The 121,896-nt window shown below is 28.6% G+C and overlaps 1 protein-coding gene across 6 annotated transcripts; it reads right to left on the bottom strand.

Annotated features, from left to right (window-relative positions):
• Positions 1-1,110: 1,110 nt before the first annotated feature.
• LOC107443613 (growth factor receptor-bound protein 14) lies at positions 1,111-108,933 on the bottom strand. Of its 6 annotated transcripts, XM_043046979.3 has the most exons (15): positions 65,157-65,613; positions 63,910-64,063; positions 29,920-30,001; positions 23,875-23,998; positions 18,629-18,788; positions 18,385-18,521; positions 16,930-17,022; positions 14,685-14,828; positions 13,166-13,276; positions 11,351-11,452; positions 8,628-8,738; positions 6,969-7,085; positions 6,640-6,815; positions 3,775-3,868; positions 1,111-2,430 (listed from the first exon to the last, which is right to left on the bottom strand). In XM_043046979.3, exons 3-15 carry the CDS (start codon positions 29,970-29,972, stop codon positions 2,257-2,259), a joined length of 1,596 nt encoding a protein of 531 aa, XP_042902913.1. In that variant the 5' UTR covers positions 29,973-30,001; positions 63,910-64,063; positions 65,157-65,613; the 3' UTR covers positions 1,111-2,256. The 6 variants fall into 6 exon arrangements, with proteins under 6 accessions (XP_042902913.1, XP_042902901.1, XP_071040257.1 ...); XM_043046967.3 differs by lacking the exons at positions 63,910-64,063; positions 65,157-65,613 and adding an exon at positions 108,723-108,933; XM_071184156.2 differs by lacking the exons at positions 63,910-64,063; positions 65,157-65,613 and adding an exon at positions 100,679-100,842.
• Between the last annotated feature and the right edge of the window lie 12,963 nt (positions 108,934-121,896).

The raw sequence follows: 121,896 nt of genomic DNA, 5'->3' as shown, positions 1-121,896 counted from the left end.
ACTATTTGTTTTACATGTATTTAACAGATTTCTTTGATGACTGAAATACATGCATATTTTTAATTTTACTAAGAAGCAAACAATATTTAAAATATTTTATTTTAAAAAAAGTTGATTGGTTTCTGAAATGAACAAAGCATTATCTTAATATTTAGCTCGTAAAATCATTACCTGTAATACATTTGCAATATCTGCAAATTATATCGTAGCCTACCAGCAAAACAAATGAAGATAATTAGTTCTTACATAATACTTAGTTTTTCATTTTTTTAAAAATACTACCCAAGTTGAGTTAGTAATTGAGTTTTTAATACTAATGTCATTCTTCTAAATTTCTTTATAAACAAAACCATTTATGTTCTCATTCACATCAAAAATATATTTGTTTTTAAACACTAGAAAACGTTAAGAGCATTACATTAAAAGAAAATTCAAAAACAAAACTTGTGAACATTAAATGTGAATAATTAAGAGGACGCAACACCACACGAGAAACTTTTCAAGGTAAATTCTGTTTCACCTCTATCGGTTGTTAAAATTTTTAAGTTTAGAGAAAATTGAGTTTAGGTAAACCCAAGTAAAAAGGCAAATAAATTATTACAAGATTAATTTGTTTGCCTTTTAACATTCAGCACTTGTTTTTTTAACTGAACTTAATTTTTCTATATTTTAAACTATTTATGTAGGTGAAAAGAATTCACCACCAAGCATTTTTCTTGCAGTATTGCATCCTCATAATAGTATCATTTCAAAGAAGCCTACAGCACACAAATCTCGAATTCCATAAAATATAACGAGTTGATCATATGTTTAAAATTCACATCATTTAAAGACACATTCTATAAATACATAAGCAACAAGAAATTCAGCACACATGACGTCATGGAATAAATATGTTAAAATACACAGCAAAAGATGCTGACAATGTAAAATTGCAAGATTTTTTTCCCTTGGAAGAATTCAGGGAAGTTTTAAAAAAATATTTCAATAAATAAGGACAGATGAGTAATTATATTAAGTGCAACATACTTTCTGATATTGCTCCCAGAGTTACAACATTAAGGTGGGCAAAGATATGATAGGACCGTCAACTGTAAGGACAGCAAATAATTTTTCTTCTTCTTTTAAACAGGGTTTAACATTGCGGCAATATCCTCATTATATTTAACATTGTTGAATAATATCAGCAGGGTGTGGAAAAATATTGCGAAAAACCGAGATATTTAAATAAGACTTCCTAAGTAGATTTTAAAAGCATTGAACACGTGAATTAGAAATTAGAATTTTTGTTCTGATGAAAATGTCCAATAGTGCATCAAAAGTTTAAATTATTATTAATTTCGATGTTTACAATACCCAAAACTCAGTTTCAACAGCATGCGTTAACATGCTTGATTGAAGATATATTTAAGACTATAATTTATTATCTGCAGCATTGACTTAAAAGTGTTTGCTGCTGTAAAATACAACATAAATTAGTTACTTTTTGTGTTCAATGTTGAAAAGCTTGTTTACAAGAAAGTCAAATGAATTACGAAAATTTATAAAAAATGGTTACAATAAATGGTAAACAAATACAAAATAAAACTGCTCGCATTTTTTAAAAATTTGAAAAAGGAAGCCATTTTTACTGATTTTGAAAATATTTTTCATCAAGTTTTAAAATGAAATTTTTCCTTAAAAATATAAAATAGCTCATTGAAAAAAAAAGTTATTATAATGTCACTGAAATATACAAAAACATACAGTATTTTGACAAATATATATAGTTCTCGAATTCACATTACCACATTCAGTCCTCGGCAGATGATTGATTTTTTGGATGGAATATTTTACACATGTCAAACCAAATAAGATGGATAATAATACAACTAAACAGCATGGAAGTGAAAGATGAGATTTCTTTGACAAGAGAAAACAACTCAGCATGGTTAAATGTGAACTCGTGTAAACCCTGTAATTGCAATGACTTTTATGCCATTAAGAAAAAAAATTGAGCACAATTTTTTCTCTTTAAAATATAGTTCATAATTTATACACAGAAGAAAGTTTCTTTTTTTTAGTTTAATTTATTCCAAATGAATATCCCCGTCTTTTACAAAAATAAAGGTCTTGAAACATGCTGCCCTTTTGGACAGGTCCTTCTCTCAACCGGTTTGACTTGGCACTCAACTACAGGCACACTAATACAAAGAAACGATCACAGGCCACTGGGAATGTTGTCTTCATGATTCACACACACACACTTATGTCCCTTTAAGAAGTATTTTCTGCCTGCCCGTTAGAACGAGGCCGGTGGACCAGAAAATGAGTTAGTTTGGTAGGTAGGGAACCAACATTGAGTTGATAAAATTCGACCAGTTGGATAAGGTCGTAGAATTTGGTACGTCCACTGTCCAGAGAATAACAAAGCTGGTCCTTTTCATCAACCTGTAGGTATACAAGAAATATATATATTATTTAATTATTATATAATCAATGAAATTCAAAATAATAGTGAATAGTACTGAATCTTTGGAATTTTTTCTTGAATGGGCAAACTTATGAGGACACACTTATCTGGGAAATTTCAAATTAATTATTCAACAATTTTCGTATACATTCAGTTTATATTTTCTCCAATTTCGTTGTTAAAAAGCCTTTTAATCATTTCTTAAATATTCGTAAAAATTGTCTTTTTTACCATTCCTAAGTATTTATAAAAAATCTCTAAATTGTTGGCATAAGCAAAAAAATTTTTTTTTGCAGGCGATTCATTTATTCTAAAATTGTTTAAATAATATCATGGGTAAAAAACTCTTTTAATTTTTAAGGGGCATTCTCACTGCATGCGAAAAAAATTGCAAATGTCATTTATGTATTTGCATCTGATATAGATCACAAAAGAAAAATAATGTATTTAAGGTTAGTCCCTCTAATAAATAAGACTGGAAGAAACCATATGATCATAAACTGTTGGGGTATTTAATTTTTAATTTTGCATACCGTACTTGCGCACAGGTGCATACGAATAAGCAACAAAGAGAAACTCAAAAGAGCATGAAAAGTTATTTCTACTTGAAGACATATAAGATTTTATACTCAGATTTAGAAGATTTAATGCTTCTGCATTTTCAAGACTTGAATCACTGTCATAACAGTTTAACAGTCTGCATAGCCAGATTTTTTAACAAAAAATAAATACTTTTTAAGCACTCTAAAAATATTTTAAATTACTTTCTAAAAAAGAAAAAAAATCATAATTAGGATCTGTGCAGTGATAAAATTTTTTTTCTATCGTTTAAAGTTATTAATTTATAAACATAAAATCAATAAAATTCATGAGCATTTTACAAAACTTTACATAATTCTGATAAATATTGCAGAGAAAAAAAAAGTCTTCTTAAAAGATAGAAAATTAAGCAATTTTTACAAACCCTGATTAAAAAAAGAACCTTTAAAGGGTTTTTAAAAAGCGTACTTCAAAAATAAGCACAATTAAACACTTTTTACAAAAGCTACACACCCTGTTTAAGTTTCTTATGAAAACTTTTCTTCTAAAACTGAAATTTTAAAACAGATCTTAAAGGTTCTTCTAAATGGTATTCTGATGATAAAAAATAATAATAAAATGTTTAGAAGATTCGTGGACAGTAAAATTTATCATACAAGTAATATATTTTTGAAGTTACAATCTAACATGCTTATTGTAAAATAAAATATATAAAAAAATGGGCATTAAAGTTAAAGTAATTACTATACAAATGAGTACAAATAACAATTTAAATGACTTACTTGAAATATTTGGCAATGATGGACTTTATTTTTGTAAACATACGACAAAACAAAGCTTCCGGGATTACGTCTACTCTCTCTTACTAAAAAGACACTATAAAAGAAAAAAATTTTCTTACTAGTACAATAATCAGATATTAAATATAGCTATCAATATTGAAATTGATTCTTAGAAGAGAGTCATATATGTTATGTAATATTATTTTTATAACTATTTTATTGTTATTATCTATAAATATAGTTGCTGAGGAACAAGAAACATTTGTTAAATCAAATATATCATCTATATTAATAAAACCCTAATCATGGAAAGAGATTTTATAAGGCAAAACTTAAAAACATGAGATCATTTATTATTTACAGTAAAAAATATTAATTATCACGTTTATTGATTTTGGTTAATCTTGTAAAGTTAACGAAGAATTGCAGTTTATAGAATTGCATTATATAGCTCTTCGGCTGTAACAAATTCAGAGTGCAAATTAGGATATTTTAAAAGTTGAATATTAAAAAAGTATGCTGTATGAATTAAAATTGATTTAAATAATCAATATAACAATTCACAATATAAATGAAAACTAATTAAGTGTCAATGAAATGGATCTTTTCAAATTTAGGTCACTAGTTAACAAATAAAATATTGAGGAAGGATTCTTAGAAATGTTGAATTTCTTGAAGAGCAGATCTTTAACTTATTTATGTAGGAATGGGCTATTGGTGATATCATACTCAATGTGGAAAACTATACCTGTGCACACTACAAGTTAGACTAAAGGACAGATTGTTATTAACAGGATTCCCACTCTCAAATAAACAAAAAAAATTTAATTTAATATCTTTCAAGGACCTAAAATTAAATTTTTCAATGACCTACCCAGTAATATAGTTAGTATGCTGAAATACATGTCAACCAGATTTTATAATTATGATGAAGCAGAAATAGTATATTTTCAAAGCACAATGCTCAATTGACAAAGAAAAAGCTAATAATAGGCTTATCAATTTTACATTGTTTAATAGTTGCAGCATTTCTTAATGTGAAGCTCACAGCTATTAATGTAAATGGTTTGGTAGCTACATTGCTGGTTTAAATCAGTTTGAAGACGATCAAAAAATTTCCAAATGACATAGGCATACCTGCCAACTAAGACTGGTACCAGTAAAACTTCTTGTGAAAATTTTAATGAACCATATTAGAATTAATTAAAAAATAATATGACAATACACAAGCATTATCATAAATAATTGATAAAATTTATTATGTAATTGCAAGATTATTAAAATAAGTAGACTCCTCTTTTTAATTTGTTAAATAAAATTGTAGTTTATAAAAAATTTACATTGTAAGATAAAATTTAAAAATTTAGAATAACTCTTTATTACTTCAAAATATCAGTTATGTGTTTTGAACACAATAAAATCTTACGTAATACAATATTTTACAGATTACAAACTAATATTTATCAAACTTTATTTTCTTTAAAATAGATCATAAATGGCAAAGCATGATTTTTAAATTGCATGTATACAATATGCAAATCGATATTATATGGAATGAGAAGCAAGTCTAGAAAATCGCATAAATTATGTATCAAAAGTATTACTTGCAAATTTAAATGCAACATTTGTTTCAGAAATCCGACAATATGAATAGCAAATAACAGTTTGAAAAATGTACTAAGTAACAAGTCGTAAATCGCGATAAGTGATACTTAAACCATTTTAATGTGATTCATTGATTACTTTGGTTAATTCAATGCAAAACAAATGCGTGATTTGCTAATGATTTTTATGGAAAAATCAATGAGTGATTTGGTAATTATTGCAATGCAAAATGCAATTTGTGATTCAATAAGCAACTGAAAATTAAAATTGTGTGCATAGACTAAATGCTTTAATTAATAGGAATAATTAACTCCCAAGTAGAATATAAATTAATTTTTAAAGAGGATTTGTAGTATTGTACCAAGCACATGGGTTCGTTTGTGTTGGAGACTAATGACACAGTCCTTAAGACTCCCAAATTCAACAAGCCTTCCAAACTTCAATAACAGAAACTTCCAGACAGCAAAGATAGCACTCAGATCTGATAATTACATTTTAGTCAGTTTAGTTTGATTATTACAGTTAGAGGATAATAAGACAGTCCTTAAGACACCCAAATTCAACAAGCCTTCTTAATTGCATTCGCCAAAACTTCCAGACAACAAAGATATTTATAGCACTCAGATTCGATAATTACAGCTTAGTCAGTGATTATTACTGTTAGAGGAATTACTGGCAAAACACAGGTTTTGAAACCTCAGACGGATCATTGAACTAATTCACTCGAGTCTTCCAGATCAGAACCCTACTGAAGTCAAAAGGCAGACTAATTTTTATTCTACCTACAGTGAGACACACTCTTACTTATATAGGCTTGACAATGAAATGCCGTAAACATTGGTTACCTTACTTTAAAACTCTTAAGTTTCCAAAAACTGTCATTTTGTAGCCAAAATGGTCACCAAGAGGGGCAAAAACATTGCAGAGCCTTCCACAGGAATTACATTAGGCCTTATTTTCTTTCTAAATTAAAGTATAATCACGCAATTCGTTTGCAAATTTTCTTATTAAACTGATTATTTAGGGTCTGTCTGATATATATAGCCACATAAGCAAAGATTATTCACAAATTATACCAACATTTACATATTTGTAATAGGATTTTGAGTAATAAAAAAAATTGCAGTTTCTACTATTTTATAACAAGACATTCAATCTATGTAAAATATTTCAAACTACTAAAAATTTTAATTAAATACATATTATGTTTTATCTCCATAATAAGAATTAGTATAATTCATATGGGAGAAGGTTACATACCCATCAACAGTGCCATATTTGGTCAACAGATGTGTTGCTTCATCTCTAGACATCCCCCTGTAAAACCAAGGCTGCAAGAAATGGACTCCCATATCTGACTGCGGTCTAGCAGAGGGACTGGAGCTCAAATTTTGTGGGGAATTTCCACCAGGAGCTCGACAGTAAGGCAAGCGACGCTGAAATTTTGAATCATATATAAATACATTCAAGGCATTAAAGTTAGCCAAAATTACAAATTCAGGTTACAACATTTATTTCATTCCTTGTATAATATTTAATTTCTTGAAAAGGAAAATTAATTTCAAAGTAAAAGATTTTAAAGTCGATACCTTCCACGTATGGCCTTCAGCAGCTTCAATTGCTTTTGCTTCGCGGGGATCTTCTACTACACGGCTTTGAGACCCAGTAAAATCCATTGCCACACGGGGTTTCATTGGTGTGTAGTCCTAAATAAATATTTAACATAAAACACTTAATAATAAGGTAAATATTTATTAATATTTCTAATCATGAAAATACATAATAAGATTTTAAATAAATAATCACAAGAAACTTAAGCAGTAAGATATTACCAGATTGAAAACTTCATTCACTTCAGAAATAACTTTTGCCATGTTTCAAGCACAACAAAAATAGGCACTCATTTTCCAGACTTGCCAGGAGGGAACGTAAAAAAAAAATTGATTTAAAATGAATTGATCTTTTTCTCTCTCTCTCGGCTTCTTTTTCACGTTTTGTTTCTCCCATTTGTTTTCCTATTTTTTGATGGCAACTTAACGTTTTTATTTCAAATCATTTTTGTTTCTTCATATTAACATCTGGCAAGTCTTGAAAATGAACACCTATTTTTGATGCGCTCGAAACATGTCGACTGTTATTTCTTATTTGTGTATTTCTGAAGTGTATTTCTAAACGTGAATGAAGCTTTCACTCTGGTAATACATAAAATATAATAAGAATATGCTCACATTTTCGATACAGAATTTAACACATCAACACTAATTTTGTGTTGACAATATGAGTTAAGGAAATGGTTTAAATGTTCCAAATATATGTGATGCTAACCAAACTGTTTGTGAATATAGTTACATGAATATATTTTTGTAATGTTTGTTAACTAACATTATATGAAAACATTTAATAAATATTTTTGTAAAAACACTGTGAATTGATGTAAAGGATAAACATTAGGACATTTGAAAACATTTAAAGAGAGATTTAACTTTTTCAATACTAACTTTCTGTAAAGTAATATTTGAATTTAGTATCTTTAGTATATGATTGATCAAGTCATAGAATTTGTTTAAGAAACCAAACAGAAAATCAGTGCAGTAAATGTTCCTCATAAAGCAAACCTTAAGATATGAAGCAGTATATAGAAGTTACAGAATTTTCAGTTAGTAGATAGATCACTTCACATATATTTAAACATATGTGCTAAACATTTGTGATATGCATCAGATCAATGTTAATATCTTCAAAATAATTTTTAATTAAAGATAATTTAAGAAACAAAAATCTGCATTTAAATATTCATTATTTACATGAAAAAATTCAAATTAGCGGGAACATGAGATATAAAATCAAACAAAATAATCTACTTTGGTTTGCTTTAGAGATTGTAAAATTAATGCAATTTAAAGAGAATTGAAGTTTATAGAATTATGTTACATAGAACTTTAACAATACAAAAGTGAGTAAAATACTACTTATAGAATTATGTTACATAGATCTTTAACAATACAAAAGTGAGTAAAATATTACTTATAGAATTATGTTACATAGATCTTTAACAATACAAAAGTGAGTAAAATACTACTTATAGAATTATGTTACATAGATCTTTAACAATACAAAAGTGAGTAAAATACTACTTATAGAATTATGTTACATAGATCTTTAACAATACAAAAGTGAGTAAAATACTACTTATAGAATTATGTTACATAGATCTTTAACAATACAAAAGTGAGTAAAATACTACTAACAGCTGGTAAAGAATCAACAGAACTGGACACCCTATTTTCCATGGAAGTAACTGGACTATCTGCATAACGTGTAAGGACTTCTTTGTAATTCTCACGAATTTTCCTGCCATACTAGAAAATTTTTTTTTGTTAGAAATTTAAGTCTTTTTCATACAAACATATGTAATTAATTATAGTTTCATTATCAGAGAAGTTCATGCAAGTGTCTATTTCTTAACCTTTTGTTTATGGTTGGTACAGTTAACTAGACCCGAATAGCAGGTGTTATAATATAAGCAAAAGGTTAATCAATGAGTTTCACTTATGTAATAATTGTTTATTATTTTTCTTGATCAATTAGATCAGGTTTGTCTAAAATAATAAAAATTAAAATTTTTATTATTTATCAGTTGAAAAAACTAGGGATGTTACAAAACATTCGGAAAAATATTTCTTGAAAAAGTTTTATCTTGTCTTTTATTAATTTGAATACATTTAAATAGAGTATAATCTAAAATCTTATTTTTCACTATACATTATTCAAAAAAGTTTTTACACTTATTTGTAAAAGTTGTACACAGCTTGCAAATATATATGTTCTGGAAAACAAATGAAAAAGCGAAATATGAATACTTCAAACTTTATACTAAACAACGAGTTTTGTACTCCTGATTTCTTAAAATTATGTTTTGGCAAGTCAATTTAGTAGTTTTTTTCCCGACCCTTTTTTGTTTTAAGAATATCTTTTTTTTGTTGCATTTTTGATATTTTTCTTATAGCTTTCACTTTTTTCCTGTACGGAAATATAGATAACCGGTAACATAGGAAATTGTGATTTTCAACGTTAAAGTTATGTTTTTAGAGCTATGAAGTTTTTTTCTCTGTTTCTCTTTTGCTTTTTTTATTAAATTAATGATTTTATTATGCGGCAGCATTTTTTAAAGCGCGTTTTTAATAAACTTTATTCTTTTACCACCACCTCTTTGTTTAAAAGTCGAATTGAGGTTTTAAGTGTTAAATTTTTTGTTTATTATGAACAAAGGAAACGAAAAACGTTTCTATTATGATATAGCATTGAGAGGGTTCCTATTATACTTCATTCTTTTTTCTTCACTTTTTTTGTGAAAATACACTAAATAGAAAACCAAGATGTTCAGCTTTAAAAACTTCTTGCCAGAATGTAAACGTTTGTTTTCATAGGTATTATTATTTTTTATAGGCATTATATTGAAAACACAACATTCTTTAATGTGCCTCTGATAGACTGTATTCCTTTTAACGTTTCATGGATACTTTTTTTCCCCATAAAATATTATTGTTGGCATTAAAACTTTTGTTTAAAGAATTAAGAGGATTTCTTTTTATTCCACTTTTTTTCTTTTCAACTTGTAAGTTATTAGTTTTCTTTTCATAGCTTGTTTGTTGTTTTCCTATTTATTTTAAATATTTCTTATGGATAAACTATTAGATATTTTTCCACTTCTCCCCATATCAATAATGTAGCTAATGTTTACTTATTTTTCAATAATGACTAAACATATTTATATAAAAAAATAATATTCATTAATGATTTATTAAAAAAAAGTTGCTATTTGGCCGATTTTTTTAGTCGAATAATCAGAATTGGCTATTGTCAAAATCATTATTTGTTTCATCCCAAAAGAAATCAGCAAAATTCTAAAATCTATCTATACAATCTTTTTCTATAATTCTGTAATCTTTGAAGATCAAGATTTCATTTTTCAAAAAATGAAAAAATTAAAGCATAAAATATTGTTAAATCAAACACAGAAATTGTAGAATTCTTTAAAAAACACATCAAGGTAAAAAGGAGAAAAACAGAAAGATAGCAGTCATAAAATTAAACTTTTGTAACATATGATATATTGAGTTGAAAAAACTTTCTAGAAACTAAACAAATTTTTATTCCAAAAATATTGTTTATACAACAGGACATATTTTATGATAAAAAAGATTCCTTGATATAATATTTACAGATATTAAAGTGCAGAGCAATAAAATAAAATAATAGATAACATAGTAAATAAATTTCATCATTGATGAAAGTATTAGATAAAAGAAGCAACATAAGTTACTCAAAAAAAGTTTTATCTAAATTACAAATTATCTACACTGATAAAATAACTGGAATTAAAAAACAATAATAGTATGGGCAAAACATTTTTAGATAACTGTAATTGTCAACAGAAATCAAATTTGTTTTCAAAATAAATTTGTTTCATAAGAATTTGAAACAAATTATCTATGTAAATAAAATAGTTGGTATGTTTTAACTTATAATGTTCGTGATGTATTTTTCGTTACAACATAAAACTTAGTAACATAAAATGCACTGTGAAAAGCAAAGGCAAACAATAAAAACCAACAACAATTTAATACATAAATATATACACATTAATAACTTACAAAAAAAAAGTGAAGCCACAATTAAATATTATTTATGCAATTAACTCAAATTAAAAAAAAAGTAATATTTTATGGATAAATGTAATTTAATGGTCTTTCTAAAATTTAGTTTCAATATTTTCCGATTTTTACCCCATCATTTTTTTTATTTGTAAATATTAACAAATATTTTCAACTTTCATTTTATTGATATGAAAAGCTTTTATTAACAAAAAAACTGGTTTAATGTTCCTGTGGTTATTAGTTTGACTACCTCTATAATAGATTATTTAATCTCTTGACTTAGATATAAAACAAGAATTGAAATTTATTCAAACCTTAGCTAATCGCAGTGCTACAATCCAACATTGGCGATGCTTCTCACTCTCACAGCACAGCCAAAGGAGATTTCTAGTATCCTCTTCAGGAAAAGACGTATTCTGAAACACATTAATTTAATTGAGCTATAAAAATTTCTTTAATGTTTATTACTCAAATAAAATTATGTAAACAAAAATAAGCATATGCAATACACATATAAATTTATAAGGATATGAAATTCTAGCAGACCTTTGCCCTTTAAACAAGGAAACTGCAATAATAAATAGATAACTATCATGTATTTGTTGCTTTTAAAACTAATCCAATTCACATTAAAGTTGAGTTTTTTTAGCTACTATGTCTTTACAGCTTTGATGAAATTGTTTTATTGAAATTGTATTATCGATTAATAGAAGAAAATGTCTGTGAAATCAAGACAACCAATTTTATTCATCATTACAATTATTCTTATGCAAAGACATATCAGGATGTCACTAAGTAAATATTTTTTCTTCTTCATTAAAAATTACTTGAAAAGATTTCGCATAACACATTTTAATATAAAAAATATAAGATTTTAAAAATAATTAGCAAAATGATGAACTAGATAGCGAATTCGGTTAACATTTATTCACGAAAAGTATAGTAAATGAAAGTTTTAGGGAAATTGAGACAATCGGTTTCATTCACTCTTATCATCATTTCAGTTATTATTTTATGCAAGGAAAAACAAAGATCGTATTAAGAAAATTTTTTTAAACCTTCATTTAAAATTGATTGCAAGTATTTTACTAATAAATTTAGCTATCAAAATATAAAATAAAATATAATTAGCATCATGATGAACTAGACGGCAAATTTAGTTAACAACAATGATCAATGAATAGCTCAGTGAATGAACATTTTAGTAAAATCGAGACAATCAGTTTTATTCATTCTTATCATTTCAATTATGCACAGACATATCAGGATGTCATTAAGATTTTCTTCTTCATTTAAAACTGATAGAAAAGATTTGGAAGGAAAAATTTAAATATCAAAATAAAAGGTAATGTCAAAAATAATTAAATTATTTTCATGATGAAAATAGATGGCAAATTCAATTAACAACATTGGCAAATGAAAAGCTTATTGTATAAAAATTTTTAGTTAATCACACTATTAGTTTGATTCAATCTTATAATCTTTACTCATTTCAATTATTCTTATCTACAGAAACATCAGGATGTCATTAAGTATATATTATCAAATATAATTAGGATCAAGATGGCAAATTAAATTAACAACATTGATAAATGAAAAGCTCAAAATATGATAATTTAAATGAAACTGAGACATTCAGTTTATGAAATCACAAAAACAACAGAAAGTTGTTAAAATAATTTTTTCTCTCTTCATTGAAAGTTCATTATTAAAACTAAGCCTTAGTTTTCAAATACAAACAAAATATCAACTTTTTAAATAAAGTGAATAAAATGAGGGGAAATTAAATTTAATATATATATTAAAAAAAAATTAAAAATTGCAAAACAGTTAAATTATTTAGTTTTTCATGAGAAAAACAACTAAATGCTTGAAACAAGAAACAAAATTAAACATAAACAAAATTATCTCCACAGTTTTTTTTTATTGTGATCTCAATTTCAAATAATTATCACATTTGATCAAGTAAAGATAAGTTGATTTGTGGTTAATCAAAACGTTTTGGTACAAATTTTGAACTTCATTGCAGATAAGAATAAATCTTGCTTATATTTTAAACATACATTACTCAACACCAGGTTAGTTATTTTCACATTTTTTTCTTCTTATCAGATGCAAACATATCTTACTTTTAGGCAGAAGCTGTACGATGTTGGTGTAGCAGAACCGGAATTCTCAATTGGTGTGTAAATTTCATACTCTGTTAAATCACGGAACGGCCAAAACTGTTGTTTTCCATCCTGTAAAACAAGTAAAAAAAAAAAAATTCAATTTTAGAACATTTATATAACTCTATATATTATGCTTAAAATTCATTTTATGTATTAGCCATATAATACACTATATTTAAATTAATGAACTTCATTAAAAAAAAAACAGATACACAGTAACTTAGATCAAATGTCAGTCACATTGTCAGACTATTAACCAGTACTAAATTTAATTACAAAAACCTGATAGTTTAGTATTAAATACCATCTTTATACATAGAACTGATAAAAAATTTAAACTTCTGCTGTTTGTAAACATTATTTACAGTAGATGATATCAAAAGAAATATAAATCACAAATACTTTCTAAAATATCATAGACTTAACGTGTGTACAATATTGCTACTTTCAGTAGAGTTATAAAAATAAAAACAATCACAAATTCAAAACGAATATAACGACCACAAATCCATATATTTAACATGGATGAATAATGGACTAAACTAATTTATACCAAAATCAAAACATTTTTCTCTCACACATTCCCTGATAATTTAATCAAATTTCAAAAGAACACAAACACTTCAGCTAGCTCATGTGAAAATATTTTGGGACTCAAATTAAAATGAGTCTAATTAAGCAGGTTGGAAATAAATTGATACAAAATTAATTGCTGATTGCAAGATGAATTGATTTTAAAAGATCTAAGAAAACATTAAATTAAGGGTAAAAGTTTTAAATATTTTATGTTCACTAAATAAAAAGGTTGTAAATAAAGAGCATATTGCAGTTTTGTAAAACTGAACCTAAACAATGTTACACAATTGTTATATAGCGTAATTCAAAACTATCTAATTTTGACAAGCAATTACACATGGCATTGCAGAAATAAGATCTTTAAGTTTTATTTATATGTCTCATCAACCTGCAATTTTTTGCTTTTGTTTTCTTCTCACCTAACCGTAACATCTGCTCCTGCACCCCAGAGCCCAAAGTCAAGAAAATTGAGATGGGCACAGTAGGCCTTGGCCCTCTATAGGCTGTCGCACCACTGAGTTCAGCTTAGTAGTTTGTTTTATTTCAATGTAAAATATTGAAACAATAGTCTAATTATACCCAACTAAAGTCCCACTTTTATGAAGGAATACCTGCAAGTATAACTGTGCTTTTAGTCCTCGAAGACTGTAATAGAAAAATTCATAGGTTTGTGTGAGAAATTCATGGAAAAGGAAAGAAAATTATAAGCAAATATGTATACATATGTTTTTTTATAAAACCTGCTGATAAGCATGTAGCACACCCAACAATCAATATAATACTGAAACTTGTGTTTAAATATGATCTTTAATACATAAGGGCTAAGTTAAAATTATCTTCAATTAGCCATAACACAAGATTTTAGTAAAAACAATGTTAACTAATTGAAAAAAATCAGTACCTTGGAAGAATAGGATGAATTTGAGAAACATAGAGTTGAGCCTTCGATGCGAAAAAATATTCTTTTCCAAGATTCTTTACCTGGCTCTTTACACCATAGAAGACTTTGAACAACAGGTGACTTTTCTCCGTTATTCAATATATTCTGTTAAAGCAAAAAATTAGGATTTAGTAAACATGAAGAGTTAAAAACTTTTTCTTTATTCTTTACTGAGCAACAAATTTCAGGAATTATTCTCTTAATTTATATTGCATGAGAAAAGTAAAGGTTTGACCCTAACTTTTATGAGTCACTAAAAATAAGTATAGAATATTTCATTCTGGTATTCTTTAACATTGTTTTCTGTTACATTTCTCAAAATATATCATGCAATAAAAGCTCAATATAATGAGCATGACATATTAAGTCCACTATTAAGACAAAATTCCAAGTCACCTTTAAAATGCTAATATTAAAGATAGAAAAAGTTAATAACTAGTTAAAAATGTCTAGCTTTCCTCTATATCATAAAGTTATTTTTTTAAGGCAAATTTTTTTTTTTTTTTCTGTTTGCATTTTAAATGAAAATGAGCAAAATGTAAGCTATATTTATTTTCAATATCAATGCAGAGAAAAGTGAATTGAGAATATCATTTAACCTTATTTTTTCTTACAATTTTAAAATTTTCGATGGTTAAAAGGTACAAATGTGGGAAGGGGGATGACAAGCCTTATGAAAGAAAAATTCTTCTGCTAATTTTAGGAATCTTGCTTTATACTTAAAAAGAATTTGTACTTGCTGACCTAACATCCACCATGTTTACTTATCTCTTTCTGTTGAAATTCATTATTAAAATATTTCATAAAATATAGTATTTTTTTCAATGCACAGACATTACTCTCTGAAAAAGTATATTGATTTCTTTATGATATTGCAGTGTGAAAACCACTACAATAATACGATTCCAATGCACAAAAACATGTAATCTATCTTGGGGTACCTTTTTTTAAATTTTCATTCTTACAACCGTCATTGAACAGCCGACCCAATTTTTAGGTTTATGTCTACTAATGTTCAACTCCATAGCCTTGTAATTTTGAACCCAACCCAGAAGACAAGGGAGCTTCTGGATCAAGTATAGGGAGAAATTTGCTTTCATGGAGGACTTTTGATGGAACTAACCCGTATTTGCGTTACATGGAGAGGAAGAACACGAGAACCTCCCACGGTTAGCTTGACGGCAAGGGGACTCTAACCCATGATCCGTCTACCACAGAGGATATTTCCCGTGAGCACTGTGCGAATTCATATCGACCAGCCATCACTGTGATTCAAACCCGGTTCACATCATTGGAAGGCAAACGCGAACGCTCTATCTCCTCAGCCACCAGGAGTACCTTTTGATGCAGAAGGTTGACATTGTCAGTAGACTTTTCACCACATTTGTGAACTGGACGTGATCTGAACATGCCTACTTCGATAGATGGCCCACAATGAACAGTTGACTTGTTATTAGTGACTGTGACATTGCCCTCCTTGTACTGTTGCTACCAAAGTCTCCTTCACACACCACTGCAGCTTGTACATACTCGACTGCTGGTAGCAACAAAAAAGTGACTATGTACACAACCGCGAACTTAATAGCGCTCTCACCACCAGTACTCAAAATGCGGAACTTAATACAGTTGTCCCTGTCTTTCGCAAAACAGCGATGAATCAATGAGTGATATCCATTCATCAAATTTTATCCCTGATAAAATTTTGGTAGGGGAGTATTGTAGTGTAACTACCACTACAATAATACAATTCCAATTCATTAGTATATAAGATGTGTTAAGTCAATTCTATCTTGAGGTTCTTTTGATAGATCACAGCCGACATCATCGGCATACATGCCCCACAATATAAATTAGATATTTCTTTCAAGGGACTAGAAAAAATATGGAATAAATTTTGTGGTATTTAAAACTATTCAATATAAACCAAAGTTAAAATTTTTTTTCTACTTTTGTTTTGAATCAATAAGTTTTGATTCAGAAATAATAAGTATAAATATTAAATTAAGATGAATTAATAAAACTAAATACACATTTAACAACAAACTTGAATAGTTCACATAAATCAATAACTTTGCATAATAGACATATAATTAACTCTAAATTCAAAACATAATATAAATATAACATAATTTAATAAAAATTGATAATAAATATAAATTATCAAAAATTAAAGAACTAATACAAATTAAATGACAACTAAAATCACCTGAAGGGTAACAAATTTTGCCAAATCAGGTGATTCTGAGAGACAATCTAATGGTATAGATCCTAAATCAAGCATGGAAAGTGGGAAGAATTGCTGAAAAATTAAATAGTTACAAATCAAGAAATGGAATATAAAAAAAATATTTTAAGAAGTAAACATTTAGCTAGCATGGGCAAAAAGAATAAAAAAAGACATTTTATATTCAAACAAACAAATTACAACTTTGCATTAAGTCACTTTTACATTAAGCAAGTTATTTTACATTAAGCAACATTTAGTGCTTTCATATGCATTTTAAGTAAATAAAAGATCATATGATGATTGGAACACTAAACGTAGTCTCTCTCTAATATATATATATATATATATATATATATATATATATATATATATATATATATATATATATATATATATATATATATATATATATATATATACATATATATATATATATATACATATATATATATATATATACATATATTGTTCATGAAAATTTAATCTTGGATTTATATTCAATGGAATGAAAACCAATGACAAATCCAGAAATTCTATCTAAATCTAGAATTTTATTTTTAATAATTTTAGCACTGCCTAAATTTTTGTAAAACAGCACAATTTCAATTTCACCTGAAACAAGTTTTCAATATAAAATTTAAAAATCACATAAAATATTCCACAAAAGTTAATTTTAAGTTTCAAAAAGACAAAAAGGAAGGCACAATATTTTATAGTAATATCTAAGCGCATTTCTTATTCAAATTTTAAAATTAAATGAAGGTACAATTAATTTCAAAGAGTGTAGTAGGTACCCACTACTAATGTAGTAGGGCAATTCTGCCATTTACGAATGTTGCATTTGCGGACTCTAAAAACATAGAACTCAGTTAACAAAATTAGAAGGGTTCTAATAATTTCAGTAAAAAGAAATCTTGCCGTATTTTAAATTTCTTTTTTAAAAAAGTTAAAAACTAGGTGATACAGATGTAACACAATATGTTATAGACATAACAGGTAGTTCATATATTTATATTTTTAAAAACTTCTGCACATTTTCAAAAACTGGAGTAGGTATAGATTACACCAAGACTTATTTTCATAAAAATTATTAGAACCGGTTGATTTTTTTAAAATGTGTTACATGCTTTTTAATTTGACAAATACAACATTCAGAAAAGGTGAAATTGCCTTATAATTATCTAAAATGATTAGGGGGTCCGGAAAAAAATGTCGTTTTGGCATATTAAATATACGTTAAGTCTTAAAAACCAATTCAGTTTTTTTTTAATAACCATTTTTATTCATTTTCGATCCGGCATTGAAAGGTTGTTGCTGATGAGGGAGAATACATTATTAATTTAAAATAAAATCTTGATAACAAATATCAAATGCACCGAAACGACATTACTTTCCGGTCCCCCTAATACTAAGAAGAAAGTAGTGCTGTTATACCTGAGGTGTTCGGAAAAATTCATATTTACAAAAATCTTGTTTAAAGATGAACTTATTTTCATTTTCTGATGTTTCTTTTTGACGATTCCAAGAGGCATATACTTGCAAGATGTCTTCATGGTCTTCTAAGCTGCGTTCTATGGAATCATATAAATGAAGGGAAAAAAATAGATACATTTGTTAGGCTTTCATGACAATAAATGCTTAAAACAAAGACTATTTGACAATGAAAGGCTATCTATACCTATCCCAAGTGAAGTAAGTTGTTCAGCCAATGTCCACGTAGGGGATCTTGAAACATTGAACTTCAAGGCAAGAAGTTGGCATAAGTCGAGCACTCTGAGATTCTCTTCAACCACCAATCTCTGCTGCTTACCATCTTCTGTGTAGAAGTTAAGTGCTACCTAAATAAAGAAGTGAAAGATATGTACAGTGTGCAAAAAAATAATCAAACCACTCTAAATTTTGATCTAATGATTGGATCTTCATGTTCTAAGACTCAATCTTAATGGTTCGAGGGGGTCAGATCAAATTGCAAAATTATATTTTAAGTTACAAAATCAAAAACACACTTTTTCTGAATAAACATAGCTGTTTCTTCCGAAGGATTTGGATTTCTGACATCCAAACTATAGAGGGCAGACACAATTTAAGCATTATGGTCCCAATAGGTCAGGAGAGCTTTTCAAAGTTTGCAACCCTAAATTTAATTTCACTTTTAGAGTTTTTTTTACATATCTCATAAACTATTTTCGTGAATTGATAAATTTTTGCACATAATCTAAAAATTAGTTTATCTAAAGATAATTCCATGCAAAAATTAACTTTCAATAAAAATTTATTATTTCATTTAACAACATTCGAAAAAAAGTTAAATTGTACAGTACTTAGCTTTTTGCATCAATTTATAGAATGTAATTTTACATGGCAAAATACAAAATGTGGGCAAAATAAGTCGAAAAGTACCTGAAAAGTATTTGACAGATTTCACTCAGATTTTATATTTTGCCATGTAAAATTACATTCTTTAAACAGGGATGAGATTAGCCAAAAGGCAAAAAAGCTGAATTTCCACGATAGTAAATTTCACTCAATCGCAACCCTTTAACAATAAATTTCCAGAGAGTTTAAGGTAATAAATAATGTGTTGACATACAATTGCGTACTAATCAATTATTATATAAATGATTACATTGATACTTAACATTTAGTGAAAATAAAAATTACCAATTGAAAAAATAAAGCTGGAAATTATATTTTTCCTCAGTTCACATAAGAAACAATTATTACTTGAAAAACTACCTGGTTTAGCAAATTAAAACTACTGAGAATATACATTAATATTTCATTTCTTTTAATAAATACTGTTATGTTATTTATAGCAAATATATCAGTATTACTTTTTAAATTATATTGAAAAAAAAAAAAACTTTAACAATGGACCGAATCATTATGTTCATATTATAGTCTAATCTAACTAGAGCTCTTTGAAACATATCAATAACAGTGAAGTAGAAATATATAGTAACTCTTCAGCATAGAAAAATTGCTATTTTAGTTTGAAAAATTACACGACAATCAGCAACTGTTTAGATAATTGTTTTTTATTTGATAAGAATTTAGCATTTTATAGCATAAATAACAGCAATTATAAATAAAATTTTGATGATAAGCCAATTAACTCTTTTTCCAAAAAAAAAAAAAAAAAAAAAAAAAATTTAAATTAAATCCCTTTTTAAGTGATTGCCTTTGTTTGCTATATCTTTTATGTTTGCTATATTTAGTCGTTAGTCCATCTTCAAACATCTTGTGACAAATCCTATTTTTTTTCTTTGCAAGCACAGAATGTAAGTTTTGAATTTATTCCCTTCCAGTTTCTCTGATGTTGTAACACTCACATATACTAATATTCGTCATTAGAAAAACAGTCACCTTTATAGTAACTAATTAAAAAAAAATTTACTTCTTGCAAGAATCGCGATAGTTGATCTTAAAATTGCGTGCATATGAATAACAATTATGGATTTTGAAATCACATGAATATAAAAATAGATATACGATTTTGAAATTGAGAAAATACAAACTGGGATACAGAATTTTTAAAACGCGTAAATACAAATCACGATTCATAATTTTTAGATCGCGTAAATCCGAATCATGATGCGTAATTTTTAGAATGCGTGAATGCGAATCCCAATGCCTTATTTTAAAATCACATATAAATACGAAAATCAATGTTTGATATTATAAACCGCATGCGCAAATCAAGACATTGAATTTTAAACTTGAGTGAATACGAATCGCCTACATAGGTTTTTAAAAAGGCGTAAATACGAATCACAATATCGGATTTTTAAATCTCGTAAATAAGAATCGTAACGTACAATATCGTAACGTTAAGAATCGCAACACGCAAATATGAAAAGCTATGCTTGATATTAAAACAGTGTCAATAAGAATCGAGATATTAGCAGATTCCAGGCTTGGGATCTCTAAACGGCTTGTCAGAAGCAGCGTCGTTTGAACTACAAAAATCGGATTTATCTGGAGGACGGGTATAAAATTCGGAAAATCTCATCTGCTGCGAGTAAAAAGGGAGAAAATAGCTAAAATAAGTAAAAATGAGAAAGGATTGGTAGCTATGTAGTTTGAATTTTCTGTTTCTCTTTGAAAATCGGTGAATTTTCTGAAAAAGCGGAATACTTATAAAAAAAAGTGAAATTTTTAGAAAAATCTGAATTTTTGATAAAAAAGCTGAAATTCAAGAGATAAAAGTGAAAAAAGCAGAAATCCGCTAAAAAGCGGAAAAATCTCATCCTTGAATTTAAAATGATGTTAAAAATTGTATACTTTACAATCCAAATTTTTTCGATTAAAATCAAATAAAATAACGACAAATATATATTTACTAAAAGTTATTTTTGTATTGGATTTGAATGGATAAATGAATTTTATAATTGTGTGCACATTTTTCCAAATTCGTTTAAATAGTTCTCAAGATATGGAGAAATATGCAAAAAGGAAAAATTAACATTAAGGGGTCCAAACTTTGCACCGCTCTCCTGATCAACCAATTATTGGGACTTTATTTCCCAGATTGCGGCTACCCTATATCTTGGATGCCAGAAAACCGAATCCATCGAAAAAAAGTTTTTTGTATTCAGAGTACGTTTTTGTTTATGATTTCGTAATTTAAAATACCTTCGACAATAATTAATTAGCACATTTGAGCTCAACTTCTTGTGCCATTAAGATTGCGTCCTAGAATCTGAAGATCCCATCATTAGATCAAAAGTTATTCAGGGTAGTTCGTTTATTTATTTATTATTTATATCTCTGTGCAGTGTACTAACTGCTGTTATTTAGGGAAACAGACTAAGTTAAATTATAAAGAACTGAATCTTGTAAATTCGGATGGTCCTTTATACTTTACTGAAAAGCAAATCGATGTATTTTAAGTTGAATGAATGAAAATGAAGTTTAGGGAAAGATTTTGTAGAACAAGTTTCAAAGCAAAATTAATAAATAATAAATAAATAATAATAATAAACAAATAAATATTGTTAAATTATTTTCATTGTTTCATGATAAAAATGTGTGACATAAAATTTTCTGTTTAGTTTTAAGACTTTTTATTTTTAAACTTTGGATTATATGTAACATTACTCTTTCATAGCTATAGTTAGTTTAGTAAACTACAGCACCAAAACTTTTTAAACTTAAGAGAAAATTTAACATTACCTTTTAATGGTTCCAGTTAGTATAATTCTTAAAATGAATTGCGTTTCATTTTATTTGAAAGGTTATTAGCCCTAAGCCACAAAATATGCGTGTGATAAAAATCGGTCGCGTTTAAGAGCTCAAAAATTAAATCAGACAGTGTTCAAAACTGAGCTCAAGAATTTATGTTAGTCATGAGAAAAATTTTATGTATTGTTAATAATTTGGGTTTAATTATGTAGGCATTTATAAATAATTTGATATTTAACTACTTAAGGTTTTTCTCTTACAATATAAAAAGATAATAAGTTTAACATGTTTTTATGAGATTAACGATAGTTGATAGATTAATGCTTCTTTATAACACGATAATGGCATTTTAATACGTTGACACACGAACAAATTTATAATCTGAAATATAGTATCACGATACAAGGATAAATAGGGAATACAGTACTATGTGTTACAATGAATATTGAGTGATTGATAATTATAGAAAACTACAATGTCGTGGTCATTAATGAGAGCCTAAATGTAAAATAACACGATAATTTTATATAACGATAATCGTGGAACATGTAACTTTTTTTAAAATTGTAATTAAAATTTTCTAGACGATTTAGAAAAAATACGTATTTTATTTGACTTGGATAATGAAATTATTGTTTAATGTAAAAATTATGCTAAATAGAAAATATCATTATACATGATTAAATTTTGAAATTTTATTAAGATTTCTAAGCATGTTAAAATTTTAATAATCATAATTGTTCTAAAAAGATGGCGCAAAGTTAATAATCGACAGAAATAGCAAAAGGATGACAGGAAGAAATGAATACAATAGAAATATGAAAATTATGCTATCGATCTGCATACATACAAAGCTGTTTTTTCCAAGGTCTGCTCTTTTTGATTTTTTGAAAGCACTGAAGCATGAATATCTCAAGAAGGCAAGAAAATTTATGATGCTTGATAAATTTTTCATTATCGACGCAAATAGAGAATCAAAGTCAAGCAAATAAATAGTTTGAAAAAATGGGTTATAGAACATTTAAAACGAATAAGTGATTCATGAAAAATGCAAATCTTGTTTGATCTTGAATAATACATTTGCAAGATCAAAAAGGAAATAATGAATTTTTAAATTAATTTTTACAAGGATAGTTATTTAACATATGAACTCAGCAAAATATAGCAATCTATGAACTTTTTTTTTTCGAATGAAATTTACATAAATCACATATAGAAAGGAAATTTTACAAAAAAATTTCTATTTTGTTTTGTTCATTAAGCTACCTAGAAAGAAAAAATCTGCATCTGAGGTAGGCATGGATGAAATTATTTTGCATTAAACTTTTGCAAGGTAAACATTAGAGAACGATTACAAATAATGCATTCTAAAGAATAAAACAATTTTAAACTAAATAAGGTACAAGTGTTAAAGAACTATAAACGGAAAACGATGTTCACGAACTAAAATTTATTTGCGTAAGAGCAAACGATTCCTAAAATTTCCTCTTTTACAAATCGTTTGCTCGAAAAATATTCTTTTGTTCACTTTTAAACAGTATTTTAAAATGAAAACTTCCAAAAACTAAAGTAGCATGTGAATGCAGTCACATAGTTTGCATAGATTTGAGCGAAATCTGTAAGCTAATCCTAGTATAATTTTTATTTTAAATTTTCAAGCGAATATTTTAAATAGACGAATAGCACACCCAATAATCAACTGTCAACAATGAAATGTACCAAATTTTAGGAACTTCTTACCTCTCGTGGTTCACTGGCTGATTTTTGGCTAGCATAGGATGAAAATGTATCAGATTCTACGGAGGATGCGGACGTACCAAGCAACAACTGATACGAGATGTCGCCTTCTTTCGGCTTTCCACACCTAAACAGAACAAAAATAACATTACAAAAATAATTACAGAAACATAATATTCAAAAAAAAAAAAAAAAAAAATTGTAATTACAAGCACATATGACCCATCTGCTTTTCTACACACGTGTACATCTCACAAGGTTTTTACATAACCAAATTCAATATTAAAGTCATCATAAGTTAGAACACTAGAAGTGAAATCTTGAGGCAACGAAATATGAGTCAAGTATAAGTGAAATCGAGAAGTCAAATTCTGTGTATAACTCTAAAACATAGCAGTGAAATCTTCAGAGAACGAAATATGAGTCAAGTATAAGTGAAATCGAGAAGTCAAATTCTATGTATAACACTAAAACATAGCAGTGAAATCTTCAGAGAACGAAATATGAGTCAAGTATAAGTGAAATCGAGAAGTCAAATTCTATGTATAACACTAAAACATAGCAGTGAAATCTTCAGAGAACGAAATATGAGTCAAGTATAAGTGAAATCGAGAAGTCAAATTCTATGTATAACACTAAAACATAGCAGTGAAATCTTCAGAGAACGAAATATGAGTCAAGTATAAGTGAAATCGAGAAGTCAAAATCTTAGCAGGAAAGGTAAGGAGGGAAAAAGGCACAAAGCCAGAAGAGTGGGACAAGTTACAGCATCTTTATTTGATGTTGCAATTCGTTTCCCAAAGCCCTTAAGTGTTTATTTACCCATTGCAGGGCCTCCCGAAGGCAGATGTGTTTAATAAACTAAGGACAAAGGAATTTTATTTTCCAACAAAAAGTTCAATGCCAAATATTTAGTTATCAAAACTATAAATTAAAAACAGGTCGTGGTGTGGTAATCAACACCATTTAGGAATTGGTACAGTAAAAGATATAAGATAAACTAATTGGTAAAACCCCAAGAGAAAGGTTGAATAAATTGTATCTTAGTTTTTATCTTAAATTATTTCTGGCTCAGTGATTTGGCGGTACTAATTCGACTTTTGTTTAACGGACTTTTTTTTTTTTTTTGAATATGTCCAGACACTTACGGAAATTTGAACATTTAAATGGATTACTTAAACGAGAATGTATAATTTTTTTTTGATAATTAATAACACTAAATAATGTCTCTTGAATGCTACCAATAATAGACATCTTTAATAAAAAGCTAATATCCACACTATATTTTATTACAGCTTTAAAGCCATTTATGCTATCAAATTTTTTTTATTAATTATAATTTTATTAATTATAATTAAAAAAAAATTTGCCAAATTTTAGTAAAATAAAACTTCAGTCACACTTGAAACGTTTTTAAATACAAAATTTTACATGTGAATATAAACATGCACGTTTTGTTAAATGTTTACGCGCATAACAATAAAAAAAAAATTCATTATTAGAAAACAAAATGCATTGAAATCAAAATACTTTCAAATTCAGAATACTTGAAGAACAAAAGAAACGAAACAAAAAATGCGATCAATCGCAGACGGTCTCGCACGTATAAGAGAAAAGACAGACGGGAAGTTCAAAGATATTGACTAGAATCCTGGAATATCTCGATCGAAAAATGGACTTTTTTCTAAAAAGAAATTTGATTCTTTTTTTCTATCTAGATAAATTTTCTAAAATTTTAGATAGAAGTCATAGTTTGCATGCATGAGAAACGAGGAGTTATACCAGAAAATATGTTATGATATAGACATACTTAAAAATACCGTTTATGAACGATAGCGACATGAAATTGCATTACTATTCTTCATTGTAATGAATTTTACAAAATATGGATAGGACACTTGACTTGCATTTTTTTTAAACCAACTACAAATTACTAATATTTTAAAATAAGTTTAAATGATAATTTTTTAATTTAATTATGGTAGATGTAATAAAAACCCTCATAATATTGCTATTTATCAAGACTGGTCTCAAAAAATAAGTCTCAGTTATAGTTAGCATTCTTATATTACATAAAAAATTGACTATTGCTTTAAATTCGTTAATCACTTAAATACTTTATAATATTAAATTTTTTTAGGTTTAGAGTAATAAGACACAATATGCCCAGCGGTTCCTAATACGGCAATGGAGCCCTAAATAACTTAAAAAATAAATAAATAAAAAAACTCATTAGGTAGTTGCGATTATACTAACACTAACTAAAAAAAAAAAATCCGATTAAATTTTTGTTAAAATATTTAATGGGAAGAATAAAATATTTCAAATAAATTTGTTGAATTTGTTCTTGGTGTATGCATATGCTGAAATGAAAAAATGAGCTGTAATGGCTTTAAAAAATGAACTGTTTTTACTGCCAAGAATAGTTATCATAAAAACGCAATTCCTCATTTTGAATTTGGTTGTTTTATTTTAAACTGAAATGCTTGATGGAAAATACTTATGGAATTTTTTTTATAAATGCACATTCTTTTTATAAATTATCTGATACGTCGTTTATTGTAATTAAAATTAATTTTTTTTAGAATTTTGCTTTTTTCATTTGGTGTAACAAGGATAAGTTTAGTAAAAAACAAAAAAGCTGAAAAAACCTGAAACACATATGAAGCACGTAGGAAGCACATATTCCTAGAGTATTATAAACGTTTTATTAAAAAATATCGATGCACGATTTTATTTTAAATTACATGAAAATTAAATACGAATTTTGATGGAATACGAATTTTGATGTGTGATTTTTAAATTCTGTATATACGAATCCCGGAGAGATATTTTTAAATCACATGAATATGAATCGAGATGTATAATTTTAAATCGTGTGAATGCGATTTTAAGTCCCATTTGCATATGAAGGAAAGGAAAGAGAGAGAGGGAAAAAAAGGAATATATATATATATATATACAGTACAGAACCCGTTATCCGGAAATCAGAAAACCGGAAAACCAAAAAACCGGAACGAAATTTGATAAATTTTCCCGCGATTTCTAAAAAAAAAAATTTTTTTTTTTCCTCATAAGATTTTAGGATTTTCTTTCTTTTTTGAAAGATGTTTACCCTAGCATCATTTTGGAAATAATCATTAGTGTATTACTTCGTTTTTTCAAGATTATTTTCAAATATTTTTTTTTTTAGTTGGGTTTAACAATAAAAAAAACGACTTTTTGTAGCGATTCAGAAAACCGGAAAAATCAGTTATCCGGAATAGCGATGGTCCCGATCGTTCCGGATAATCGGTTTCCTACTATATATATATATTGTATATATATATATATATATATATATATATATATATATATGTGTGTGTGTGTGTGTGTGTTTTTTTGCGGGGGTGGGGGAGTAATTTGAAAAAGTTGGAACTTTCTTTGAAAAGGCAGAATTGATTTTTCTTGTAATTAAACCGAAGAAAAAGCGTAATTCTTAAATAAAAAAATAAAAATAAAAAAACTTAAAAAAAAAAAAAAAAATACTGATTCCTGTTTTACATAAATCATTTCACCCAAACAGCCGAAGTATTAAAAAGATTATGGATTGGATATAAATATAATTATTACTGGTTAAAAATAGTCCTAACTCTTGGAACCCTTGTGAGTTTCGCCTACCTAACGAAATAAATTGAAATGAATTTATATAAATATTTTGAATTTCTTTTATCTTTCATATTGTTTACAAGTCTCTTTGAGAGGGTCTGTTCTATATTTTAAGCATTAGGAAAGCATTTCGTCGATGTATGACGACGTTCTCAAATAATTTCGTATATGGATCTCAGGTGAAGAATTCTTTCGAATGAGTTGTTCGTGCCATATTTTTACAAAGAGGTAATCAAATTCATTGCTTCCAGAATTCCATTTTCAATATTTGTTTCTTCTTAGGAAAGAAAAAAAAAATAATTTAATGAATTTAACTGTATCACAATATATTTTAACAGTGTATCAATGGTTAACTATAAGCTATATAAACTTTTACAGGAAGTTATTACATTCTAAAAACAAATAATAATTTCAAAGTTTCAAATCTTGCATTTTAAAATGATGAAATCTTTGCTAATATCAATTTTCGATGGTTGCAAATTCAAAATTATATACTTTGCCTTCAATAAAACATTATTATTTTTTATTTTAAAGCACTTTTATTTAATTGATAAAAAATTATTTTTCGAAGTTCGAAAGTCTTGAAGCAAGCTTATTTCAAAACTTAAAACTTTTATTAACACTGTATATATTACAATGTATTAATTCATTACTTCTACTCCAGTATAATAACACAGCAAATGCTTAAGGCGAGTGTTTATTTTCTAAAAAAGAAGTAGTTACTTCTGAAAAAAAAGTACATGAAATAAAACATACTTATGATTAAATTAAGTGTTGACTGCATTTTAAATAAAATAACTAACTATGTATTGACGTTGCAAACATTAAGTTACTTAAAAAATTAAGATTTTTGATTTGGCAGTGACCGACCTTTCAGGAAAAGTTCAAGGAAATCGGACGCAAATAGATCTTTTATTGGAACTTGAAGTTCATTTAATGATTTACTTAACATATTTGACAGCAAACCAGTTTAGAAACATTATTCAACAATGAATATAAGTAGGAAGTTTATCCCAAGTTTTAGCAATAAATTATTCCCATAGCATCTTCCCTGAAAGTAATGTATTAGTTTAAAATACAAATGAAATGCGGTGATTGGGTAAATGTGAGTAAAGCAAGTACCTACGCCTTGATCCACTAGGACTGCTCCCGGTGGGGTCCTTATTTACGTTTTTCTCATTTATGTTATTGCTTTATGGATTGGGTCGAAGTCATCAAGAAAATTATAACTACAAAATTTTACAATGATGATAAAAGAAAAATAATCACCGTAAAACTTAAAATACAAGTAGTAACCGTTATGGGAGAAAAAACTAAAATATTTTAAAAAGCATAATTAATTTGTTAGATCACTAAACAATATAAAAATTTCAATAAAAATGGCTGTATTGTTATTACTCCGACTTAAACAAATTTTCTGTTGTTGCATCCGAATTTTCTGAAATTGACGGTAGGGTTGAATACGAGTAATTCTGTTCCCCCCCCCCTTCTTTTTTCAATTATGAGTCAAATTAGTATGATTTTCGCGATGATGACATATTTTCTGCAGCGTTCGAGTATCATTACGCATACCTACAACAAACGACATTTTCTTATTAATCTTAAAGTATTCAGAATCATAGCAATAAGTAAAAATTTTTTTTATTTAAATCGAATTTTTAGTTTTCTATGCTCACTGTCTTGAAAAATAACTCCTAAATTTACAAGTTTCATTTTTTTTCTTCTAGATTTTACAGTATATATAAAATAGGTAGTATGGTTTGAAAATACGAATTTTGTTAAATCGAGTTTGCGATTTGGAATTTTTTTTTTAATATTAAATCCAAGGCACAACGGAAACTACATCAATATTATAAGTAAACTTTTGAGAAAATTTGATTAAAATTGATTTATTCTATTGTTTTTAAATGTATCTATTATAAGCATTTCGTTTTTAATTATTTTAAATTTAATTAATATTTTTACTATTTCAAATTTAATTAATATTTTAACTATTTCAAATTTAATTAATATTTTTACTATTTTAAATTTAATTAAAAACACTTTATTTTAAATTTAATTAATTATTTCACTATTTTAAATTTAATTAAAAACACGGAGAATTAAAAAAGAAATAAATATTAATCTAATTTATTATGCATGGGCGTTTTTTCCATTTGTATTTTGAAATTGGTCAAAATTCAAAAACGATTTCTCCGATTTTAACACTTGAAATTGCTTGAAGGTCTTTAAATTTTTTAAAATGTTATTTAATTATGAACTTTTTTTTAATAAATCAACTAAAGAAACACGTTTTATAAAGCATTAGTAAATTATTACACAGTGGTGCAAAAAAAAAAGTTACCGATTTTTTTTTCTTCCTTATCGCTTATTGTAAGTATAATTCTACAAATAACTTACAATGGGTTGACAGTGAGCAAGTTGCTCGGCCTAGGCAGTTCAATACAGCTCATTCTTCAGATGTCAGAGGTAAACCATCGCCCTATAAACACACGATCAAAAATCATTTTAATTTTTGAAAATTATTGCTAGAATTCTTTTTAAAAAAATATAAAAATTCGAGTTATCTCGAAAATAAGAAAAACACTTTTGTATTTTAATTAGTATAAATAAAAAAAAAAGTTGGCCATATTTAAGTGAATATGAATTGAATAAATGCTAACAAAGTAATTTATTAAAAAAAAAAAAATTAAAATAAGGATATACCTAGATTTTAATAGCTTACGATACATTTGTTCTCAAAAAGGCAACACTGGGTATTTATACATTTCGCCTATTTCGTATGAATTTTATGAAACGATTAACTTCAAATTTTTTATTTATATATGTATTTGCAAGAAAGTAACTTTTTTCCCACGACTTATAAACAATTATAACATACATTTTTAGCTAAGAAATTTCATTAACAATTATACTTTTTATAAACGAGAGGGGGGGGGTGGCAATCAAACAGTTCATAATAATTAAAAAAAAAAAAAAAAAAAAAAAAAAAAAAAAAAAAAAAAAAACGAAGTTGTTTGAAATCAGATAAATTATTTTAAAAACAAAAAACGACGAAGAAATGATAAATTAGATAAGGAATATCTGACATCACAATAAATTCTATCTTTTAACAAGGGATAATTTCCAAATTTAAAGTTAATTGTATGTTTTAATGTAAAAATACATATTAAGCCTAAGAGACCTAATAAAACATATATAGCATGCATAACAAACTAATGCATATTTATTGACGTTTAATTCAAAAAATTAAGGAAGGAATGTTATTCAAGTTGTTACAGGAAGAGGATTCTAAACAGTTGGGGGGAAAAAATAAATAAAAGAGAAGAACTAATATTTCCATTTCCGAAATCAAAACAATGATCAGTGAACTACAAGCGGGCGATCGTTTTTTTTTCTCAATCGATGCGGAAATAAAATAATAGTGGTAGTACTTTCAGAGATGATGTTCCTTATTTCCGTGTGCATATTTCCTTCATTAGGTTATCGGGGTTAGAAATATATATGTGCTTTGATTAAATAGTTCTATTAAAAAATTTATCGGGAATTCCAAGTCTTTTTTTTTCCATCTAAATTATATGGAACTAATTGTGGGATTTTCATCAATATTAAAAAAAAGTAATAAACATTTTTGACTAGTTCTAATTAAATTTCTCTACCACGTTTTCTATCATTTTCACAAAAACCCGTAAACGTAGAAGTTCGGAGAACATTATCTTTTTGAAGTACTTCAAAGGTTAAGAAATCTATAATATTTCATTAAAAGTGTGGTCAATGCACTTTTATTTTCAAAGAAACGTCACCCCCACCCCTTATTAGGCTCTTCACAAGGTTACGGTTACACACATTTTGTGATAAGAGCAAAATAAACAAATAAAAACTTAATTCATTCAAGAATTCATCTAACTTCACGCCAGAATGACGCGTGGCGTCTAAAGTCGTCCAATAAAAATTAGGATTTCATCATTCCCTATCAACGTAGAAATAAAAAATTTTTTTCTCCAGTTTTTTTATGATAAGACAAAGTTTTTATTAAATACGCAATCTTTATCCAAGAGATATTTACTACGCATCAGCGATTCGTCGAACTTCCTCTTTAGGGTGTGAAGTTAATCACATTTATTGAAGAAAAATATTAGAATTAAGCAAATTACTGTGTTTTACGTACTAGGTTATGTATTAAATGACGCAAATTTGTCATAGTTGTCGCGATCATTTAAGTCTAACTCGACATACATAGTTTGTAATTTCTCCAATTCATCTTTTAACAGAAAAATTCATAATTTCATTCATACATTAATAAAAAAAAATCATATCATTTGACAAGCAGAAAATAATTTCGTTCTATGTATTGATATAAAATACGTACAATTGGTGGCATTTTTGATATATTTTTTAGCGATACAAATATAAGCTAAGTAATTTTTAGCAATTCAAATTGTAGGTCAAGCATTTAGTAGTGTATAGCAGATTTTGGGGGAGGAAAAAAAAACACTAGTTTTCATTGCTACCTCCGGACAAACCTTTACGTTTTCTTTCTTTCTTTTTTTTTTATTGCAAATTTAAAATCCATTTAACGCTTTGGCGGTTGTAATTATCGCAAAAGATCACAATACGGAAATATCACCAAGATTTTCTCATTATTAATATTAAAATATGATAAAAAAATATATAATGTTGAAAAATCAAAATTTATGGCAATTAAAATTTATAAACCTTAAGAGAAATTATATAAAATGAATACGAATTGTTTATTTCAAATTTGTTAACCAAACCATTAGTTCAAATGCCATTCCCCTATGTTTTTTTGTATTTAGAATTTTTTACCCCTTCATCTTTTTGGCTTAAAGATTACACTGATAATGAAATATTGTACACATCATAACGTATTAAACATGAATAATTAAAATTCAACTAAATTGTCTGCCTTTTTTTCGTAAAAATCAAGAATCTGGTCAAATAGCTCCGGAGCTGTGCTTCTTGGAGCTTCCGGAACCCTAAATTTTCCCAAGCTCCAGTACTCCAGAAGTTTCATTGTTTGTATTGACATTAAAGAGACCAGTCGCATTTAACGGCATTGCCTATTGTATAACTTGCTATAGAAAGACTGTTAAATTATCTATTAATACTATTATCTATTATACTATTAGACTTAATTATTTTCTCAAGATTGAACAAATAACTCAATTGTTTATAGAACTTGCATTTTCTGTGTGAGCTGATGATATTATTTTGTAATGCACATGTTTATAATAAAAATTTCAAAATAAAAACTTAACTTCAAAAGCGCGCATATAAATACAGTAAAATATCCGGAGCCTTAGCGGAGCTGAATTATCGAAGATTTTTTCGGTTCCGGGCCCCTGGTAAAAATTGAATTGATAACGAACTAACATAAAAATCATGAAATATTAATAAAGAATTATTGAAAATCAGTTATATTTCATTCCTTTAATATAATTATTGCAATGGTCTTGAAATAATTCAACAAAAGTTAAATTTATATTAAAATTCAGATATTAAAAAATGCAATGCAGAGGTTTGAAATATAATGCTATTGAAATATTCAGGAAATAAAATTTCGATGTAACAGAATTTTCAAATAAGTATTAGAATATTGGATATGTATATGTTGGAATGTTGTATAGGTTGAAAAGTCATTAAGGCGCAATGTAAAAGAAAAACTTAATTATCTGATTTTTTATGTTAAGGTTAAAAATTAACTTTCAATTTAAATTTTTAAGGATTACATATTTTTCTACTGCAATTATAGTGTGTAAGCTGTTCAAAATTTGAAAGCAACACTATTTATTAAAAATAATATGACGGCATAGTTTTTCTCTATTTTAACATTAGTTGAAAGCAGGTTTAATAATATTATGGTGAATTCAACGATTGAAATCAATGATGATTAAAGTAAGAATGAATACATTTTTATTTCACGTGAAAGCTTGTAAGTTCACAAATCAAATTATGTATAAAAAGAGCAAAACGCATTATTAAGAGCAATCAATGACGTCGACGTATCGAACTGCTTTGCTGGCAAGATGCCAAGGAAACTGGATGTTACGTCATAGAAAATTATTCAAGAGTTTTGTAAAGGAATGAATGGCAAGTTATTTTATTTGGTATCAAACGATTTTGAAAATCCACAAGGAAAAATTCAATTAAATGATGCTTAAAGATTTATCTACAGCAAACTAAAACTCCTGCACTCTAGAATTCAATTTTTAAATCAGAGAAAGCAAATTAATTTGGCATAAACGTGTCTGTATATTTTTATTCCACAGAAAATAAAAATATCTTTAACAATGTGATTTAATAATCAGTTAAGTTAAAACTAAGATTCTAAATGTATCGATACTACAGTAAAAATTATATTCTAATCGACGCAACAATCAAAAACAAACCGATGATGAGAGAAACCTAGGGAAAATTATATTGTACGTATTTACTCAAATTTTATTGAACACTGTATTTGTTAAAGCAATGATTGCGCTGTAATTTTTTAAAGTTTAATTTAATTTGGTTTGTCATAATATTAATAGCGTTTAATTTAATCTGTAATAATAATAATAGTTCCAAGTTAAGTTTGTTAGAATAATGAAACTTAATCTAATTTCTAAAAGTTCTATTGTGAAATTTTTTTAAAATTATTTTATTACACCTGGCTTATATTTTATTGTGCACCAATGCGAATCAAGAAAGTAACAATCTTGCAAACAAGGTTTATTTATTTACTTTTTTTATTAACATATTGTCTTTCGAAATTTGAAAAAAAAGTAAAAAGTTTTAAAATATATTCGGTAAATTTTCAAGGTTCTTCTTGAAAAAGGTCTACTTCGTGTTAACCTATGGAGAATCATATGAACACAATTTCCTTATGGAGTAAATAATTAATACTTTAATATTTTTCGTTTCATTTCATTAATGGAAATTTCTTATGTTTTGTATCTAGTAACTAATTTTGAAGATTTGGGCAAATTTCAAAATTAACAAAGTTTAAAGATTAAACTAGACCTAATAAATTAGACTAACTAGAATAAATATTTAAAATTAAACCTACAAACTTAAATCCTGAAAATTAAAATCTTGGTCAGATTGAACACATTTCAATGCATAAAATGAAACAACAAATAGTAGGAAATATTAATTAGCTACTTAATAAATACGGACATGGCAATCTCTATAGGTTAATATAGTAGATTCTCCAAGGTTAATATAGTGTAATAATGGTAAATTCTCCATAGGTTAACATGGAGGAAGTGTTGATTGAGATGTTTAACTTTATACATAGCCTTTGCTTTAAAAACTGCCATTACCAACATATAAGAAAAAAATAAAAAATAATAACTGCTGGCGAAGTGATGATGCCTAACCATGTAATTTAAATCAGATTTAAAGGGATATCTGTAAGCGACGTTATGCGTATGTGTTGAATCTGATAGGCTTCTGAATCAATAAATGCCACGATTTACCTACGATGACGTCACTTATTGCCAGTCCATGTTTATTCTACCACACACAACACGGCAAGCTTTGCTGGATATTCTTTAGAAACAATATATTTTTTTTTATAATTAATTTTCATAAATCATTTCTTCAATTCAGTTAAAAATAAAGTTTTATTTTAGCTGTAGCACCGTCCAGAATTGCTCGCAACTGAACACATTCAGCAAAGAAAATTGAAAAACATTAGATAATAATAGCAATAAAAAAAAAACAAAGCTTCATATTATGCAACATTGCTACAATGACGTCGATTTACATTCAGTATAGAAGAGATATGACGATTATTTTAAATCGAAGATGTCAATTGACGCTTGTAACCTTCGATGAAAAATAAAATGTGGTAGGAAGAGAGAAACAACGCAAAGCGAGTTTCGTAAACAGGAAGTATACGCAGATACAAAGTTCACAATAAATAAAATCGCAGACTGTCTGAAATGAGGTAGATTTTACAACTTTTTGCAACAACTCTTTAGCAAACAAGTTGTTTTTGAGTAATTAAACGCTTATATATTTTGAGAGTTATTCACCCGAAAAGGAAACAACGAGGACTTAGATTAACATTACAAAAGAATAAATAAATATATTATTTTAAGGATGATACGCAATAAATTTCTTCAACGTAAAACACTGCAAACTGATTAAAAATATATATCAACTACAGTAGTAATACCATATTAAACACATATATATATATAAAAAAAAAAGGTATTAGGGTGTTAAATAACAATTTCATTCAAGGAAGGGGGGGGGTGTTAAAAAGCCTTTTTTTTTAAGTTTTGAACTAACAGTTACAACACACAAATTTAGTTACATAAAAAAAAAAAAAAATTAAATTTATTTTTTCAATATTTATTAATTATTCTTGACCATATTATACCAATTGCAGATGCTCTTTGATATCTACAGCTGATGGAAAACTTCACCCAATAATTAGAAATATCTAAAGGTTCCCCTAAATAATTCCGACGAATAAAGAAAATTTTCGTGAATTATCATCGATTTAAATTCCTTGAATTTAAAACTAAGAAAAAGATTTAAAAAATATTACTCTTATTGCAGGTATTTAGCACGTTTAAGAATTTTTCTTTTTTTGTGTGAAATTTAGAGAATTATTATGACTGTGTAATTTAATTTCATCCTCCTCAAAAAAATGGGCCATTGCGACGCCGATAATGAGAAAAAATTTGCAAAATAATGAGAGTAATCCTTTGTGATAAAATTAAAACTGACTAAAACAACGTGTAAAATCTCTTAACTAAAATCCTTATAGTTAAAAAACTGCAGCGCGTTTAGGTTTTTAATAAATTTTATTATTCGAGATTTTAAACGTTGCTTTAAGTCAATTTGAAAAGCTCATTGTAAGCTGTTACTGACAATGTTTTATAACTAATTGAAGGTCCCATAGCATTTTTGTGGCGCTATTAAAAAAATGTAAAAAACACACCGAAAACATTCACAAGATAATGAAATAGATTTTTTTTTCAGAACGATTTTTCGTGTCAACGATGTCATTTTGGCATCAATTATTGAAACACATAAATATATAACGCGTGTTTATAAGCATGCTTATAATTGTTTTTGTTCACTTTTGGCACATCTTGACCCTGCTAGATAATAAAAATAGTTATTATTGGAGTAATTTATTGATGGATAACCATATAAATCTAAGCACAGATGGCGATATGGGTTAAAATTCGCCGTAAGACTTGTGTGTTACTACTACCGATTTATTTTTACGCTTAAGTCTGAAAAAGCGCGCATACAAATATTAATGTTTACAATATAACGCGTTCTTTCAGATTAACAGAAACAAACAATAAACGAATTAGGATGACTCCGCGAGCATGCGATGATGTTGCCCATAAAATAACAAACGGTGATATTTTGTAGAAATATAGCCAAATAAGGGATAGCATTCAAAACATGACGCTTTATTTATGTTGTGGTACAAATTTTCTCAAATTTACTTACGGCTTACAATCTTTAAGAATTTGTAAATTACAGAAAACTAATATGAGCGGTAAAACTCGAGTAAATTTAAACACAAATCAGAATATAAAATCTCCTATAATATATCAAGCCTCTTCACACATTCTCTCGTATACATAGACGGATATACCGGTAGTTTTCTTTAGTTTTCCCAGATTTAGGAAGCTTGATATAGTTAATCTTTACTCATACATTCTTTTGACAATTTTTGACTTATTGGAAATTTTAATCGCATTTAACAAAGAATCTGAGTTCATCTGGCTACTTATAAACATAATTCAAAAGCTCTAAACTATATTAAAAGTACATTTAAATGCTGCACACTTCTGTATGCCACTTTAAATTGAAAAATAAAAAATATGTTTGCGCTTTGTCTTAAAGAAAAAGTTAACATGAATACATCAGATTTATTTCCTGGTACCGAGTTTCTCATCATCATCAAAGAGAAAGTTAAATCGAAAGTGAATCCAATGACCTTACTTTTTGACAATTTTCATCACTTTAAATTAAACATTTCAACATATATTCTTATAATATGCTTCTTTCAGGGCTTTAAATACTTTTAAACAGTAGTCGGTGAAGTAGGTACTTAGGGCGGTATAAAGGTAAGAAGCCACATTTTTAAAATGTTCGGGAAAACGTTTTCTGTGAAAAACATCATTTATTCCGTATAAGCAATATGATGTTACGGTGTATTGTAACTTTTCAAATACCCATCTTAAAACAATACTAAGAAACAGTTTGGTGTAAAATTTTCACCTTCGGATAGAAATGTAGCCAAAGCCACAAGTCTTTTACTTTTTTTTTCTTCTACGAGTCATTCGAAGTTGATTTGCGGTCAAAATGACCGCATCCGCAATGTCAGTTGAACGTTCGGTAAACACGTTCTTAAAAAAAACTACTGCATTATTCTATTTTCCTTTCTTTGTTTGCAACATTGTTTTCACTATTATTACAGGGTTGAGTACCTAACAGTTTAATTGAGTTTCTTGTTACATCCGTTGGACACCAGTGAAAGTCATCAACTCGTTCCGTCATAAAGAATCTACTCCTAACGTTTATATAAAATAAAAACATCCTTGAACTTGAAAATAACGAGGTGGGTGAAATCGCGAATGGACAGAATTCGACAACTTCAGTCAGTAACATGGTAGTTATAATTCTGTGTTATGGGCAACGAACCTTTCATAAAATGGAAAAAAAAAAAAAAAAAATCTAAACAAAGTAGCTATCTCTAACGAATCTAATGATTGCCCGCGCAGTTGGAACAAAAGGTTGGTAGACCTTATTCAAGGCCAAGGTCATTTTATGGTGAGATAGGTAATCACTCATATTTCTTTGACTGGGGCGCCATCAGTAGACAGGATTAAACATGGAAAGGCAGGGTTACATTCGACACACGCCATACTATTTTTAAAAAAATAGGTATAGTCATACATTTTGAATTAACACTTTGAAGCAGAATTTTTATCAAACATATTTTTCATTGATTCGAATTAAATTTAGGTCAAAACTGTGAAATATATTATATTTAGCATTTTAATCATTTATGGTTATAAAATACGGCATGAAATACCGGTCTTTTTTCTTTAAATGTAAAATCTTCCAAACACGGCTCATTTCCTAATAATTATTTTTCGAATTTGCAGTAATTTAGAAGATGTAAGAGAAGCAGTTATTCACTATTGAAATTACTTTTAATTACAAAATGAATAATCGATAACAGATAATCTTAACAGATTTTTTAATAAGGATTTGACTATTTTTTATAGTTAAAAAAAAACAATACGAGTATAATTTTGCTTGTAATTAAGAGCGTCAGAAAAAAAAATATATAAAGGGAACAACGGTGTCTAATCTGCTTCAAAGGGTTAATTCGAGAGTATTAAGCAATGTTAAGAAGAAAAAGTCCTAGCCATCACATTCATACTAACTTTAGCAATACAATAAATATTTACAATACAATAAAATACATTAAAATTCAAAAAAATATTTTTAGAAATTGCGTTTAGGGGTCATTTAAATAATAAGTAAACACGTTTTTGGTGATTTAGGACCCCTTTCCCAACGCAGCAAAATAAGTAAATCGCAAACCCCTGATTTGTAACAAAATGTTTTACATTTTTCTTATTTTCACGAAATTTTTAAGAATTGAAAATTTAATGTTTTATATGGGGCCGTTCATAGCTTGGAGGAGAGGGAGGAAGTTCGTGAAATTGCGATATTTTCCGAGGAAGGAGAGGGGATAATCAGAAGTGTGACATCCCATATTTAACATTTAAAAGCCGCAAATGAAATATTTTTTCATCAAAATAAATGCACACATAATATTTATTATAGAATACAAACTTACATAAATAGAAAAATGTTTTTCATTTTTGAATGAAGTATTTAATTTTCTGAAAATATATTACAAATTTTTTTGATAAAAAGATGTAGTGCTTCGAACACTAACATTTATAAAAAATTATCATATTTCTCGCTGACATGATTAGATATACGTGTGGCCCTTCGTTAGTCAACTTGTTCTGCATGTGGCCCTTCACTCAAAAAGGTTGTACACCCCTATCCGAGACAGTGACTAGCTTTTTTTTTTCATCTTTCTTTAAGACAGTTTAATGACAAATATAAACAATCTTTAGTTAGTTTTTCAAAGCATAAAGGGAAATTTTTTTTTTATCATTTAAATCTTAAAAATATGTTCAGCTTTTATACGTTGGATTGTTTCATGAAATAAAAAAATACCGAACTGAATTATGTCAATTATTTTTCTGATATTTATTCTAGGATTTCCAACAGCTGCAATGTTAAAAACAAAAATGGTATTTAAACTAAGAGATAACATCTGCATTCGAAATCTGTTATGCAAAAATAGTGTACGGGTTTTGAATAGTCCTTACCTACCGCAGAAACCGCAGTTTTGACTCATTATGAGAGACCTTCTGCAGAAACTGCCTTGTTGTCTGGTGGACGTTTCAATTAAATGGGCACTCCTAATGGTTTTCTAACGATCACTTGGTGAAGAAAGATCTGAAAAAGGTACCATGGCCACGCCAAGTGGGCGGCATTCCGAAAAAAAGAATTTAGTAGAAAATTGAGTAGTTGAATGTTTTTTCTTTAATACGTCTGTTAATAATTATATCAATGCCATACGAAGGATTATGATCTGGAGATCTGCCAAGATTTTCTAAAATATCAATGTTTCAAAAATATTTTTACAACTAATCTTTTTATTAAAGCGTTAAAATTTTTGAACCATTATTTAAAAAGTAAATTCTGTGTACAAGATAAATGAAGAAATGCACACTATCTTTACCTTTGCTTTCATTATCCCTATTTTAATTTGCGTAGAATCTCTAACCGCATTTACAAGCCACATTTCTTTGTAGTCCAGTGGTCTCCAACCCCTAGATCGGTACCAGTTCGTAGATCAAAATGGTACCCGGCTGCCCTGTGGTGCATTTCTTTCGAATTTGTGTGATTTTTTAAGAACCAGAGGTTAACTGGAAGCTGAGTTAAAAACTTAAATTGAGATAAACTTAAAACTAAGATTCGTCACCTAAAGCCAAAGTATAGTATTTTGTTTTGAAGGCATGCTTAAACGCAATGAAATTAAATTATTAAATCAACACCATCTAAAATATAAACGATCAACGTCCACCGTCTAAGCGGGTTGCGGAAAAAATTATTAAACGTAGATCAGTCCGCGGCGATAGAAAGGTTGGGGAGCACTGCTTTAGTCGAATAGTTTTGTAATCATCTTAATCGATTTTATGACTTTTATTCCCCACCTCTGTAATTTGAATAGGAATCAATAACGATCGACTTTCTTAACTCACTTATTACCAAACAGTAACCAGCATCACAACGTATAGGAAGTAAGAGCATTTGCCGAAAAAGCGATTAAGGCACAGACTGGATACTGGTGACTTAAAAAATTCAACAAGAAAATCCCAGATTGCTTAGAAACAGTTAATGAATACATTTACGTTCACAGTATTGAATAAATGACTGTAGAGTTTAACAGAAATGTCCAACCTATTCGATGATCTAAATCAGTTAATTTTGAAAAAGGAGAAAAGATCATCAATTGTTTAGGTTTTCTGGCTGCTAGTTGTAAAAATGTGTCTTCGGCATTCACTATTGTTGCTATTTACAACTAGTTGAACAATTGACGCAAGATTGAAAAATACACTAGTCTGGGAATAATCTTAAATCCTGCACTAATTGATCACTTTTATTTCAAATATTATTTCCGTTTTTTGTGCAACGATAAAAGGAAAACGGAAAACGTCTCGTTGCCGTTCGAAAACAATTGATTGCTGAAGATTATTTGACCAAATGCAACATCTTTTTGGACTTCAACAGCTCAATTATAATTTATTATTAACAAAAATAAGGTTTAAAGACAAAGATGTCTACTTGATAGTAAAACTAAACCTAAAGTATTAGTTTATTGATGATTAGGAGATGTTTTAAAAAAATTGATTGAATTTTACTACTTGCTATAGAGTCTGAATTTATTTTAACAAACATTTGCAAACTGTTTATAACCAGAACACCTCACGTTTTCTTTATACCACATCGAATTAAAACTAAACTGTATTTATTCTACGATTTATATCTAATCTGAACTGGGGTATTAAGATATTTCAATGCCTTCATTAAATACAGGAACAACATACATGCAAAAAGTAACACGAAGCAATTGTAAAAATACGGGAAGAGAAGGGATTTCAGCTAATCTGCAGTATTAAACTTGTAGATTTTTGTACACGTGTCAAGTGTGAAGGAACTGATTGCGACTTCAGAGGAGATAGCGCTGAAGGCCACAAAAAGGTATTTTGGAAAATATTTTTTACTCTTTAAGTTATCACTTCGGAAATATTTCGAAAAACTTTTTGCGATTATTTAACACTTTTTATCATGTTTGTAACAAACAATTCATTTAAACAAGCTTATTATATAACATTAATTTAGAGCCCGCACTAAGGATTTTAATTTATTAGCCAGTAAATTAGCCAAATATCAAAAGTACTCGCCAAATGCAAATCTCAACTATTTTACCGTAATTTGTTTCAGGCTTATATTATTTGGACCCGATTCTAATTGGTTAAGCGGCGCTCTAATACTCTAATCGAATAAAAACTACTGATTTGTTTAGAAAAATTCATTTTGACGTAATTTTGAGGAACGAGTTAAATATATATTTTTCTTTCCAGTGGAAAAAATCATAAGTACCTCCGCCAAAACACAATTTTGTCCGACAAAATGCTTATCGAGGGACCTGCATATTGCTTTTCGCTGATAATAGATAATTCCTTTCTATTATAAAGAGTTTCGACATGGATTTGAGTGATTAGGTTAATAATTATTATTTTTACACAATTTACTTTAATAATAAAAACCGGCAGAATTGAAAATAGTATCAAAATCACACTGTTTGAAGTTTTGACGTAAAGCAACAGGTCATTTTAGGGGGAGGGGGCATATTAGATGTTGTAAAGCTGTATACGGAAATCGGGTCAGTAGTCGTTATGCAACATGAAATCAAAAAAGAAAAAGAAATAAATAAACTATTACGTAAAGCATACGTTCATTAAAACGAAGGACAAACAATTTAGACAGAAGGACGAAAGAAATATTAATTCAAATGATACAATGTGCTTAGTTACATTTCATAACTAATTATGGATAGGTTCTTAAGAGAGATATTTTTGTAAGACGCAATTTATGTAATTTTTTTTAACAATTGCTCAAAACATTTAATGGCTTATTTATAAAATAATATATTCACAGCAAGTAGTAAATATAAAAAAAAAATGAATATTTAATTAGTTTTTAATAACTTTTAAGAGAGGTTCAAACATTACGTAAGCACCAGTGACAGGTGCGTGAGCAATGCTTACGTAGGGCATTAAATTTTCTAGACCCAACAAAAGCGTTCTAGAACTGAAGAAATAATTTTATACATTAAAAAAATGTTTTTAAAAATATTTTACGTAAGACATGAGGGATGTGTGGGAGGAATGTCCGATTTGTTTATACGTAATGAAGAAAAAAAAAAACAAATGTAACCCTTACGTAACAGTGAATAGCTAAGTAATAAATTTTTTTATAATTATAAAACATAAAGGTTTAATTAATTAATTTTCAATTAAGAATTGAATTAAAATATTTTAACAAATTTTTTCTACAAGAACGTATCACGAGCTTTATTTTTTAAACTAATTAACTAAAGTATATCATGCTTAATTCATTCAAATGCTTACAAATACGAATTTACACGACAGCTTATCACTAAAATTTAAATAAATCAGATAAAAGAAAAGAGAGATAAACGAAGAAAATTAAGAAACATAAGTTTTATTCACTGCGCATAAGCTACAAGTTATAGAACTCATAAAATAAGTCAAATATAGAGAAAACATGGAAAAGGTGTAAAGGTTTTTAAAGGAAATTTTTTTTCTTCTTTTCCTTTAAAATAAAGTTGACATATTTTTCAATGTTTCCTCAATATTTTAAACTTAGAATGAATACGTCATAGAAATTAATACCACTATTGTGATAAGTTATGTATAGTTGGAAAACATTATACGATTCCCGTTCATGTCCTATTCGCGGAATAACATAGGTTTAAAAATCATCAGAAATAAAAAGTTAAAGACGAAACACTGTATTTTATCCACCTGACTTTTTAAACTATATCAGAAAACATGACTTTCACTTAGAAACAAAAAATTCAGAAGTAATTCAAAAATGCGATGAAAAAAAGTTTTAAAACAATTTCAATTCATTTAACTGAATTATTTTTTAATTTTTTTTTTTTAGTTTTTAATTTTAATAATTACCATTTTATTAACACGTTAATTTTCCAGTACATTTCGTCTTAAAACAAAATCAGCTGAACTCAAGTAAGAAATTTATTTGTTTAAAGATTGACAAAGAAAAAAAAAAACATAATAATAATATGCTTAAAAGGTGCTGTCTAAAGGGTTATTTGAAGGTAATTAGTTATCCATCTAATGTTTTATTATAATTGAAAATTCCGACTAAAGAGATTAAAAACAATTATATTTATACATTGGCAATAGCTTGTAAAGGCATACAAATAGAAAAGATTGAAATTTTTTAGCAATAAAATTATGCTAAATATCACCCGATACATTGGACGCTGGGAATCAGGAAATACAATACACACCCAGAATTGCAGTACAAACTTCTCACAAAAAGAAAGTTTTTGTGGCTGTTAAGGGAAAAATACCAATTCAATAAAATCAGCCACTTTGTGAATTATATAATTTAAAATATATATATAAAAACAAATAATACTAGATAATGAAATTTCAGACCAATGTCAAGCAAAAATACATTATTTTCTAGGTTTAGTACGATTCTAAACAATAACAAATAAAAATAATCAAAAGGAATTGAAAAATATTGATTTATTTCTCCGATTTGAATGGCGTCATGGCAATCATTCATTGGTATTATCATAAATACCGAGTTTTAATCAGATAAGTAAGTTCTTGTAGTAAAACTATGTCATTCAAATCGCGACTTATTTTGACATACGACATTACAAGCATATTTTGATGATTAGAAAAAAATCCATAAAAATTGTTTTGCGATTAAATTTGAAATAGGAAAGTGATAAGACATATTTTCGTAAACTAATAGTAGGATTAATTTTATTTATTTATTCTAAACAATGCAAATATACACTACTGAGTAATTGAGTTAAGATACTTGGTGTTTTGGAACGATTTGGAGCAATTTCACACTGAATGAATGGTTCGGAATGGTTTGAATGCATATTTCAATGGCATAGAAACCGGATATGTTGCTCCACTCCTTTTAACTCAAGGTAGCTCATAAAATTTATAACATGACATTTTCAAATATATTGAAAAAAATAAAAATATAACATTCTTTTACACAAATGCATTTTGATAGTAATTACAAATACAGATATACGAAAGGACATTTAATGATAGTCATTGGCAGCCTGCTTGTTCGCCTAAAAATGTTATAAAAGTTTATTTATAATCGACGAGAAGTTATTTATTTACTTTTTTAATTTTGTTCACTCTACTTTAAATCTTTTAAAATTTTTGTTAATCAGCTCTTCTTTCTTAAACATTGCTTATTTTTCTTGTCAGCAAAAATAAGCGAATCACAGACCTCTCCCATGTTTACGTAAAAGGTACCCTCGCCTCTGATTTTTGCTTTAACTTTGACTGTAGTTATTTAATTTAGCATTAAATTTAAATAAAAGATGCAACTTTGCATAAAACAAATTTACGTTATAATTCATTTTTCAAAATTTTTGAGAAGAATATATTTTTAAAGAATCTTTTATGCCCTCCTTTTGTGTTAAAATTTGAGATCTCAAAAACTCTACGAAGAATTTTTTTTTTCTGGAATTCAACTTTTTATTTAATATTTAAAATTTTTCTGCTACGTTTTTTCGTTTGTTTACAAAGAAATTTTGAAAACAAGAGGATTTTAATGTCTTATGTAAGCATTGCTCCTTCCATATTCTATAGTTAGGTGCTTACGTAATATTTGAACGGTCCCTTAATTACCCTAAAAAAACTCATTAAATTTAAGTAAATACTTACAGCTATAAATATTTGAATACTCAATGCACGTAACATTTTAACTATCAGGGTACTTAATTTAATTAAAACTACAAATATCAGTAAATGCAAATTATACATGGTCCCCTAAAATACTAGAACCAATAAATCAAGAACAATGTTTCTTTCTTGATTACTCAGTTGCAGTTATGGAACGTAGGGCGTTTAGCTCATAGGTATCATTCCAAAACCTACTTGAATTTGGAATACGTTGTTTAGGTGAACTAAAAAACATTCTGTTACTTTGTCTAGAGTTCATTCATTATTTAAGTAGCCCATTTCTATGTTCAATAAGTCCAAAAATACACTCGAACAAAGCTTCCTTATCGTTGGAGTTTATCTTAGAAACTATTTACTATTGTTCAAGTTCGTTCTCGGATTGCGCCCAATGAATTTTATTTTTTTCCCCCCTTAAGTAAATTTTCTTGCGGAAGAATTTTTTATTGCTGCGTTTAAGGATGTGGCTAAAATAAAAAAAACAAAACAAATATATATTTTTTCGTGATTTAATCGGGTTTGAGCAATTCACAAAAACAATTGAGCAGTTATACCCGTCAGTTTTATGATTTTGTAGTTTAAAGCAATAAATTTTATAATTCTTAGAGTTTTTATTAGATAGCAAGTTCGTTTTTAAAGCAGCATGAACAATTTATTAATGAAACATATTCAATTAAAAATTTCTCAGTCAGGGTGACAACGATTTAAATTTTTAAGGTCGAAAAGTAATATTATTAATAAAGTTTAATTTTATTTTTCATAAGATTCGAAGATGTGATTACATCAATAACAATAAAATGAAGAGGTGGTCTGTGTGTCTGTTTCTCTTTTAACTCCGGAACCGTTTGGGCTGGCACCCCGAAATTTGGGGAGGGGTTGAAAGGGGCAATTTAAACCCCCGATTGTTAATTCATCCAGAAATTGAAATTAAACTGCTTGGGAAAGGCGTTTGTAAATTGGAATTTTTTCATTATTTAACCATAAGAAAAAATTTTTAGTCACTAAATAAAAATAAATTTCAATGCAGGTTAAAAAAATATGCATTGCAATTTTAAATTTCAAAGAAAAATTTAAAAACTGGTAAGCATCTGGGCGGGTGCTAAAATAATTACCTTTTGAAACCAATAAAATAACACAAATATTATTAAACATATATTTCATTAATATTACTAAGTGTCAGGATGTTTTTTTACTTTACATTTTTATCGTTATCTACTAACAAACAAAGTATTCAGGGAAGATAAATATTTCCTTTAAATACTTAAATAAAAAAGGCTTTTACTGAAATTAATAAAATAATGCATTAAGAGCTGGTATGCAAATAAAATCTTTAAAATTATATATATATATATATATATATATATATATATATATATATATATATATATATATATATATATATATATATATATATATATATATATATATATATATATATATACAGGGGTCTGTTTAGAAGAAATTTGGGTCCGTTAACGGACCCTTCACAAAATATCTTTTCATAAAAACGGACCCTTCACAAAATGATTTTTCTTTTAATCGAACCCTTCACAAATTTGTTTATCTTCATTATTATTTTGTTAATCGAATAAACCCTTTCCAGGGCATAAAACAAGAAAGATGGATGTAAACGAATTAAGTTTTGTCTTCGGCAGACGATTCTTCCATTATTCGTCCGAAATTAATATTCTGCGTTCAGCAGTATAGGCTAAATACCAAATATTTGTATGTTGCATCTTTAATTTAGAAGCAGCAATTGTTGTTTATTTTTTAAAAGTTAATTTTTTTAATTATAATTTTACTGTGTTGAGCATAATCTTGTATGTCTTTACAATTTAAAAACTCCTTGAAGAAGTTTTTTTTTTTTTTTTTTTTTTTGCAATAACGGACCCTATTTGCACTAATTCATAAAAGCGGACCCTGGTTGAAAGAATGTGAGTAATTTTTTCACAATTTCTCGAAAAACGGACCTTTCACAAAATGTCTGGACAGACCCCTGATATATATATATATATATATATATATATATATATATATATATATATATATATATATATATATATATACTGAAAATCCTTTTCGCGAGAAAAATAACAATTGTTGTTAACAACAACTTAGCACGGAGAGAAACAAGCACGGAAAAATAAAAACTATTTACAGCACAAAACTGGAACCAAAATAACATTCTCTGATAGAATATTTTGATCAAGTTATTGATCTATTAAAGTAAGCAACATATTAAGTAGACTCGAACCGAACTCTAATCGATCTCCATACGTCTTACCTAAATGAAAAGTTCACAAAGCATTTCGACATCAAACTTAAATTAGATTTTGAGTTCTGGCACTAAGTCAACATTAGACTTAACATCATTAAATTTTTCTTTCCCTCAACTCTTACGTACCAACTTGTTTCGTTATACCAACTTGTTTACGATTTAATTCAAGCAAGAAAAATGTCTTTTCTTAGCAGCAAAATGCTTATCTAAGGTTCGTTTAGCACGAAAAAATTGTTTTTCGGGCGAAACGAAAAATAATTGACAGTCATGGATATCATTATAAAAATTAGAAATTCATTTTTTCCTCACTTTCTTTTTTTTATTCTTAAAAACAGAACAACGGTTACGTATTAATTAAAAATACGTAATTTTTTAAAGAACTTTCCTGATACGAGTGAAATTGCTTCAAGATAGTACTTCGCTTTTTTTGGAGGTATTAGAGGGTTTTTACACTTTATTTTTCTAAAATTTAAATACCATAAATTTTACTAATAATAAAATTATTTAAGCAATAAAATCAATCATAAAAAACAGGTCACTATGTCTTGATTAACAAGGAGACGCTTAGAATTTACAAGAGATTTTTCTTATATATATCTTTCTCACTTCCAACTCTCGTTTCAAATCTTCCTACGATTTATTTTCCTTTAATCATTACTTTCTTTTCTTTTTATGCTGATTTTCCTTTCTTCCTACTTTGCTGTTATCTTTTAATACCATATCCCTTTTGGACAAACGCTTTTTTCCAGAGCCCATGAACGAAAATACAATTTATACGAAACATAGTAAACTAGGTAATTATAAAGGAAAATTATACTATAGAATAAGAATGGCCTGACTAATTTAAACAAGCAAATTATGCCAACAACAAACAAGATACCTAGATGGTGTGCTGCTTAGATATGCGACAATACATGAAAACCATGAAGCAACATGTGAATTGACTGACGAAATGTATGAAAGTGAAAAAAATAAAATAAGTTAGTAAATAAAAGAAATAAGTAAATAAATAAATAATAAAAAACATGAGAAAATGAGGTAGCGTTGAGGTAGCGCAATTTGTACTGCAAAGAGCAAGGTTGTAAAAACCAGTTTTTCCCCCAGATAAAACAGAACCTACTGGGTTTTTTTCATGGTTTTATTGGATTTTTCAAAACGAATTGTGCTTTTACATAATTTTTTCCCTTCATATTTAGAGTACTAAGCAATTAATATATTTAGAGCAAGCCTTGCTGCAATAATAAATACAATTAACTTAATTTGTGTTAATTTAGCTATATTTTAAAAGTATCATTTGAAACTGTGCGTAACAAGACAGGTGTGGGAAAATAGCAATGAAAATACATTTTTATAAATAAATTAATTTCCCACTTCATTGAATTGTGGTTTTAAAAATCTTCCACATTGTATCTTGCTCTGACAACAGTTTGAATAGTATTGTGAGTTAGTATCTTAAATTTTTATGAGATTACCTTGGTACATTATTTGCAATTCAAATAATACATGTTTCACAAAAGGTTCATGAAATTTTTTTTAAGCACAGTAGACAATAGAAATAATCGAAATATAAATATTTGAATGTATGAAGTTTGTATTTCACTCTATTATAAACTTTATGTTTAGAATTGGTAAAATCATAACAAAATTACAATTATGTATGATTATCATATAGAAAATACAATTATGAAAAAACCCACCTTGGTATTTTCAAGGGTATTTTTGGGTTGGGTAAAATCATAACAACCCTGGTAATGTGACAATTGGGAAGAGATGGCTAGTGCTTCTGTAACATTTATTTTGTACCTGTTTTTAAAGCAACATGTAATTTTGAAAGATCGGCCAAGAAACACAATCTTAATTTTCTACTTTGCTTATACGCTAAATACCGGAATCGTTTCTTAGTTAGATTTTCGATCTTTTCTCCCTATTAAGGGATATATCAAAGCAAATGAGGTCTGTTCATTTGAAACATATAATTATGACAAACATGGTTTTGTATTGTAACAGATGTACTATTCCGTGGAATGAACTCAGGCTATTTCATAATGTTGACACAACATTTGAAACGATATTGGAATATCTTCTGTTGTTCAACATTTAGTAGTCACGCTGTTGATCTTCAAAGTAAACATAAATAGAGGATTAGACTAAACGAACGATAAACAATGTTGTTAAAACAGGTAATGATTCTCTACTTTAACGACATTATTGATGTTTATCGTTGCTTAATTCACCACAAGCAACTGTAGTGAAAACACGTTACCACAAACACAACTGAAGGGCATGCCTAAGTCAGCTGTATGTTTAAGAGAAGGTTTATTATTATTTACTTTGTCAAAGCTCCGGATAAAGTAGTTTGCAAAGGGCACTTGATTGATAGCTACGATAGATAATGTTAAGAGATTATTGGTGAAGTTATGTGCAAAATTAAGGGATGCCAAAAGCCGATTAAAATAGGCCGCCAGTCGCGCCTAATTTCGTCTTAAATGCACCCCATATGCATTTTATTATTATTATTTTTTAATAAATATGAAAGTAATATGAATATATTTTAAACTATTCAGAAAAATTACGCTATTTCACGCGTGTTTCTTAAAATTATTTCTCTATTTTATAAAATAAATCTTGTGATGTTTACCGTATTTTGAAAAATGCTTCTGCCTCACAATATTGATAAACAATTTCTAATATCGTTTAAAACTTTCAATTTAAAAAAAATATGGCCACTGTTAAAAAAGGCTAGAACTGGCTATTGGTCAGCAGCAAGATGTTCTAATTTTGTGCTACTCCGCCCTTTAATTATAATAAATTCTACTAATTCTAAAATTTCAACAACCTTAGTATTCATAAAAATAATCTACTGATTGTCTAACGTAAGAACTCTTCTAGCCATTCGTCTGGACTCGTTTCGGTGACTATGGTAACGAGGTTTAACTATTTCAAGTAGGTAATCTTTTAGGGAAAAAAAGGGAATAGTTTTCTTCGGTCTATTGTGTTCGCCCGAGAGGGAAAAGAAGCTATCCTCCCTGAAATGCGCTATTCTTGTTTCCATAGCAGCAGACGACGACCTCAGACTTTATGGCGGGGGGAGTTCTTACCGTAGACACACTGTAACTTCATTTCTATACCCATACCGTACGTCCATTCATTTACAGCTAAAACTAAATCTGAAGAGAGCTTTGAATCTAAAATTTGTATTAGGATGTCTCAAATTTAGAACAATAAATAAATGATATTTAAAGACATATCTGGTTAATTTAAAACCATCTATCACATTTTGGTACTTTATACCAAGACTCCAATAATTAGCATTTAGAACAGAAAAGAAGTCCTAAAAAGCATTCCGCAGAACCTTGTATTTTGTGGGAGGATGACAGGGGTTCCCAGAGTTAGGATATTTTTGACCAGTAATAATAATATTTATATCCAATCAATAATCCATTTAATAATTTAGTTGTTTGTATGAACTTTATATAAAACGCAAATGAGAAAAAGTAACAAACTTCAAAATAAACATTTTTTTTTCCAATGACAATGTATTGAATAAATTATAAATAGGATATGCATTTATAAAAATTTCATAAGTATTTTACTTTGAGCTCTTCAATTTAAAATAAAATAACTAAAATCAAGAATAAAAAATACGTTTTTCTGATAACTATTCTCATCATTAATAACAGTTCTTTTTTAAAAGCCACAATTCAGCTTATTTTATTGATTTTCAGTATACGCATACACCAAGAATAAATTTAGAATATTAAATATTTCGTTCTACACATTAAATAGTTTCAAAATAATTAGTGGTCCTTTTTTTTCAGTTAGAATATACGCAGCTGCTAATGAACTTTGTTTTTTTTAATGAAGGGGTTCAACCAAAAGAAGCTCGATCATTTAAGGTTTCATAGCTGAAAAGCAATCGCGAATCTTTGCTTACGTCATTAAGTCATTTTTCATGTCTCTTGTCTGCCATGTTATTCTACGGAGAATTATATACGAAAAACAATCTGTTATTAACTATTATGCAGAAATATTTTCTGTTTCATTTTATTCATTAAAATATCTTTCCTGAAGCTTAGTCACCGAAATACAATTTTTTAAAGATTTAAATATTTCTTTAACTTTGTCAAACTTCACCAAAGCTATTATAGTAGCCTTGAATGAATTATAAATTTAATTAAAACATTAAAAATCCAAAATTTGCTAACTAAACTCTATAAAATATGTTTTAATGATTAAAATGAAACAAAAAATATATCACTAAGTAATAATTTGGGATTGCTAAATAGGAAACTGTTTTTATATAATTCTCTATAGATTAACATGGATGACTGGGAAAAATATAATTTGACTCCAGCACATACTTAAAACAAAAGAATAAAAAATGAAGTTTATTAAAAACATCTCTACATTTTATTCAAACATATTGGAGGAAAAACGCAGATTAGAATTCCAAGCCGAGACAGCTGGTGTAAGCATCTAAAGCTTTAAGAATGAATAGTTTTCTATTCCAGGAATGCAGTCGCAGTTAAAGCCTTCTAAATCAATTACTAAACACTTTTAATGCATCCGAACTTTCTTCTCCTCCATTCATGATGAACCCAGTGAAGAGTAAACAAAGCTAAAACCAGTTAAAGAAGACGGTCACACGTCCAATTTTGTTATTGGACGGATTTTGTTTTGCATTCGTGAATAGAATACCTCATGTAGGTTGTAACAGCTACACTTGAAAGTAACGTGTTAAGGCTAATACGATACAAAACAATATCTGTTACAACACCGGCTTTCCTGTATTATTTATTTTATTAATTATTTGTGTCTCTTATTAGAACTTTCACGTATTAGTAAATATATACAACACAGCCGGTTAAACGGGGGGGGGGGGGAATTCTATAAAAGCTTATAGTTGATCAAATTTTAAAGCAATCATAATCAATAGTAACGGGTGTTATCAGTTATTAAACGTCTACTTAAAGTTTGCGTTATACTGTAAATATTTCCTATCATAATAACATGAAAATAGGCAGCTTTACTCATTTCAGCGTGATTTTATATTTTAATAGTATTTTAAAAATCGAAATTTGCGGGAAAAAAAAGAAAAGAAAACACTATTTTGGACATTCAAATGTCAAATCACAAAAAATTAAGAAAATACAACACTTAATGTTAAATTAGATCTAAAAAAAAGCATGGGATTGAAGATCAGACAAATTTGATATTTAAAACTTTGGTGTTGACAAATCATTCTTGCACATTCAATTTTAAATCATGCCTTAGAATTAATTAAAATTATTGATAACAAAAATCTAGTTACGACAAGAAATACCCTTTCTTTTGCTTACAAAGTATTTTCCGGTAAGGTATCTTTTTTCTCTGCTAGACAACGTATTCATAGAGCAAAGAAAATGTGATAATTTAAATATTACGAAAGCACTTAAGGTATTTTTAAGCAAGGAGGTGAAGGTGCATACGCAATGTTTACTCACTTAAGATATTATTAGTTAATATAAATTCTCGTCAACATCAAGAATTCTAAAAGAATTGCTATAATAATTTGATTTGAAAAACAAATTATAAAAAATCCAACGTAGCAGAAGAATAGAAGGATTTACGATTAGCAAATTTTAGCTGACTAGGGAGATGGGAGTACAAAACTACCCAAGATGCAATATCTGAATGGCTTTAGTGGAAGTAATAGTTTATAACAATCGCATAATACATTAAGAAAAATGCGTCAATTTTTGAGGCACAATTGTTACAACCATTAAATGCTTATAAAACTAATAATAAAATTCAAAAATAAAAAACAATTTTTTTTAAAAAAAAGTAAAGAAATTAAATGATTTAAAATAAAAATCCTTACAAATTTAGGAAGTAACATGTTACTTGAGAAACAGCTACCATTCCGTAACAGGTCCAAAATATCTTACAGAAAATAGCTATCTCTAATTGCAAATGCGTGCATGGAATAATACCTTGTGTAGGTATGTATTTGTAAATTCGTTGAAGCTCGAAGCCTAACTAGCGGATGCGCGCTTCTATTGAAGTTGTTTCACTCGCCGACGAGTTTGTTGACAATGTGTCTGGCCAAGGGCAATTACTTTATTATTTATAATCAGCCGGTTTTGAGATAAACAAAAGGAATTCACGAGAAACTGGTGTGAAGAACTGGTGGATAATGAGATATTTGCGAATTAAAATTTTGTAGAAAACAATATCATTAAATTGTGGTAGAGATAAACAACCAATAAGTAGTAGACTTGATATTTGCAGTTAGGCTAAGATTGTTTGTTTCTAACAATAGAATAATGATTAAATCAATTATCTTTTTTTAATTGCAAACCGTCTGAATGTTAATAGAGAAACTGATGTGATTAACTTTTAATCGAAATTTTTTAAAAAATAAGCTTTGAACTAATTAAAACCGTTCTATAATTAGTAATTAAAAAAATTATTAATTCTCAAACACAAATAAATTCTTTCTAAAACCTAGAAAACGTTTTAAGATTGTCACTTAACATTTTTTAATAAAAAAAATCCATCGAATGTGAAGATTTGACAGAACAGAATTTGCTAGTTCTCAATCGATCATTTTCTACAACCTGGAACACATTAGCATAACATTTTGTGTTTAAAAAAAAAAAAAAAAAAAAAATCCCGCCCAATCTTGAGATTCGGCGGAATAAAGTTATGATCCAATTCTCTCAGTCAACCATTTATTCTAAGATTAAGAAAACTTTTTTAACCCTAAAATTTAAAAAAAAAATAAATAAATAAAAATAAATATCTCGTTTAATTTAAAAATTGGGCAGAATTAAGTTACGTTCCCTGTTCTCAGTCGACTATTTTCTAATACCTAAAGAAAATGTTTTCAGTGTCATTTAATATATGTTCTTCCAGTAAGTCCTTAAATTGACGAAAACACTATCAATCTTTATGAAAGATTGACAGGTTGAAGCACAATTTCCAACAATCTAATTTATAGCGTTTACTTTTTTTTTCTTTTCTTAAAAGGAGAAATAAAATAATTCTCTAACCAAATCGTTTAATTAAAAACCCACAAAACCATCGCGAATCATCATATTTTAACTGAACAAGATTAAAAGAATGCAAACAAAATGTTGAAGAATGACTATTTTAAAGCTATTTCAAAATGGAGAAATACATGACCAAGTATGTTAAACAGAGCCCTTTTAATTGAAACTTTTATCAGTCATTAAATATTTATCGCTTTCCAAAGGGGTCATTAATGCTGCGATTGTTGAAAGTTTCGGGAAGTTTTATGGTCTGTCAATGATATAGCTGTCTCTTTATTTAAATAGATTCGAAGAGATAAGCAGGTGGAATTGATCTGGCGCCATTCCTTTTCTTTTGCGTATTGGAGAAGATACACGAACCATTCCCAAGTGTGACATTTTTCTTTATTTCTTTTTAAGAAAAAGAAAAAATCATAGGAGGATTCTCAGGAAAAAAAAAGACCAAATAGGTAACGTTTCATGAAAGAGAAAAAGATCGAAATAGAAAAGTGAATTACCGATATCTTTAGTGCAGCAGTTTCCAAATGGTGACGGAACCTTGGGCTTCTGTGCGAGGTTCAAGAGGGTTCCGAGAGTTTAAATTTTTGTTGTTGTCAGTTTTAATTTTTGAAACTTGAAATTATATTTATTTCAAAACAATAAACCATAATTTCTTTGATAGTTTGGTTATTTTAAAATAAAATGTCAGTAAAAATAGAAATGCATAATTTATAAAAAATTGCATCTGTATTTCTCGTCGAACTTCAAAATAAATAGACCAAATTCAAGAATATCAAAGTGACCAAATCCAAGCTTTATGTCTCTGATTCTCAACGTTTATAAGAGTTCTTTTGCGAAAACCAAAATTCTGCTTATTTCATTCATTTTCGGCTAATGTACAGGGGTCTGTTTAGAAGAAATTTGGATCAGTTAAAGGACCCTTCACAAAATGATTTATCTTTTAATCGAACCCTACACAAATTTGTTTATCTTCATTATTGTTTTGTTAATCGAATAAACCCTTCCCAGCGGGGAAAAAATGAAAGAAGATGTAAAGGAATTAAGTTTTGTCTTCGTCAGACTCTTCTTCCTTTAGTCGTCCGAAATGAATATTCTGCATTGAGCAGTATAGGCTAAATACCAAATATATGTATGTTGCATCTCTAATTTAGAAGCAGCAATTGCTATTTATTTTTTAAAATTTAATTTTTTTGTATTATAATTTTACAGTGTTGAGCATAATCTTGTATCTATTTACAATTTAAAAATTCACTGAAATTTTTTTTTGCAATAACAGGACCCTATTTGCACAAATTCATAAAAGCAGTAGCCTGGTTGAAAGAATGTGACTTAGCGTTTTTTTTTTATATTCACAAATTTCGAGTAATTTTTTCACAATTTTACAAAAACAGGACCTTTCACAAAATGTCTGGACAGAACCCTGCTTAGTTACGAACGCTGTAATATGCGGGATAGGGTTATCACAATTTCGTATCGTTCGATTACAAAAATTAATTTAAAAAGTACGCAGAGAGATTTTGATTACTCGGTAATCAATTATTTACGATTACTATTCTGACCTTGATTTGAAGTATAATCATATGATCTAGGAGTCTGAAAAATCACAAGATACAATTACATTGCTTCTTGCCGTTGCCATTCAAAATATTAAGAATCGAAAAAAAATTATTTTTGATATAAAACTATCTTTTGAAATGTATCGAAAGAAAAAAAGAAACAAAGTTTCATAAAATATACAAGTTGCAGATGACAATGATTAAGTAATCATTGTATTTACGGTTTATATCATATGATACCTGCATGATTACTTGTCGTAATTTTGAGAGAAGATAAATTTCCTTTTGCGATAAAATCGCTTCAAATTCTACTTAAAGTCGTGAGTAAAAGTTTTAAAATTGAATTTAAATTCACGATGCATACAATAGAAATGGAATTAGAGAGTTTTAAATTTATAAATTGCACTAACAAGGAAGGTTACCAGAAAAGTGTCACTTGACAATAGGATTGAATTTCTATTATTAACAGCTTCAACTGAATTTTCTATTAAAGACTACAACTTTTACATTGAAAACATCGCCAAATTATAAACACCTGGCAATATGGTTATTGAAGGTTGATTTAATTTCGTTATCGGAGACGTTAATATTTGCGCACATTTTGCGAAACTTCGACGAATCTTTACAAATATTTCTTACTTACACTAACACTATCAAAAATTTATATCTCTGCAACTAAAGCGAAATAGATAAAAAAAAATTATATTATTTCATAAACAAAAACACCAGGGGTCTGTCCAGGCATTTTGTGAAAGGTTCCATTTTTGTAAAATTGTGAAAAAATTACTCGTAATTTGTGAATATAAAATAAACATTAAGTCACATTCTTTCAACCAGGGTCCTGCTTTTATGAATTAGTGCAAATAGGGTCCGGTTATTGCAAAAAACTTTTTCACGCAGTTTTTAAATTGTAAATAGATACAAGATTATGCTCAGCACTGTAAAATTATAATAAAAAAAACTAAATTTTCAGAAATAAACAGCAATTGCTGCCTCAAAATTAGAGATGTAACATACAAATATTTGGTATTTAGCCTATACCGCTAAATACCAAATGAAAATATGAACGCAAAATATTCATTTCGGACGAATAATGGAAGCATCTGCCGAAGACAAAACTTAATTCGTTAACATCCACCTTTCTTGTTTCGATTAACAAAACAATAATAAAGATAAACAAATTTGTGAAGGGTCCGAATATAAGAAAATTCATTTTGTGAAGGGTCCGTGAACGAAATTTCTTCTAAACAGACCCCTGCTAAAACTATTCAGCTTGATTTGCGAGTGACACTTCGGGTTTAAAGTGAGTTAAAGATAAAATTTGAAGGTTCCAACTGATTGGACAAAATGATGATAATTTCTACTTGTACGTTTAAAACTCATATCAGAACTTCAGTAGAGATTTAAGCGCTTTAGCTAGCTGTATAGTGTTCGAAATTTCGATTTCGAAATTCCTCCCACATACCATTAAAGCGATTTCATAAAAACGTAGTAAAAAAAATGTAAAATGCTGCGAGAAAGTTGAAGAAAATGATAAAATTACTCTACTGGTGAACAACATATATTTTAATGTGTTCAATTTCATTCGGTATAAAATCGAACACGAACTTTTGCTATCACTTAACAATTTTTGAAGCAATTGAAGTATTTAAACTTGAACTGGATAAAACAAGATCAGATCTCATTAGTACCTAAATAACAAATAAATTGCCTAATGGCAGTTTTCTACAGCTAATGTTCAACACAAATACCACAGCCAAAACAGGAATATAAACTTAATACTACTCAATAAAAGTGATAGTTAAGAATACTACGAAAAACCGCAAAGAATGAAAGCAGCGGATGACGACATTATGAATGTGAAAGTGAAAAATACGCCCACGCAAAAGCGCTCAAGTATTTTGTTATTTTCAAAGCAAGTCATTTACATTGAGTACAGGAAATGATTGCTGCTAGCAGTGAAATTTTGACATGAAAAGCTAGACAAATACTAATAAATTCTCGGAAAGATTTTATAGTTTGAATGAAGCAAGACAAGTTTAACAAATATAGAAATAATAAATAAAATCAACAAATAGTTATATTGAATTACGTTGATGTGAAAGGAAAAAGAATGAAACATTCCCCTAGGCCTGAAATTCCGCACACGCCACGTGGCGAGTCAAAAAAATGGCGACTAAATTGAATAATCAACCCGTCACTTTTTTTCTTTCGAAATTATTTAATGATGAAATTACATTAATGCAGAAAGACTCTGAAAAACAGAGTTTTTATTAAAGTGTGAATGTTTCCATTCAAAAATTTTTTTATTTTTATAATCTATCAATGTGCTATAAAATGAAAAAGGATCTATTGATATCGGTCACCGATTCCTTAAATTTGGGCTGAGGAAAAAGTGGATACTAAGTTATTTGAGTCTACCGGCCACTGGCTATTAACTGAAAATTTAATTTTCAGGTCTACATTTCTCTGAAACATGCCGAAAAAAGTAGAAATGAATAAATAGAAATAAAAGCAAACTTTTCTTTACCCCAATAGAAAAAAAAATCTTAACTTACACAAATTAAAAATCGTTTTATAAAAGTAACACTGTAGGTCAGTGTTCCCCAAACTTAAGACTTTTCTGTACCCTTTCTAAATTGTTCGTAACGCTGTGTACCTCTAAGAAAATCAATGAACTTTTTACTATACAAAAGTTGTACAACTGTTAAAAATCACATCTAGCTGTTGATGCCACAAATTATTAACTGTTAACTCTGCAAAAAATAGCCAATAGAAAAATATGTATTCGTAAATTTTCATGGCTTGCTTTGTTCTTTAATAAAATTTTTTGAGGAAACACTGCTGTTGGTAGTCCTAAATTAAGTTAAGTAAGAGACAAAAACTCAATTACGATAGAAAGATTTATCATTGAAACACGTTTTTTCAATTAACGTGGAGCTGTTAATCATATTCATATTTCTTTAAGACTAAAGCTCCAATTTGATGATTTCTAAATATTAGGTGATAAAGCTAAGTATTTTTTTTTTAATTTATAAGAACTCCAAACTTTTTATTAATTAAAAAAACAAGCATGAAGAACAAAAAAACTTATCTAGTGAAAATTGGTAAGCATTTTACTTATCTAGAAGTTTCGGTTGTGCCACCCTTATATGTTGCGCCAATTTCTTGCAATACTTAAGAATTTGCACTTATTTATTACTTAAAAGAATATTTGTTTGAATTTGAAGATAAGAAAGCAAATATTAGGAGGATAAAAAGAAAACATCGTACACAGTAAGTGAGAAATTAAATATAACCCATAAAGTTAGAAAAATCAAGTAACAATATACCGAAATAAGTAACAGTATTATATATAGCCTTAAAATGGAAATATCAAAAAAATGCCTATTAAATTAAAAACAAATCCCTCGTAATTAAACATATACAATTATATTAAAATATTTATATTGAGAGAAAATGAGATATAATTTTCATTAAATTTTGAAATTAAATGCTATAATAAAAAAAGTAACGAAAGATTAAAGAAAAGAAAACTGTTGTGAAACACGCACATTGTCAAACCGAACTCAGAAACTAACTTTCGCTTTTTAAACTAACTAGTCACTTAGTTAAACACTAAGTTATTTCTGCATCAGCTATAAATCAACTAAAGCTCTTCATGTTATTTGTGACTAGAACGGTCAACATCAGCATTTAAAATGTGTGATTGTTGTAAAAATGAGCTAGTACTATTTCTAGAAATTTCAGAAAATGTCCAAAATTTCATATATGCCCTAAAATTAAAACAATTTTATTTCTAAAAATTAAAAAAAATGGAGAAAAAAAATGATATGAACTAGTAAAAGTGTCAAAAATTATGAAAAATGCAAATGTGATTAAAACCGAGGCTTCAATAATAAGTAATGTTATATATCATTACTAATGTTATTAAGCTTTATATATATATATATATATATAAAAAAAAAAAAAATACGAAATTTATGTGAAATAAGAAAGGGTGGAATTTTAGTAGAATTCTTAAAACACATATATGACTATAAAAACTCGTAAATCCACGGTTTTCAAAAATTGAATTTTAATATAAAATATGCAGACAAAAATTGTTTTTTTTTTTAAAAGTGCAATATAATTTATTTGATGTTAAAATACACATTAAAAAAGGAAACTATAGGTTATTAATTAAAACATGACTTTCATTAGCACTTAGAAAAACTGGAAAAATCAACGTTTTTCAATGAAGGAACAGTACCAATTAATGCATAAATTCATTCCCCCCCCTCCATGAATGTTAAAGAATGATTTGATGCTAAACAGCCCAAAAGAAAAAATAAATAAATAAAAATTTTAGTTACTACAAATTAGACTAATTTATAATATTAGGATTTGAAATGACCATTTAAATTCTAGGATTGGAAAATACGGATTAACGAGTTTTTAAGTACCAAATAATATAAACATTATGTTCCCATTAATGTTATACAATCATTTGACGCCGAAATTTAAACCTCAAAAAAAGAAAATTACGAGTACGAATATATTTTTAATTAACACTCTAGGATTTGTGAAATAGTGAAAAATATAATTTTAATTTTGCGAATTTGAGAAAGATCGAGTTGTTTCTCGTGATTATGTGAAAACTCACGAAAATTAGTGTTCTATTCAGATTATTAGTTGAAGGCCCTGTTCTAATGATAATCAAATCATAATTTCCTGAATCCAAAATTACCATGGAATTACCTGTTGTATTGCGAGAAAAAAAATTTATCGTTCAAGGGATAGTAGGAGAACTTTATTAACGTCTCACTACAGATACACCATGGGATGGGCTCTTGGCGGCTGTTAGGTGTTCCGTAGACTTACCATCACAATTTTGATCCGCTACGGCAGTGTTTCCCAAAGTGTGGTACGCATACCCCAGAGGTAAAGGAACAGTTTAGAGGGGGTACGAGTTCTTATGCGAAATATCTTACAACAAGCGAAAATTTCAAAAAATTTGATTTAAAAAAAAAGCTAGCCATGAAAATTTACGATTACGAATTTTTATATTGGCTATTTTTTGCAGAGTTAACAGTTAATAATTAGATAATTAATAATTGTCAACAGCCAGTTGTGATTTTTAACTTTTGTGCAATCTTTTATAGTAGAATCACTATTCATGTTTTTTATTAGTGGTACACATTGTGTTACGGAAAATTTAGAAAGGGTACACAAAAGTCATAAGTTTGGGAAACACTGCATTACGGAGGAGATAGCTCCCCCGCTAGGATAGCTCGAGATATACGCGAAGCCTAGCACTTAACGTAAAGTGACCACACGTCCCGATTCCGGCGGGACAGTCCCGCTTTTTGGTGGACTGTCCCGCGTCCCGCCGATTCTTAAAAATGTTCCGCTTTTTAGAAAATATCTGCATTTCTTACTTTAAATGTACTGTAAAAATATATTCCTATTATTTATTAAGTATTATGGTGAATATAAAGAAATAAAAAATACATAAAAAAACACATAAAATGCGTGCAGAGTAAACTAAATTAGGCAATGTACCAAGTTAGATTTACTCGATGGTGTGCGATCATTGTCTTTACGTCTCGGCTTAATTCAGATAAGTGCGGACTGCCGTTAGACAGTGCGGTTTGTTGTTTTCAATTTGACGTTCGGTTTGACTCATTATTTGATTGACAAAGGTTAAGCAATAGTCGCCACAAAGTAACGGTCAATAAGGTAAAGTTTAATAATCTTTTTTAGCCTTTGTAGTAAATTTTTTTATTTATTTCTAGTATTTACCCACAAAATAAAAGATGAGGAAAAAAAGAGGATGCAAATTTAATGAAGAGCTAAGCAGAGAATTTCCATTTTTTTAAAAGTACCAAAATAGACTATATGATACGGTGTGATAAACGCAATGCTGAATTTTCGGTCTGACATGGTGGAAAAAGCGATATTACTAAACATCTAGCGACAAAGAGGCACAAAAGATTTTTTAATAATGCCTATTTGCTTTCCGCACCATAAACCACAATCAAAGTTTCAGATCAATGGATTGTACGTCGCAAGTGATCAAAACATTATACGACAAAAAATATGCATGTGCAAGGACAAAAACCGAAGCAATTATTTGTAATGTTTTTTCACCATATTCGTTTTCACAATTGCAGAAAGAATTAGAAAAATGCGCATTTATATCCATATATTCTGATGCTTCCAACCACAAAGATTTAAAATTATTTCCCACAGGTGTTAGACTTTTTGATCCAGAAACAGGAAATAAAATTAGAATATTAGATTTTGTTTCATTGCCTGATGAAACTTCACAAAAAATTTTTGATTTAATAAGTACTATTTTAAAAAAGAATAATTTAAACAATAAAATTATTGCCCATTGTGCGGATAACACTAACGTAAATTTTGGTGGAAAAGCTGAAAGAGGCATCAATAACGTTTTTACGAAACTTAACGAACATTTGAAGCAAAAAAATATTGGAGTAGGTTGTGCAGCGCACATTCTATACCTATACTATTCAAACAGCATCTGACTTACTTCCAGTTGACGTTGAAAATATTATTGCAAACATTTATTCGTATTTTTGTGTATATATTGTGCGTGTTGAAAGTTTGACTAAATTGTAATTCTCATTTCATCCCATTTGTCCCGCTTTGTCTCAATAAAAATGTGGTCACTTTAACTTAACGGTATAACAGTTTAACAAGGATCGATACCGCGCACCCTCGGACACTTCCCCAGTCAGATCAAAATGATCCTCAACACGTTCACTGACAGTCAACGTGAATCAGTCATGCTGAAATCTGTGATGCTTGATTTCGGTGATAAACGACAAACTGCATCTAAATATCAGTCTACTGTCGAATCCTCAAAAAGTAGTAAGACGTCACTTCTGCGGTAATTTCATAAGAAATTTGAGATGAGTCTACTTCCAAATTGTAAGACATTGTGAAGGAACTGTTTTTGAGATAAAATAGTTTTTAAAGAGTCAGCTTTTTTTTAACGATTTATTTATTTTGGAAAAATTTCCGTCAAAATACCCAAATTTCTCCTTAAATGGACTTTTATAAAATGATTTTAAAAATTGACATTTTTTGGTAACATTTGAAGAAATGTCAAAAATTGCACGGTTTTTTTAATTCGTTGATTTTACTGAAAAGAACTTGAGAAATTTTATTTTAGCGCTTTCACGCGCGCTAAATATAAGTCATGTCGGAGAACACGTGACCGACATTGCTTCAGCAGCTAGAAAACTGTTTACTAAGCCGAATGTTTAAAAAGCTGTTCGACTTGAAAACTTGTAATAACAAGTTCGGATTTTATGAATTGGACAATAACAAACAACATTCGACACATAAACACATGATCGAAGGAACTCTACCTTTGTTATAATTGCTCTCGGTGGTTTATTGATTGATGGATTCATGTGATATTGATTGAAGGATTCATGACACATGCAATAACTAAATAAATCCTTTCTCTTTCATGGCACAAACAGTTTAATCTGTAAATATTTTCTAAAATCGTTTTTTATCCTAAAAGGTAAAACATACATTTATAAGAAAAACAATAGTTAATAAATGATTTTTGAGTATCTAAATTAAGCTTTATTTAATTCCCCATGAGTTATTTAATATTGAATATGAAATATAATCATCAGTTAATTTCAGAATAATTAATAAATTTTTTAGACCAACTTTCAAACAATTTCTTCATCTTTAGAGAGCAAAACATTAATGATAAAAAATTTAAAAAAAGATAAATTATCATTAGTTTTAAAATCGAGTTTTAAGTTAAAAACACATAACACGCGTAACCGGCGAATGACACTCATTTACAGTCAATTTCAAAGAAAGTAATATTGTCCTCAGTTTTGAGTTTTGGAATTTTGGCACCGACCAGTGCTGACGAAAAATATCCTCAGTAGTAGATGGATCATGGGTTAGAGTCCCCTTGCCGTGAAGCTAACCGTGGGAGGTTCTCGTGGTTTCCTCTCCATGTAATGCAAAGGTGAGTTAGTTCTATCAGAAAGTCCTCTTCGAAGGCAAAATTTTTCCCATTACTTGATCCGGGAGTTCTCTTGTCTTCTGAGTTGGGTTCAAAATTACAAGGCTAAGGAGTTGAACATTGGAAATTGTAAACTCAAAATTAGGCCCTTTCAACGGCGGTTATAAATAAAATTCTGAGAGTAATAAAATATTTAAAAATGAATTCTTGCTATTTATAATAAGAGTTGTTTACTGTAATCTTAAGGACCGTTAGCTAAAGATTATCAAAACTTATAATAATAATGAAATTTTTTAAAGTTAGTAAGATATAAGTTATGAATAAACACGCTTAATGCTGAGTATTAAGTGGGATTTGTTACTATAACTAATTTAAAATGAAAAAAGAAAAAAAAAAATACTCACGGTTCGTTAAAACCTCAATAGAAAATTTTGAAGATTCTAACATAGACTTCGACAATAAGGATGAAAGTTAATTTACTTTCTAATTTATTACTAATATATAATAATTTAATTGACTAATTTATTAATATATATATATATATATATATATATATATATATATATAAAACACATAAAAGTCAAAGAAAGAAACGGTAAAGCCAAATTGACATGTACGTACCAATTATTTAAGAGTGAGAGTACAAAACGACATCGTCTACATCGATAATCCATATCTCGCACGCACAAAAACAATCTTCAATCGCAGCGCCTACTGGCAACAAAGCCTCTATGTCTCAAGAATAATTCTCTTTTCTGAGGTGCAAAAAGCAAGAAGCCTGTTTTCACAGCATTGCGCCACTTAATGGCAAAATCGGAATTGTAAACAAAAAAAAAAAATAGAAAATTGCTACTACCTATTGTTTGTGAAGAAAAAACAAACAACGCTTCAAAAATGGCGCTTGTGGTTTTAGAAGAAGCATTCAGAAATTTCGGCATCCTCTTAGAAAAAATGTCGGAAAAATAATGACACAGTAACGTCAATCACAGGCTGCGGCTGCATCTGCATTTCTTAAGATGCTTTTTTTTTCTTCTTCTTCTTCTTTCGCTGCATGTAATATGGATATTCGTTCCAATAGACAGGTGATTAAAGTCACAGCAAAGTCGTCGTCTTGTTGGGTCAGTTTATTAGCAGGTGCGCAATAAGGTGGTGCGATGTATTAAGATGCGCGGAAAATGTAAACCTACATCAACAGCGTCGCCATAAACACACGCTTTGCTCGGCTAATTTGGAATGTTTATGCAGCTAATACGTCAATGCACTTGCATTTAATTTTATTCATCAGTGGCTGTATTTGATATTAGGGAGAACTAAATAATATAAAAACTAAAAAGCTTACTGCGCCAAAAGTCGTAACGCTCTTACGTAACGAAATCAACAGTATTATAAACAGTAGAGTGCCACATGGTCGTAGAACCAGTTTTTTTCCCCCAAACCTGAGGGTAATCATTCAAATTTTGTTGTTGTTGTCATAGACCATTAAGTGGCTATCTATGCCCAAGAATTTGACTTCTGCCACAACCGTTCATGGGGCGGACCCATTCATTCATCCACAGATCGTAATTTTGACCAGAACCAGAGAATCAGTACTCCCCAGAGATATAATTTGGTATGGTGATATGGATGACTTAGTGGCCCAACAGATTTAGCTTGCACCAGTCACCATTTACTACATGGGGAGTCTTCGGCCAGCGGGATTCAAACACCCGTTCTTACGAACGTGAGTCCACCGACTTGCCAACCAGGCTATCCCGGCCTAATGATTCCAATATAATCAATTTATGCTAAAATATGTCCAGAAAGTATTTTTCCGTAGTAGTTGAATCTTTGATTTCCACAGCAACCGCTGTTAAAACGACGCCAAGTTAAGAATTATTCGCATTTAGTTTGTGGCTTCCATATATCCGCGATTGCTTAAATCGCTTCTTCCCCATAGGATTCTTGCCACATAAATACCGCAAGGTAGAAATCTAGAAGATGACTAGCCGTGCCTCTTAGCTTTTTGTTCCTAACATAAAATAAGGCTCTTTTTTTTGTTGACAACCTTTCACATTGCACCGCTATCACTTTCTTTACATAGTTTCATTTGGTGTCTATTTACGCATACTCAATAGCGAGGTAGTAACTTTTTTTTTTTCTTGGGAAAAACGAAACGGTATTTTCCTCACTCCTCAGTAAATTAAAACTTGTCAAAAAAAAATTTTTTTTTCTCAATGTTTAAATTGGAAAAAAATATAAATTGCTAGTGGGCTGCGCCACCTGTTCGCTAACGCTCGCCAACCCCCGAAAATTGCTACGCAATCTCATATGGTTTGCTTAGCAATCCAAGCTCGCTACTAACTCAGGTACATTGCAAATGCACAAAATTCTAAGAATTCAAAACAATCATTCAAATCCATATCACAACTTTTTTTTTAAAAAAAAAATTACATCTTATTAGTAAATACTAAATCATTAAAATAAATTTGAATTCAAATAAATGACATGTAATTCGTTAAACCTATTTGAAATGTGCTATAGTATAAAATCTTAAACCGTAACAGCACGACTGAGACTCTTTTTTCAATGAATAACTAATAATAATAATAAAACAAATAAATTCGTGATATAAATCAAAAATCGTCAAATAAATTTGTAGTACATAAATTCGTGAAAAAAAAAAGCGCTTTCGACAAAATACTAAAATAGAGATCTATCGACAAAGACTACTCACTTCTGTCTAGATTAATAGTATGAGATTGCCGCAGCTGATAGGGTCAATATAGGAAGAGATCACATTTGGTGAGAATGCTCTCTCTGGTTATTTCCGTTTCCGTTTTTAAAAGCGCTATATGTTGAGCCACCTCAGCTAGATTTGGCATGTGACATTTTTAGAGGCAATCATTGGTCGATTTTCTAGCGTTGCCATTCGGGGAGTGGTAATGAGGCTTTTTTTTGTCGCCGTGTAAGAGAAATATATATATAGATTATATCACGAGGTTTGTATGCAAAGCCTAAATGGAAGGGAAAGTGAAACGGTGTATGGGTTACTAATGTATAAAATTGTATCGAGAATAATAATAAAAAATTTATATAATTATCAATAAGACTGTCTTGGATAAAGAAATTTGTCAGCCGGTGAAAAATAAGGTTTTGTTTTCTAATCATAGAAAAAGTTCATAAAAATAAAGGATTTGTTTACGAAATGCACAAGAAAAGTCATCCAAAATATTAGGGTTTTCAAAAGCTTTGTGTAGTTCTGTAGTCGGGATTAAAATCCGTAGCGTTTATATCTCTGATTATCAAATAAGTGCAAATAAAATAAATTTTGACTTTTAATTTAATATGACAAAGTTAAGTGTCTTAATAATATGTATATAACAATTAAAATCTACGACTTTCAGTTAAATAATAATCAAAGAATTAAAACTAGAAGTTAAAAATAATTTTAGTTGTTATCTTACAACTTTATTTTCATAATTTTAGATTGAAAGAAAATGGTTGAAATTTATGCTTTAGCTTTAGATGAACAATTTATGTGCTCATAACTACATACTATATCTAAATAATATTATTAACTTCTAGGATAAAGCCACAGTAGCTCAGGAGATAGAACGTTTGCCTCCCAATGAGATTACACAGGTTCGAATCCCACCGACAGCTGGTCGATTCAAATTCTGCTAGCATAGCATGGACCAGCTCGCACCAACCACAGCACTGACTGATATTACACACTGGTGAGGACCTTTCTCTCTGGAAGCGATTTTTTCGCATGCGAAAAAAAAGTTGCATCCGGGAATAATGGTCCTGTAGATGGATCATGGGTTACAATGCCCTTGCCATCGGGCTAACCGTGAGAGGTTTCCCACTCCACACAACGCCATTACAAACTAATTTCATCAAAAAGTCCTTAACGAAGGCTAATTTGTTCAAATACTTGGCCTGGGAGTTTCCATATATTCTGGGTTGAGTTCAAAATTACAAGACTTCGGAGTTAAAAACACACACACATATCTATCGATATGCATGCTGAAAAGGTAAATTAAATTAGTTTTAAAAAATTTTAAATTAAATAAAAAAAAAAAACTACTAACGTTTTCTTATCTTGGAATTAAAAAAAAGTGAGTAAATAACAGACGGAGCAGGAACAAGGGGGGAAAAAAAAGCACCATTGTACACATTTTGCAATCTAAGTAGTTTTTAATAAAATTAAAGATATAGCAATTTCTTAACTTCATTATTTAAAATCTAAAGGGGATAAAATCACGAAATTCGATGTTGGCACACATACACACAACACAAACAAATTTTGTCATGTAAGTACTTAAGAAGATTAAAATATATTTAGATCAAAAAGTTTAAAAAAAATCATTAAAAAGGAGAAAATTACGATAAAGCAACGAAGCGGAGTTCTTTATTCAAATGATATGGGTTATTAAATTACTTAACATTAAAATGCATTGCTTTTCATATATTTAGGGAAAAAAAGAGAGATGGTAATCTGTCAATAAATTGTTCCCCAAAGATTTTTTTAAAAATTATTTTTAAATGCTACTAATGTTAGATCTGAAAAATTCATGAGCCTCCATTACGTTTATCATACTTACTTAAACTTAGCTTTTAACATGATAAAAATTATTTTAACTAGTGCTGGATGATATACAAATTTTGTATTGCGATATATTTTGCAATTATCGATACTTCGGATCTATCGCGACATATTTTAAATTTAACTATTTCACAATATTATTATATTTGTTAGTATTTTCGCGACCCCAAAAAGATTTATTATTACTCAAAATATGCTATTCGGTAATTATCGATATCGATAATTCCAATAACGCGATGTTATTGTAGTTTATAATGAAACATTGATTAGCGTCATATCGTTGTTGACCACTGTCGCATTTTCGATATTTATTCCAAGAAATAGTATTTTAGGATTATCAAGAGAAATTGTCTTAAAATATCGCTATTGAAATATTAAAAAAATTCGATATTACGTGATATTTCACCCAGTACACATTTTAACTATTTCAATTTAAAAAGCAAAAGCTTGATTCTTATTTTCTTTGAGAGAAGAAAGATACAATGCATTTTTGTTTTAATTTTTTATTTAGTTATTTTTATTTTTGTGACCGATATATTTTTCTAGACTCGCTGTCTAAGATAGGTTTTTGTAAAAATTTTGTGAAGAATCACTAACACTAGTGGTCTGCCGAAGCTTTTTATAAAAAAGTCTATTCATAATTTAATGAATCTAAAATCGCAGGAAGGTAATTTTTGGTTTAGTGCTGTTCTAGTGAATATCTGAAAAGAATTGTTTTGAAATTATAGATTAAAGCTAAACAACTTCCTTTTTCAAAAGGAGAGAATTTTGTAATGGATCTGTTTTAACGATAAAATAATTTTGTGAAAGGCCGTATTTAAATTTAAATGTTTTCAGAATGGCCTGTTTTAACGAGGATTTGTTTGTAGCAGGGTTGGGGTTTTGACGTCAAAAAGTGGTTTTTGACACGACAAGGGTATAATACTGGTTTAAACTGTCAAAAACCCGTCAAAAACTGAAGTTTGCCAAGAAAATATATAAACTTCAAAACTACCAACAGTTGCCATGCATTATATTGAAATTTAATTATACTATAGGTAATCAGCAGGTTTTAAAATATTTTTTAATTAAAATTAAGGTAGAATAACAGATTTAAAATCTCAGAAATTTATATTCAAATGCATGCGCAGAAAAATTTTACACAAAAATTGTTTAAATATTTATATTTAAAAAAAAAAAAATTTTTTTTTGTTGATACTTACGAAAATTAAAAGTTTATTACTATGCATTTTTGACATATAACTAATATTTATAAGGAACTTACAAGTTATGTTGTATAAATACAAACTTGATACAAGTGTATAAAAAATTTTTTTTAATGTTTTACCGGATATCTTTAATATCCAGTATGTTAATTTGAATTTAAAAGTAGTTATATTTATGAATAATGATAAATACAATTCATATTGTTTATTATATGTATTTATAATTATTACACTTATCATTTTAAAACAATTTTTATCTCTTAATTTTTTTTATCCACTTGTATTAAGAATACAAATAATGCATATCTTGAAAGCAAGAAGTAATTATTCAACAGCTGAATATTTAGATATTCAACAAAACTATATCGTATTCAGCAAAATGAAATTCACAAGTATTTGGATAAACTAAATTTTCAGCATAGTAAATGAATAGGCTGAATATACTGTAAATCGACACTAACTACTCTGTGTATTTAACAGAAAGCACTTAAATTTGTATTGTCTTATGTTAAAAAGATTATTAAGAAGATTTAAAAGAATATTAAAAAGATTTTTCTTTGAAAGAAGATGTCTAATGTACAAAACTGCTAATGTTTATCTTTAAAAATGTCTAATTTTTAGTATAATCTATACTATACACTAAATTTGGTTATAAATAAATTTCTTAATAATATCACTGCAGATTTTCAATAACACATGAAAATGAATACATAATATTACAAAAGATGTAAGTTTTCAAAAGTACAAGATTTTGGTTACTATTCAAAATATAAGTGTTTCTTCAAAATTTTAAATTTATTTTTTCTAGAACATATTTAGAAACACTATCCTTTATAAAAAATATATAAATTTTATGTATTAATTAAATTTCACATATGAATATAGGTTTTTGACATTTTCGACATTTTTGACAGTGAGGTTTTTGACGTGACGGTTTAAACTGTCAAAAACTGTCACATGTCAAAAACCTGCCAACCCTGGTTTGTAGACCATAATTTTTCCAAAACTGACTCCTGATTTGTATATAAATTAACTACTAGACTTTACTTTAACTTTATATAAAAAAGGGGGAAACGAATGTTTTAAATTTTATAACGCGTGAAAAGTTTTAATTTAATATCACATAAAAGGTTGAGCTCCAAATTGGAAGTAGTTACTAGAAAATAAAGGTTCAAACAAATAAAGAGACAGGGAGCGTAGCCAAATTATTCAACAAAAAATAAGCACCTTTTAAGCACTGAAAAAATATTTTTAAGCACTTTAAAAAATATAATTAGGCAGGGTTGGAAAATTTTTGAGAATTGATGATTTTATTTTGTTTTAACTGTCACGTCAAAAAAACTAACCTTTTGGCATTTTTTATGACAATTGTCAAAAATCATGAAATTTTATATCATGTAAAACGAATGGCGTTTTCATACGATACAGACCGACAATACCCTGAAATAGATTGGGGTTGAATTAATTGTGAAAACGTTGAATAGAACAATGTGAACTGTGTCTTTTTGCATAATTCGCAGCGAAAATCAACATGGTAAAGGAAAAATCTAATTTTGAAAAAGGGAAAATTAAGCACTTTTTAAAAACACCCATAGAAAAAGGCACCTTTAAGGGCTTTTAAAAAACGAATTTCGAAAATAAGCACCTTTAAGCACGTTTTAAGGACACTACGCACCCTGAGAGAACTCAAGGAGGGGGAAGCAAACTCTTTCGCAGATTAAATACAAATAGTCAATCGATGATTAACACAATCAACATAAAATAATTTAAGAACATTAAAAGTAATTATTAAGAGGCAAAATAGTGCAATAAAATTTTACTTCTTGCAGAAATCTCTCACCAAGCTAACCAGGTGGGAAACAACTAATTGCTGCAATTTTTCTTCCGGCATTAAGTAGGAAATAGCATCCTAGGTTCAATCCTTATATATTCTTTGCTGTTTAAATGAAATAAATTTATAAAGAGGAGAAATTACACGTTAATTTGGGTCCGACATGAGGACGTTATAAGAAGCGTCATATCCTCTCGAATTTGCGTCACTAAGACCAAGACCTATTTCCGGCCAGGCTTAATTATGGCCACTCCTTCACTTTTCAATGCAGCAATTTCAGGAAAATGAAAATGTCAATTCAGTTGAAGTTGATTATTTTCTCAGAAACTAGCACGCGGTCTTTTATTGAGAGAAAAAGAAAAGAAAAACTCGAAAAACGGTTTATTTCGCTTAAATTCTCACATGCTATTTTTTTTAAATAGATATTTCCTATATTGAGGATCTTTTTTAGGAAAATACATAGTATTAAATACCCTATGCAAATTTTAATGTTTAAACTTTTATTACGCGTTATTCATAAATAAAGCTATAGTATTAATAATCATTTTTAAACATTAGTATTGACAAGGAAACTAATGCAACAAAATGTTAATTTGATTTAATTTTCGCAACTAAACCAAATCGCTCCTAGTAAAAAAAAAAAAAAAAAAAAAAAACATTGTAATTTGTAACTTTAGCAAATCAAAATGGTATTTAAAATAAAATAAGGGGTATAGCAAATAATCATATATTAAATTGCATACAATCAAACATAACAAATCTCATAACATGGTCTAATTATCCCAAAGGTGACGACTCCCCTTAAATTTAGAGATAAATAAAGACGAGGTGGTTTTTGATCTTGACCAATTGCTAAGAATATTTTTTTAAACTTAAAAAGGCCGGCAGAAAAGTAAGTAAAAGAAAAAGAAAAGAAAGCTGGAAGAAAAGTAAGTCCTGAATTTTTCTACTTTGAATATGTAATTGTGTAAAAGTAAAAAAATTTTTTATCTTATAAAAGCTTATATGACTCTCGGCTGATTTTGGAGGTTTTTAAATACAGACTAAGGTAGCTTTGTTCCATAACATCACCAGCTCGTCATGGATTAATTGAGCTTTCAATTCATGTTCCATAGTTCCCAAGACTTCTGTGGAGGTTCAAAATATTGTTATCATCAATTAAAATACGAATTGTTTAAGTAGCGTGTTCTATTACGTAGTATATTTTGGCTTTTATGTTCAGCTTTATTCATCAAAGGTTATATAAATTTCTACAGTAATAAACAGAACAGCGACTCAAAAATAGAAGTCAAACATTTGCTTCATTATTACCTACTGTAATTGCTCTTTTATCTAACATTGACTTTAACAATAGAATTGTTGTAACATAATAAAATAATGATATTATATTAAAAGGATCAAATACAAACAAATATAATTTTTTTCCAAACTAACTCGCAAACGATAAAATAAAATAAAAACAATTTCCGACTTCGTAGCCAAGCAAAAGAAAAGAATCAGAATATTTTTATAAAAAAAAATCAGGTCAAAAATCAAAATGTTTGAAGCATGTATAATTAGTGCACGGTCCCTAAGTTTGAATAATAATAGATTTTTGTCGAAATGATTAATTAAAATAAAAAGAAGTTGGATTGAAAATTCAAATTTTTTTCTATTCTTCAAATCGATTATTTTAAAATTTGCATCTGTACTAGTAGAAAATAAGATGTTCGGATTCTGAATACACAAAAACGTATCGAACATCGGAACAAGAAAAAAAAAATTAAAAAACAGGAAAATTAAGGCTAATATGTGTTTTATCAAGAAAATCAGGACAACTACGAGCCATGTAATTTGTGAAGGGTCCGTTAATATCAGATGAATTTCTAATCCCAGCGATGGCTGTTCGATACGAATTCTACACCAGGCTTGTACCGGTCACAGAGGTGACACAAAATACCCTCAATGGCAGACAGATCATGAGCTAGTCCCCTTGCCGTCAGGCAGGTTATGAGGTTTTCCTCTCCATGTAACGCAAATTCGGGTTAGTTCCGTGGAAAAGTTCTCCCAGTACCTGATTTAGAAGTTCCCTTGTTATTGGGTTTAAAATTACAAGACAACGGAGCTAAACACAGGAAGTCATAAACTCAAAATTGGGTCAGCTGTTTAACGTCATTTCAAAAATAAAATATAAAGATACCGGAAACTATTGAAAGAAAAATTCTAAAAATAATTACTTTTATTTTTAGACATAATTTAATTTGTAATCTATCATCAAAAATAATTGAAAGGATGGGCTAAAATATGAACCCAAAAAGTCAATGAAAGCAGGACTAACACAATGAGCTCCAATGACTTCTCTAAAGATCTGTCAGCAAAATTTATTTGAAAATTCAGATAATTGTTGAAGGCCGTGCGAAAGTAAATTGATCGCGTAAACAAAGTTTCCATCATATCTTCAGAATCAGAATTAATTTTTATTTAAAGAACATCAAGGCCGATGGCATCAGTTTAGTTGATACAACGCGCAGGTATGAACACGGATTTTTTTTCTTCTAAGCATTTAAGACGGGAAGTTTTCAAAACTGGGATTTGAGCCAAATGTAATTTGTTCTTGTAGCCATTTAATCCGAGGGAAAATGATGCATTAAATGGGAAAAAAATTGGAGAAAAAAAAATGTCACCGAGCGGTCATATTGGAATAAGAAAAAACCTTGGGTGTGACAGGATCGTTGACTTACAGCCCAATTTTTCATATATCAAGGTCAAAACGCATTTGCAACCAAAAGAACGTAAATGCTTTTGTATATAAACAACACTTCATGCTTAAAATGTTTATAGAAAAAACCTCAATTTATGTCGTGGTTTGTGGAAAAAAATCATTCGTTTTTGCGCCCATGACTCATTGCAATTCAATAAATGGTGTTCTTTATTAAACTGTTGATACAACAGATTTACACAAAAATGCAGGAAAACACCCAATGAATGGCAGTTAATCACGCGATTTTTGAGGACTTGAAAAACTACCGATACGGTTGGAACTTCCTTTATGACTGTAAACTATGAAATGAGTAACTAATGGCCTAAGTATGAGTAACTAAATCAAATGACTAGCACTCGTCATAGAAATTATTAAGTCATATAGTTACAATTGTTAAAGAAAAAAAAATGTTTTTTCTCAATGCAATTTTTGTAAAATACATCAATTTAGCGTTTATTGTTCACAGGAAAGATTATGTATACGTTATTTTAACACATTTGCCATTACAAGAAAGTAACAGCTTTTGTACATAAACAGCCCTTAATGTTTCCTAAAAGACGACGCAAATCGCTGTAAATTTTTATACCTTTAAAACTTTACATTTTTTATGTTTAATAATGGAACCAAACGTTTGTTTAAAAGTAGTAAGAAAGTTTATGAAAATTTTATCATGAATACGAGCTTGCCCGAAACCTTTTTTCAGTAAACGAGTCTGGGCTCTAACTGAGCCTGTCTCATTTCTGAACTCCAAGATATGAACAGGGTCGTTTGCACAGAAAACGATCACTCAATTCACTGGACATTCTTTGCTACTAACTTATGGTAATGAAAAAACTAGCAATATAGATTTTTAGATTTAACTAATATAAAAATAGAGAGTGCTGTTTTAATTAGATTTAAATTGGTTTACAATGAAAACAACGGTTTAACTTCATTGGAATTTTAACTATACATATTAAAATTAAAAGCTTAACCGTTGAAGTCTGAAGTTTTTAAATAATTTTGATACTTAATTTTTTTTTAAATTAAAATTTTGAAGGTATTGAAATTTAACCGTTTTAACATCGAAATTTTGACCATTCTTTTGAACCTGGTTCGTTTCAAAAATGCATAATAATAATTGTTAAATAAATCATTTCAAGATAATCATTTCTTTTTTTCTTTTGACAGCGTTATGCTAGAGACTGATTTTCGATGACGCTTATAATATATAGCACTAGGAGGCTTCGCCCCCTGCTCGCTGGCGCTCGCCAACCCCCGGAACTGCTTTCGCAGTTCATTTCGGACTGCTTCGCAATCCAATGCTCGCTTTGCTCGCTAATTGGATACGTTCTTAACGTCTAGCTTTTGTATACTTTTTTGAATACTGAAGTTCCTAAAACTTTTCACTGTAGAAAATTCTAAACCTGTACATTTCAATATTAATTTGAGATTGCAAACAGTTCACATATTTTTCTTAATCACACTATTCTAAATTTCAGTTGTTGAGAAAAGTAACTGTTGTAAGTTTTGTTTTTAAGTATTTCCCACCAGAGGGCTAAAGCCATGTGTTGTAAAACAATATGAAATAGTAGTCTGGCTTTGATGAAGATAATTTTGTATTTTTAATTCTCTGAAGGGCGCCACCCTATTAATATGGAATTTGTAAAATAAATGTATATATTTTTGATTATTGATGAAGCCCATCATTTTGTGTTTTCATCAGTGTTCAAAAGTAGAACAACTATAAGTTTTTTATTTTATCACAAAAATATAAAATGTATAAAAAACAAAGAAAAGAGTAAGAAAATGAGTATAGTCAAAGTAAAAGTTTAAAATTATAATATAGTATTTGTCAGTTAAAATAAAACTTTTTGTTTAAGTCACTGCTAACAATTCAAATTTCTCCGAGGCAATTCTAAAGTTTAAATTAAGGTAGTATTGTTAAGTTGAAACACAATATTTTTAGTTTTGATGTCAACAATACAATTCAATTTTTCACAAAAACGATTGTTTCCATTGTTAAATTCAATGTTAACAATTCAAATTTTTCAGAGGCAACTCTTAACCTCTAAATATTATTTTTTTTATGTACACATTTCTAAATGTCAGTATTCAACCACAAAACAACCTTAAAGTCCTCAAATTTAGCATGAAGTTGTGAAATGTAATGAAAGAGGGTCATAGCAATAATGAAAGTAGAAGTAAAGTTAGTACTGTAAAATTAAAACAATATTTTTAATCAATGAGTCAAGTTCATCAACAAGCAGTTGTAGAAGTAGGTTGTTTACTTAAAACTTTTTATAGAATTTCTTTAAAAACACAATTGTTAATTTGGGCATTTGGCGATACAACTCTTATAGAATTGAAGGATTTGTTACGTCAAGCGCTCAGGTATCATTAAAAGGCAGAATGCTTTGGTGTTTTCAAAACTTAAACAAAACAAAGCAAACGTTGCCACCGGCGGAAAAGAAATACAGTCAAAATTTGGGAGCCACGTAAGAGAATTATATATAATAGATTATGTAACATGTACAGGAAAAAATCCAGTAGATTTTACAAAATAATATAAATTTCATGATAATTGTTCCATAATGTACTAACTATTTTACACACAGGGAATTTTAGGGATTTTTATAGTCATCAAAATAGAAAAACTGCAATATTTTCCAGTTATGATTGACATTAAACATACTTGAAGTGTTGTGTATTATTTTTACTCATAATTTTGAATATTAATAGGCATTTAATTCAGCAGATAGTTAAAAAGATTTTTTAATTAATTTAAAAAGAGAGTTCGGAATAAAAATAAACTGAATATTTTAGAACTAAAAAAATTTTGAAGAGATTTTTATAAATTAGGTTCGCTTCATTATGCATTAGTTACTTATTTAAATATTCTAGCACACAAGCAATAATCTGTACAAAAATTCTTTTTCAATAGGGATTTTTTAGGAATCTTACTGAATTTTAGGGAATTTCCTAAAATGTACAAAAACCAGGAGAACTTTAAATTAACCAGTAGACCGGGAGAAACTGGCAAAATCCAGTATGAGTGGGCAGCTATGAATAACTAGGGGAAAAAAGGAACACTAAAGCCATGTTTTTGAATAATGAATGAAAGCACAATTATTTTAAGTAAAATTTTACAACCTATCGCAACTAGGATTAACAGATATCTTTTCTAGACAACACGTTTTTCTTATCATAAAGATAATACGCCAACACGTAATTTGTTTAAAAGGTTAAAGAGAGGATAGATGCTTATGAACAGGTGTTAGAAAGGTGCAAAGACAGCCGCCGTGCATAACTTCGCATACAACGCCAAGGAAAGGAGTTGAATGTTTTTTTTTTCTTTTCTTTTCCAATTGTTTCGCTACACTTGGCAGAAGAAACCGAGTTAGGCGAATAATAACGCGAAAGGAAATAGTAAAAGGATATCGGAGACAAGCAGGAAAGGTTAAATTTTCTACTTTGCATAAGATAAATAGCGAAGGAAAAGATATAAGGCTAACTGTAAAATTTAATTAGATAATTAATATTATGAGACTTTAAAAGCACTCGGAAGTTTTTATTTTATTTTGATAGCAGATTTTTTTAATATAAAATTAAAGTTAAAATAACATTTCGCTAAATAATATTCTATGCATAATGATTTTCAAAAAAATAAAAAAATAAAAATAATACTTAATATAATTCTTTGCTCTTACAATTACATGAACGCATCTATTCTGAATAGTAAATAAAAAGTTTAAAGTAATAATCTATACTAGGAGGCTTCGCCCCCTGCTCGCTGGCGCTCACCAACCCCCGGAACTGCTTTCACAGTTCATTTCGGATTGCTTCGCAATCCAATGCTCGCTTTGCTCGCTCATTGGATACGTTCTTAACGTCTAGCTTTTGGATACTTTTTTGAATACTGAAGTTCCGAAAACTTTTCACTGTAGAAAACTCTAACCCTGTACATTTCAATATTAATTTTAAATTGTAAACAGTTTACATATTTTTCTTAATCACACTATTCTAAATTTCAGTTGTTGAGAAAAGTAACTGTTGTAAGTTTTATTTTAAAGTCTTTCCCACCAGAGGGCTAAAGCCATGTGTTGTAAAACAATATGAAATAATAGTCTGCCACTGAACGCCGGATGTAAAGCATCGGTTTTGATGAAGATAATTTTGTATTTTTAATTCTCTGAAGGGCGCCACCTTAATAATATGGAATTTGTAAAATAAATGTATAGATTTTTGATTGTTGATAAAGCCCATCATTTTGTGTTTTCATCAGTGTTCAGAAGCAGAACAACTATAAGTTTTTTATTTTATCACAAAAAAATAAAATGTATAAAAAACAAAGAAAAGAGTAAGAAAATGAGTATAGTCATAGAAAAAGTAAAAATTATAATATAGTATTTGTCAGTTAAAATAAAACTTTTTGTTTAAGTCTTTGATAACAATTCAAATTTCTCCGAGGCAATTCTAAAGTATAAATTAAGGTAGTATTGTTAAATTGAAACACAATATTTTTAGTTTTGATGTCAACAATACAATTCAATTTTTCACAAAAACTATTGTTTCCATTGTTAAGTTCAATGTCAACAATTCAAATTTTTCTGAGGCAACTCTTAATCACTAAATATTATTTTTTTATGTACACATTTCTAAATGTCAGTATTCAACCATAAAACAACTTAAAGTCCTCAAATTTAGCATGAAGTTGTAAAATGTAATGAAAGAGGGTCATAGTAATAATGAAAGTAGAAGTAAAGTTAGTACTGTAAAATTAAAACAATATTTTTAATCAATGAGCCAAGTTCTTCAAGAAGCAGTTGTAGAAGTAGGTTGTTTATTTAAAACTTTTTATAGAATTTCTTTAAGAACACAATTGTTAATTTGGGCATTTGGCAATACAACACTTTTAGAATTGAAGGATTTGTTACGTCTAGCGCTCAGGTATCATAATTTTGATCTAGTTGCGCTTCTATGTCATTTTGATTTATGTTGCTAAGTTAACTTTCAAAAAATTCCATGGCTGGCAACAGCATTTTTATTTTTTAAGTTGTTTATTTTTATTTCTTATAGAATTCGTTAGTTTTTTAGCGAAATGTTTTTTAACCTAACAGAATTCTTTGCCGACTGTTTTCTCTATGAATGAAGAAAATAAAGTAAATATTTAGCTGTTGTGAAAAGAATCTTATTTAGTTGTACAAAGTACTTCAGCCAAAATTTGGGAGCCACGTAAGAGAATTATATGTTAGATCAGAAACTCATCATTAAGAGGCAGAATGCTTTGGTGTTTTCAAAACAAAGCAAACGTTGCCACCGGCGGAAAAGAAATACAGCCAAAATTTGGGAGCCACGTAAGAGAATTATATATAATAGATTATATAAAACGCTAATACGTATCTATGTATCAATAAAACCGATGATATTTCTCTTCTCGCGTTGGCAACAGTTTTAATTTTTAATTGATAGGATTCGGCGCGCAAGAGCACGTAGTGAGCATCATATGTCTAATCGTGAGAATTCTCACCGAATTATCAAAAAAATTCTCACAAAATTATCTTCATCGAAGCCGATGCTTTACATCCGGCTTTCAGTACTATTTCATATTGTTTTACAACACATGGTTTTAGCCCTCTGGTGGGAAAGACTTTAAAACAAAACTTACAACAGTTACTTTTCTCAACTACTGAAATTTAGAATAGTGTGATTAAGAAAAATATGTGAACTGTTTGCAATTTCAAATTAACATTGAAATGCACAAGTTTAGATTTTTCTACAGTGAAAAGTTTTCGGAACTTCAGTGTTCAAAAAAGTTTACAAAAGCTAGGCGTTAAGAACGTATCCAATGAGCGAGCAAAGCGAGCATCGGATTGCGAAGCGATCCGAAATGAACTGCGAAAGCAGTTCCGGGGGTTGGCGAGCGCCAGCGAGCAGGTGGCGAAGCCTTTTAGTACTACTTTAATTGTCTAAATTACCTTAAAATGCAAATTAAGGCAAAGTAATTACGGACATTATTTTAATTATATAATTTTTATTTTATTTATTTTTAGACGTGTTTATAGCATGTATAAAAGAGAGCATCAAGCATTGTTACAAATCAACTGAAAACGAACAAATACGAACATATTTGTGACCTAATCAATTAATAATAATACAATCTGTAATTAAAACCACAAAATTAATTGCTATTGCAAGTTAATGACGTTTTTAAAGTAGAAAGTGAAAGAACAATTATTTTTTGTTGATATTTATCTACATAATAAAACAAGGCATTAATGAAATATATCATAAAATAAAAGTTGACGTTGATGTCATTTAAAATTTCACAATCAAACATATTCAATCAATTTATATTAAATATGTTTTTGAAAGAATTTTGAAATGTAAAATTTTTGTGCTAAATTTTAAATACTTTTTTTACTTTACATTTTGAAATTTTAATTTAAAAAATACAACTATAATTATAAAAAAAAAAGGAAAGAGTAAATCGAATAAGTCGATTATACGAATTTGGAATTAATCATCCAAAGCTGTAGGCCGTGTAATGAAAAATTGAAATCATAGTAGATAGTAATTTTGCTAGTTAAAAGTTCAAGAGAAAGGCAACTAACTGATGGACTTTAATGTTTAACCGGTCGTAACTAGTTCATCCAGCAATGGTTAGAAATTGACTGATGACCTAAAAGTTTAATAGACCATAGTAGTACATCGAAGAACGTGGTTAATCATACGGTTAATCTAGTTTGACAATTTGTAATACTGCAATTATATGAGAAATAGAGACCATGGATTTAATTTTATTAAAAGAATTTATCACGGAATGTCTAGTTTCCACAGTTTGACTTTGGGTTAGTCAAGGTTTGCCTGAATTGTTTGAAATGAAGTAAATAATCATAAAGAAAGTTGCAACACGATTAAAAAAAGACAAATAGGATGAAGTCCATTGATGTAAGAAGTAAGCAGAATTTTGAGAAAAAGCATAAAAAACAAAGGCCCAGTATGTTTTCTTGTGAAAAATCAACTCTTACATTCGGTTTCTAAAATTCTGTTAAGGTACTTTTTGAGACTAAGTGAAGATAAGGTTTTTTTTTTTGGGGGGGGGGGGGAACAACATAAAAGCTATGTATTTTAAGACATAGTAGTTCTTAAAATTAAGGGATAAAAATGCAATCGACTCCGTTTTTTCAAAAGAATTTTGCTGAGTCCATTTATAAATACGAAAAATATAGTGAAGAATCCGTTTTTTAAGAAAATATATTTTGTAAAAGGTTTATTTTAACGATAAAAAAATAAAAATAAAAAAATGTGAAGGGTTTGTAAACGCTGTGGTTTGCACCAGTAGTTGTTTCGAAATTTTTGATCATCGTTAAATGTAATCAATAATCCATTATCTAATTAATAATTCGTTTCTCTCTATGAAATTAATGAAAATATAATTCCAATAAAAAAGAAATGTTGAATTTTTTTTTTTAAATAAATAATTTTTCTAACAATGCATTGAATAGATTATAAAAAAAACAAGTTTTACGAAAATTTCAAAAGTACTTTCCATCACGCTTTTCAAATTAAAATAAAATAACTAAGTTCGTTAATAAAGATAACCATTTTGAATGTTAATATCAGTTTTTTTGTTTTTGTTTACCATTCAAAGAAAACCAGAATTCTGCATAGTTTATTCGTTTTCAGCTTATGTATAGACACCGAAAACAAATTCATTACTAGACTAGATAAAGTTCAAGAAATACGAATATAACAGCGGAGCATAAAATATAATTTAAGAGAATTAATAATTAAATGATGAAGAAAAAAAAATTCATTCCTCTAATTTTATTTTATAACCGTTGTTGAACAGCCGATTCAATTATTGAGTTCACGACTACTAATGTTCAATTCTGTAGCCTCGTAATTTTGAACCCAATTCAAAAAGCGAGGGAACATATAGGAGGATCGAGTATTGGAAGAAATTTGCCTTCGTGCAGGACTTTTTTGATGGAACTAACCCACGCGTGCGTCATATGATGAAGAAAACCACGAAAATCTTTTACCGTTAGCCTGACGGCAAAGGGACTGTAACCCAAGATCCGTCTACCACTGGGGATATTTTACATCAGTATTGAGCTCGGTGAGATCCAGGTGTGGAATTCGAATCGACCAGCCATCACTGGGATTCGAGCCCGGTTCACCTCATTGGAAGGCGAACACTCTGTTACCACCACGCCTCTGTTACCACCACGCCACGTGAACGTTTAAACCAATAAAATGGTATTTTATTGGTTTAAACTTTCACAATTATCTTACTATGCTTTATTTATTAAGTCAGGGTTTAACCGAAAGAAGGTTAATCATTTAGTTTCATAGCCGAAAAAAAAATTTGGGAATCACTGCGTTAATGGATCGTAAAATTCGCTGATTGATCTCTGATTTGTGCAAAAAGGTATGGAAAGATATATTGTAAATAAAAAATAAAGAAAGAAAGAAGAGCCAGATCAACTGAAAACAAGCTAACAATTTTGGGCCCAAATAAAATGGGCAGTTAATTCGTCTGTCATTCAAGGATCTCAACTAAGTCGTAAATACAAATGAGAATAACTCATGCATTGGCTTAAAGCCCAATTTATAAGGGGTAAAAAAAAAAAAATTAAAAAAAAAGTCTGTTTTGATAGATTGCCAAATTGGTTACTAGAACTTCGACAAATTCGTGCTTAGAACATAATTAAAAAAACAAGTAAAAATTGACAGGGAAAAGAAAATTGCTCCATTATGTTGGAAGCCATCCAAAACTATTTATTCAAGTTTTTTTCCCTTCTCTTATTTAAACTAAGTAAAGATGCGATGTTTGTGTACTTTTAAACAGAGTGTTCTTATGTAAAGCATCATTGAAACATTTTCAAAATATTTTTCAACATTTTTAGGTCGACTTTGAGGGCAATAATTCAGGCTTGTCAAAATAGATTACCAATACTCTCCAATAGTAAGGGATGTACAGTAGATGCAAAATGGATTTGCTATAGTATTTCCTAATGCAATTTAAATCTTACAAACTGCAAGCAGAATTTAAACCACCAATTATAAATTTTCACCAAAATATAAATTTATACTTTCGTTGACATTATATAAATATACCCACAATTTCCCTTCATATGAAAATTAGCCTAGTGGTGGGAAATTAACTTGAAATATCAGTGGACCATTAAGGGCTATTAATCGCTAAAAAAAAACTTTGTATATAATTTTTTTCTCACTTCTTATATTTTTCGTAACTCCATAAAAAATTCACAAAAAAAACTTTCTATTGTACATTTATAAAAATTATTCGTATTAGCAATTTAGCAAAAAATTTTCATATCATTAGTTACAATAAATGTATTAATGAAACTAATGTAATATATATTTTTTCATTCATAACTAATAAGATTTTAAAATTCTTGCAATAAATTATGAAATGATAAATAATTATGTAATTTTAAAAATTCCCTTTTATTAAAAATCTCCATAGCACGCAAGTGTTCGGCACGCCTGCTATAATTCTCTTGGATCTGAAGAATTTTCTCATTATGAAAATGTTAAAAATCTAAAAACTACACCAAAATTCATCGAAAAAAAAGAGCGTTAGCGAGCATTTAGTGACTTTGCAATATTCATATAATTTTTAATTTAATTTTTCTTAAGATGGAAAATCACAGAGAAACTTTATTTTAAGACGAATTCAGAAGAAAATGTTTTGAAATAAAAATTTCCCAAAGTACTCAACTGCTATTGTATTTTTTTTTTTTTTTTAGTTATAAAGTTGCTGAAATGAAAACTTATTTTTAAAGCAATTTTTTTAAAAATCAAATTATCAATTATAAAATATTCCACAATTTAGGATAAATTTTTTCAATCATTTTCAAAGGCTTAATTACGAAGACTTCGGAAAAACTTGAAAACATGCTACGTTTACATAACTAAATGTATATATCGCGCTTAACACATTGTTGACCGTCCACGATTTAACTAATCTTTTCCTGCCCAAGGGCAACATTTTTGACCGATGAGAGTTAACTCGTTATTGCACTTGCATTATTTACTTCAATTTATGAAACCCAGGAGAGATATTACAGAAGCTTTAAGCATCATGTCTAAAGTTTAATTTCACTCCATTCAGTATAAATAAAATTTATTGAAGTTTATTTCGAATGTCTTATTTTATTTCCATATTCAAATACAAAAATAATAGCCGGTGTCATGACATAGCTTCTGTATAAAATTACCGGTCAATTAAGTGTTAATTACGAAAGACATGTCTATAAGTTACACCTAATAGTTTTTAATAGCATGGGTTTTTTCAAATTTGTTTTTTTTTTTTGTACGTTTTCGCAGGCTCCTTTAACTCAACATGAATTTTTTTTATTTATTAAAGTGTGAGTAATCAGTTGCAATCGCATTGGTATATCCTCTCAAAAAGTCGGAACAGTACGCCATAGCGCAAATACCACTACCATCTCTGATATATATAAATTTATAACAGGAATTTTTCTTTATTGAAGTGTGAGTAATCGCATTGGGAACGGTACGATATCGAGCAAATACCACGACCCTCAATGACTTATATAAATTTAAAACAATAAATTGTTTTTATTAAAGTGTGAGTAATCCAGTTGTAATCGTGTTGGTATATCCTCTAAAAAAGTCGGAACTGTACGCCATTGCGCAAATACCGCTACCCTCTATGACATATATAAATTTAAAGCAGACTGCGTGTTTGATCTTAAATATATCACAAACAGTCATGACACCTGGTCTGGATAATAGCCAGAAAGAGATCTGCAAGCAAAGGTGTAAAGCCAGAGTATAAAATGAAACGAAGACCTTATTTCTAGAAGGTCGAGCTTATAAAAATAAAATCCTTATATATATATATTTTAAGAAAAGCCTCCATAAGCTACAGTAAATAGTTTTTAATGAAAAACGTCTGGAGATTCCCGAGATGTATATAAAAGGGGTTGTATTTAAAAGCACAAAATTAAAACACTCATTCCCTTGTCCCAATTCGTCAAATGTGTGTTATTAAGATCTTAATCGAATGGTCAAGGATTTCTGTAGAGAAAATTGGGAATCTGGAAATAAAATTTTTGGGAAAAAATCGAATTAAAAGTGTGAGAAGTCTTGTAAAAATTTCAGGATCTTTGGAAAAAATCTCTTGCTCAGAAACGGGAGAATCTCAAGAGACTAAACTTCCAGGAGACAAAAACTGGAATGGTAGCATAATTGCAAAAAATTCGATGGAAAAATCTGTTTAAAATTATAAATCGATGATCTCAAAAGATAGTAAATTTGAATTTTTAGAATTATTTAAATTTTGAATGAATAGCTTCAACTAGAATGCAAAAATGTAAAAATCGGTAAACGAGGTTCTAATAAAAAAAATAGTGCGTGGAGTCCCTCCGCGCGGAAGAAGTGGTAGAAATTGATTTTTAGTGAAATCATATTGTTTCTTTAAGACAAACTTTATTAACAATGCTTACAATTCACAATTGATCGCATCTTTTAATTATCATTTACTAGTGGAGAAATATCCGAATCTATAACATTTATAATGGGATTATGATAACTAAAGTAAGATACGAAATGTTTGAGTTCTATTTTTTCAATATTTCTTGCAAAAACTGCATCAATGGTAGTTCCCCCTTTGGTTGTTGGATCATTCCTACCATTTAACATTTCCAATCCAAATTTGTCTTTAAGGAAGGCTAATTATGTTTCAGCTTCAGGTAACGAGAAATTCACATTAAAATCTCCTGCAAGGATCACAGGCCGCTCACAATAATCAATTTCTTCACCAGTAACGTCTGCCAGAGCTTGTGAACCTGCAGTGGATAGTGGCAATAAAGATTTTGCAATAAATAATTTAATTTCCCTCATGGCTGCATTTGGTGAAATATGAATGGCAATTAGAAAAGAGAAAACCTAACAATCAATTGATATTCACAAGAGACGTACCTTGACATAACCTTAAATCCGTCGCATTGTCCGTGGGATTATTTTCACTCATTTTTTACAATTGTTATCCACTAAGTTTGAAAATAAAACAATACTACCCTATTAAATTATATGTGTATCAAATCAAACTAAAATATTTATAGAAAAACAATACTTTTATGACCTTTATTATTTTTGTGCTAGTGAGAACCAAAACAATATGGAAATGAATGAGGGAAAACTGGATCCTACCACGTGATTTCCCCGCCAATAAAAATGTAGCGTTAAACGTTTAACGCAACCTTCTTGGAAGTCGCATAAGAAGTATCACTTCAAAAATAAAAAAATTCGGCTTTGGTAATTAAATTTTAATAAAAATCTCCGATTAGAAAAATAAATTCTCTGGAAATGCGCTGGAAATATAAACTAGGGATAAAACATACGAATGCCTAGCTAAATAAGTGAGAAAACCGTTAACAATCACACATTTTCAGGGGTCATTTTAAAGAGAAATTCGGATCTATTAATGGAATCTTTACGAAAATTCTCATCGTTGAAACGGACCTTTACAAAAGCGAATCCTTTACAAAACTTTTTTTTTTATGAAATATGAAGCATATGACGTATTCATTTTCTTATTTTAAAAACTGAAACTCCTTAAAACACACAGTTCTTGTGATTTTTTCTTTAAAAAAAGACCCTAACATCTCATATTTATTAATTTAAGAGTAAATTTTTTCACAATTTCATATAAACGGACCTTTCATAAGATCAAGACCTTGATTTCTCAATAAGTCGGGAATAATCTTAGGACTTAAATCCCAAGAAAATACAAAACTTTAGTATTCTGATTTATTTAAATTTTGAAAAGCTCTAGTTCTCTACACTTACTTCAACCTGAATGTGATTCCACTAACATTTTAACATATGAAAGGAAACGAACCAGACAAGAAAGAAAATTAATGAGATAGTTTGTGAAAAATCACAAAATATTACCTATTCATATATAAAGAAATAATTGGGGCTGGAGGAAAAAAAGGATTTCCTTAAAGATTAAAAGTAAACTACCTAATAGATTAGTTTGCTAAAAGTAAACAACCTAATGGATTATTTTGCACATATGTCCATACATATTGCTTATAGTCAATGGCGCAATATTATTTGTTCAAAAAATTGGACGTGAGTAAGTGAAACTGTTATAATATCAGTTATTTAATAAGCTGATAACGTAATAACACGTTATCAAGAATACACTACCCTACAATAATGGAAGTGAAACTTTCAATTTTGAATTTTTCAAGAAATACTTGAAAGGATTATTTTATAACTTTAGAGATGTTCAGTTCATACGAGTTTTCGTAATTCGAAACGAGTTAGAAACAGGGTTTGTTGATTTAAATCAGCTTGATTTAAATCAAATGATTTTTTTTAAAAAAATCATTGATTTAAATCAAGTGATTTTTTTATACATATATATTGATTTAAAAAGTTAAAAAACAATATTTTAAATTAATGATACTTTCATTATTTTCTTTTCTTAGTTTTAAAATTCATTTTAAATAAATTGCTGCATTAATTAATTTTAGTTGACAAAATTACTTTCTTTCCTGGCGTGTGTTAAATTCCAACACATTTGAAATTACACTTTTAAAAATATTTTGATTTTTGGGATTGAAAGTACAGATTAAAGTAAACATTTAATGCTGTCTTAATATAGACTTGCATAGGTGTAGAAATTAATTAATAAACATGAATTTTTTTCACAAAAAAGTACAAATAATGTTAATTAAAATTCTACCTTTTGATTGAAAAAGCATGGAATTAAAATCTACATTATATTTTATTGATGGAAAATGTATATTTCTAAAGCTTGAGGTTATCTCAAAAAGAAATTACTCTAATATGCCAAAAATAGGGTTCAAATTCTCTATTTCATCTAGTCTTTAAATTTCAATCATGCATTTGTTTCCAAATGGTTGTTATGCATTCTAAGCTATGTATTATAATAAAAAATTGTTTTACGTAGTTACAGCTTTTAAAATATTGTCATAACATAGTTTTAACATTAATTAAATTTTGATTAAACCTTTATAAAGTTTTTTAATCATAAATCAAAGTTCTTACAGTGTATTGAATAAAATAAAAAAAACCAATTTAAATAAAAAATCTGATTTTTTTTTTCCTTTAAAAAAAAATCGAAAAAATTACGACCCCTGCTTAGCAATAAGATTTAACTTCTATCCATTACTTAAGTTATTTTTATTAACTGTCATTAAATTTAAAAATATTAAGGGGTCCAAATCTATGAGGGCTCTGTTTATACTATTGACAGCATATTTTCTTGTTTGCGCATATTGAGGTTCAAGAATTAGAATTCATCGGGGGAAAAAAGGCATATTTAAAGGGCTTAGGGCTACTTTTTTGCATCACACTGTTCAGGCATTGATTTGAGAAAGGTACTTAGCAAGTTTCCGGCATTTCTCATAGATAGCAGCACAACACACCGAAATATCTTAGCCAACATTTTGTTTTTTCATCGAACGATTTGAAAATACAACTTATCATTAAATTGCTCCTAACACTTTAATTTATTCGACGTAAGTAAGTTTTTGCGTCTGTATTTTGTAACTTAAATTACTACTCTATGAACTAATTAGGTGGTATTTTTAAGGTGTGCCCCTCAAACTGAGATTCCATATGCAAAATTCTAATCATTAGGTCAAAAATTATTCAAGGTGTTTTGTTTTTATACAGTGTTTCGCCAGCTTTTCACAGTTAAAATTAAAAATTAGAAGAAAAAAAATCAAGAGAATTAAAACAAAAGGTTCCTTTTATTCGAACGAAACGGAAGAAGTAAAACAATAGACGTTCCTCGCCCAAGAAAATAATCGATATTTCATTTATTAATGACGCCAGCGGCGAGATTCAAAAGGGGGTGGGGTCATAAAAAGCAATAACACGGAAAAGAAATTGGATTGAAAATCATACCTTACAATATAGTTTGGCAGGCATCCAAATTGATGAAATCCGATTCTTTCAGCTGATCAAAATATAATTTATGAAATCTGTCCTTGGTCAACAACATCAAGGGGATGAAAATGTTGCAATTGTTCTTCCATTCGTGTAATGCGGATGTTGTGGGCGAAATTTAAAACCTCGTGATTGGGGTTCTATGTTTGAAGAATGTTTTCGACTTGGAAAAATATTTGCTTTCATCAAGTAATTGGAGAAGTTAACTTAAAAAGCGTAATTGGAAACACCAGGATCTTTTGTCGAAGATTTTACCGGACACAAACATATTATATTACGTCATAATACCTTTTGTTTTCGAGAATAGAATATGTTTAACTTTTAAAGTTCAGAATTAAAGGTTTTGGATAAAATAGAAAACTCACATTCAAAATTAATGAGCAATATTCAATAATTAATTAATTTATAATAATAGATTGTTCCATGTGGAATAAACTTTTAATTATTAATACAGGATGCACCGTAGTGACAGCTCTTAATAAATTTTTTAAAGAATCCTTGACATTCATTTCATCATCATTTTCGATGAGGAAATCTGATATTTATATTAAGGGAGGTGATCACAGAAAACCTTTATATTCATCGATTTTACTCTTTACAGTGACTGAAGTTAAAATCCCCTATTTTGTTTAGAACAAACTTACATTTGTGTTACGCGGAGAAAAAGTCATGAAAACCTCCCATAGTTAGCAAAACGGATCTCCTAATCACTGGGAAAATCTTATCCAGCAAGACTCATTTAATCATGTTCGCAATTCGACTGTGGGGTGTCTTATTGAAAACTGAAAGATCTATCTAAGTCTTTCTTTCTAAGTCGTTTTTTTTTAATTTTAATTTGCTGACTCTCTCTATGCGGCGAGTGGTTATTTTCAGGTCTATACATTAATTAATATTTGTTTAATTTAAAAAGCTAATAAAATATATTACAACGTATAAGAATACTTATATTGTTAATTTTAGCAGCTTTACATTGATATATCTAATAAACAAGCACTAATCAAGTATTTGAAAGATTGACAGCCGAAACTCAACTGCGATGTTCCAAAAATTTTGAACTAGAAGCACTTAAAAATTCGTGCAGAATAGAGTTTTTATATACGGAACACTAATCAAAGAGGGGAAAAACCCATTAAGATTTTTTTTTTTTTTTAAATTTTGTCGGCTTTATATGGATATTACATTAAATAAACGATAACCCAGATTTTTAAAAGATAACGATACATTAATCAATATTAGTTTCATCTCAAAAGCTAATAAAAATATACTACAAGCGCATAAGAATATATATTGTAAATTTTTAGCAGCTTCATACAGATTCATCTAATAAAAAATGGAAATAAATTAATCACCATTTGCTTAATTTCAAAACAAAGGGTATGCCCATCAATCAGTTTGATTGCTGTCGTATTTACTTCTTACCGCGAAAAACAGCTAAAACAAACACCTTTTGAAGAAAAGTTAACAATAACTGAAGAAACTTTACTGCAATCAATCAGAATGATGAAAATAGTAATTTATGTCAGGAAGAAAAAAAAAAAAAAAAAACTAAAGATAAATAACTCATCATCAAAGACAGGAAACGGTGTGATGAAAATCAAAGACAAATTTTCATTCGGAAAAGTACAAAAGAAAAGTCGCATAATGCCCCTTTGCGAAATCCACCAAATACGTCTTCGTCATCAGCATTTCTTTAGAAAACAAATATACAATTTAAAGTCTTGAGTCTGAAAGCTCTGAAGGAAAAAAAATATCAATGGAGTAGATAAAAGATGTTCCGAGAAAGAGACTTCGGATCTTATTTTTTCTGTATCTTTCCCGTGGAAAGTTAAAAGTTTAGTTTCAACAAAAGCGTCACGGCGTCATCAACCAACAATGTAGGACATGCGCCAAAGAAATCATCCCAAACAATCAGTTCATTTCAACGAATTAGTTCACTTTCATTCTTTTAGTAGTCAAGAATTACAAGCTAGAAAAACTCTCGCGAATTAGTTTACTGCTTTCTAAATTTGAAAAAAAATGCCTCCTATTAGAAGTTAGTTTTTTATTCACAAATGCCAAATTTAGAAAGTAGTAAATTCACCACTCGTTAAAAGTTATAGCTCACAATTATCATATATTTAAAAGCGGAAATTTTCCGTTTAAAAGGCACGAGTTCTATTAATCAAATACAGGGTCGTTCAAGGTTTCTCAATTTCCAAAATTTAAAAATATTTATGGTCCGTATCAGGGTTTGTTGATTTAAATCAGCTTGATTTAAATCACGATTTAAATCATGATTTAAACCAACTGATTTTTTTAAAATATATATATCGATTTAAAAAGTTACAGTTTTAAATTATTGATACTCTTATTATTTTCTTTTATTAGTTTTAAAATTTATTTTAAATAAATTGCTGCATAATTAATTTTAGTTAACAAAATTACTTTCTCTCTTGGTGTGTGTTAAATTCCAACACATTTGAAATTACATTTTTATAAGTCTTTTGATTGTTGAGATTGAAAGTACAGATTGATGTCAACATTTAATGCTGCTGCTATAGAAAGTAATTAATAAACATGAATTTTTTTCACAAAAAATATAAATAATATTAATTAAAATTCTACCTTTGGAATGAAAAAGCATGGAATTAAAATCTACATTATATTGTATTGGTGGAAAATGCATATTTCAAAAGCTTGAGGTTATACTGAAAAGAAATTACCCTAATATGCTAAAAATAGAAGAAGAAAAAAGTGCTGATGAATTCAGATATTTTTTTCCTGCTATAGTGTCATTCTTCGCTTGATATAGTGTCATTCTATTAAATTAAATTAAATAATCCAGAATTAGAAATGTGCTATCTCTTTTATCAATGAGTATTTTTTTCTCATAATAGTTTACAGTATCTTTGACATTATCATATTTTCTATAAAGAAATTTTGTGAAAGAAATTCCAATGAGTACATAGATTTTTTTAGCTTAACTTATCTATTTTGCTATAGAATTAAAAATGAATATTTTAATATGAAACTATATAGATTAAATATTGATTTATTTTTTGATGAATGACTACAAAATCTGTTTCATTTATTTTGTCATTTTAAAAATCAAACGAAAAAAAAGAAATCACAACTTTAAATTAAAATTATGGATTGCTAATTGAAACTTTGTTTTAATAGTTGAAGTATTCTTTAAATTCTCTGTTTCATCTAGTCTTTAAATTTCAATTATGCATTTGTTTCAAAATGGTGGCTATGTATTCAAAGCTATGTATTATATATAATAAAAAATTGTTTAAAGGTAGTTAAAGCTTCTAAAATATTGTTATAATATAGTTTTAACATTAATTTAATTTTGATTAAACATTTATGAAGTTTTTTTACACATAAATCAAAGTTCTTACAGTGTATTTGAATTAAAAAAAAATCCGATTTAAGTAAAAGAAATCAGATTTAAATTTTAAAAAAAATCTGATTTTTTGATTTAAAAAAAATTTCACGAACCCTGGTCCGCATTGCGTGATAAATTATTATTTTTTAATACTTATGGATTTACTTTGTTAAAATATGTCAAAAGAAATATATTAAATTTAATTTTCAAATTTTGTGTTAAGTTAGAAGCTATTTGCTCTCAAATAAACCATTTTGATTTAGTAATAAATAAGTTGATGGCATAAAATGTTTGTCATTTAGATCTAATAAATGCAGTATAATTTGTTACCAATAATTTTTGTGTTTTAATATGATTTATTTATTAAAAAGCACGATTTTAATGCGAGAAAGAAGAATATTATTTACGAGCGTACGATTCAATAAATGAAGCATTTTTGAAGTCGTTTTCTAGTTTTCAGTTTTAAACTTTAATTTTCGAATGAAATACGATGCAACGAGAATTATCGTGGTTAGGGTATAACTTTAAACAAATAATTCGTGTTGCTATGAAATAATTTATAACCAATAATTTGAGTTTTCACTTATTTATTAAAATGAAAAACACGCTTATATTGTGAGAAAAATAACATTTAAAGCAAAACGATTGAATAAATGAAACATTTTTAAAATCGTTTTATATTTTCTTATTGGGTACTTGTAACTAATCAGATGGTTGTGCATATCGTGTTAACGTTACATCTTGAAAGCTTGGGATTAATAACACGCTGAATCGATTTTCGGACCAGATATAACTGGATACTTGCAAACGACGCCACATGTGCGAGGCGAATCAGATTGGCTGTCCCACGAATAACGTCGCTTGCAAGAATTCAATTGCAAATTTGAATTCTTAAATAAAATATTATACAACAAGACATTGCTGAAGTACTGTAAAATTTTGTAACAGTTGACTTTAATATAAATTATATCAAAATATATAAATGTAAACTTCAAGATCCAGTTTAAAAAAGTGCGCTTTTATAATATTTCAAATTGAAATATAACATATGCCTCTTTCAAACGAATTTGTAACTACGTAGAATGAGTAAAATAAAGGTTCTAGGAAATGTATCATAACTACGACATCAATGTTTGCTCAGGAACTCCCTTGAAATTCCATCATGATTCATAGTCTCGTGATTGATACAAATCAATACACAACATTTTACTAGTTCAAAATATTCTAACAGGAAAGAGTCACTTTTTAGATTAAATAATATACACGGTACATTGAACCTTCAGTTGGAATATATATTTGATATTATACTTTACACTTTGAGTAAAGTAAACTTTATTAGAACACTTTTAAGGTCTTAACATTTCATAACAACACACTTTAGGCGATGTACAAAATTAGTAATTTTAACTCGACTAACAGTATTTTAAATTAGCACGTGTAATTGTCTAAAACAACGATGCTTAAATTGAGATAGAGAACAATTTTAACAAAAGCTATAGACACAGCCCTTCATTATTTGATTTCATTTTGCGCGACATATTTGAGTGGTGAGTCTTTTTTAGTATTGCTCATGAATTGCGAGCATAGGGACAATCACAATATAGAAACGAACATCAGAATTAAACTTAGTCACATAGAACTCGCTATTGCGGTCCAGGTTTTCAAGAAAAAGAATACACCCATCTCATTAAGTAAAAATTATTTACAATTAACAATGTAAGAGTCATTTTGGAAGAAATATCAAAGCTTTAACGAACTCTTCACTTAATTTTTTACTGAAAAAAAGGAATATTTACAAAATATTTTATCTTATAAACGAACATTTCATATTAAAAATGACCCCTTCACAATATTCTTAATCCTTTAGAAAAACGAAATCAGAAGACTTGAATTCATGATTTTAAAACTATAGTTTTGGACGACAAGGATTTGGTGTATCCCCCCCCTCACAAAAACAAGACCTTAATATATTTACAAAATGAGGATGCTGGCATAAGAACTAGATTCTCTGTAATTTAGATTCACAATATCAACAAAACAGGACCTTTCATAAAAATAAAAAAAATTTATAAATAATAAAAAAAACTAAAGAAATCACTGATTTAGTGAAATAATAGAAACGATGAAAGCATAGGGTAGTGTTAACACGAATTTGCAAAATTATGGCGAAGTTATCACAAAAACAACACTTTTTAAAAAAAAAAAATCTGGAATAACATACATTATAAACATTAGACATATTTTATGACTTTTCCAGTTCTTTTAAATACTATTTTTTTATGCTTTTATTCTATAGAACCGATATAATAAAGATATTTTTCACAATATTTACTATGATGTAATAATAACATTATTGAGCCTCTACTTAATAAGACTTGAGGTAAAAAATTTTAAGTCTCAAAAGAACGATATAAAATTCTATGGCTGAGATGGGGTTTGGAAAAAAAGGGGTCCACGGAATAAATGACTTTAAAATACCTAGTCTAAGTAATGATAACAAATATGTAAAAAAATGAAAGAAAAAAGGATAACGGATATATTACACAAAAACAAACCATGCTCCGCATTCATTGCGATGTTAATCCATATTTATTGGTAGAATGTCAGGAGGGGAAAAAATATTTATTTTTAATGTTCGTGAGAAACGAAAACCACAGAATGACGTAAGTTGAATGACGATAATCTTTGAAAAAATACCGGTCAGGCAAAAAACAAATAGTCTTGATGAAATCGTATTTGGGTACGGATGAAATGATTAACACAGAATATTAATCATCAGGTCATGAAAGCATTAGTAATTCGAAATCTAGAATAATATTATTTTATCTAGACAGTAAAACGTAAAAATTTGGAATAAATAATCGCGAAATACTGATAAAAATTTTCTGGGGAAATTGAAGTAAATATTTTGAACTTAAAACTGATTAAAAACAATTATGTGACATAAAAATCTCACTAACTAGATATGAGATATAGAAATGCTTCGCCAGTGCGTTTTTTTAAAATGTAACACTTATAGCACGTTAATTATGGTATTTATGACCAGGGCTTAGTTCACTCCGCTCTTAGAGCTGAAGCTACGATTTCCCTCCTCATGACGTCACTGTGTCTACAGATCTCGGAGATCGCAAGCAAAGATATGATAACTTTGCATCTTTCTCTTGTAAAAATAAGTTAGACTTTTTCTGGTTATTAGCCTTCAAACTTTACGTAATTAACACATTATTTCCGTTCATAAACATAGTTCAAAAAAAACTTTCTTGTTTATTATATTAAAAAAATACCATTTTAAACTTATAAAAATGTTTTGCTAGTTGGTGAAAATAACACGATAAATACTTTATTTTAAAAAGTTCAGTTTTAACTTTAACTATTAAGAAAAATGAAGGCATATATCGACACTTTTTTTATCTACATATTCTTTTATAAAGATAAGTTAAATTTAGAATCCATGATTTTGAAATATGTCGTTAATAGCAATTTGTTCATACTTAATCATTAGGAAACATCAACCTTAAACGCTAATTACTGAAACAAAATAATAATTTAGGTTCATAATGACATCAGAAATTTTACAATTGTTTATAGACATTTAAATTTACCATGATATAATACATAGATATTTAAATTGAAGAGAATATAATTTTTAAAAAAAATCATAAATATTTAGAATAACTACATTAAAAAATATGTTATGAAATTAGGAGAATTTCAACTATATACTATATATTTTATCTATACCTTTTACTTACATTTTAATTTTCTTTGACTTTATCTATTTTTTAATTCTTTTCACCTGCCTTTCTTTATGAAGTAGCGAGGCGGTTTCTATTTAGATAATGAATTTTTATAAAAGTTCTTTACGACAGAATAAACGTATTGCTGTTTTATATTAACTGTGTCATTTCGGAATCCATTCTTTACATAGTTGTTCATTTACTTTAGGTAACACGCGAAAAATTATACTTTTTCCTTTTGTCTTTATATCAGAATTTTTGCAAGTTGCAATCGCGCAAACTGGCATTTCGATAATAGTTTTAAATTCTTGTAAATTCACTGCAAAAACTGAGGAAAGTCATTATAGAAAATAACAAATGTCTTAGAATATCTCGCAAAAAGAAATGATCCAATATTAGTTAGAGCTAGTAAGGCCAAACGCTCCGTTCTTGAAGTAAAAGTGCGAGTTTTGCGCCAAAGTGACGTCACTAGAGTGACGTCGGAGGATCGGCGCGGCAAGAGATACTTCAAAGGAATGAACCAGCCCTTCTATTCTCTTTAGCCCTGATTTATGACACTATATACAGGGTGTTCTGTAAAGATCGCCTAACAGCCATTAATTTGTATTTCCAGAATACTTATTAAAAAAGAAAACCAAAGAAATAAAGAGGTCACAAATTAATATTTTTGTGAGGGACAAGCAAAACAACTTTCGAAATATGATTAATCACAATAAAGGAAGGCGTGAGTAATAAACAGCAAGACAGGTTAGATTGCAGAAGGAAGCAGAAAAATTGAAAGACGATTATTAGAAACTCCTAGGTTTCTCCTTCCAATTAAACCTATTTTGATGATTGTTACATCTGCCTTCCTATTCCATTATATGCTAGATTTGAAAAGCGCTTTTTCCCTCGCATGGATATTAATTTGCGACCCCTACATGCATCCTTTTCTTTGTAATCCTCTCCCCCTTCTTCTTTTCATCGATGTATTAACAGAGAGGGATAAATATATCAGCTACAGGGAGATGTATGAAAGATTTTTAAAAAAAATAGAATATACTTAAGTGAAAAAAAAATGTGAATAAAGCACAAAAGTACAGAAATGGACGTACTACAGTAAAATAAGAAACCATGACACTGTGGAAGTTCTGCCCGAAACTATAGTATGTCCTTTTACTGTGCTTTATTCACATTGTTTCTTCACTTTATATGAAATACATAATTAGTTGGAATTATCAGTTTACTTAAAACTAGAGCATATTAAAACTTATTTTCTGTCCCCGGTTGATTTTATCTATGAAGGTTAAAAAAGACCAAACATAAATAATATTGAGTAACTATGGGGTAACAAAGCTTAATGTCAAAAGTCAGATGGCAGAAGATGTGGAAAACAAATATCACACAAAGGAGGACAGAACTAGGCAGTACTTGCCTTACCATGCCACTCAAATTTTGCATATGCTTCTATTTCCTTCTTCCTTTAATTTTTCTTTAAATTTTTTTAGACTTTTCTAGTAGAACTTTTGAATAAACAAAACTTGAAAATTTTAACAAAGATTGTGATTGAAATTTCATACCAAAAATTTTAAGCTCGATGATGGCGTTAAGGGTTCAGAAATTTCTTAAAGCCTAATATTTCACAGGTTCGAAGAAGTGGGCCTAGCCCGAAAAGTGGACTAAACCCACAGAGTTTTTTCGGGTGGGCCCACAGGGAAGAATCCCCTTTTTTTTTCAGGGTGGAATTTTTCAAAATTTACAGCGCTAGATCAATAGATTCTAATTCAAAAGCAAAGTCATTAAAAATTATAGTCATTTAAACAAAGAATTCCAAACAATAGAAGATAAATTAACTTGATAATTTAGCTTTAATTGTAATATAATTTAGCTAAATTAACTCATATTTATAAGTTAAAGTGTATTCAAATTGTTTTAAAAGCATACAATGTGCCTTTAATTAGAATGAAAAAGTGAAGTAAGCAACTATTCTTATAATGGGCTCGTGAAACCTTAGGAAAATTTTTTAATTTATATGTAATTATTAAGTTTTTAATAATCAAATTTTCATTACAAATGGTTCACGTTTGATATGATACGAATTTTGTATTTTTTGAATATCTAGGCAGATATTAGAGATTTAAATTATAAATGAAATCACTTTTCTGAAACAAATTTTAATTAAATATATTCATTCATTAATTCTTCATCTATAAATTTTAATGAAATAAAATTATTTATACATTAAAGAACATAAATAACTGCTTTTATATATTTTAACCATATTTCTGAAACGAATTAGTATTCAATTTTTATGATCGTATCGAAAAATATTTAGACGAACATGTTTTTCTTCTTTTTTTTACTACTAGGGGCACACGAAATAAATTTTGGTCAATACTTGTTAAATATTCGTAAAAGCTGCGATGGCTCAGGGGATAAGAGTGTTAGAACCTATATGAGGTGAACCAGGTTCGAATCCCAGCGGTGACTAATTGATAAGAATTCTGTTCCTGGCTAGCACCGACCACAGTGTTGATGTAAAAATATACTCAGTGGTAGACGGATTATGGGTTAAAATTCCATTCCCGTCGGGGTTTTCGTTATTTTCCCCTTTATGTGATGCAAATATGGGCGAGTTCCATAAAAAAAAAAAAAAAAATCCAACACGAAGGCTAGTTTGCCTCTATGCTTGATCCAAGAATGTTTTTGTCTTCTGGGTTGGGTTCAAAATTACAAGGCAACAGAGTTGAACATCATTGGAATAAAATTTTAAAATATTTCTGAAAAAATTCGAAAAAACCCAGGTGGGTTGGACTTATCAGAAAAACTCATGTCTTTTCAAACCCAATATGCTTTCTCAGATCACATTTTCTTTGGTTTCATATTTCCTCCAAATTTATAGCATTTTTCCTTTCATTTATTTTTTTTCAGTTACAATAATTTTTTAAAAATATTTTAGATGGTAAAAATGCATTTTGCTTTTTTCTTTTTCTTTTAAATATAAAAAATATTTTTGATTTTACACAATATACTACAATTAACTACCGCAAGTGTTAAAAATAATATAAGTTAAAAGTATATAGAAATAGTATTAATTTATACATCGTCTTTAATTATGATTTGTAAAGCAACACATTCTTTTTACAAATTTTTTTTTTTTTAGAATTTATTTATTTCAATCAGTCTAAAAATTTCCCCATGCCTGCCTAAAACTTTCACTCGAACCTTGTTTGCGCGATTCATATTTTGCAATAAAGTTTTAAAATTTCCATTCCTTACAAACGAATGGATTATACCCCAAAAGATCTTGATGGTTATATTAAAAGGCATTATAATTTTTGTATCTTTTAAAGAGATCATTTAAAAACCTGCCCATTTTGTAAAACAATATTTAAAAAACATATTATACACAGTTTTTATATTTAGTTCCAAGATACCGTGTGATTGAGGCTCCTGACGTTTCTATGCCTGCAACCCCTGGATTTCTAAATTAGACCCAGGTAGGTACTACAGTATCTTGGACCGGGTCATTGAACCCATTTACCGGAAGAGGGTAAAACTCTTGAGAGATACTTTTTCCCCTAGAGTTACATAAAATCTCATCAATACATGTCGGTATATCTGAGAATTGTACTAAAGAAAAACTTTGAGAAAGTAGTAGTATTAGTAGACATGATAAAAGAAAATTTCTCCATTTTAAACCTTTTAGAAATATATACATACTTAAAGAAAAGGCCACATTGCAGACCCTCCAATTTGTCTATAATAAATTCCCTTGGTATGATGGTATGTTATAACAAATGGGATACAAAAATCATACTTTAGAAAAGCGGGTACGCTACAATAACAATCATAAATCTTACAAAGTCACCAGCGTGACATGTATCTCAAACAGGAAACTTGTTACAGCTAAAACGAAAGCACATGAGCAAATAAGATAAACTGGTGGATATCAGCGCAATCTGATATTTCGCGGTGAAATTCACCAAAATTCGTAAATATTTATTTTGTTCCAGTTTTTCTCTATGCATGATTAGAAAACGGTTGTTGACGTTGAAGATAAGATGGAATAAACGACAGAATATAAAAAAAAAAGACTATCTACAATTATCTTTTGAAGATCACAATACAAATATCTAACACACCAGCGCTAACTACATTTCTGTTACAAGAAATAGAAATAATGTAAATATATACAAGATACAAGGGGCATAATTAGGAGAAATTTGGGTCTGTTAAAACGGATCCTTTACTAAATATTTTAGAGTAAAAACGGACTTTTAGAAAATATTATTTTACCGTAAAACGGATATTTGGAGGAGTATTTAACCGTTAAAACGGGCTCTTCGCAAGATATTTTATCTTAAAAACAGGAACTTCACGAAGATTTTCATTTTAAAAACGGAATCGATAACGTCTTCAACTCATAATCTTAAAAAAATCAATGAAAGATATTGTTTTGTATTTCTTCACAAAAAATATTATCTTACTTCCATGCATTCACATCAACAGGACCTTGGAATTTATAAATATATTTTTCAGAAATTCAAAAAAGCAGGATCTTTCACAGTTTCACAAAATGTTTAAAAAGAACACTGATTTTGTGATTTTTGCCAAAATCACTAAAACAAAACCATTTTCTCACGAATTCATATTTTCACTATTTGATAAAATAAAAAAAAAGACACCTCAAAAAGTCAGGTATAAGCATTGTTACATGTTTATAAGAAGCAACATATGGAAATGCTCGTTTATATTCAAATATAATAATTGAATATATAAGAAGTATATACTTGAAATATTTTATAGTTTTTAGAGCGTATGAATTTGGAATATTCAAGATTTCAATATCAAATACAATACTGCTACTATCTATTAGCGTAATTCATAAATAGGAATAATATTTTCTTATCTATTTTTTCTCCTCTACTTCCACTGCAAAACAGAAAGTTACCGCTGTTTATACAATATGAGATACTATCAAAACCGTAATCCGCTTCAAAACACGTGACTGACTTCGAGAAAAAGAACAAACATAAAATATTGAAAATTGTATATGTTTGTATAGTGCGCATAGAAGTGAAAGAGATATATCATTTCACCTTATCATAACTATTTTTAATAGCAAGAACGTTATACGAATAATAAGCCAAATAATTGCAAATAATGAATACTAAAATGACAATATGTGGTGCAAAAATTGTCTTTCCTGTCATGACGTGCCGTGTCAGTACTTGTAGATATTGTGTAACTATTACTTGATTCAAAACTTCATTTGCTACTAAAATATACAAATCGGAAATAACAGTCCACGTTTTAAGCGCACGATAAAAGGCGCCAATTTTCAAGACCTGCCAATTGTGAATGAGAAACATAATTAATTTGAAATATAACACATAAAAGTTTTATATTTCAAATCTAATGTTTTTTCTCATTCACGTCAGGCAAGCCTATAAAATACAAGCCAATTTTTAAGGGTGTGAAACATGTCGACTGTTATTTCTAATTAGTAAATTTTTGAAGCGAATGAAATTTTTTTATCAAGTAATATATTACCGCTTCAGTTTCTTGGGATAATTTATTAATAATGTGTAACTAGTTAAATTTTTTTTTAAAATTTTAACTTAAACGCTTCTTAATAACAAATTTGATTTTAATATGTAATTAAAAAAAAATCTGAATGAAATAATAATCAAAATTTAACAGCTTTTAAATCAGGTAATGTGTATAGTAAAAATCAGGGGTGGTTGTAAGCCCAACTCAAAAATCCTGAAAATTTCTTAAGTGAAATCACTAATGACGCATTTCAAAAAATTAATGTCTTTATAAATTCAAATTTTTGATATTTTCAAAACATGAAATTCTAAATAAATTATATGCAGCATAATTTAAATGCGGAAGTTTACTCTTATGTCTAATCTCATTTATTATTCTACCAGTAAAATTCTTACAAATGTAACAGCTGCCAAGTATAAATTCTAGTTGTAATATTTCTAAATAAAATATGCAAGAATTTTTATACATAAATGTGATCGGTGAATTCTTGAAACTTCTGGACCTTGGGTTTCCGAAAACTTCCGGATCGCGGTTAGCGAAAAATCCGGAAATCTGGATTTTTTCCGGAGCACAATCATCTTTGAAAAATATGCATCTTCATCATAAAATTCATTTAAGTTTAAAACACAAAAAAGAAATTTTTATAGGATCGATTTTTTTTTTCTAATTTCTAAAGCTTCTTCTCATAAAATACAAGTTAATATTCATATAAACGAGAAAAATACAATGCATTGTCGAAAATTAATAAAACGTATAAAGGCACTATAAAAAAAAAAAAAAATCATAATACTGATCTCGGAACTGTTCTTAAATCAGGGGTATTGCGTGTATATCAAAAATAGGTATCACTATCATAACAACAATAAAAAAGCAACTTTCAGGCTCGCTATAAATGAGATAAGAGAGCAGGTAGATGGCGTAAACAGCTTACGGGATTCTTTCGTGACATATAAACAACCGACAGGTAAGTAAGAAAAGAGAAGGCAGCAGATCTCATACACACACAATTTAAAAGGAAAAAAAAAATAAAGAAGAATAACGGGGAAGGTTTTACTCGACCCATTTCTATTTGAGCAAGGTGAAACAAGATTAGGAAGGCTTATTACGCTGTTTGTGAAGGATACAGAAAATATGTACTTATTTATCTCTCAAAGGTCGCGCGGTCGTAATTTTTATTGAAATTTAAGAAAAACAACCTTATTTTTCCAGACAGAAAACGCCAAACAGATATTACTGCGGTATTTTATAATTTTTTTTTTTAAGTTCCTCGAATTAATAATTATTTTTAGATTAAATTAGAACTAGACTGTATTAATTTCTTTAGGTATACCGGAGGCTTTTTTTTAAAAAAAGAAGGTAAATTGACTTTTTTTTTCTTCCTAAATTGAGGACACTCCTACCCTCTTTCCAGCAAAAAATTAAGCAAATTATTCAACCCCTTCCTAGCTTACGTAAGAAAGTAGCAAACCTCCGTCTGTTTCGCTTTAACTTTGACATTTACTGTAGCAATTGAATTTTAAGAACTTAAGGCTTAAAACCAAATGAAAGATGCAACTTTGCATAAAACAAAGTATACGTTTTAATTCCTTTTATTTTTTTTATCTTAAACCTCCACAAGAAAATTCCTCCCCCCCCCCAAATTTTATTTTTTTCATTTTTTTTCTTCTTTTGCATTATAAATGTATTAAAGATAAGGGGATTGAGCTTTAGCATTGCTTACACCCCCTCCTCTCCTTTGTCAGCAAAACTAAGCAAATCACAAATCCCTCCCATTTGAAGTGCTTGCCTAATATTTGAATGCTCCCCCCCCCCCTAAAAAAAAAATCAAACAAATGTGGAAATCTCATGGTATTCTTTTTCCTTCGCAGGGGTGATTGTGAGCCTAACTCAAAAATCCTGAAAACTTCTTGAGTAAAATCATTAATAACGCATTTCAAAAAATTTATGTCTTTGTAAATTTAAATGATTGACATTTTCACAGCATGAAATTCTAAATAAATTATAAGCAGCATAATTTTAAATTAATAATTTTGTATTAGTTTACATTTATCTCTAATCACATTTATTATTCTACCAGAAAAAAATATTTGCAAATGAAAGAGCATAAATTCTAGTTCTAATATTTTTAAATAAAATATACAAGGATTTTTATAGATAAATGAGATCGATGATTTCTTGAAACTAATGGATCTTGGATTTACGGAAATTTCAGGATCGCGGCTAGCGAAAAATCCGGACTTTTTCCGGAGCACAATCATCTCTGCACTTGAAAAGAATTAAACTTTGTATATTGATTAAGTATGAGTATAAGTTTATAAAATTTGTTCTTGCCTTTAATTTGAATATGTTAGAACCTCCTCATTAAATAAAAAAAAAAATTTTTTTTAAAGTTTAAAAAAAAAAAAAAAAAAAAAAAAAAAAAAACTGGTATACTAAATAAATTTTTTTTCTAATAAATATTCAATCGATTTCGTTCGAACGTTATATTATATTATTTTAAATAAAGTATATAATTTAAAATAATGTAAAAATTTGCTCTTTTGAAACTCAGAATTTTTCTTAATTTCAATAAAATAAAATAATTTTTAGTACCATTAACTCTGAAAAAAATTTAATAGAGACATGTAAACGCACCAGTGAAAATGTATATGGACAAGTATTTTTTAGTCACTGGTCATTTGGACTAGTAACTAAAATTTCTTAATTTCTATCTCTGTTCCAAGTCACAATCGGACAGTTTTTAGGGGAAAGATGGTTACAAATGCATTCTGTGATAAATATCTATTTTCTGGAAATTTTTGCATATTAAATTTCCAGAAAATTAAAACTCCGAGTGCAAACGTTATGATACGAACAAAATAGTGTTTACGATTTACAGACATTGTGAATACTGGCAATGCATAACCTATTCCCTACAATAAACGCATTAACTTTACTATTTTCCTCACATTAATTAAAAAATTTAAATTTTTATGACCTCCAGCTCTTAATATAGCGTGTTCATTTTTAAAGAAACAGTAATGTTTCTCTATCTAAAGAAGAAAAAAAAAAAGTCCTGTTATAAAACGATCCTAGGACATATGAGCCCCTTACCCTCCCGCAGAATAAATTATTGTACTCTGGAAATGATAAATATTAATAATAAGACTAATAAGGAAATGATAAATGCATATTACTAATAAGACACTTATTAGAAAAGCAGGGATAAATCCCTCTTTTTTCAATTTATTCTTTTTGGTTGTTGATTCCTTTAGAGTCAGTTCTATGGTTTATTGGTCATTTTAACACTTATTAGACTTTTTCCATTCTTTTTTGTTGATAATTTATGAATTTTGAATGTTACTTTCTTTTAATCAATGTTTCGTAACGTTGTTGTTTAAAAGAAACAACGTTTCCTTTTAAACAAGAACGAAAAATTTATGTTTTTTCATAAATTACTGTAAAGTTCGCATTGCATCTTGTTATTTTAAATATAATTAAATAATAGAGTTTTTCAAAATTCAGAAAAGATTGAGGGGAAAAAAAAAGGAATTTTAAGTGAATGAAGTTTGTAAATCTCTTACATATAATAGAGTTATGAAATAAAAATATCAGGATAAAAATATTCAAGGAATTCCATCCCCGCATCTCCCTCTGGAAACAACGATAACAAGATGACGTAAGCAGAGACAAGAATTTCACTTTCAATGATGCTCATAGCCTGGCGCATTGGCCCCCCTTTTTCGCCTCTCATGGTAAACGAGATTTCAAGTTTCGGCAGCTCAGAACGAGGACAACTAATGTAGTCAAAACAAACACACAGCATCATTCAATTTCAGATAAGAATTTAATTCCACCTACGTTTCTTTTTCCCATGGGACAAATAATTTCTTCAGTTTTTCTAGAACACGTGTAACTAACTGCATCGCAGTCGATAGTTTCGCGCCATTTAAAACCGCCCCCACCTCTAAGTCAACGTTTTCAGCTTTTGTAATTATAAATATGAAATCAATTTAGAAAATATTAATGAATAATAAAGACGAGTTGGAATGTTTTTTAATTATATTTTTGGGCTATTCTAATTTCGAATAACAAATTAAGTAAGCAAGATTATTTTTAAAGTAAGGAGGCACAAAAATCTTGAATACTATTTTTTAATGTTATAGTTCAGATTTAAAAAAATAATATCCAAAATAATCAGATTATTATAACTGAATTTGGTATGGTAGTATAATTTTTTTTCCTGAAAATGACACATAATTTAAATAATGAGTGCTACAAAACCCTTAAAATATAAGTTGAAGAATATAAAGTAGCAAATTTAGCAAAAAGAATTGATATCATCATTTACAGAATAAGGAAATAAAAATTACTGCCAAAATATTCAGAATGGTTAAACTAGAATTTGTATTTAAAGCCAAAAAATTATAAAAATTGCTATAGACAATTTAAATAATAATCAAAGCCTGAAAAACATACTTAAAATTTCACGAGAATACTGTATAAGATCTAAGTACAAATTGTGGCGAGAATCGATACCGTTATTTAAATAATACGAAAATATAAATTATATATGATTCAGAAAAATAAAACTGGAATTCAATGATAAAGTTAACTAGTTTTCAAATGAGAAGTATGTTTCATAAACAGTTACCTGATTTATCTAAATTTTATTAAATTTCACTTTAACTGTCACTTAGCACTTCATTTTCTTCCTAGAAGCATTTTAATAACTAAAGATCTAAAAATTGCAGGTGCGAATAATGTAATGTCTTTATTTGAAAGAACCTTTTGAAACATTACGGTTCTTAAAATGATATCACTAATTTTTTAAAGAAAAGATAGATAGGCATCTGTAATAAATAATATTAAGCCACTAAGAATAGCAAATAAAATTAACATAACTTCAGAAAACAAAAGATAATATTTTAGATTAATAGTAATTAAAACAAATTTATTTTATTTTATAAATGAATAAAACTCAGAATGAATAATTTAACTATATCCATTTATAATATAAATTTTTTATTTACTACTGTTTTTCACACAATTTTAATAAAATTATTAAAAAATAGTTTGAAATTTAAAAAAGAACAAAACTTACCATTTGTAATTTACCGATGCATTTACGATATTAAATTTTAAGTAAATTTTAATGTTTTTCACGCAATTTATATAAAATTTTCCAAAAATCGTCAAAAATTTTTTATAAAAAACAATATTATTTTAATTTAACAAACGCATTTCCGATATCAAATTGATACTAATCAATATTGATTTTCACCTAATTTAAATAAAATTATACAAAAATTGTCAGCTATTTATTGAAGAATTGTGCGTAACTCACAATTAACAATTAAAATACATACTATTCTAAATTTTAGTCTATTTTCTGATTTTCATGAAATTTAATAAAGTTTATCTAAAAATCAACTGGAATTCATTAAAGAACAAAAATTTGTAATTTGCTTTATGCACAACTAAATGCATTTGCAATTAAATAAAATCGTCTGAAATTTACAAAAGAACAAAACTCATAATTTGCAATTTAGCAATGTGCATTTAGAGAATTAAACTTTTAGAAAATACTAATAATTTTCCCAAAATTTATATAAAATTGATAAACATCTTCTGAAAAATTAATTTCATAAACCGCAAATAATATTTGTAAAATCGTCATTATTCATATTTAATTATCAGTTATAGTGCATTGTGCAGTATTACTTTTATGTTGAATTGATACAAATAACAATTCAAAATGAGATATTGCTGTTACTTAACTAATACTTAATTATTCATAGAATGAGATTATTTTAAACATTTAATTAAGTTTAGTGAATAAACTAGCATCACATATGGATAAAAAGTATAATAGAATGAATATTTATAGTAGCACAATGTGCTACTTACAAAACAGTCAACAATCAAACCATTGTAATTTAAGTATAATATCAACCACTGTTGCATATCACAAAAAAATGAATATTCTATAAAAATTATTATTGTGTTTTGATTAATTCTTGAAATTCCGATTATTGAGTGCAAAATCACAGCTCATTGTTAGTCAGCTCATATCGAAAAGATAAATAAACAACAATAATATATTTGATTAATGAAAAGATCGCCGATAAAACATAAAAATCTACACCGAAGGCCAACGGACGCATTTTCGCTGTCAAATTGACAAAAACAAAATTCTTTTGCAATATGCAAGAGTTTAAAAGGAACTTACCCATTAAAAATTGGTTTAGGGATCATTAAGAATTCCAAAACAGTATATTCAGATAGAATCTTGAAAGTATAAACTTAGTACGCGATTATTCAATTAATTTGTAAATAAACAAGCACACATCACACGGAACTCGAAACGAATTACTATATGCGCTAGAATGGTAGATTGTATTTTGGGTTTACAAAATGACAGCGTAAAAGTGGGAAAAGGAAGAGGTGGTGGGAGAGATTCGAGCGCCCTCTTTTGTTGACAATGGTAAGTACGAAAAAGGAATCCCTCGCTCGACTTCTATATCGACGTTTCCGGTTTCGGGCTGTTAATATCATTTTTTTTTAATGTTCTTCCTGTCCTATATTTTTATTAGCATAAAAAAAAAACAACTTTAAAATAGACATAGGAGAGGCATTGTTTTTATGCAAATTGGAAGGGAAAAAAATGAAATTAAAAGATAATTTTAAAATAAAATATCATAAAAGCTTTATTTATAAGATTAATTATAATTTTAAGATAAAAGATTATTTAAAATTAGTTCAGATCTTATAGGTGCTTCTGACCAGATTATTGTTAATTTAAAAATAAATCAAATATTCTTTTTTTTTAAAAAAAAAAAAAGAAAAAAAAAACTTATTTTCAAATATGGAATGATTACAAATTTTCAATATAGAAGATGTTCAGATATGAAATGTTAATTAAGAGAAAGAAAGTATCAAAAATAGTTTATGTTTTTAAAGAATTTCAACAAAATCATGTACTACAGAAAATTAAATATTAAATTAAAAGAGCAAAAATAAAGTTAAGTAAAAAAAGAAGTCTAAAAACATTGAAAAGTAAACGTTAAAAAAAAAAAAAATGTTTTAGTTACTTTAAAACTTATATATTTTAATCCCTTTAAAGCTAAAAATATTTTTTAAAAATTACAAAATCATATAATTAATTATAAATGAAGACTTTTTTTTAAAAAAATAAACTTTAATTTTATTAAGTCTTGCAATTATTTTTCAATTTTTTCCTAATTGAACAAGGCTATTCAAATACTCCACATTCGTGTTCTGAACTAGAAAAAAAATTTTTTTTTTAAATATTCATTTATTTTTTTCATACTTATTTTTTATGAAAATAATTAAAAAAATTTATTTTAAATTAAAATAAAATAAATCCAGAGTGGATTTAAAAGATAGGTTTTGATTAGAATATAAAGGATTTTAACACTTTTTTAGTACTCAAGCATGTCATAAAATAAAGTGGATACAAGTTCTTTAAAGAATAAATAAATAATAAAAATCTAATTTTAAATTGAATAATTTTATATATTTTCATATTATTAGCCTAAATTAACGAATAAAATACAATATATTCTTCACTTTTCGTATCAATACCAAACGCTTCCAAAATAACTTTTTTAATTGTACATAATAAAAACTTAAATGTCTGACAATACATTTTTTTTTCTAAAAATATTTTTCTAATTTTAAATGGAATAATGAATAATTTTATTTATTTTTATATTATTAACCTAAATGAACACTAGAAAGACTGAAAATTAGTATATACATATATTGCCCAAAAGCAGTCAAAATGAGTGGATTATAAAAGAATAAGTAATGTGTAAAGAAATTTGTTTAAAATTAATTTTTAATATTTTTATATTATTTACAGTTATATAACAAGTTATTAGTAAACATAACAATAAAAAAATTATATGTTGCACAAAATTCCAAGAAATTGTGTCATTATATACATCATTGTTTTTCTAATTGAAATTAAAAGCAGTCAAAATGACTTCTTCAGGCAATCTAGTGTAAACGAATAAAATACAATATATTCTTCATTTTTCGTATCAAAACCAACCTCATCCAAAATATGTTTTTTAATACATATAATGAAAACTAAAATGTCTTTGATAATGTAAATCACTTTTCTTTACTAAAAATATTTATTTAATTTTAAATAGAATAATGAATAATTTCATTATTTTTTTGTAACTTAAAATTAACGAATTAAAAAAAAATACATACTGCATTTTTCGTATAAAAACCAACCGCATCCAAAATAATTTTTTTAATATACATACTGAAAACTAAAATGTCTTTGACGGTGTGCACCTTTTCTTTTCTAAAAATATTTATCGAATTTTAAATAAAATAATGAATAATTTTTTTAACTTTTGTATTATTAACCTAAATTAACGAATAAGATACAATATATTCCTCTAGGAATATATTGTATTGTAATAAAATACGATACATTCTTCTACGAATATATTGTATTACAATAAAATACAATATATTCGCATCAAAGCCAACCTCATCCAAAATAATTTCTTTAATATACATACTGAAAACTAAAATGTCTTTGACGGTGTACACCTTTTCTTTTCTAAAAATATTTATCTAATTTTAAATAAAATAATGAATAATTTTTTTAACTTTTGTATTATTAACCTAAATTAACGAATAAGATACAATATATTCTTCTAGGAATATATTGTATTGTAATAAAATACGATACATTCTTCTACGAATATATTGTATTACAATAAAATACAATATATTCGCATCAAAGCCAACCTCATCCAAAAAAATTTTTTTTACATAAATAAAACTAAACTTTTTACATAAAAATAACTATACATAAAAAAACATGAAACATTTACATGTAAGAAAACTTTTTACAAAAAAATAACTATTTAGAAAAGGCTCTCTATATATTATGAAATGAGAATAACTACCAAATGAATTACAATTTCTTATAAGTTAAATTATGTCGACCTGGTGACCGAGTGGTTAGCGTGCCTAACTGCGGAGCCGCTGGTCGCGGGTTCGAATCCTGCTCAGGGCATGGATGCTTCTTTCTCTCTGTGTTCTATGTCCTTTCTCCTTTGTGTGGGCTTGGGGTTGTGTGACGTGGGCGACGCTGCTAGACCGCTTGTGGCCTCGCCACAGGTGCTCACTGGGTAACGAGAAGAGAGTAGCAGTTCTGGCATTCCCGTAGCCAATGGGACAACCCACAAGTGCCCGCCATTTAAAAAAAAAGTTTAATTATTCTAATTAGTTTGTAAAAAGAAATATGCATATTATGCTACTGATGTATGCCAGGCTTCCAATATGAAAAACTTCTTAGGATATCAGAGTACAAAAGAACCTTACAGCGATAAGGCAACTTAATAGTATATTCACTTCAATAAATAGAAACTTAACTTGTTTCAGCTCACAAAGCAGTTTAGGCTAGATTTGAATACAGTAACTATTCAACTGGTCGGCGCAAAACATTGTAGACATGTAACGAGTTTGTACCCATCTGCCAAAATTTTACGTGATAAACGTTTGATTATTTAAAAATTTAGCGAAAATTGTATTTTTGTTTGCTAAAATTTCTAAGATTTTGTAATTTTATGGTCACCATATTATCTAATGGTGGATCTCCATATTCTCCTTGCAGAGGCGTGTGGATGCTAGAAGCAAATTTCCTGGTTAAATGAAAGGAGGACTATATCACTAAAAGAGGAAAAAAGCAATTTAATTTTTTTTAAAAAAATAGAGAGCACATAAAGGTTTAAGTTGAAACTTTAAACTCATATTTTTGTTATTTTTAATGAAAATTATTTACTTGCAAAAAGAAATGTATTGCTTCCTTCTAAATGCTCACAATTTCTTCTTAATGGGATACTCTCAACTCCAGAAGAAGAAGATCACTGATACACTATCACCAGAGCCGTGACCTCGGCGCCAGCCAATCAGGATCTATACCCACGACGACCCATCAGGTATGAAGGTATCCAACTCGTATTTGACGAGCTAGGCTTTCTCGAAATAGAATGGAAAGAACAGCAGCTAACATATACAAATGTGACATTTCAATAGCCAATAAGGATCGATACTCACGATGACGTCGATTACAGGAATCCAATTGAACAGAATATTTTCATTTGTATGACCTGAAACTTCAACTTTAATTTGCTGAATATTTTGCATCAGCTAAATATTTACCAATTAAAAATTTTAATCTCGTAAAAAAATAATAGTAGAAAATGGTGAATATTTGGAGAAATTTGGGTTTTCGGTAATAATTTTGGTGTTGTTAGTTGTTAATTAGGTGCCCAAGAGCTGTCCCCTCCTCTCTCTACAAACTCCAGTCCCCTTGGCTACTGAATTGTATTTCAAATTAAGGATACATTAATAAATTTAAAATTTTTACAATAGAGGGTTAGCATGAAAAGCTTTATTAAGTGGAATGCATTGATGTATGATAAGTTAAAAGATTTAAATTATTTAAAGCAGTAAACACAGCAAGTTTTGGATAAAATTTGAATTTTGACCTACGTCAATTGTCGTAGATAACCACAACCGTATCGTTAGTGCTGGAGTCGTCTTAAATAAGCGGCGGTATTTTGAAACATGAAATAATTGCGAACGAAAGCTACAAAATTACAAATTAAATACACATAAAATCTAATAAACTTAATGTTATCCATTTCCTTGATTAGTTTCAACAAACACAAACATAAATTTCCAATAAACATTGGAGAATTAATATTAATGTCATAAGAACAATGAACTGTGTGGTAAAGATTAAAATGTGCTCATAATTAACTGATTTATAGTATCATATTTTTTGGGTAGTAAATTTAAAATTGTTCTTTATTGTATTGAAATCTTAGAAAGCATTTTATGTTTTTTTTATAACTATTGATAAGCTGTTTGGCTGTTGTTTTTATTTTGAAAGAGACGACTGTTTCTATTCTTAAGATAAGATTAGGGAATATACGCAGACCAAAATTAAGTATGCGCTATAATCATAAAAACGGAATCGAGATATTAAAATGTTATTTTGATACTGTTGAGAATCATTCACCTCTATTCTAATATGGAATTAAATTTCGAATTTTTTTTTGTGATGCATTTCATATTAAAAGTCTTCAATTATTTTAAAACTAATTTTTAGTTCCTTTTTTTTTCACATACAGATTTATAAAATAAATATCTCATCAATGGAAATTAAATGCGAAAGTTCAACTCTTCTGAGCTTAATTGATTAAATAATAAGTAATCAATTGATTAAAAACTTCATACACTTCAAAAAATTACGAATTGGAAATAACAATTGACATGTTACAAGCGTAAAAAATGTTCGCCCATTTTCAAAACTTGCCAGACCCTAATGAGAAAAAACAAAAGTGATTAAAAAATAAAATGTGAAGTTGCCAGCGGAAAATGGACAAATAAAGGAGAGAGCCGCGATGACTTAGGGCAGTGTTTCCCAAAGTGTGGTACGCGTACCCCCAGGGGTACGGGAACAGTTTAGCAAGGGTACGCGTTCTTATGCGAATATCTTACAACAAACGAAAATTTCCCAAAACTTCATTTAAAAACAAAGCTAGCCATGAAAATTTAAGATTACGTATTTTTCTATTGGCTTTTTTTTTTGCAGAGTTAACAGTTAATAATTAGGGAAATCAACAGCCAGTTGTGATTTCTAAATTTTGGGTAATTTTTTTTTACAGTAAAAAATACATTCATTTTGTATTAATGGTACACAGCGTTACGAAAAATTTAGAAAGGGTACACAAAAGTCATAAGTTTGGGAAACACTGACTTAGGGGAAAGCGTAAGCCCTCCAATGAGGTGAGCCGGGGTTCGATCCCGGCGATGGCTGGTCGATATGCATTCCGCATCCGGCTTGCACCGACCACAGTGCTGACGTGAAATATCCTCAGTGATAGACGGATCATGGGTTAGAGTCCCCTTGCGGTCAGGCTAACCGTGGGAGGTTCTCGTGCTCTTCCTCTCCACGTAACGCAAATGTGGGTTAGTTCCATCAAAAAAGTCTTCCACGAAGGCAAATTTATTCCAATACTTGATCCATGAGCTCGTTCCTTTGTCTTCTAGATTGGGTTCAAAATTACAAGGCTACGGAGTTGAACATTAATAGTCGTAAACCCAAAAATTGAATCGGTTGTTCAACGACGGTTATAAAATATAAGAAATAAAGGTGAGAAAACAAATTTAGTAAAACCACAGTAGCCGAGAGAGAAAAAAAGATTAGTAACTTTACGTTTTCATTTCAAATAACTTTTGTTTGATCTCATTCACGTCTTGCAAATCTTGAACACAGGCTCCTATTTTTTGAATTCTAGAAACATATCGAAAGTTATTTACAAATAATATTTTGCAGCTTCAGTTTCTCGGGATTATTTATTTGATTAATAAGATATTTATTAATATTCAGTCTAATTTTTGGATAAGTCTCAAGTGAAAACAGCGTCACAAATGCGTTCTCTAATTATGTTTTACAAACGGGAACAACTTTGCTTGGTTTTCAAAATATATACTTTGGCATCCGAACAAATCATCCAAGTCAAGGGTCATGAATTAATAAGTCGTATTGTCACCTTTATAAACTTGTTAGAGTACGAGGAATCGTAATTTAAAAGCCCAAGCAAAATTATGTATGAAGTAAATAAGAACATTCTATAAGTCGTGAGAGATTTAGCAATTTCATTTAGAATACAAAAGAGCCTCGGTCGATCGTTTCGCTGGGGATCATTTTTACTACCCAGGATAGATACGGGAAAACGACAAATGCAGGTCAATGTCAAATAACGTCTGGAAAATGTATGCAAAGCAGTAAAGAAGTAATGGAATTGAAAATTAATACATTTACGATAAGTATAAAAAAATTTAAATAAAGAAATAATATACTTTATCCTGAAATATTTACGGTGCAAAAGAAGGATAAATAAATATGTTTATTTACTATTAGAAATGTTTGGAAATTTTGGTTTAAACACGCCTAACATTTCTATTTTAACAGATTTCTAAACATTTTTTGTAAGGTAGTAAGAATACAAAAGGTTTTTCATTTCTTCAAAGGCTTCGAGGCCATCCGCAAATGTTTGTTCTGGTTGTTGTTAAGTTTCCTAATTTCCTCGGTATCACTTTGCACCCTCCCCGCTTCTGCAACCATTTATTGAACCAATGCCACAAGTTACGACATTTTCATCAACTGGTGCATGCATGAACATCAAATCTAATGCTAGAGGCGTTTTCTACAAACAGTAACAAATCCTCATTTTCCACAGTGATCATACGCAAATGTTTGTACTAGTAGTTGCTAAGTTTCCCAATTTCATCGGTATCACTTTGCACTCTCTTCTCTTCTGCAACCATTTATTGAACCAACAACACATATTACATATTCATCAACTCTTCTCTTCTGCAACCATTTATTGAACCAACACCACACATTACATATTCATCAACTGGTGCATGCATAAACATCAAATCTAATGCTTGAGGCGTTCTCTACAAACAGTAACAAATCCTCATTTTCCACAGAGATCATACGCAAATGTTTGTACTAGTAGTTGCTAAGTTTTCTAATTTCATCGGTATCACTTTGCACCTTCTCCACTTCTGCAACTATTTATTGCACCAACGCCACAAGTTATGACATTTTCATCATCATTTCAATGCATAAACATCAAATCTAATGCTTGAGACGTTTTCTCCAAACAGTAATAAAACCCCCATTTTCCATCTAGGTCATACGCAAATGTTTGTACTGGTTGTTGCTAAGTTTTCTAATTTCATCGTTATCACTTTGCACCCGCTCCGCTTCTGCAACTATTTATTGCACCAACGCCACAAGTTATGACATTTTCATCATCATTTCAATGCATAAACATCAAATCTAATGCTTGAGACGTTTTCTCCAAACAGTAATAAAACCCCCATTTTCCATAGAGGTCATACGCAAATGTTTGTACTGGTTCTTTTTAAGTTTCCTAATTTCATCGGTTTTCCCTAAACAGTAACAGAACCGTTAAAACGGTACGATGCCGACTGGGAAAAGAAAGATGCGAGGACGATAAATCAAGTTTTTTGTTTTCGCTTTGTGCATTTTCATGCAGAAAGCGAAACATAAAAAACGGACAGTCCTGACTAACTATTGATCTAATAATCGGATCTTCACATTCTGGGACTCAATCTTAATGGTTCAAAGGATTCACCGTAAATATGCTAATTAATTAGTTCAGTCCATATTTTAAGTTAGGAAATCAGACATAAAAACGTATTTTCTCTGGATAAACATACCTTTTTTGTGTGGACGATTTATGATTTCTGTCCCCCGAAATATAGGGGCAGCCGCAATCTGGAAATATGATCCAAATAGTTTGGTCAGGAGAGCTGTCCAAAGTTTGGACCCCTAATGCAATTTTTTTTTCTCGTGAATTTCGCCATACCTAGAGAACTTTTTAAGAAAACTGAAAAATTTAAAAAATAACTTTTTGTAAATATTTATAATTTTTTGTTATTTTATTTAATAATAATGAAAAAATTCATTTGTAAGGTATACAGTTTTTAAAAATTATTTTGAAGAATGTAAATTTGCATTGCAAAATATGAGTTTTGAGCAAAATCAGTCAAATATCGAATTTTTAAAATTTAAGAAATCGAATTCGAGAAATTGAATTTTTTAAAATTTAAAAAAAAATCTTTCTTTTAAAATTCGTTTCTCGAGAACTATTCGACCAATTTGCCTAAACTTTGTGTTTTGCCATTTAAAATTACGTTCCTTAAAATCATGTAAATAATTGTTTACCTTGCAATTAAAAATTTTTTTTTTGACCATTATTAAATAAAATAATAAAAAATGTTAAATATTTACTGAAATTTATTCTTAGAATGGAATTATCTTTGAACAAATGAATTTTATAATTCTGTGCAATTATTTTTCAATTCGTTTAAAAAATTCTCGAAATCTTGGCGAAATAAGCAAAAAATAAAGTAACATTCAGGGGTCCAAACTTTGGACCGCTCTTCAAACTGAACTGTTGGGACTCTATTTCCCAGACTGCATTTCGGGGGTCAAAATTATATTACGTCTGAAAAAAAAGGTATGTTTATTCAGAGGAAGTACGTTTTTGCGTTTTGTTTCGTAACTTTAAACATCGTGTGCACTAATTAATTCTAGTCTTGCATCCGAAAGGCTCTTGGTTCGAATCCCACACAAGGCAAGGATGTTATTTCATTCTCTGAACTATCTGTCCTTACTGTGGGAGCAGCGTTGACCCATCTAATATGGTGCCTCTGAAAGAGTGGCTAACAAATCTGCCTATACCTCTGAATTGACGAAATGTCAACCCAAGTGGACATTGGAAAAAAAATTAATTAATTTGCATATTTGAGGGAACCCCCTCAAACCATTAAGACTGAGCTTAAAAAGTGAAGTTCCGATCATTAGATCCAGAAGTTTATTTTTGATCCGTTTTTTTTTTTTCCTCACTGTACTTGTAATCTGCGCCGTGCAAGTGACGCAGAACAATTTTGATTCTTTACAGAGATTGCGTAGAACATACTTTCGTGCGTGAATGTGCGAGATGCTACGTGTAAGTGCTAGAGAGGTTTTGCTCTTTGGCGCAGCATCATATTCTAAAGCTCTGATACAGAGTTTGCGCACGACGTGGACGTGCAAGATGCTGTAGCGCCATCTACGGTAAGAGCTTTACATTTTTATATTTTGAGTGGTACCAGTGTCAGTTGTAAATAGAACAGAGATGAGCGGTAGAAATAACTTGTCTGAAAGAAAATGTTAATAGTTAGATGTTTTGTATATATATGTAAATAGATCTTTATTAAATCGTCTACCAAAATGAAACTTCTTGATCTTCTACTTCCTTCAGTCTTCTCATATTTATTTCTGTCGGTTCTTGTATCCGACAGATGCTATGTTTAAAAGCAAAACCTCTCTTTACGCTTATTAATGGTGAAACTTACAAACTGAAAAATGAGTTAACCTGTTAGATTCAGTTTAAGTTTCAAAATTCACTGGAAAGATTTAATGATATTTGCAGCAAATCTTTCCGGTGTTCAGGTGATGTGGTGTTTAATCTTTTATTGTAATAAATTCATCATGAAAATTAACATATACGATGAAATTAAATTTGTGTGTATTATAAATGAGTGCAATTGAACTATTTTGGAGAACTTGAAGTAAGCAACATCTTAAAGTGATTACCAATAGTCAAAGTGTGGTGCATTTGCACAAACAAATAAATTAAATTAAACTATTCCAAGTTCGTACAAAATGTTAAGTATTAATCCCGCAAATAAACGATGGTTAAAAATAGAAAGGAAATAAGCTTTTAGTGTTTTACGTTAACGATAATTTATGAAATACTTTGTATCGAAAGCAAATCATGAATATGTCCATAAATGTCCTAGAAATGATGTAATTTATTTCCTATACTCTACTCCCATAGCTCTTAAACTGAGATTCTTTATCCTAAATGCAGTCTTGCAGTTACATTTTATCAACATTATATCTCAACTATAACACTATATGAGGACTTAAAATTTGTATCTATAAGAAGAAGGGCGAATACTTCAGAAGATGGAATTCTTCCGTTTCTTAGAAGATTAAATTCAACTTTCTTTCGCATATAAAACTTAAGAATAAAAGATTTCAGGATTTTTTTTGTCTTTGAAACTGTCAAGAATTGTTTATTCCTTTGCAAAGTTTTTTTAAAAACCACCTTCCACCTAACAAAGTTTTTTTCTTTAGTTTCTCTACAATTTTATTTATTTAGTATTTGTTTATCTATTTTAATATAACTTTTTCCAAGAAGTTCTAAGACCGATAAAGCATTAAAAGAATTCGCAGCATGAAGGCGGTGAGTTTTTCTTTCTGGACACAGCTTAGAATGAGTGTTTAAGAAAGTGAACATAGTTCAAAATACGTGCTTAAGAAAATGGTCACAGTTCAAAACGCGCGTTTAAGGAAATACAGCTCAAAATTCGCGTATGAGAAAATCGACATAAGCTCGAAAGACGTGTTTATGAAAATAGACACAGCTCAAAATGCGTGTTTAAGAAAGTGAACACAACTCAAAGAGCACGTTCACGAAAATGGACACAACTCAAAATACATGTTTTCGAAAAAAGACACAGATCAAAGTGAGTGTTTCCGTTTTTTTTCCTTATTTGATGAGTATAGTTCCTTTTTTAAGGAATAAACTCCTGAATTCAGATAAATTCGTAATGAGATATCGTTCATTTGCATGAATCTCTCGCGTGATGCCATTATAGGCATTACTAATTTCCTAGCTTTGAAAATTTCTTTAATTTCATAAATTTATTTTTTGATCATTCTTAATCCACCCAATTTTAATTAAAATATACTAATTACTTAATTTGTATTACACTGTATAAAAAGTAAATATATATATTCGATTCTCTTCTTAATAATCAATAACGGCTTTCTTTTTAATTCAATACAAATGTATAACCTATTAAATCACTGTCGCAACTAAATTAAACATCAAAATCTATTTTTAACTATTTATTCTTTATTCTCTAACCACAAAAATGTTTCAGTTACAGTGTTATATTAATTTCTCGCCCGTCTATTTGGTGATTAAGCTGTAGCTATATTATTTAAATATTACGATGAGATATTGTGCAGAATTGACTTTACTTTCGACAGTGTTTTTTTTCGATTATGCGCAACTAATGGATTTTTCCTGTATTTCAAATTGTTGACTAAATAATACTTTTAATTTGGCTTTTGACTAGGTAGGTCATGGGAGATTTATCTCTCATGGCCTGCCTATTGACATTACTATGCAATTTTTTTTTTTTTTTGCTAAGAAAGTAATTTAGTTAAAATATTCTCTTAATTTTGTATCTCGAGATCCACAACTATTACTGAATAAAAGTTTCATTATGATTATGATTTTATCATCATCTTCAATTAGTCATCTTCATAATCCTGTTTTTACTATCTATTTCAATTATGCTACATCTTCAATTGCATCATCTTTCTATTATACAACTACTACTGAATAAAAGTTTCATTATGATTCTGTTTTTATCATCATCTTCAATTAGTCATCTTCATGATCCTGTTTTCACTATTTATTTCAATTATGCTATATCTCCAATTGCATCATCTTTCCATTATACAACCTCAACTGAACAAAAGTTTCGTTATGATTCTGTTTTTATCATCATCTTTAATTAGTCATCTTCATGATCCTGTTTTCACTATCTATTTCAATTGTCATCTCCAATTGCATCATCTTTCCATTACACCCTTGTACATTATATTAGATTAGTCTTTTTCCTGAAAAGGCTTTAAAAGTTAACAATTATTCGAGGGGGGCTGCTACGGGTCCTATAAATTTATAATAGTGGTGGCAAATTTACATTGTTGGAATTTTAGATTTTTAAAACTACTCACGAGTTCAGAATGCGAAGACATTGCTTGAAAAGTTACAACGGCAATATACCTAGCTATCCCAAAACCGAAGCTCTGGATTTTTCCAAGCAATAATCATGTTTAGTTTTTAAATAAGTAAGAAAAAGTAAGCACGTAATTCCTCTATTAGTTATTAAATTTAGGTTGAACATTGAAAAGGAAAATTTACAGCGTTCAGTTTTGTAAATATGTATTTTGTGCTGTGTCCATTTCCGTAAACATGCATTTTGAGGAATGTCCATTTTCTTAAACACGCATTTCTAGAGCTTTCATTTTTGTAAACATGCATTTTGAGCAGCGTCCATTATTTAAACACGCATTTTGAGCCGTGTCAAATTTTGTAGACATTCATTTTGAGCTGTGTCCTTTTTCGCAATCACACATTTTGAGCTGCGTCTATTTTTGTAAATACGTTTTTTTGAGCTGTTTATCGAATGAAAAGTTTACAGACAATAATATACTGGTTTCATTAAATGGGAAAAACTTGTTTAAAAGGGAGACAGGGTTTTGTTTCAGTGCAAAGTGAATAAACGGATATTTTCACGAGCATAATAATATTAATTCACATCTAGTTTCAGCCACCTACCGGGCCAAACACATACATTAAGTACAGCAGAGGATTTATAACGTATTTGAAATTTAAATCATTTAAATTATTATCGGGATTTTTTAAGAAAACCCCTTCTAAAAATAACCCCCCAAAATCTAAGAAGTTTGAATTACTGGTTCACAGCAATTAGATTAAAATGCTTCAAAAATTATAAAACATTTCAACAAAAAAGGAAGGAAGGAAAGGAAAGTTTTACCAAAGGAAAATTTAAGTACCAAAGGAAATTTTTATAGAGCAATTAGGGGGCCCACAATGGGCCAAAAACCTAATTGCTCTATAAAAATTTCTTTTGGTACGATTGTTCGG

The sequence above is a fragment of the Parasteatoda tepidariorum genome, chromosome 10, assembly GCF_982258835.1.
Source record: "Parasteatoda tepidariorum strain Cologne lab strain chromosome 10, Ptep-v5.0, whole genome shotgun sequence".
Classification (NCBI taxonomy): Eukaryota; Metazoa; Arthropoda; class Arachnida; order Araneae; family Theridiidae; genus Parasteatoda; species Parasteatoda tepidariorum.
Note: the sequence above shows the minus strand (reverse complement) of the source record. Positions and strands in the feature narration are given on the sequence as shown.

Excerpts from the sequence above, each read along its gene's own strand:
- LOC107443613 (XM_043046967.3), bottom strand. The coding sequence starts at position 29,972 with ATGAGCTGTATTGAACTGCCTAGGCCGAGCAACTTGCTCACTGTCAAC. Across the intron at positions 13,277-14,684 it reads ATTCATCCTATTCTTCCAAG|GATGGAAAACAACAGTTTTG; the intron begins GTACTGATTTTT and ends CTTGTTTTACAG. Across the intron at positions 8,739-11,350 it reads TAGCACTGCGATTAGCTAAG|TATGGCAGGAAAATTCGTGA; the intron begins GTTTGAATAAAT and ends AAAATTTTCTAG.